This window comes from Schistocerca nitens, chromosome 7 (genome assembly GCF_023898315.1).
Source record: "Schistocerca nitens isolate TAMUIC-IGC-003100 chromosome 7, iqSchNite1.1, whole genome shotgun sequence".
NCBI lineage: Eukaryota > Metazoa > Arthropoda > Insecta > Orthoptera > Acrididae > Schistocerca > Schistocerca nitens.
In genome coordinates this window covers 29,109,194-29,253,372 of record NC_064620.1, presented here as the reverse complement: position 1 = coordinate 29,253,372, position 144,179 = coordinate 29,109,194, and the positions used below count along the sequence as shown (strand labels likewise).

Sequence of the window (144,179 nt, the reverse complement as noted above, 5' to 3'; positions counted from 1 at the left end):
ATCAAACGCCTTGTAGACCCACAAACTTCTAGTAAGTTTTACCTGTCAACATTTCCATATTCCTTTTTGACGGGAGCATGCAACAATCTCTGCTTCCTCAGCATTTTCCGAATTCCGATATCAAAGCGCGGTGCGTCTTTTCTGCTCTTAATCCACTTACTCGGCACGTAATTCTCTAGAGCACGAGTTTTGCTCAGTTTAAACTTTGCACATAATTCATCTACGTGCATTATATTGGAACTAAATGATGTCTATTCGTTTTCTAAGTAGGATACTAACAAATGCTTATCTACTCGTCCCAGCACTAATACTCTCGTAGCCTTCTTGCTGATTTATCACCTTTTGTAGCCATCTTCACTACGATGACATCACTAATCCATGACACTATCTATAATCAGGTATAATCGTAGTAACAGGGTCTAAAATATTACCACTGCATGGTGGTTATCGATATAGCAGTTTTCGGAAAACCTGTCCAGCACTACTTCACAAGACAGTCTGACCTTACCACCCGCAATGAATCCATGGACGTCCCAGTGTAAAATCGGTAGGTTAAAGCCGGCTCCAACCAATATTGAATGATTGATTTACTTCTACACTACTGTCGACTTTCTTTGGGTGGTTCTACAACTGTTACAGACGGACCTGGTGGTCGGTAAGAACGTCCGAGGATTATCTTGAGGTCACTTAGGTCCGTTACTCTGAAGAATTTCAGCCACATTTTTCGGTTACATTACATTATTGTTTTACTTCTGCTTGCTGTCAGTCAGACAAGAACATTCAGTAGCAGCCAAGGTAGGGAGAGAGTACCGTGTATTGAGTTCTGCAGCAAATGGTTTCAGAGCGTGGGTGCGCACTTGGCCGGGCGATGTGGCCGAGCGGTTCTAGGCACTTCAGTCTGGAACCACACGTCGCAGATTCTAATCCTGCCTCGGGTATGGATGTGTGTCATGTCCTTAGGTTGGTTAGGTTGAAGTAGTTCTAAGTTCTAGGGGACTGATGACCTCAGATGTTAAATCCCATAGTGCTCAGAGCCATTTGAACCATTTTGAACGCATCTGATAACGTGACTGTATCACGTGGGGCACCATACAGACAGCCGGGAATCACGTAGTGAGCGTGGGGCGAAGCATTACAATATTGGTAGTTAATATTTATTATTTGTACACTGCTCTACGCCTTCAGCCTTACCGTCATTAGTTTTACTCTCCTTGTTAGAATCATTTCAAATATCTGTGCGCGGTGTCGCCTAGCTGTTTTAGGCGCTTCAGTTCTAGGGGACTGATAACCTTAGATGTTAAGTCCCATAGTACTCAGAGCCATTTGAACCATTTGATAGCTGTGCATCGTTCCGTATGTGCATAACTATTCGCTTGTCAATATGCTCTGCATGGCTGCTTGAACATGGTTTGTAGAAATTAGCCATTAAATATATTTATTCAACTGATCTACTCTCTATTTACCTATGAAACTCTCTGAGACCGGAAGAAAGTTAGATAGCATTCTCATCACATTTGATTTTAATCAAATCTCTAAGAACTTTAGCTCAAAATTGAGCTTTATAACATATTTGTTTTGAAGTACAGCTGCTTATGTGAAACGTGATATTTGTCAGCTCTCATTTGGTTTTTTAAGTAACTGAACATCACCAACCTCTACTCAATTCACATTGCTAACTATGGTAACAGCCGCCTGAACTCATTTACTTCAATTATTTACTGAGTAGATACTGACATCTTATTTTCGAGACAAGGTTCCTAAGCGACTTTCATTCAATGATGACACCAAACTGAATTTTAGACAAGCCAGTATATGCTCACCTTCTTGAAATGATCTTTGCTCCTAATCACTTGTGCTGTTACAGTAGTCATTAATATATTTTTCCTTTCTTCAAGCCTCTTAAATACTGTTGAGTTTTCTGAGACAATGTCATGTTTAGTTTAGTCAGTTTTGACAGTAATTTAATTCCTTATTGATTTGCTTGTTTATCCTCTACAACAGAATATTTGATTGCTTTTGAAGTCACATGCCACTCTCTTAGACGCCTCAACAGCATACCATCCCCATATGTCTCATTCACTGCAGTACTGTCACTAGATGATACGTTACTACTTTCAATGGCTATAGTATCTGCCAGTTCAGCGCAGTGAGATGCATTTCGTTCCTCATGTCAGACCAATAGTCTGAAAAGCGAGCTTGAGCAATATGCCCATTATGAGTGGCTTGTGTTACCTCTGAACTATTTTGAACCTATAAAACATTTTGTATTCTTATACCATTGTCATGTAATTCCAAAACACTTGAGTTTGACACTTTCAAGACATGCTGGGTGAACGAACTATCATCATGTAACTGTGAGGTGTTTAATTCCGATATTTCTTCCTGTGGATTTGATGAAATGTCGTGGTCATCACAAACGCATTTACACGACCCACAGTATAGACTGGTCCGTGACTGTATAGTCCTAAACAATATTTTTAATGATAGTAGTCAACAATTGATGAAAGCCACTACCAATAAGAGTGCACACAATGGCTCCCACTCCCCCAGGCTCATTCTAAATGAAACTTTTAATGATATTTACCAAAACCTGACAAGAACCACTACTGATCGGGCCTTCTGCTGTGGCCCTCGCTCCCATGTTGCTTTTATAATGTAATAATTAACATAATTGGCAAGATCCTTCACCGATGCGATTGTACAAGCCCCCGCTTTCAGAGAGACGCCAGCAGCACAGATTTTCGAGTTCCTGCCGATACAAGGGAGATTCTGTTTCGCTCGTTCCACCAACTGCAGCTAAGGAAATTCTGTATTACTCTATAGACTGGAGCCTTGCTCAAACAATAACAAGCTTCTGACATGGTTGACAACATGACGCTAGGCACTTCACAAGGTACTACTATGTAACTTCCACATCATTTCGACGCCACATTGTACTTATATGTGAACCGTGAATTTACTTTCAAAACCTCTTCTTAAGAATATACATAAGAATTTACTTTATTTACTAGCGATTCATCAAGAACATTAAATTTTATCACACTATATGAGCGTGGAAGTAGTTGCCAGTGGGTAACTGATGAAAACAAATCAAATTTCTTTCAACAAATAGAAATTTTATTCCTAAAAGCCCCTATTTCCTTTTTATAAACAGATTTAAAATTATAATCAGATAGCACCCTCTAAATATCAAGTTACAATTTTTTCAGAGGCAGAAAGAACAATTTTTTTTGACTGTATGAGCTTTCGGGCTGAGAACCTTGCCGCTCGCTTTTGACATGGCCGTAGTCACGACCGCTCACAACAACCTCTGGAAGACTACACTGGTGCAAATCTGCAACACACCAGATCACTAAAAATTTTTACAACTCACACAAGCACATAACTATGTACCCCGTAGGAGGGATGGAAATGGTACAAAACATTAACATTAAAAGATTAACTTGCCACCGACGGTGCAACTTAATTTTTTTAAAAGAAAACCTTACGGTGGAAGGGTGGAAACTTTATATACTAAAATGACCATTCAAATAAAATCCATGAAATGCAGACTTACATAAAATATACAAGATTGGCCAGACTTGGTCTACATTACACGTATACCTCCTCTCAAGATGATAGGCAAGATAAAAACATATTTCAAGAATTCGGCCGTTACACTTCAAGCAATAAATTCGTTAAACGGAATCCGACTAACATGACAGAGGCAGCTATTAACGTACAGCAGACCAATAGACAGTCAGAGACTAACTGCCTAGCAAATGCGGACGGGAGACAGACGAGCAAGCTGGGGCGGAGAGACTGACCAAGAAAACAAGCAGAAATTAACAAATAAATGAAACAACATACCACAAATCACTTCAAATAAACTGCGATGTCTGGCGAAGACCTGGCGCAGCACCCTCAAAACGCTCTCCCGAACCGTCCGTTGCCAGCCGCTTCAACGGACGTAGGAAGGCGTCTTCAAAACAGCAGTTGTTGCCACGGCTCAATATGCATTACTAGGATTTCTGGAATATAGCACAATCTTATGAAGTCTTAAATACCTGTTATGTAACCTGCTATAAATTTCCGATATCACTGAAGGTCAATTGCCAGTATGATTCAGTCAAGCTGATTCGGAGACCCTCACAAATTGACGGTTCTGTACGCATGCAAATCATATTTATATAATATACTGGCTGAACGCTATTGACATGGGAATTGAGTTCTATAAACAAAACAAAACGAAAATCGCTAATAAATGATCAGAAGAATAAGTAAACAGGCAGAATGTGGCTGATGTACAGTATACATCAAAAGGTTAGAATTAAGCCATGTGTAACAAATCTGACCTCGGATTTCTCCAATGAAAATGAGTTCGTAAATTATCCCTTCTTATAGATCGATGTAAAATTAATTAACGTTAGTTAAAACATCGTAGTTTGGAGCAAACGGATTACCTGTGTCGAGGTATTCTTCAGTTGCTTCAGAATGCTTTTCAAAGGGAGAGTCGAAAAGCTAAATAGTGCTCGCATACCAGGATTCGCGCGATTAGGTCTGCCCACAAAACCTAATTTGTCACTGCGAATAAGAGATGACTCTGACTTTCAAGAAAACGTTAATAATGCTGGAGGTAATTTCTATGTTGTTGTTGTTATTGTTGTCTTCAGTTCTGAGACTGGTTTGATGCAGCTCTCCATGCTACTCTATCCTGTGCAAGCTTCTTCATCTCCCAGTACTTACTGCAACCTACATCCTTCTGAATCTACTTAGTGTATTTATCTCTTGGTCTCCTTCTACGATTTTTACCCTCCACGATGCCCTCCAATGCTAATTTTGTGATCCCTTGATGCCTCAGAACATGTCCTACCAACCGGTCCCTTCTTCTTGTCAAGTTGTGCCACAAACTCCTCTTCTCCCCAATTCTATTCAATACCTCCTTATTAGTTATGTGATCTACCCATCTAATCTTCAACATTCTTCTGTAGCACCACATTTCGAAAGCTTCTATTCTCTTTTCGTCCAAACTATTTATCGTCCATGTTTCACTTCCATACATGGCTACACTCCATACAAATACTTTCAGAAACGACTTCCTGACACTTAAATTTATACTCGATGTTAACAAACTTCTCTTCTTCAGAAACGCTTTCGTTGCCATTGGCAGTCTACATTTTATATCCTCTCTACTTCGACAATCATCAGTTATTTTGCTCCCCAAATAGCAAAACTCCTTTACTACTTTAAGTGTCTCATTTCCTAATCTAATTCCCTCAGCATCACCCGACTTAATTGCACTACATTCCTTATCCTCGTTTTGCTTTTGTTGATGTTCATCTTATATCCTCCTTTAAAGACACTGTCCATTCCGTTCAACTGCTCTTCCAAGTGCTATGCAGTCTCTGACAGAGTTACAATGTCATCGGCGAACCTCAACGTTTTTATTTCTTCTCCATGGACTTTAATACCTACTCCGAATTTTTCTTTTGTTTCCTTTACTGCTTGCTCAATATACAGATTGGACAACATCGGGGACAGGCTACAACCCTGTTTCACTCCCTTCCCAACCGCTGCTTCCCTGTCATGCCCCTCGACTCTTATAACTGCCATCTGCTTTCTGGACAAATTGTAAATAGCCTTTCGCTCCCTGTATTTTACCCCTGCCACCTTCAGAATTTGAAAGAGAGTATTCCAGTCAACATTGTCAAAATCTTTCTCTAAGTCTAGAAATGCAAGAAATGTAGGTTTGCCTTTCCTTAATCTATTTTCTAAGATAAGTCGTAGGGTCAGTATTGCCTCACGTGTTCCAACATATATGCGAAATCCAAACTGATCTTCGTCGAGGTCGGCTTCTACCAGTTTGTCCATTCGTCGTAAAGAATTCGCGTTAGTATTTTGCAGCTGTGAGTTATTAAACTGATAGTTCGGTAATTTTCACATCTGTCAACACCTGCTTTCTTTGGGATTGGAATTATTATATTCTTCTTGAAGTCTGAGGGTATTTCGCCTGTCTCATACATCTTGCTCACCAGATGGTAGAGTTTTGTCAGGACTGGCTCTCCCAAGGCCGGCAGTAGTTCCAATGGAATGTTGTCTACTCCCGGGGCCTTGTTTCGACACAGGTCTTTCAGTGCTCTGTCAAACTCTTCATGCAGTATCGTATCTCCCATTTCATCTTCATCTACATCCTCTTCCATTTCCATAGTATTGTCCTCAAGTACATCGCCCTTGTATAGAACCTCTATATACTCCTTCCACCTTTCTGCTTCCCCTTCTTTGCTTAGAACCGGATTTCCATCTGAACTCTTGATATTCATACAAGTCGCTCTCTTTTCTCCAAAGGTCTCTTTAATTTTCCTGTAGGCAGTATCTATCTTACCCCTAGTGAGATAAGCCTCTACATCCTTACATTTGTCCTCTAGCCACCCCTGCTTAGCCATCTCATTTTTGAGACGTTTGTATTCCTTTTTGCCTGCTTCATTTACGGCGTTTTTATATTTTCTCCTTTCAGCAATTAAATTCAATATTTCTTCTGTTACCCAAGGATTTCTACTAGCCCTCGTCTTTTTACCTACTTGATCCTCTGCTGCCTTCACTAGTTCATCCCTCAGAGCTACCCAGTCTTCTTCTACTGTATTTCTTTCCCCCATTCCTGTCAATTGTTCCCTTATGCTCTCCCTGAAACTCTGTACAACCTCTGGTTTTCTCAGTTTATCCAGGTCCCATCTCCTTAAATTCCCACCTTTGTGCAGTTTCTTCAGTTTTAATCTACAGTTCATAACTAATAGATTGTCGTCACAGTCCACATCTGCCCCTGGAAATGTCTTACAATTTAAAACCTGGTTCCTAAATCTCTGTCTTACCATTATATAATCTATCTGATACCTTCTAGTACCTCCAGGATTCTTCCATGTATACAACCTTCTATTATGATTCTTGAAGAACGTGTCAGCTATAATTAAGTTATGCTCTGTGCAAAATTCTACCAGACGGCTTCCTCTTTAATTTCTCTCCCCCAATCCATATTCACCCACTATGTTTCCTTCTCTCCCTATTCCTATTCTCGAATTCCAGTCACCCATGACTATTAAATTTTCGTCTCCCTTCACTACCTGAATAATTTCTTTTATCTCATCATACATTTCATCAATTTCTTCATCATCTGCAGAGCTAGTTGTCATATAAACTTGTACTACTGTAGTAGGCATGGGCTTCGTGTCTATCTTGGCCACAATAATGCTTTCACTATGCTGTTGGTAGCAGCTTACCCGCACTCCTATTTTTTTATTCATAATTAAACCTACTTCTGCATTACCCCTATTTCATTTTGTATTTATAACCCTGTATTCCCCTGACCAAAAGTCTTGTTCCTCCTGCCACCGAACTTCACTAATTCCCACTATATCTAACTTCAACCTATCCATTTCCCTTTTTAAATTTTCTAACCTACCTGCCCGATTAAGGGATCTGACATTCCTCGCTCCGATCCGTAGAACGCCAGTTTTCTTTCTCCTGATAACGACGTCCTCTTGAGTAGTCCCCGCCCGGAGAACCGAATGGGGGACTATTGTACCTCCGGAATATTTTGCCCAAGAGGACGCCATCATCATTTAACCATACAGTAAAGCTGCATGCCCTCGGGAAAAATTACGGCTGTAGTTTCCTCTTACTTTCAGCCGTTCGGAGTACCAGGACAGCAAGGCCGTTTTGGTTAGTGTTGCAAGGCCAGACCAGTCAATCATCCAGACTGTTGCCCCTGCAACTACCGAGAAGGCTGCTGTCCCTCTTCAGGAACCACACGTTTGTCTGACCTCTCAACAGATACCCCTCCGTTGTGGTTGCACCTACGGTACGGCCATCTGTATCGCTGAGGCACGCAAGCCTCCCCACCAACGGCAAGGTCCATGGTTCATGGGGGTAGGGTAATTTCTATAATGAAAACCAAATACGTAGTCTTGAACCAAGCGAAGAAAGCCGATAAAATAAACATAAGTAAAAAGGTTACATTGAAATAGACGAAACATTTCGTGCAATTTAATCTAGTAGCAAAAAGTGTCTTTCACGTTACGTCAGAAACAACTATTATTACGCGAAAACTCAGATTATTACGAACAAATGAGCGTAATTCTGAAGCAGTCGTTTCATCTTTCATTTACAAGAAAGAGATGGGAACTAAATTGAATTACATCACAGGCTAATGCTCCTAGTGTGCGTAGCTTTCAGGTGCAAGCTTCTCTTCATACCTTAATTCGAGTTTTAGACCCTAGTTTTCATGAAATGGAGGTTGATCAGCGCCACCAGGGTTTTGTAATAATAAACCATGGTCGTGCTTCATCAAACCCCGTTACAGGTGGTGAAGCTAGGGCAGGGATTTGCCTTCGGTCCATGACGAGGTCATTAGAGGACGAAGCACGTCTATCACCGAGCAAGGATGCATCGCGGTGAAAGACTGGACCCGCATAGAAATGGCGCAGTTACCAATGCTTCCCTACATTGCTTAAGACTAATGCTGCAATAGTTCCTTGGAGAGGGCATAACCAATTAACTCTGCCCACATTTCCCCCCCTTTTTCTTAGTTACGTGTTCCATTGATCAATAGCACGGAAAAACCGTTATGATGTGGAACGTGTCAAATGCAGAAGAAATACGCACAGGAAACACTTTTTTCACATTATAGTGCAATCTTTGAACCAAACCGTTAATAAGGGTTATTTCTCTAACAATTGTCAAACAACAGATGTATTTTGCTCGCTCGTATATGCAGTGCTCTTCTTGGCTCGGCAGGTATATACGCAGATGAGATGGAAATGACTTACAGATATTCACCACAGGGACTTGAGGACGAACTGGTTAAATATCTTCTCACTATGGAATCCAAATTTTACAGCCTTACCAGAAATGACGTCAGGCGCGTAGCCTACCAGTTTTGCACAAGAAATAAAATCCCTCATCCATTTGTAAAGGGCGAAGTTTCTGGTCGAACTTGGTTTGACCATTTTATGTCATGGCACAAAAATATTCCGTCTGTTTTGAAGCCATCCGCAACTTCGATTTCACGTGCTAATGAGTTTAATAAACAAGCTGTCGACAATTTCTTCAGTTTACTTGAAACTGCGTTCAGTAACTACAAATATCCTGCAGACAGAGTTTTTAATGTAGACGAATCAAAAAATGGCTCTGACCACTATGGGACTTAACTGCTGAGGTCATCAGTCCCCTAGAACTTAGAACTACTTAAACCTAACTAACCTAAGGACATCATACACATCCATGCCAGAGGCAGGATTCGAACCTGCGACCGTAGCGGTCGCGCGGCTCCAGGCTGTAGCGCCTAGAACCGCTCGACCACCCCAGCCGGCAGACGAGTCAGCTCTTATTGTCGTTCAAAGAAAAATTTCTCGTGTCATCGGCCTGAGGGGAAAAAGGCAAGTTGGTGTATTATCTGCAGCTGAAACAGGATCACTTGATGCTTATGTGTGTGACTTTTGTGAATAGACTAGGCGTAGGGTGTGAAAATCATCCCACCAGTAGACTAATTAACAATTTTCAGAGTGAATCTTTCTTTCATTATACACAAAAATTAAATAAAATTATTTTTTCAAATTTTTGTTTCTTTTTATTTCAAACTACCTCGGGGCCCATATTATCAGCACAAATTCTTGACGTAACAAAATGCAGACTATCAGGAAAAATAAAATTTTGTTTTAACTATTAAAAAGTTGAACCAAAACATGTCGTAACTATTTGCAGGACATACTAGAGAAATGCTTTATGTTAATTTCAGGTGATTATACTAAAATTAAAGGTGTTATATAAAAAAACAAAGTAGGGGCCCATTTATCCACCTTTACCTCTACCGTTTTGCAACAATTGCCCCCTCGTATCCATGTTTGCCGATTACAGAGCCATCTATCATGAAATGAAAGAAACGTTTCATACGAAAGGTGCATATTTTTTCACGGATAATCCAAATCTGCAATAAAAAGTAAGGGCTCCTATTTAAGATTTCCAGGTCACCCCCTTCTCGCCCCTGGGGTGGTGCAGGGGTGTTGAGCGTTATTTTGGCTCAAATGGCTCTGGGCACTATGGGACTTCTGAGGTCATCAGTCCCCTAGAACTTAGAACTACTTAAACGTAACTAACCTAAGGACATCACACATATCCATGTAGCGCCTAGAACCGCTCGGCCACACCGGCCGGCAGCGTTATGTTAATACATGTTCCTCTTCGAAGTGAACAACGTTATTGCCATATTTTATTAATCCGATGTGTATTTCGCCAAATATTTCGACAAACAGTTTTAAATGCCTCACCCTGTATATACTCAAGAAAGTGAAGCATAGTTATTTACCTTATAAGTCAAATCAGTGAATATGGAACGTAGGAAATCTATATGGAATATAACAGCTACTTTATTTAATGTATCTAATAAGCCACCACACCAGTAGCTTAAGAGAAAACCACACAGATGCGATGATAAATCGTCAAAGGTAATAAAAATGTTTCCCAACACAGAATAAACCATTTCCACAATTATTGCCAAATATGAACCACAAACGGCAAGAATCTTCAACAAATTCGCTTCTGGAACAAAAAGAATTACATTAACAAAAATATTCGTGTATTAGAAGTTGAATTAGTCAACGGCCCTGCCGCAGTGGTAACAGCGCTTCCCGTGAGATCACCGAAGTTAAGCGCTGTCGGACTGGGCTAGCACTTGGATGGGTGACCATCCGGTCTGCCGAGAGCTTTTGGCAAGCGGGGTGCACTCAGCCCTTGTGAGGCAAGCTGAGAAGCTACGGCTCCGGTCTCGTAAACTGACATACGACCGGGAGAGCGGTGTGCTTACCACATGCCCCTCCATATCTGCACCAAGTGACGCCTGTGGGCTGAGGAAGACACGTCGGCCGGTCGGTACCGTTAGGCCTTCCAAGGCCTGTTCGTACGGAGAAATTGAATTTATGTGTAAGAATGAGCGAATTATTAAGTGTCAAGGAAAATGCCTATGATATAACAACGAATAACAACAGAAATATATCCTCCTAATGCACGAAATATGTGTCTCTACCTTTTGCTTTCAGCTAAGTAATCTGCAAATACACACATTCGAAGGACATTCTTCATGAATAAATTGTAGTGTATGGCATTGAATTAGTGTCTTTCACGATACTTCATGTCTCTAGGTAATTTACTTACAAATGCAACACAAAATATAATAACTGTTTCGTTAATTAAGTAGAAAATATTTAAAAATTATTCTTATGACGCATGTGATTGTCTGCCTTCTAATCGTTTGGAGCGCTAGTGTCGCTCCAGCAGTCAAACGATGACAACTTTCCCACCAGAGAGTGTCGGGACTGCATCTCTTAGACTGTGGCCACATGCGTTCCTCCGTATGACGGCTGACCAAGGATTCTGGTTTTGGTGGATGATCGACTCTGAACAAGCTGCCACGATCCAACTACCGCGCTCGGAAAACGAAAAGGTATGCAGTAACTGGGTTCGAAGCCACAAAGCTTTGTAATGTCATTTACTTAAGGTCACTCCCCAATGCAGATATGTATTAGAAAACATACTACGACGTAACGCGCTTTTTCGCTCACCCTCGGCAGTTCTGCAATATAAATCGTCCACCTACCTCGATTCTGCTGCAGATCTGCACACGTAACTCCTGACTTCAGCTACTTAAGAGATCTCAGAAAACCAGTGTTGAAGAAACTGAGATTTCATAACTACACGTCGGAGGCCGCTATAAGTACAACAAGCATAAAATAGTCTTGTGAACTGTAAAGAATAAATCGTAAATGGGTTTCTGTTCACATTTCTAAGTTCAAAGGTCCTTTTAAACTTGAATTAGAATTTTTTTTATTGCTATTAAGCAAGATAATGAGCCCACGTGCGTTCGAATCATTAAAGTTCTTATTCACAGTCCTCGTCACACTTAAACAGCCAGAAATTTTCCTATCCAACTCCGAAATCATTTACGACAGTAACACAGTCAATAAATTGCTATTTACTTTAGCACTCGGCATTCAGTGGTTGTCTTTAAATAAAGTTTTTGCTCGACATAAATACTCAGTAAAAAAAATTTACTTAGTACTGCCACGCTTTTAGTTCAAAGTTTACACACGCGACTTTCTCCAGAACAAAATATCTCTCGACTTTTAAATTTTCACATATAGTTAATGGTAAACACCAGCTACCTTTATCACTGTACCGAAATGCGGAAGTCACAATATCGCTTCATTTTACACATAATGCGTTCGGACACTTTCAGCACGACCGGCTCCTTCGAAAACTAGTCCACCACCTCCTTATTCTCTCTTTGCCTCTAAAAGCACCTCTGTTTGATGAGCTAGGTTGTAAACCGTCTCACTTGTTATTGGCTGTACAGAATGACGGCGAATCAGAACTGACTTTCAGGGCGCGTCTCGCGCCAAAATCTAGCAAGAATAAACCACTGCTCTCAGCTCACTGACGTCATTAAAATAAACAACTCAAAACTCTCTTGTTAAACAAATAAAATGAAATAAACTTTAAGCTGTACTTTACATCTGGAATTTAACTATGTAGTCTCTTACATATTCAAACATGCTTGGACATCCGTCATCCACTAGTAGGTGAACCACATGTGGATTTGATCCCACGATACAAAGCTGGAACACTTGCAAGTTCCTTTAGAGATTTACAAACTGAAAATTTAATATTGGCCGATGTCCCACATAAACTCACACAAGTACTGTCTTTCACACTCACCCTAACACAAAACATAAATATCTACTTTAAATTCTTAATGTTATTACTACAGTGGGGAGGGAACGTACTGCATGGTTCAAGCTGGAAAATGGGCTGCGACAGGGAAGTGCACTTTCGCCTTTATTGTTTATTATTGTTATGGATGAAATCCTACAGCAAGTATCAGATGCAATTGGAGATCATAAAATGAAAGCAGTGCTTTTTGCCGATGACCTGATGTTATGGGAAAATTGCGAGAAGGAGGTGCAAGAGCAGTTAGATGTATGGGAGGTAACGGCAGCACAATATGGAATGCATTTCTCTGCAAAGAAAAGTGAAATAATTGTGACAACAAGGAAGAAGAATAGGCTAAATGTGGATATAACTTGTGGAGGGGAAAAACTACAAGTGGTAGAGAACTTCAAGTACCTGGGAAGCATGATTGAGAGTAAGGGGGGAAACGCAATGGAAATAAATGAAAGGTGCAGAAAAGCAGGGCAGTTCTACAAATGCATTAGGGGGCTTATTTGGAGCAAGGAGGTGCCACAGAAATCCAAGGGAATTATATACCGAACCTACTTTGTCCCCATATTGGCATACGGAAGTGAGGCATGGGTAATGCACAAAACCGACAAAAGTAGAATACAGGCTAGTGAAATGAAGTTCCAGAGGAGCAGGTTGAGTGTAACAAGACGAGACAGATTGCGAAATGTGTATGTGAGGGAAAGACTAAAGGAGGAACCAGTACAGGACAGGATAGAAAAATCAAGACTGCAGTGGTATGGACACATGAAGAGAATGGATGAGGGAATAATTCCAAAGAAGATGTTTGATCTGCAACTGGAGGGGAAGAGGCCCAGAGGAAGACCAAGAGATAGATGGGTGAAGGGAGTGAAGGAATGTGTGACGAGAAGAGGAGAGAACTGGACGAAGGTGGAAGAGGGGGAATGGTGGAAAGACAGAACACGATGGAGAAGCTTGTGTTCCCGACAGACCCAGCCAGTGGCTGGAAACTGTCCAAAATGATGATGATGATTACTACAGCAAAATTACAAAAGGTTTTCTAAAATGAAAACTTTCCAAATTTGAATCTAAACACTGAAGGTGTTATCATATCTTTTCAAATAGTCACAGTTGTTGAACTATTAACACGTATATACTGATTTAGTTTTTTAAGTGTCGGATAACTACGTTTTTTGCTGATTTTTTTGTAACTTCCAAGTTATGACAGTTATTGACATCAGATTTTGACAGATCGTTCGTTTAGGTTATGTACCTAATATGAAGTTCCACAGGCTATTTCTAGATCAGTTATTAATTTTTATATTTCCAGAGAATGTAACTACCCTGTAAGCGCCTCTCCGCTACTTTCACACACTGCAGTCACGCCATATGGTCATGACGCACGTCTGCAGCACATAGCTCTCCCGTAGAAGATAAGATTCTGACTGCTTACACTGGAGCCCACATACATTCATACAAGAAAACTTTAATACACAAACTGGCGATCACGCCCTAGCTGCGACGCCTCAATACAATAATAGAACATGGATACGACATCATTAACAATAAGGCGATTCAAAAACTGCTGCATCAAACAAGACGTTTACAATTATTACTTCTGTGCTACTACCTCTATTCACAATAAATTTCGCAGGTAGTATTAACAAAAGCCGCTAGACGCACCAACAAAATTATGTCATCGTAACACGTATGATTCAGGAGATATGACGTCATAAACATTGAGATACGAGAAAAGCTGCCGCATTGTGCAGGACGTTTAGTTACTTCTTTGCTACTAAATCTATTGCAACACATTTCGGAGACAGTATCCACGTATGCCACTTAATTTACCTACACAAACACATCATTGTACTGCACATAGTTCAAGAGAGATGGCGTAATAAATACGGAGATGCGTGAAAACATACCGTATTATAGATGAAGTTTTAATACATTTACTCTTTACTATTCAGACCCTGCTACAGTCGAGTCAGCTTTAGGAAAACTGTCAGCGGTTTTGACAACTTGCAACTGTCGGGAGCTGACGGTTCTAGGCGAAAACAACAGCCACATACAGAGGTATGAACAGGCGTTGCCCCAGAGACTTTACAAAATCGCGTTGTAGGCACGCGAAACTGTCGCGCCCAATGCACAGAAAATCACTACGAAACATCGATCCGTCAGAACGACGTAGTGCCACAAGGCTGTCTCTCGTACTTGAGGTTATCAACGTAAGAGGAAAGGGAGAGAATCAACTTGTGTACATCCCACGAATACGCACAATTCTGACAGTTCTCACTTTTTTACTTCAAGAGTCTAAAGTTTCCAGTGAGGCTTGTATTTGTCACTGTAGTTAACAAGTCAGAGGGGAACAATGCGGACTGAATTTGCTACCTCAAATATGTCGCATGGACAACTTTACGTCCGTTGCTCAACTGTGGGCTCACCCAAGAATTTATTCATCGTTGCTCCTGGGCAAGTAACTAGAAATAATGTTTGTAATCAAGTTATGAGTTAAATAAGCATTACAGAGAAATTGTATTTTGCATATTACGTTTTTTAGTACGGCTATTTTACTAATACATAATACATATTTCTTTGTGTGCCTGTTTCATAACTTAAACGGTGTTTTCATGAATACATGGCAAAGACATTTTTTCGGTATTACACTACAAACACAGTTAATTTTTTGCTTCTGCTTCTAATAGAAAACTGGCCAAATGAATACCAGGACGATGTCAGGATTGTCAGCTTGTTCATATATGAAAAAGGAGAAAAGACACATCTCTGACAGTGGGAAAACTAGGAAGCAGCTACTTTTAGATGGAGAGTTAGACGTATGAGTGCCAAGGGATCGCTTACTTGGCACAGAAAGGGGCAGCAGAAGAGACAAAATTTAGTGGCGTACAGATAAGTGAATATGAAAAATGGGTTGTCACGGACGCTGTGTGTACAACGGTACTCAAACTGGATTTTTGAAATGGCATTCTAGCCGTCTACTGTAACTGGTCAATGACACCAACTTCTCTGTCAAAATTTTTAATTTTCACATCAGTGTTCAGGGACGAAGGGAAACGAACACAACAATGAGGGTACCGAAATATGTGCCGTTCCAGCTGATCAGCAATTCACACAGACGTATACTCTGCATATGGCACCGGCTGATAAAAGTACAGCACGTAGGTATTGTTGTTGTCCGAATGTTGTCTCTGGTTGCGTGTAGTTGTTTTGTAGCCGTACAGCTGCACGAAGGGCACTCACAATATCCATGAAAACGTCATCAAGCGTTCTTTTAGGTAACGCTTGTGGATGGCATACTCTGAAGAGCTCAGCAATTTGTGGAGTGTGTTTTAACAGCTTATTATTTTGAGATACAGATCTGGCGTGGCTAAAACAAGGGCAAAGAGATTTCCGGAGTGCGGGCATAATAACTCTGTTGGGTGTAATTAGCAGTCCCAGTGCCGACAGCAAGTTGCAGTATAGGACATGTTTTAATCACTGTAAAGCAAGCTTCTAATCTCTTATTAAAGGCCACTTCCACGCTTGCGTGAACAATTCTGTGAAGCAAAGCGAGTGTCGCCGTAATACGCCTCTACGTTCAAGGGTTCTGTAGAACACTGGAAAAGCAGAAAATGGTTTTAATTTTGCAACAAAGACGTAAGCAAATATAGCATCTAGATTACCGTGAAACAGATCGTAACAACTAGCCGTATTAAAAAGGAGAAAGATGCTTCAATTTTTGGGATAATAAAAAAGAAACAAGATACGTAATTGCAGGTTTCATGACATCTCCGCATCTAATAAGCACTCAGAACTATGAGATATTCGTACTACATAATCCTCTTTACATTCCTTCTCACAAGTGATAAATTCTGTGTGAGCAAGGCACAACTGTTTTAGCCATTTGCTTTGTCACCATTTCCATTGTACATAGAGTTGACACGAGTTTCCCGCAGCTACGGAAGCACATGTTGTAAAGGGCTATTGTCAGACATAGGGTACACAGCTAGACTGGAATACGCACATGGTTTATATGACAGTACAGAAATTAAATACTTTTATCTTTCCCTTTCTCCTCACTTCCAGCAAGCCGACAAATTCTACAATGAAATTTTCACCCTACAGCGGAGTGTGCGCAGATATGAAACTTCCTGGCAAATTAAAACTGTGTGCCGGACCGAGACTCGAGCTCGGGACCTTTGCCTTTCGCGGGTAGAGCACTTGCCCGCGAAAGGCAAAGGTCCCGAGTACGAGTCTCGGTCCGGCACACAGTTTTAATATGCCAGGAAGTTTCAAGGAGACAAATGTTTGTGATCTACGAAAAGTAACGTAACATATTTTATAACCCTGAGAAAACTAATGGAGTGATACACGATTTTGCTTATGAGATAGTTCAGTGTTCTGCTGGGAGGTGACTTGGCGGGTTTGGTGGGAAGAAAACAATAAAGATAAGGGTTTAAAGATCCGCCGATGAAGATGAAATACAAGTTTGAGCACGGAAAGAAATCCACCCCTGTCTCTTGAAAGGGACCTTCCTGACACATTCCTCCATCGCTACAGGGCAACCATAGAACACATAAACATAGATTGCTGGAATATGAACTGTGTTATTGCCCAATACATGTCTTAGGTCTTACTACCGCACTTGTGGACTCGGTGGTGGAACTGACGGATGTTCTCCCAGGCTGTCCTTAGGACCAAGTATTACGTGCGACGGAACTTCAAAAAATGGATTACACATTATCAAGAGAGAGGCCAAGTAAGTTTTATTGAATGCTGCAATACATTTAAACATGACACAGGTACATAACACTATTTTACAGCATAGTAACATTGTCTCTGTAAACAATGGTCGGAACATTCTACGAACCGTACAGTTTCTCTAGGGCCGGCCGCGGTGGTCTAGCGGTTCTGGCGCTGCAGTCCGGAACCGCGGGACTGCTACGGTCGCAGGTTCGAATCCTGCCTCGGGCATGGGTGTGTGTGATGTCCTTAGGTTAGTTAGGTTTAAGTAGTTCTAAGTTCTAGGGGACTTATGACCTAAGATGTTGAGTCCCATAGTGCTCAGAGCCATTTGAACCATTAGTTTCTCTAGGATAGAAATCTTTCCGTTGCTCACGGAGCCATTAGAAAAGCGCAGTGTGAATATCCTAATAGTTAGAAAGTCTCTTTCCCACAGGGCTTTCCTTTAGATTGGCAAAAAAATGTAAATCACACAGTGCAAGATGTTTCTTCCTTCAGGATCAGCAGCACACTTAGCAGCCTCGGTCAAACCGTTCGCACCATTTCAGTATGGTTGAACGCGACATTGTATTTGGCCCAGATACAGGCAGAATTTCACGGCGAATCTGTCTGTAGTTTAAAAGTATTGTCCACAAGAATCTTACTGCCATTCGTAGTCTATTTCAGCTTTCGACTGCGTTTCCAGTTGTCACACCACTTCATACGCACAGTGTAATGTACCTGTTATTCGGACCGCAGCAGAATTATTTCTGCCAGGAAAACCGGAATTTGTACTCTCTTCTGACAATGAGTCACCTTGTTGGGCAAGTCTTTTAGCAGTGAGACAATACTTGTAATTTACATTCTGAAGCTCCTGAGTATGATAAAAGTTTTCGTTGAATTCCCATATGAACATGTCACAGACACGCATATACACACAAAATTTTAAATTTTGTCTGAGACAGTTTATAACATTGTTCAGAACTAAACTAAAATTTCTAAATCGCGATTTCGTCCAAGGTTTTTAGAAGGTCTTATATGGTTGTCAGGTTAATGCTAGAACTGTTTCAAGCGTTCCCAATGGAAATGCCGTTTGCTTCTCTAACACATCGCCAGTAATCGGCTGAAAAGAACCATGAGTCTATGGAGTATCGGATCCAAAAAAATTATAAGATATAATAAGAACTGCTGGTCATCTCCAGCAGGGATGTCCGTGTAGCAACATAGGGATACAACACAATCTGCGTTCACATAAAAACATGCACTTTAAAACACACATTAAGCTTTAAATTTTTCATCATATTCCCGGAATTAAACTGAAAAGAAAAGTTGCCATGTCTTACTTCTGACTGAGATTTTTGGGAGGTGTTCCTTGGTAGGAATTTAAATGCCTGATCTAGAAATCTCCTCTTGGGGACTGCATCTGCTCAACTGGCAACTAGTCTAATTTTTAGCTGATAAATCCCTGATTACTATGGGTCATTGCTGGAACAACCCGCTTTGCTTAGAGAATGAAAAATAACTCAAAAGTGAATCGGGTTTCATGATACAACTGTTGAGAGCACTTGTCATTGTTGCGTGGTTAACCAAGTTCGTTAATGTCGCAAACTCTACCGGATGATAGTGAAGTAGGTATATTGTGAGATTGTAGCAGTATGGGGAAATCCTGTTAAGCACACATGTGAATGATAAACTATAGGCTTTCTGTAAACTCATAGCTGATATTGAGGAATTTGGGCAGGTGATTTTGAAAACCAAATTATAGACCATCTTTGACCATATTGGCCGCGTTAGATGTCAGCACCAAAATATGCCACTGCCTCACCTTACACGTACCAGGTGGTTATGATTAAACTGACGGTGTTCTGTATGCTGTAGTGCAGGCTGTACAAATCGCAGAACGCTGAAAATTCTTAGGTATGTTCATTAATTGGTGCGCGTGTTGAGTACGCTAAAAAAATATAGTTACACTTTCTATCACCAGGTGAAAATACGGCGCTGTAAGTTAGAGTGGGAGATGTTTGAGGTTGGAACGTCAGTATGCTGTTTGTAACTTAGCGATGTGTGTTGACTTCTCTTGTGAAGTGAGCGTTGGTGTAAAGGGTTAAGAAGCTTCAAATTTTCTATGCTACACTACTGGCCATTAAAAGTGCTACACGAAGAACAAATGCAGATGATAAACGGGTATTCATTGGACAAATATATTATACTAGAACTGATATGTGGTTGCAATTTCACGCGATTTGGGTGTATAGGTCCTGAGAAATCCTTACCCAGAACAACAACCTCTGGCCGTAATAGCGGCCTTGATACGCCTGGGCAGAGTCAAACAGAGCTTGGATTGAGTGCACAGGTACAGCTGCCCATGCAGCTTCAACACGATACCACAGTTCATCAAGAGAAGTGACTGGCGTATTGTGACGAGCCAGTTGTTCGGCCACCATTGACCAGACGTTTTCAGATGGTGAGACATCTGGAGAACGTGCTGGCCTGGGCAGCAGTCGAACATTTTCCGTATCCAGAAAGGCCCGTACAGGACCTGCAACATGCGGCCGTGCATTATCCTGCTGAAATGTGGGGTTTTGCAGAGATAGAATGAAGGGTAGAGCCACGGGTCGTAACACATCTGAAATGTAACATCCACTGTTCAAAGTGCTGTCAATGCGAACAAGAGGTGACCGAGACATGTAACCAGTGGCACCCCATACCATCACGCCCAGTGATACGCCAATATGGCGATGACGAATATACGCTTCCAATGTGCGTTCACCGCGATGTCGCCAAACACGGATGCGACCATCATGATGTTGTAAACAGAACCTGGATTCATCCGGAAAAATGACATTTTTTCATTCGTGCACCCAGGTTCGTCGTTGAGTACACCATCGCTGGCGCTCCTGTCTGTGGCTCTGAGCACTATGCGACTTAACTTCTGAGGTCATCAGTCGCCTAGAACTGAGAACTAATTACACCTAACTAACCTAAGGACACCACAAACATCCATGCCCGAGGCAGGATTCGAACCTGCGACCGTAGCGGTCTTGCGGTTCCAGACTGCAGCGCCTTTAACCGCACGGCCACTTCGGCCGGCGCTCCTGTCTGTGATCCAGCGTCAAGGGTAACCGCAGCCATGGTCTCCGAGCTGACAGTCCATGCTGCTGCAAACTTCGTCGAACTGTTCGTGCAGATGGTTGTTGTCTTGCAAACGTCCCTATCTGTTGACTCATGGATCGAGGCGTGGCTGCACGATCCGTTACTGCCATGCGGATAAGATGCCTGTCATCTCGACTGCTAGTGATACGAGGCCGTTGGGATCCAGCACGGCGTTCCGTATTACCCTCCTGAACCCACCGATTCCATATTCTGCTAACAGTCATTGGATCTCGACCAACGCGAGCAGCAATGTCGCGGTACTATAAACCGCAGTCGCGATAAGTTACAATCCGACATTTATCAAAGTCGGAAACGTGATGGTACGCATTTCTCCTCCTTACACGAGGCATCACAACAACGTTTCACCAGGCAACGCCGGTCAACTGCTATTTGTGTATAAGAAATCGGTTGGAAACTTTCCTCATGTCATCACGTTGTAAGTGTCGCCACCGGCGCAGTCTTGTGGGAATGCTCTGAAAAGCTAATCATTTGCATATCACAACATCTTCTTCCTGTCGGTTAAATTTCGCATCTGTAGCACGTCATCTTCGTGGTGTAGCAATTTTAATGGCCAGTAATGTAAATTCGATGTATATCGAGGAAAAATACCGTGTATTACTGGTAGACTTGTTTTATCAGAACGGCAGTAATATCAGAGCTGCGCTGCGAGAATATCGTCGACAGAAACAGCTTCGAAGAAGCCGAATGTCAATAAACTACCTAAAAAATAAAATCTAAAATCTAAAGAAACAGGGAGAGAGAGGCGGCCCATTCTCATGGCAGTTGTTGATAAAGTTGCTATAACTATAGCCCACCGTATAGAACGTGCCCCAAAGTCTGCACCTAGTGATTGAGTTGTGTCACATGAATTTCGACTGCCCTGACCAACAGTTCGAAAAATATTGCAGCACATTTTTCACTGGTATCCTTGGGAAATTCAGAAAGTGCACCAATTCAAGATCAAACATAGAATACAGCGCCGTGACGTCGCCCTTCGTTTTTTTTTGGGAGAACGGAAATTTATTACATTTGGTTGGGAAAGATTCTTTGGACGGACGAAGCACAGTTAGCTCTTCACGATGCCGTGAATGCAGAAAACTGTACCAGATTGGTTTCTATTCTGCCAGATGTTGTGCTAGAACATCCACAGCACCTCAGCCTGCATGAGTGTGTTGTGTGGTGCGGAGCTCTTTCATTCTCGGTCGCATTTCCTTCAAGGAGATGACACCTATTGCGCCTGTTAGGCGCACAGTGACATCTACCTGTTGTAAGGATCTCCTCGTGCTGCCGGTGATTCCAGATATGGGGAGGCACCGCATGCTTCTTGGCAGTTGGAAGATTTGCTTCGAGAATCCTCTGGTAACGACCGCTCATCTCATGGTAAGTTCAAGATGCGTGGCCTTCCAGATCCCTTGGCCTGGCCTGACATCTGAAAGAGTGTGTCTATCAGGATGTATCCAGACTCTTCCTGATCTGAAGTACTGCATACGATGGCACTTCGCTCTGATCACACCGCATATGCTGTGAACAACTGTCGACCGTGTCGTGTTACGGATGCAGCATGCAACTGAATGGGGAGACCTTACTGAACACATGTTTTAACTTCTGACCATACGCTAACAAACTCGTCATAATTACGTTATCACTTGTCTGATCGTCCCTGCCATTTTCTTGCACCCACAGCACACTCTGACTTACAGCGCCATATTTTCACTTGGTGGCAGGAAATGGATGTGTTATTTTTTTCAGCGTGCTCCGCAAGCGCACCAGTTAATGTACATACCTATGATATTTCAGCGATCTGCGATATACAGGGTGAGTCACCTAACGTTACCGCTGGATATATTTCGTAAACCACATCAAATACTGACGAACCGATCCCACAGACCGAACGTGAGGAGAGGGGCTAGTGTAATTGTTTAATACAAACTATACAAAAATGCACGGAAGTATGTTTTTTAACACAAACCTACGTTTTTTTAAATGGAACCCCGTTAGTTTTGTTAGCACATCTGAACATATAAACAGATACGTAATCAGTGCCGTTTGTTGCATTGTAAAATGTTAATTACAGCCGGAGATATTGTAACCTAAAGTTGACGCTTGAGTACCACTCCTCCGCTGTTCGATCGTGTGTATCGGAGAGCACTGCAACATACATCGCGTTTCTACAGAATGATTTGCCAACTTTGCTCGAAAATGTCCCACTGGAAACGCGTCGACGTATGTGGTATCAGCATGATGGTGTACCTGCACATTCCGCAATTAACACTAGGCTGACCTTGATAGGATGTTCGACGGGCGTTTCATAGGACGTGGAGGACACACAAATTGGCCAGCCCGTTCTCCTGATCTTACACCTCTGGACTTCTTCCTGTGGGGTACGTTAAAGGAGAATGTGTACCGTGATGTGCCTACAACCCCAGAGGATATGAAACAACGTATTGTGGCAGCCTGCGGCGACATTACACCAGATGTACTGCGGCGTGTACGACATTCATTACGCCAGAGATTGCAATTGTGTGCAGCAAATGATGGCCACCACATTGAACATCTATTGACCTGAAATGTCCGGACACACTCTATTCCACTCCGCAATTGAAAACGGAAACCACGTGTGTACGTGTACCTCATCCCTCATGGTGCGTCAGTGAAAAAGACCAATAAAAAGGTGTTAGCATGTGGACGTAATGTGCTGTTCCAGTCTCTTCTGTACCTAAGGTCCATCACCGTTCCCTTTGGATCCCTCCGTAATTCGGAGGTCTCCGATACACACGGTCGAACAGCGGAGGAGTAGTACTCAAGCGTCAACTTTTGGTTACAATATCTCAGGATCTAATTAACATTTTACAATGCAACAAACGGCACTGATTACGTATTTGTTTATATGTTCAGATGTGCTAACAAAACTAACGGGGTTCTATTTAAAAAACGTAGGTTTGTGTTAAAAAACATACTTCCGTGCATTTTTTTATGGTTTGTATTAACCAATTGCCCTAGCCCCTCTCCTCCCGTTCGGTCTGTGGAATCGGTTCGTCAGTATTTGATGTGGTTTACGAAGTATATCCAGCGGTAACGTTAGGTGACTCACCCTGTATACTGCTCACAATGCAGCACTGGGAACGCTGTCAGTCTAGTAACAACCACCCGGTACCTTATTCCGCAACGTTGCACAAGGGTAACGGGTGATATTCCAGCTCCATGGTGAAATGAAATGTCGTGTGGTGAAGGCCTCCCGTAGGGTAGACCCGTCGCCTGGTGTTAAGTCTTCTCAGCTGACGCCACTTCGGCGACTGATGTGTTGATAGAATGAGATAATGATGATGAAGACAACAAAACACCCAATCCCTAAGTGGAGAAAATCTCAGACCCAGCCGGGAATCGAACCCGGTGCCCTTAGCATGGCATTCCTTCGCGCTGACGAGGAGGACAGCTCAGAGGTGATTCAATTCATACGCAATGCTTTTCAGACACAGTTTGAACTAATGGATAATATCTCATAGTGAAGTTTGTGGCAGCTCGTAACTACACATTGTCAGTTACCTTGCAAATGGCTCGCTGCCAAACCAATGCTTCTGCAATGTCTTACTTGAATTACCGCTTTCACTCCTGTTAGCTACAACTGAAGGAGAAAATACAAAAATTCAGTTAATGAAGGAGGCAAAAAGGAATACAAGCGTCTCAAAAATGAGATCGACAGGAAGTGAAAACTGGATAAGCAGGGATGGCTACAGGACACATGTAAGGATGTAGAGGCGTATATCACTAGGAGTAAGATAGATACTGCCTACAGGAAAATTAAAGAGACCTTTGGAGAGAAAGGGAACCACTTGTATGATTATCAAGAGCTCGGATGGAAACCCAGTTCCAAGCAAAGAAGGGAATGCAGAAAGGTGGAAGAAGTGTAATAGAGGGTCTATACAAGCGCGATGTTCTTGAGGACAATATTACGGAAACGGAAGAGGATGTAGATGAAGATGAAATGGGAGATATTATACTCAGTGAAGAGTTTGACAGAGCACTGAAGAACTAAGTCGAAACAAGGCCGCTGGAGTAGACAACATTTCATTAGAACTACTGACAGCCTTAGAAGAGCCAGCCCTGACAAAACTCTACCATCTGGTGAGCAAGATATATGAGACAGGCGAAATACTCTCAGACTTCAAGAAGAATATAATAATTCCAATCCCAAAGAAAGCAAGTGTTGACAGATGTGAAAATTACAAAACTAACTGTTTAACAAGTCACGAATTCCTTACAGACGAATGGAAAAACTGATAGAAGCTGACCTCGGGGAAGATCAGTTTGGATTCCGTAGAAATGTTGGAACACGTGAGGGAATACTGACCCCACGACTTACCTTAGAGAATAGATTAAGGAAAGGCAAACCAACGTGTCTAGCATTTGTAGACTTAGAAAGTTTTGACAGTGTTGACGGGAATACTCTCTTTCAAATTCTGAAGGTGGCAGTAGTAAAATGGTAAAATACAGGGGGCGAAACGCTATTTACAATTTGTACAGAAACCAGAGGCAGTTATAAGAGTTCAGGGGCATGACAGGGAAGCAGTGGTTGGGAAGGGGGTGAAACAATGCTGTAGCATATCCCCGATGCTATTCAATCTGTATATTGAGCAAGCAGTAAAGGAAAAAAAAATTCGGAGTAGGAATTGAAATCCATGGAGAAGAAGTAAATACTTTGAGGAACGCCGATGACATTGTAATTCTGTCAGAGACAGCAAAGGACGTGGAAGAGCAGCTGAACGGAATGGGCAGTGTCTTGAAAGGAGGATATAAGATGAACATCACCAATAGCAAAACGAGGATAGTGGAATATAGTCGAATTAAATAGGGTGATGCTGAGGGAATTAGATTAGGAAATGAGACGCTTAAACTAGTAGATTAGTTTTGCTATTTGTGGAGCAAAATAACTGATGATGATCGAAGTAGAGAGGACATAAAATGTGGAATGGCAATTTCAAGGAATGCGTTTCTGAAGAAGAGAAATTTGTTAACATCGAGTATAAATTTAAGTGTTAGGAAGTCGTTTCTGAAAGTATTTGTATTGAGTGAAGCCATGTATGGATGTGAAACGTGGACGATAAATAGTTTGGACAAGAAGACAATAGAAGCTTTCGAAATGTGGTTCTACAGAAGAATGCTGACGTATAGATGGGTAGATCACGTAACTAATGAGGAGTAATTGAATATAATTGGGGAGAATAGAAATTGTGGCACAACTTCACTAGAAGAACGGATCGGTTGGTAGGACATGTTCTGAGGCATCAAGGGATCACCAATTTAGTATTGGAGGTCAGCGTGGAAGGTAAAAATCGTAGAGGGAGACCTAGAGTTGAATACACTAAACAGATTCAGAAGGATGTAGGTTGCAGTAGGTCCTGGGAGATGAAGAAGCTTGCACAGGATATAGTAGCATGGAGAGCTGCATCAAACCAGTCTCAGGACTGAAGAGCACAACAAAAACAGTTAGAACTGTTAATTATTTGCCACTCCACCCTGCATGTATGAAGTTAAAACACACATGAACATCACTTGTGTATCAGGAGCTATTGTTCTTATCTACAAGATAAATAACATTGAATTAGCAATTAGACTGGCTGCAAGTATTAGTAACATATATAAGTGGTGTGCCACAAGATGTGATCGAGGAGTGGAACGCTAAGTTTGTTTTACAAGTGAGACTCGGTTAGGCTAAAATTTTATTATTATTTAAAACAATATTTACTTAAAAAGTAGGCAAATTATTTACGGTCTACGGGATCTGACGCAAATATGGAACAACCTACGTATTCTGATTTTGCCCATTAAAAATCGTATTATTTACATAGACTGAAGAGACGAGTGAGAATTTGTACGAAGGCCGGGAATCAAGCCCGGGTGTCCTGCTTTCTAGAGAGTTGTGTTTGCCAGTTTGACGCAGCGGCTCACTGAACTGTACGAATTATCCTGGCACGCCCCCCTCCAAATTATCACTGCCGCTCCAGTATACTTTAAATTACTCATTACACAGAAACAGAATGGCTGGGGCTCTCAACGTTCAGGAATAGGATCTCAACATCGAACGTAAATGGGCGATCCAGCCTGAAACCCAGGACAAGATATTTATAAACATGAAACGACACAATATCAGAGACTTCACAGGTCTTATACACAAAATCATATTGGATCAGGTGTTCGATAAATGTGTGACTGAACGGCGACAAGAGGCGTAGGAGCAAAAAATGTCGGACTTCTTACATCAAACACGGGAGCAATGGCCGTCTGTCAGAAATTTACGATAACAGCCGCTACCGAAACGAGCCGTTCAGGGCTCTCAAGGGCTGTTGTTGTGTGACGCCCGAGCGGCAGCAGAGCTTTACGCAGACACATATCACGACCAAATGAAGACATCCCCATTGCCACCGGTGAATAACGAAAGATACCCCGCTTTGAAGGATACGTCACTGGAGCCCTGGTAGCATGCCGAGCCGTTCCCACTCGTAAACAGCCGAAGTGAAGCAGATCTTTAGGAGGAGGATCAACGACTCCCCAGGAACGGATTATATCACCAGTGAGTATCTCAAACATGTTTCTGGAGAATCGATAGTCCTGATTACAATGATCATCAACTGCTGTCATCAGCAAGAATATTTGCCGGTAGCCTAAAAAGCGGCACGTAGGAGGTGCATTCAAGTTCTAAGGCCTCCGATTTTTTTTTCTCCGGACTGGAAAGAGATAGAAACATGCGCATTGTTTTAAAATGAGGTCGCGTTCATTGTCAATACGTCCCAGCGATGGCAGCACCGTACGGCAGATGAAATGGGAACTGTTTTACATTCTTAAAATGGCGACGTTTTCCTTACTTGAACAGCGTGCAATCATTCGTCTTCTGAATTTGCGTGGCGTGAAACCAATTGAAATTCATCGACAGTTGAAGGAGACATGTGGTGATGGAGTTATGGATGTGTCGAAAGTGCGTTCGTGGGTACGACGGTTTAATGAAGGCAAAACATCGTGTGACAACAAACCGAAACAACCTCGGGCTCGCACAAATCGATCTGACGACATGATCGAGAAAGTGGAGAGAATCGTTTTGGGTGATCGCCGAATGACTGTTGAACAGATCGCCTCCAGAGTTGGCATTTCTGTGGGTTCTGTGCACACAATCCTGCATGACGACCTGAAAATGCGAAAAGTGTCATCCAGGTGGGTGCCACAAATGCTGACGGACGACCACACGTCTGCCGTGTGGCATGTTGTCAAGCAATGTAGACGCGCAACGACAGCATGAATGGGACTTTCTTTTCGTCGGTTGTGACAATGGATGAGACGTGGATGCCATTTTTCAATCCAGAAACAAAGCGCCAGTCAGCTCAATGGATGCACACAGATTCACCGCCACCAAAAAAATTTCGGGTAACCGCCAGTGCTGAAAAAATGATGGTGTCCGTGTTCTGGGACAGCGAGGGCGAAATCCTTACCCATTGCGTTCCAAAGGGCACTACGGTAACAGGTGCATCCTACGAAAATGTTTTGAAGGACAAATTCCTTCCTGCACTGCAACAAAAATGTCCGGGAAGGGCTGCGCGTGTGCTGTTTCACCGAGATAACGCACCCGCACATCGAACTAACGTTACGCAACAGTTTATTCGTGATAACAACTTTGAAGTGATTCCTCATGCTCCCTACTCACCTGACCTGGCTCCTAGTGACTTTTTCCAACAGTGAAAGACAGTCTCCGTGGCCGCACATTCACCAGCCGTGCTGCTATTGCCTCAGCGATTTTCCAGTGGTCAAAACAGACTCCTAAAGAAGCCTTCGCCGCTGCCATGGAATCATGGCGTCAGCGTTGTGAAAAATGTGTACGTCTGCAGGGCGATTACGTCGAGAAGTAACGCCAGTTTCATCGATTTCGGGTGAGTAGTTAATTATAAAAAAAATCGGAGGCCTTAGAACTTGAATGCACCTCGTATTACATCGATTCCAAATCCGGGCAAAGACCTGTCGCACCTCTGTAATTATTAGTCTTCCATCGACTTTGACGGATAATATTTCGAAGAATTCTACTCAAGAGAATTAATGCCGACCTGACTCAACATGAGGTAATCCGCGCTGAACAGTTTCTTCCAGAACGCCTTATTAGCAGACCTCCCACTCCTATGCATTGCTGAGGCCATACAGGGCAATTCTAGTAAAGGCAAGACGACAATCGGGGCGTTTTTAGGCTTGGTAAGAGCGTACGATAGAGTATGTCGAGATCACCTCATCCTCAGACTTCACCAGGACACACCGATAGCAGATTTTTATGTCAAAACGATTGACAGTTATCTTCAAGAGTGGCAACTCTGCGTTCGAATTGCAGACAAAAACTGGGGGAAGAAACCCCAGGGTTCCGTCATCTCTCCCACACTGTTCAACATCTATGTAGATAAAATCCCAACTGTACCACATGTGTCAGCCTATACGCCGAAAACACAGCCTTGCTCACCACTGGAAGAAACTTGGACCACCTCATCACACGGATGCTGCGACAAATGAACCTGATAGAACAGTGGGCCCTGAATAAAATCACTATCAACTTGACGAAGACGGTGGCTATTCTTTTCACGAAACGAAAGTCAATCCTGAAAACGAGCCTTACAATCAACACTTATCCCGTGGTCCCCAGTAGCTAAATACTTGGGGGTCTACTTGGTTAAGAACTCCTCTGTCGATCAGGTGGCTGAGAAGAAAAAAGTTGGACTAAGCACAACTATTGGTACTGTTCTTCAACAGCACTCATCCGAAAATCGGCACGACGACACGGCTTCACAAAACAACGGTCTAACCCATGTTGCTCTTGGGTCGACATCTTGGCGGACGCTGTCTACAGGGAACGAAGTGACTTCAGGTGATATAAAACAGATGGCAATGGGAGTCCGCTGGCAATGGGAGTCCGCTGGTGTACACGCACAACGGAACTTCGCAACGCTGTACAGGAAAAGTAACTGCAGGAAAAGTCAGAGACCAAGCACGGAAAATATTCGACGCAATCGACAAGTTACGAATTACAGCGGTCCAACTGGAGAGATGGAACAAGTACCGGGTTTCGCGGTCTGTACTTCACATCTAAGGCAACTCTATGCAACTATATACCACCTTCAGTGAAGTACGCCCACCAACAAGGCAGGTGTAAGAACCCAAATACGAGCCCAAGACTTGTCCTAAATGATTAATGAATAAAGGAGCGTACACTCTTAACCTTCATTCCAGAGAGAGAGAGAGAGAGAGAGAGAGAGAGAGAGAGAGGGAGAGAGAATAATAAAAACTCCTATTATTTGGCACACCTATTGGAGAAATGAGCTTGGTGACTGGGTGTCAGGGATAAGTGGCTGCCTACGTATTTTAAAGTTGTACTCTGTATTAAACGTTTACCGTCACTGAGAGAAAAATTTAATAAATACTTCTTACATTATGGTTTTAAATAAGTTCTGTGATTTTTTGAGTATATGATAACAGTGTACTGTGTACAGTGTACTCTGTACTGTGTACAGTGTACTGAAAACCGGTACCCGACAGGAAAAATAAAAAATTCTAATTAGTTTCCGCATAGTACCTACGATGTAGTATTTTATATACATTCCACCTCTATCCAGTGAAACACAGAAGATATTCTGTAAGTTACGTTAATTTGAGAAGTAGAGATGTATTACCTTTTCAAACAGTATCCCTGGTATTTTTATGAAACGCGAGTCACGGTTCTGTGCCTTTTGATGAGTCTCTTCATAAATGCGCTGTTTAAGAAAGGTACTGTGAAAATAGATATGAAGTATTGTAACCTCCTAAGAGAAATTTTAAATAATTAAATGAAAATGCATAATGGAGCCAAACGTAACTTCCCCACAAAAATTAAGAAATGAAAATTGACCATAAACCCACACAACAATATTGATTAAATAATTAACCATGTAGGAAATGTAACCTCCTAACGGAAATAATAATGTCTGATAAATTTTATAAGGACAGCAGCGCTGACCTTCGGCCCTGTATTCTGAATAAAACAAGCAAAAATTCTTACCTCAATGAAACTGCAATTATATCTGCTCTTAGTTAAACACTCTTCGACACAATGATAATTAAATGAGCACCCTAGCTGCAAGCAGGCGTTGATACACTTCGTTGGGGACATGTTGAAAATGTGTGCCCCGACCGGGACTCGAACCCGGGATCTCCTGCTTACATGGCAGACGCTCTATCCATCTGAGCCACCGCGGGCACAGAGTATGATGGGCAAACATCTAATAGGCGCACTACGAATGTAGTGTTGTGGACATGTTGGGAATGTGGATCTCACGGGGAGCGTGCAAGGGATAAGTCCCTGCAGACGCACTATCCTCTGTGCCCGCGGTGGCTCAGATGGATAGAGCGTCTGCCATGTAAGCAGGAGATCCCGGGTTCGAGTCCCGGTCGGGGCACACATTTTCAACATGTCCCCAACGAAGTGTATCAACGCCTGCTTGCAGCTAGGGTGTTCATTTAATTATCATTTCAATTCTAGCAAAGCTGCATGGTCATATATAGTTAAAATAAATATGGGTTCCCGGCCTTTGACCTTCTTGTGTGCGAACGCACACGCTATGCCCGAACTCGTACGGGACTTGGTAGATTAATCTGCCACGAGTAATGAGTATGATGGGCAAACATCTAATAGGCGCACTACGAATGTAGTGTTGTGGACATGTTGGGAATGTGGATCTCACGGGGAGCGTGCAAGGGATAAGTCCCTGCAGACGCACTATCCTCTGTGCCCGCGGTGGCTCAGATGGATAGAGCGTCTGCCATGTAAGCAGGAGATCCCGGGTTCGAGTCCCGGTCGGGGCACACATTTTCAACATGTCCCCAACGAAGTGTATCAACGCCTGCTTGCAGCTAGGGTGTTCATTTAATTATCATTTCAATATATATATATATATATATATATATATATATATATATATATATTTAGATTATTGAAAGGAGTGATGATCCATTGGAAATGTTCTTTAAATTAAAATGAATGTTTTTCTTTAAAAGAGTTACTTGATAAAAAAATTATTATTGGGGCATTTTTTTTGAACAAATTAATTACAATTAACATACATTATTAGATATGCGCAATGCTGCTTCTTTACCTTCTACAACAATACTCACCGTCCAGAATCCTGACCAGAGTCGCGAGCAGAGCACACAGCCGACGCATACTGTCGACTAGCGCAGACACGCGACAAGCAACAACTAACGACAAACTACTCTCTGGTCAGAGATTCTGTCATGCTTCGCCCATCGCCGGCGAAGCATACGTCTTACAGTATAATATAAATTCTTCTACTACAGAGTAAATAACTATCTGAAGACTAGTACAGAAGGCTAAATTGCGTGTAATACATGTGCACCGGTCTGTGATCTATTGACTACTCCTGTTTCTATGTTCTGAATAACCTATAACTTGTATCTCACCCACGTTGTTGTTGTTGTTGTGGTGGTCTTCAGTCCTGAGACTGGTTTGATGCAGCTCTCCATGCTACTCTATCCTGTGCAAGCTTCTTCATCTCCCAGTACCTACTGCAACCTACATCCTCCTGAATCTGCTTAGTGTATTGATCTCTTGGTCTCCCTCTACGATTTCTACCCTCCACGCTGCCCTCCAATGCTAAATTTGTGATCCCTTGATGCCTCAAAACATGTCCTACCAACCGGTCCCTTCTTTTAGTCAAGTTGTGCCACAAACTTCTCTTCTCCCCAATCCTATTCAATACCTCCTCATTAGTTACGTGATCTACCCACCTTATCTTCAGCATTCTTCTGTAGCACCCACAGTCTAAGTAAAATCCACAGTAACCATACATTACGGGACGATAAAGGTGAAGGAATGATTTTTTGATGTGAAATGTACAACATCTGCGACATGACATATTCTATTGGTTCTAGAACATATGCCTCTTTCTACAAGATAGTAAGCAGTTCGGAAGGTGGGGGAAGTAACAATACGTGGAATCTGAAACGTTTCCCACCCGTGTCAGCTTGTGGCATGGTGCCTGATCTCTGACTGGGTAACGTATTGTAATGGCTGCTATTAGCGCCTTAGCGACTGACTGGCACAGACATTGGAACAAATCTTAGACCATGCAAATTCTGGTGCAAATGGTAGACGCTAATTGGCTTTCGTTAAACTCATAGCGATAACAGATCACGTATCAGAGAAACGGTGATGTCACATAATGTGTCTGACTGTGACGTTTCCTTACTTGACAGCGCTCTGATTGGCTGTTCCAATCGTCTTACACCTTTTACTTATGTAACGTCGTGTCTGATGCCCAAATGTTTGTCATTGAACACCCAGTAGTATGTTGTGATACAGTCCAGAGACTGACTGGATGCAGCTCTCCACGCTAGGCTATCGTGTGTATGGCTCTGAGCACTATGGAACTCAACTGCTGTGGTCATAAGTCCCCTAGAACTACTTAAACCTAACTAACCTAAGGACATCACAAACATCCATGCCCGAGGCAGGATTCGAACCTGCGACCGTAGCGGTCTTGCGGTTCCAGACTGCAGCGCCTTTAACCGCACGGCCACTTCGGCCGGCTATCGTGTGTATGTCTTCTCATTTCAGAGTATGCACTGCAATCTGTGTCCACTTGAACCAGCTAACTTTAGACAAGTTTTGGTCTCCTTGTACACGTTTTCTCCCCCAAAAGTACCCTCAATTAACAAACTTACTATTTATTGATGCCGCAGGACGTGTCATACTACCCTGTCCCTTATTTAATCACGTTGCAGCGTAAATATTTCTTCTTCCCGATTCTGTTCAGTGTTTCTTGATTACTAATCCATCTACCCTTCCAGTATTCAGCAATTATTTTTTGTATGGCGTGGTGTGCGTACTGTAAGACCTTCGGTACACACACCATCAGATTATTTGACTTGTCGCTCTAACGAAGTAGGCGAGTGTTAGCAATATGTCTCGTGGTCTTATCGTGGCGTGTTTATCTTCCGCCGTTAGGTCAGACGATAGAAATGCCACTTGCACGCTTAGAGTAGCAGATTGACAGTGACCAACTTTAAACAGAACTTGATTAATTTTCACACACATTTATTAAAATAATAAAAAGCCTAGAAATTACTTAACTTGATTCTGGATGCTGTTTACAATTGACAATCTGAAGTTCCTTTGGTCTTCGTACGTTAATCTTATTCTCACATATCTATGAAACTTGACATAGTGTCTATACATTTCTCTTCATGGCCATGTACAGGAATATGATAATCTTATTAGGAGCAGACTGAAACTTGACTATAGACTGGTACAGACAAATGCAGACTAATGTAGACTGGTGTAGATTGACTAATCGGAGGTCTGTACACTCGTTATAATACCTCGCACGTTCAAGTATCACTGCACGAGTGTGATCCGCGAGGAGAAAAGGTTCTACGTTAGCAGCAATCTCATTGGCTGCGTTACATATTAATACGCGGATCGGCGGAAGCAGAATCTAATCCGTCTCTAAGACAGCGCCATCTCGTAGTGCGGAGACGGACGAGCGCTGCGTCTGCGCTGTTGTGCTTAGCGGGGCGCGCTCTATTGGGGAAGTTGTGTACGCGCTGACTACGCGGAACTATGTACACAACATATGGCTACATTTCTAAAGCCTTTTTTTCTCTTCGCCTCTACAATTTTTATCATAAGCATTTTACTTCCGTGTAATGTTAATGTTCAGTCGCAGTCGAACACTTCCAAAAAACAGTTCCTAAATCTTAAGTTTGTATTAGCAGTTATTGCTTTCTTTAGGAAATCTGTCAACCTGGTGCGTCAAATGGATGATTGCCTCAATGCTGAGGACGGTTTTGCCTGATTGGCATACCGTTTCCGCACTATAAGATCTTCGAATGGAAACTTTTCGATCACTCCTTATATTGCCCTGCAACTATTAGCTGACGATCTTTGGCCGCATTTCCAGTTTCCTGTTTATGTTAGCAGTGCCCGTTTGTACGCAGTGGCTGTCGGCGCCCCCACTTCACCCTGTTCAGCAGCGATGTATTGCCATGATTTCCCCCCCCCCCCCCTCGTATTTACCTAGCTGTTCCGAGAATTTTGGAGAAATGGGCTTTGGTTCTAGGGCAAGGCAACAACACTGATTCATCAGTCAATTTAATATTAACACCTGTGAAAAGCCTGCATAAGCACCCATCGCAGCGGGGCCCGCTGCGTGATGTGTATCAAGAGGTGGCTCTAAGCACTATGGGACTTAACTAATGGTTCAAATGGCTCTGAGCACTATGGGACTTGACATCTGAGGTCATCAGTCGCCTAGAACCTAACTAACCTAAGGACATCACACAGCCGGCCGGGGTGGCCGAGCGGTTCTAGTCGCTACAGTGTGGAACCGCGCGTTCGCTACGGTGGCAGGTTCGAATCCTGCCTCGGGCATGGGTGTGTGTGATGTCCTTAGGTTAGTTAGGCTTAAGTGGTTCTAAGTTCTACGGGACTGATGACCTCAGAAGTTAAGTCCCATAGTGCTCAGAGCCATTTGAACCATTTGACATCACACACATCCAAGGCCGAGGCAGGATTCGAAACTGCGACCGTAACAGCAGCGCGGTTACGGACTGAAGTGCCACAGTGGCGGCTTCTATGAAGAGAGTGAATGCGGTTCTGAAAGGTTCCGGAAGGGATATGGAGTGGACAGATGCGCCAGGTTTCTTGGTTGAGGATCCACTGAGTGAACAGCCGGATCGAAGTGATCCCACGGACTCTCGATTGGGTCGATGCGGCGTTTGGTGACCAATTCATCCATGTGCTCTTCCAGCCACTCACGTCCCTTTCGAGCTGTGTAACATTTTACGCTGTCTTGCTGGTAGATGCCATCGTGCTGAGGAAACAGAAACAATATGTAGTGGTGGACATGGTCCCCACAGATACATGTGTTGGTCCACTGTGCGTTTCAGAATGACGAGGTCATCCAGGGAATGCCACGGTAACATTCTCCAAACTGTAAGGATCACTCATCTGCCCTGGACCCTCCAACCTTCATGGCAGATAAACAGCAGTCGGCATGGGAGAGTGAAACAGGCGCCTGCTACAGAGGCCTACAGGCAGTAACGTTAGCTGGGTCGCCGTTGAGGAGCCACTGTTGCTAGCCTCTTGGTTCGTGTGGGTGGTCTGTTGTTCGATAGTTACATGTCTATATGCCTATCACCGTCGTTTACCCCTGTCACGTGTGGCCCGTCGTGCACCACAGTTGCTTTGGTTTATGGATAGCGTCATTTTGTCATGCATGGGGCCACAGTGCCATCCGAACAGTTTACAGACTTAGCCGTTCGAAAATGCTTTCACCCTTGTTCTGAAAGCCAATGATGATGCTCTTTTGGACGTCAGACAGAACACTCTGTTTCCGCAATAGCACAACGACTGCACTGTTTTTGAGCGTCCACCCAGAAACGCTTTATATACACTCACATGCTAGTGCTGCCACGTGCCGTGTGTCATTATTGCAGGTTGACTTCGAACAAACGAGGGTGACTCCGAAAGAAATGCACACTATTGTTTTTTAAATCCATCTTTTATTCTACATGTTTGAAAGTTTTACAGTGTGTAGATACATCCTTTAGGAACAGTATTTTCATTTCCCCACATAATTTCCATCCCTCTCAACTGCCTTACCCCATCTTGGAACTAACGCCTGTATACCTGCACGGTAAAATTCTGGACCAACCTGTTGGAGCCACCGTTTGGCAGCGTGCACAAGGGAGTCATCTCTTCAAACCTTGTTCCGCGAAGACAGTATTTCAGTTTCCGAAAGAGATGATAGTCACATGGAGCCAGGTCAGGATTGTAAGGCGGGTCTTTCAGTGTTGTCCATACGAGTGTTGTGATCGCTTCTATCGATTGTTGACTAACATGTGGCCGTGCGTTGTCGTGCAACAGCAAAACATCCTGCTTTTGCCGATGTGGTCGAACATGACTCAGTCGAGCTTGAAGCTTCTTCAGTGTCGTCACATATGCATCAGAATTTATGGTGGTTCCACTTAGCAGGATGTCCACAAGCAAGACTCTTTCGGAATCGAAAAACATCGTAACCATAACTTTTCCAGCAGAAGGTGTGCTTATGAATTTTTTTTCTTGGGTGAATTTCCATGATGCTACTCCATTGACTGCCTCTTCGGCTCTGCTGAAAAATGATGGAGCCTTGTTTTATCACCTGTCACAAATCTTCCAAGAAATTCATCTCCACCATTCTCGTACTGTTCCAAAAGTTCGCTGCACACCGTTTTTCTTGTCTCTTTGTGAGCCACTGTCAACATCCTGGGAACCCACCTGGCACAAACCTTTTTTAACGCCAACACTTTCAGTATTCCGCAAAATCTCCATTCCCATATCCCAACGTAGTGTGCTAATTCGTTCACTGTGATGCGTCTGTCAGCAGTCACCAATTCGTTAACTCTCTACACATTGTCTGGGGTGTGTTCAATACGAGGCCTGCCGCTGCTCAATATTACCGTGCCCGCTTTCATCACGTAACCTGCTTGCCCACCGACTAACTGTACTGGGATCGGCGGCAACAGCATCTCCATACACGTTTTTCAACCTCTTGTGGATGTTTCCCACTGTCTCGTTTTCACAGCACAGGAATTCTATGACAGCACGTTGCTTCTGACGAACGTCAAGTGTAGCAGCCATCTTGACGACATGCTGTGACGGCGCCACTTACGGGAACAGGTTGAACTAAGTTTGAAAACAAGCGGGAAGGATGTATCTACACACTGTAAAACTTTCACACATGCAGAATGAAAACTGTGCATTTCTTGTGGTGTGACCTTCGTAGTTAGTGGTCACGTCGGTGTGACTGTACAGTGTACAACCGTCTCATGCTGTGAACGTCATCCTATTGAGGCAGTTTAATCCAGTCTTACGTTATCACTCCGGTAATCCTCTGTCTCTATTAGAGATAATACCACTCTGAATTCACTGTTATCTTTTTCGTTGGCAACTTGAATAGTAAGTCAATTGCATTTAAAATATCATGTTGCTATGGGACCTATCATTTGAAAATCAATTTTTATCTCTGTCACTGAAACATAGTAGACAGTGGGATATACTAGATTAATTACCACACATTCACAAAATAATAAAATTGTATGTGTTATGTCATGGAGGTGCGTAAAGGGGAAAGGCGAAAGGGCGGTGTAAAGTAAAAGACGTAAGGCAAGGATAAGCCAATGGTACCCTGCAAGTAAAGCGAAAAATTAAAATCGGGTAGGAGAGGGAAGGGAAGGGGAAATTATAAACAAGATCTGTACATTTTTTTCTTAAATGGCAATCCGATTTCTGAAGAAGTGAGTAAACTTCCGCTCCCTGTTATTAACCTCTGCTACCTTTAGAATATCAAATATTCTATTCCAGTGAAACTCGCCAAACGCCTTTTTCTAGCTATTACGAAATGTATTGACAACTATCTGACAGATTAAAATGGAGTAACAGTCTGTGTCGCGGAAACCGAAATATCTGCCTTCCACAGGCAATTGGTGTCTCCACATTGTGCGGCTGGCCCTGGTGAAGGTTCGAGTCCTCCCTCGGGCATGGCTGTGTGTGTTTGTCCTTAGGATAATTTAGGTTAAGTAGTGTGTAAATGGTTCAAATGGCTCTCAGCACTATGGGACTTAACTTCTAAGGTCATCAGTCCCCTATAACTTAGAACTAATTTAACCTAACTAACCTAAGGACATCGCACACATCCATGCCCGAGGCAGGAGTGGAACCTGCGACCTTAGCGGTCGCGCGGTTCCGGACTGTAGCGCCTGGAACCGCTCGGCCACTCTGGCCGGCTAAGTAGTGTGTAAGCTTAGGGACTGATGACCTTAGCAGTTAAGTCCCATAAGATTTCAGACACATTTGATTTGTCTCCACATTCCTGTCCAATCACGAATCACGACTTACACTGACAGATTCAATTTTAATATTGCCATTTTCGTACTTTCAAAACTTTGCAAAATTTATCTTGAACACCCTGCAGGACTAGCACTTCTTGAAGAAAGGGTATTGGCGGGAAACGCTTAAGCACATACTAGAACACTGGTCCCAGAATGAATTTTCAGTCAGCAGCATTCTGCATTCATTCTGATTTTGAAACTCAGCGCTGCAGAATGCGAAAACTCATTCTGGAGATAAACTGTATTACTGTCTGGCACGCACTTCACAGTGGTTTTCGGACTGTAAATGTAGATACGGGACCAGCAACAAGTCTCGACATCGACAGTGCAGGGAATGAAAGCTTTGCATACGGAAGCGAGTGCCACTGATGGAGTTCGTTACTCGCCCGGCGCCAGCCACCGCCGCATCGACTGGAGATATTCGGACAGGGCCGTCTGCTGCCCTGCCCCACGGCCCTCGGCAATACTAGTTCCAATTTCCGAGTCGCTGAGGTACGGCGCCTCCACGGTGGAACTTTTCAATAAATTCACACGCGCCGCCTGCCCCAGCAGCTACGGGCGCGGCGCAGAATTCGATTTGGGACGTCGAACATGAATTCGCGATGCTGCCAGTCGCAGATACATCGGCCGAAATTCCGCGGTACTTGGCGGCGGGGGAGTTTTATTTCGTCAGCTTCCTGTCGCACGCCGGAGACCCGCTGCGTCTGCGGTCAGCGCCGCCCCATCCGGTTAGACGTGGGCGGCGCCGTCGCCCCCCCCCCCTTCCCCGCCCTCCCGCTCGCTCAAGCCTGTCAGTTCTGAGGACCACTCAGCGAGCGCTGCGGAACAAATACGTAATCAGTGCCGTTTGTTGCATTGTAAAATGTTAATTACATCCGGAGATATTGTAACCTAAAGTTGACGCTTGAGTACCACTCCTCCGCTGTTTGATCGTGTGTATCGGAGAGCACTGCAACATACATCGCGTTTCTACAGAATGATTTGCCAACTTTGCTCGAAAATGTCCCACTGGAAACGCGTCGACGTATGTGGTATCAGCATGATGGTGCACCTGCACATTCCGCAATTAACACTAGGCTGACCCTTGACAGGATGTTCGACGGGCGTTTCATAGGACGTGGAGGACGCATAAATTGGCCAGCCCGTTCTCCTGATCTTACACCTCTGGAGTTCTTTCTGTGGGGTACGTTAATGGAGAATGTGTACCGTGATGTGCCTACAACCCCAGAGGATATGAAACAACGTATTGTGGCAGCCTGCGGCGACATTACACCAGATGTACTGCGGTGTGTACGACATTCATTACGCCAGACATTGCAATTGTGTGCAGCAAATGATGGCCACCACATTGAACATCTATTCGCCTGAAATGTCGGGACACACTCTATTCCACTCCGTAATTGAAAACGGAAACCACGTGTGTACGTGTACCTCACCCCTCATGGTAATGTAGATGTGCGTCAGTGAAAAAGGCCAATAAAAAGGTGTTAGCATGTGGACGTGATGTGCTGTTCCAGTCTCTTCTGTACCTAAGGTCCATCACCGTTCCCTTTGAATCCCTACGTAATTCGGTGCTCTCCGATACACACGATCGAACAGCGGAGGAGTGGTACTCAAGCGTCAACGTTAGGTTACAATATCTCCGGATGTATTTAACATTTTACAATGCAACAAACGGCACTGATTACGTATTTGTTTATATGTTCAGATGTGCTAACAAAACTAACGGGGTTCTATTTAAAAAAACGTAGTTTTGTTTTAAAAAACATACTTCCGTGCATTTTTGTATGGTTTGTATTAAACAATTACACTAGCCCCTCTCCTCACGTTCGGTCTGTGGAATCGGTTCGTCAGTATTTGATGTGGTTTACGAAATATATCCAGCGGTAACGTTAGGTGACTCACCCTGTATACTAAGATGGTATCTGTTCTTTCGGACATGTCCTCAGTTGACGAGGCCGATGACCTTGCTGTTTGCTCCCCATCCCCAAATCAACCATCTGACCATAATACAGGGTGTATCAGAAAGAATCATCCCACTCTAAAAAATCCTAGCCATTATGTTATTTGAGATATGTGCACGAGAAACGTATTGTTGGAAAGAGCAAACTCTCTAGTTTCAAATGGTTCTCGCTTGCTAGCAGCAGTGTACGCCCACTTCAGTTCTAGTAAATATGATGTAGGAACAACGGAAAGCGTTTTGGGTTCTACATCTTGCGCAGTGCGTGTCAGTAATGATTGTTCAGCTTGACATCCGTACCAGGAATGGCGTGGATCGTCCTACAGCACAGACGAATACACGATGGCATGAAAAATTCAGAGAAAAAAGTTAATTTTGCAAAGGGAAGTCGTCAGGCGATCTCTACATCTACACCTCCATCTACATGGATACTATGCAAATCACATTCAAGTGCCTGGCAGAGGGTTCATCGAACCACCTTCACAATTCTCTATTATTCCAATCTCGTATAGCGCGCGGAAAGAATGAACACCTATATCTATCCGTGAGGCAATACTAACCTTACGACTTATCTTAGAAGAAAGATTAAGAAAAGGCAAACCTACGTTTCTAGCATGTGTAGACTTAGAGAAAACTTTTGACAACGTTAACTGGAATACTCTCTTTCAAATTCTGAAGGTGGCAGGGGTAAAATACAGGGAGCGAAAGGCTATTTACAATTTGTACAGAAACTAGATGGCAGTTATAAGAGTCGAGGGGCATGAAATGGATGCAGTGGTTGGGAAAGGAGTGAGACAGGGTTGTAGCCTCTGCCCGATGTTATTCAATCTGTATATTGAGCAAGCAGTAAAGGAAACAGAAGAAAAATTCGGAGTAGGTATTAAAATCCATGGAGAAGAAGTAAAAACTTTGAGGTTCGCCGATGACATTGTAATTCTGTCAGAGACAGCAAAGGACTTGGAAGAGCAGTTGAACGGAATGGACAGTGTCTTGAAAGGAAGATATAAGATGAACATCAACAAAAGCAAAACGAGGATAACGGAACGTAGTCGAATTAAATCGGGTGGTGCTGGGGGAATTAGATTAGTAAATGAGACACTTAAAGTAGTAAAGGAGTTATGCTATTTAGGGAGTAAAATAACTGATGATGGTCGAAGTAGAGAGGATATAAAATGTAGACTGGCAATGGCAAGGAAATCGTTTCTGAATAAGAGAAATTTGTTAACATCGAGTATAGATTTAAGTGTCAGGAAGTCGTTTCTGAAATTATTTGTATGGAGTGTAGCCATGTATGGAAGTGAAACATGGACGATAACCATTTTGGACTAGAAGAGAATAGAAGCTTTCGAAATGTGGTGCTACAGAAGAATGCTGAAGATAAGGTGGGTAGATCACGTAACTAATGAGGAGGTATTGAATAGGATTGGGGAGAAGAGAAGTTTGTGGCACAACTTGACAAGAAGAAGGGATCGGTTGGTAGGACATGTTTTGAGGCATCAAGGGATCACAAACTTAGCATTGGAGGGCAGCGTGGAGGGTAAAAATCGTAGAGGGAGACCAAGAGATGAATACACTAAGCAGATTCAGAAGGATGTAGGTTGCAGTAGGTACTGGGAGATGAAGAAGCTTGCACAGGATAGAGTAGCATGGAGAGCTGCATCAAACCAGTCTCAGGACTTAAGACCACAACAACAACAACATCTTTCCGTACGAGCTCTAAATTCCCTTATTTTATCCTGCTGATCGTTCCGCCCTATGTAGGTCGGTGTCATCAAAATATTTTCGCATTCGGAGGAGAAAGCTGGTGATTGGAATTTCGTGAGAAGATTCCGTCGCAACGAAAAACGCCTTTCTTTTAGTGATTTCCAACCCAAATCCTGTATCATTTCTGTGACACTCTCTCCCATATTTCACGATAATAGAAAACGTGCTGCCTTTCTTTGTACTTTTTCGATGTACTCCGTCAGTCCTATGTAGTAAGGATCCCACACCGCGCAGCAATATTCTAAAAGAGGACGGACAAGCGTAGTGTAGGCAGTCTCCTTGCTAGGTCTGTTACATTTTCTAAGGGTCCTGCCAATAAAACGCAGCCTTTGGTTAGCCTCCCCCACAACATTTTCTATGTGTTCTTTCCAAATTAAGTTGTTCGTAACAAGTGTGTCTGAGTATCTGACACAGACGTCGAACGCATCCGCCATTGTTTCACAAGGAGTCGGCAGAAATGCGTTCCCCGTGCAGCTCAACGGTTCAATACGTCCCCGATGTCCGTCTGGCGTGTCTTGCGTCCACGTTTACATATGAAACCATACAAAATTCAGCTATTGCAAGCTCTTCGTGGAGGTGACAAACAGTAACGTGTGGAGTTCTGTAATTTAGTTCTTGAAAGGATGTAGGATGACAGTTTTTTCCACGTTCCCCACTGACTGTATGTGATTATTTCTTGTGGAGGTTTACAAACGACTCTGTTTATGTGCCTACGTTCCAACAACAATGAATTAACTGAGACATCGTATAACAGCAGCTGTGGAAGGTGTAGCTCAAGACATGCTCGCTGCAGTGGTGCAACAATCTGATTACCGCACTGACATATGTCGTGTATCTGAAGGTAGGCATAGTGAACATCTTTGAGAAGGCATGAAAAAGGCCTTTTTGAATTTCATGTTCATCAACAACCAAAATACAGTGCATATGTTTATTAGTTTCAGAAATATACACTCACCAAATCGTATGATTCTTTTTGATACACCCTATACTTCTCCCAGAACTTAACTAGTGGTGAAATTTAACAATAGCAAATAGAAGTAACGGAAAGAGCTATATAAGTAAATGCGATAAATTTTCATTTGAGGTTGGATTACGTACACTTGTGTAGAGCTTCTGCCTAACATAATTCCAAAGTAGTATAGTATGAATTCAGGCACTACTAGAATACACAGAATAGAACTAACAGTATTCCTAGAAACCGGACTGTTGGGAGTAGGACTCGCGCTCCGAGTGTTCCATAGAAACTAAATTATGTGTTTAAATAACACATCCATAGATTTTTATGACTGCGTTTATGAGTATGAAAATATATGGCGTAAATTGCAGTATTTATTTTTCTTTTTTCGCACCGCTAAGGGACCCTAGACTTAATTATTTGACATACATTTCGATTTCACACCTTTACTCATCCGTGACAAAAAAAGGTCTTAGTAGACGCATAGTCAGGCGGAGAGAGAAGTGATCCTACAACGATTCCTTTTTTACTGATTGAGGAGTAGAACCCTAAAAATACATCAAGCACCGCAAAACTTTTCAGTTAATACCTACAGCTACAGTAGATAAGATCAAACAGTGAACAGCTACAAAAGCAATTTAAAAGATAACCTTTAGATAAATCAGAGCAATATCATTTAAATTCGCCGGCCGGAGTGGCCGAGCGGTTCTAGGCGCTTCAGTCTGGACCCGCGCGACCGCTACGGTCGCAGTTTCGAATCGTGCCTCGGGTATGGATGTGTGTTATGTCCTTAGGTTAGTTAGGTTTAAGTAGATCTAAGTTCTTGGGGACTGATGACCTCGGATGTTAAGTCCCATAGTGCTCAGAGCCATCATTTAAATTCTTTAAGCAGAATGCAAACAATCTTGGATAGTATTATAAAAGAATCTATAAATAAAATTAGAACAACATATTGCTTCAACTAAAACAGCAGGTAGGAAAAGCGAACGTAGATTGACTCTCACTACAAAATAAGTACGTATATTCTGCATTGACTCTCACTACAAAATAAGTACGTATATTCTGCACAAACTGGACTGAAAAAATTATCAACAGCACCCAAACCAATAAACGATTTTAGAAATATCAGTTAACCGAATAGGAACCAGTAAAATCTTAAAATGCAACGAAGAGCCAAAGAAACTCGTACACCTGCCTAATATCGTGTAGGGCTCGCGAGCACGCGGAAGTGCCGCAACACGACGTGACATGGAGTCGACCAGTGTCTGAAGTAGTGATGGAGGGAAGCGACACCATGAGTCCATAAATCCGTATGAGTACGAGGAGGTGGAGATCTCTTCTGAACAGCATGTTGCAAGGCATCCCAGTATGCTCAATAATGTTCATGTTTGGGGAGTTTGGTCGACAGCGGAAGTTTTTAATCTTACAAGAGTGTTCCCTGAGCCACTCTGTAGCATTTCTGGACCAGTGGGATATCGTATTATCCTGCTGGAATTGTCCAAATCCGTCGGAATGCACCATGGACATGGATGGATGCAAGTAACCAGATAGGATGCTTACGTACGTGTCACCTGTCAGAGTCGTATCTAGACGTATCAGGAGTCCCATATCGCTCCGACTGCACAGGCCCTACACTATTACAGAGCCTCCACCAGCTGAACAATCCTCTGCTGACATGCAGGCTCCATGGATTAATTTGGCTGTCTCCATACCTCTACACGTCATTCCACTCGATACAATTTGGAAGGAGACGCGTCCGACCAGGCAACATAGTCATCAACAGTCCAATGTCAGTATTGATGGGTCCAGGCGAGGCGTAAAGCTTTTATGTCGTGCAGTCATCAAGGGTTCACGAGTGGCCGTAGGCTCCCAAAGCCCGTATCGACGATGTTTAGTTGAACGAATCGCACGCTTACACTTGTTGATGGCCCAGCATTGAAATCTGCAGGTTTTTTTTTTTTCCGGCCGCAGCAATATCGGAGATTTGATGTTTCACCGGTTTTCTGACATCCCTGAAATTATTATACAGGAAAATCTCCATTTCAATGCTACGTCCGAAATGCTGTGTCCCATCGACGTGCGCCAACTACAACACCACGTTCAAACTCACTTAAATCTTGATAACCTGCCACTGTTGCAGCAGTACCCGATCTAACTACTGCGCCAAACACTTGTTGTGTTACATAGGCGCTGCCGACCGCAGCGCCGTATTCTGCCCGTTTGCATATCTCTGTACTTCAGGGCTTCATAACATACGTGCTCGCGGAGCAAGTTGTGAGCAGCAAGGCGCGAGCACGGAGCAGCGCGAGCACGCTACCCCCACTACCAGACCAGAGCGGAGAGTGGGGAGAGTAACGTGGGGCACACAACAGCTGCCGCCAGCCAATGTAAATCCGCGGCCACCTGCAGGGATATCACTCACGAATTATTACTGCGACAAATGAAACCAATAAAGGAGAATGTACACGTGCCACATAATTTTATTAGCTTAGTGTATGCCTCTACATTCGCATTAATTTGTGAACTGTTACACAATAAAAGGTGTCACTGAAGTGTGGGATTCTCGGTTATCTTGTACTTTTTGCCCTTTAAAATTGCGTCTATGTTCGGAGTAATTGTTCTTGTGCATTTTAGGCGCAGCGTGCAGTTTAAATTTCGATCAGACAACGCGTTTCTCAGGCGCGTCTTGTTACATTTCATTGCAGAGAACAGTTGTTCACAAACATACGTGGAACCGAACATTGATATTATTGTAGCCGCCAGTTTGTGCAAACGAGGAAATCTATCCTGAGGGAAGTGTCTGTAGAATTCCAAAATGTCTTTTTCTGAAAATTGCCTCTGTAATCTCTGTCACACTGCAGGTCAATAATTTCTTGCTGCAGGTCAGGACGAATCTCTTAAATATTCGCTGAATATGGAGAGAACAGATAAAAATCACTGTCTAGTGCTGTCAGATCTTGAAAGCGCTGATCAACTAAACTATGTGAATAACGTTCACAGTCTTTGTGAACATCTTGCATGGATGATATTTTGGAAAATGAGCTAGGTTTCCTGTTTCCAGCTGACTCACCCAAAGTGTCAATTTCATTTTAAAATCGCGTATTCGATCTATGAAATGAGTAATTAGTAGATCTTTACCTTGTAGTAAAATGTTCAAAGCATTCAGATGGCTAGTTAAATCTGCTAAGAACGCGAGAACACATTCAAACGTGCGCGCGCATTTCCCCTCCCTCCCCACCCTCCATACTCGGCGACCTTGCTCCTGCTCGCGAGCACGTGCGTGAGCAGACGCGAGTACTCGCGCTCAAAAGTGGCCAGTTGTTAAGCCCTGCTGTACTTGAATACGCATGCCTACATGAGTTTCTTGGCGATTCGGTGTAAAATTGGTATTAGGGGGGCGGTGATTTGGTTCAAATGGTTCAAATGGCTCTGAGCACTATGCGACTTAACATCTGAGGCAATCAGTCCCCTAGAACTACTTAAATCTTACCAATTTAAGGACATCTCACAGATCCATGCAAGAGGCAGGATTCGAAACTGCGACCGTAGCGGTCTCGCGGCTCCAAACTGAAGCGCCTAGAACCGCTTGGCCACACCGGTCTGCGGCGATTTTGTAAATTCAAACTTACACACATTGTATAAATAACCCCAGAACACCGTGGATAGCTGCAAATAACTGTTCGTACAGTTCTTGGCTAGAAATGAAAGAGACAGAAGTGGTAGCTCTAGATGGACAAACTCTTACAGAGAAATAGCGAATGTGTCTTCGGTCGGGCGACGCATCTGCCATTTATACAGGGTGTTACAAAAAGGTACGGCCAAACTTTCAGGAAACATTCCTCACACACAAGTAAAGAAAATATGTTATGTGGACATGTGTCCGGAAACGCTTAATTTCCATGTTAGAGCTCATTTTAGTTTCTTCCACCTACGCTCAATGCAGTACGTTATCATGATTTCATACGGGATACTCTACCTGTGCTGCTAGAACATGTGCCTATACAAGTACGACACAACATGTGGTTCATGCACGATGGAGCTCCTGCACATTTCAGTCGAAGTGTTCGTACGCAGATTCGGTGACCGATGGATTGGTAGAGGCGGACCAATTCCATGGCCTCCACGCTCTCCTGACCTGAACCCTCTTGACTTTCATTTACGGGGGCATTTGAAAGCTCTTGTCGACGCAACCCCGGTGCCAAATGTAAAGACTCTTCGTGCTCGTATTGCGGACGGCTGTGATACAATACGCCATTCTCCAGGGTTGCATCAGCGCATCAGGAATTCCATGCGACGAAGGGTGGATGCATATATCCTCGCTAACGGAGTACATTTTGAACATTTCCTGTACCAAAGTGTTTGAAGTCACGCTGGTACATTCTGTTGCTGTGTGTTTCCATGCCATGAATAATGTGATTTGAAGAGAAGTAATAAAATGAGCTCTAACATTGAAAGTAAGCGTTTCCGGACACATGTCTACGTAACATATTTTCTTTCTTTGTGTGTGAGGAATGTTTCCTGAAAGTTTGGCCGTACCTTTTTGTAACACCCTGTATTAGCGTGGCGGTCAGCCAGCGGCTGGCGCAGCGGAAGGAGTATAGAACTGTAATCTCAAGATTATGGGGTCGAGACTCTATGCGAAAAATATTTTTATTTTCAGCTTTTGTGCTATTCAAACAGTAAAAAACAAAACAAAAACAGAAATAACGCTCGTTGTTTTGTGTTTATTAATATATTCATCTACATCATGAAAAGGACAGGCGAAGCGAAATTTGCGATTGTGAATAAGGTTTCAAGACAGGGTAGTACTTAGAGTGACCACGTGGAGGGTCGAAGTAGTTTGCCGAGAAGGGATTGTAATTAAAGTGCGCAGGAGGCTGTGTTACGTTAGTTTCATTACGATTTCCGTGGCTAATGCAACTCTGCGATGCCTACTCTTGTCGACAGGCAAGGAATCTGATCAAAAGAGATTCAGATTTCATACGGAGACAAAAAGAACTAATGTCGATAGTAGACGGCATAAAAATACATTCCACTGTCCATTACATGTAATCCCTGCCAACATTTGGCGTGATGATACACTACGTGGGTTTGCTGCCAAACTGTGCAATGTGCGAGAACCTTTCATGAATGTAAACCACGTTATCTTTTCTATACAAACTTTAAATCAACCACGAAATTATGAAAATGCGTAGTTTATAACGTATGCCAGATGCTGAGAAAACCACAGGTCCCACTGGCTTTGCGATGAGTATCACTGAAGTTCGTGTAAATCAGCTACTGTAAAATAATGAAAGTATCTCACGTACGAAGTTCTCGGGTTCCCCTTGAAGTCTCTTCTTGGAAACAATTACTTGGAATCCCAGATTTCATTCTCATGATTTTCATGAAAATATTAATAAATACAATATAGTGAGAATTATTTTGGTTTATTTGTATGGTAAGTAAGGCAAAAACTGAAAATAAAAGTGTTCCACGAAAGATCCGACCCCAAGACCCTCGGATTAGTTTTCTACACTCTTTCCTTTGTGCCAATCGCCACCCGAAAACTACTCGAACGCCAGTGGCTCATGCCTTCCAAGACCCGCACCAAAAATTCTGTTTGTTTGGAAACGCTTGGCCACCTAGAGCTCCCACGTCTGTCTCTTTCATTTCTGCACAAGCCCTGAATAAAACATGTAGTGACGAGTAGGCGCGGTCCGTTGTGAGTAATCCACTTTGCCCCTGAATTCTGTAGACACTAAATAGCAAACCACATTCTCACACCGTCTTGCAACAAGCCCCAGCAACATAAATTGGAAGCATCTAGAATCACACGCACCTGCTCATTGTAATATTCAACTGAGAGTGTCTATGTCCCATACCACTAATAGCAGCTGTCCTCGGACAAAGATCTTGCAGTTACTGCTGGTAAACAACAGAGAAAGAGCTCACATGCACCGTTATTACATCTACATGGATACCCTGCAAATCACATTGAAGTGCCTGGCAGAGGGTTCATCGAACTACCTTCACAATTCTCTATTATACCAAGTGCGCGGAAAGAATGAACACCTATATCTTTCCGTACAAGCTCTGATTTCCCTTATTTTATCGTGGTGATCGTTCCTCCCTATCTAGGTCGGTGTCAGCAAAAAATTATTTCGCATTCGGATGATAAAGTTGGTGATTGGAGTTTCGTGAGAAGATTCTGTCGCAAGGAAAAACGCCTCTTTTTAAATGGTGTCGAGCCCAAATACTGTATCATTTCTGTGACACTCCCATATTTCGCGATAATACAAAACGTGCTGACTTGCTTTGAACTTTTTCGATGTACTCCGTCAGTCCTATCTGGTAAGGACCCCACACCGCGCAGCAGTATTCTAAAGGAGGACGGACAAGCGTAGTGTAGGCAGTTTCCATAGTAGGTCTGTTACATTTTCTAAGTGTCCTGCCAATAAAACGCAGCCTTTGGTTAGCCTTTCCCACAACATTTCCTATGTGTTGCTTTCAATTTAAGTTGTTCGTAATTATAGTACCTAGGTATTTAGTTGACTTTACAGCTTTTAGATTAGACTGCTGTATCGTGTAACCGAAGTTTGAGTTCCTTTTAGCACTCATGTGGATGACCTCACATTTTTCGTTATTTACTGTCAACTGTCACTTTTCGGACAATTGAGATATCTTTTCTAAACCGTTTAGCAGTTTGTTTTGATCTTCTGATGACTTTATTAGTCAATAAACGACAGCGTCATCTGCAAACAACCGAAGACGGCTGCTGAGATTGTCTCCCAAGTTGTTTATACAGATTGTTGTTGTGGTCTTCAGTCCTGAGACTGGTATGATGCAGCTCTCCATGCTACTCTATCCTGTGCAAGCTTCTTCATCTCCCAGTACCTACTGCAACCTAAATCCTTCTGAATCTGTTTAGTGTACTCATCTCTTATCTCCCTCTACGATTTTTACCCTCCAGGCTGCACTCCAATACTAAATTGGTGATCCCTTGATGCCTCAGAACATGTCCTACCAACCGATCCCTTCTTCTAGTCAAGTTGTTCTACAAACTCCTCCCCAATCCTACCCAATACCTCCTCATTAGTTATATGATCTACCCACCCGAAAGCTTCTATTCTCTTCTTGTCCAAACTATTTATCGTCCATGTTTCACTTCCATACATGGCTACGCTCATTACAAATACTTTCAGAAACGACTTCCTGACACTTAAATCTATACTCGATGTTAATAAATTTCTCTTTTTCAGAAACGTTTTCCTTGCCATTGCCAGTCTACATTTGATATCCTCTCTACTTCGACCATCATCAGTTATTTTGCTCCCCAAATAGCAAAACTCCTTTACTACTTTAAGTGTCTCATTTCCTAATCTAATTCCCTCGTCATCACCCGACTTAATTCGACTACATTCCTTTATCCTCGTTTTGCTTTCGTTGATGTTCATCTTATACCCTCCTTTCATGACCCTGTCCATTCCATTCATCTGCTCTTCCAAGTCCTTTGCTGTCTCTGACATAATTACAATGTCATCGGCGAACCTCAAAGTTTTTATTTCTTCTCCATGCATTTTAATACCTACTCCGAATTTTGCTTCCTTCACTGCTTGCTCAATATACAGATTGAATAACATCGGGGAGAGGCTACAACTGTGTCTCACTTCCTTCCCAACCACTGCTTCTCTTTCATGCCCCTCGACTCTTATAACTGCCACCTGGTTCATGTACAAATTGTAAATAGCCTTTCGGCTCCCTGTATTTTACCCCTGGCACCTTCAGAATTTGAAAGAGAGTATTCCAGTCAACTATGTCAAAAGCTTTTTCTAAGTCTACAAACGTAGTCTAGAAACGTAGGCAAGGCCGTTTTGGTTAGTGTTACAAGGCCAGATCTGTCAATCATCCAGACTGCTGCCCCTGCAACTACTGAAAAGGCTGCTGCCCCTCTTCAGGAACCACAGTTTGTCTGGCCTCTCAACAAATACCCCTCCGTTGTGGTTGCACCTGCGGTACGGCTATCTGTATCGCTGAGGCACGCAAGCCTTCCCACCAACGGCAAGGTCCATGGTTCTTGGGTGGTTTATACAGATAAGGATCAGCAAAGGGCCTATAACACTACATTGGGGAACGTGAGAAATCACTTCTGTTTTACTCTAGGACTTTCCGTCAATTACTACGAACTGTGACCTTTCTGGCAGGAAATCGCAAATCCAATCACATAAGCACTCGATTTCACTACGAGCCTCTTGCGTGGTACAGAGTCAAAAGCCTCCCGGAAGTCGTCGCCGTAAATAGCACGCATGCCCCCTGACGGGACGGCAAGGAAGCTGTTGCTTAGCTCCGCAGACAAAGGGATTAGATACAATGATCAGCCGGGACATTATACGCACATACCTAATAGCCGGTATGTCCACATTTGGCACCACGAGAACGCGTCATGGGAGGCAAGCAGTGAGGCTTTTGTAGATCGCTGAAAGGAGTTGGCACCAAGTCTGTACACACAAGTCACCTAATTACCGTAAACTCTGGAGAGAGAGGTGTGAAGAGCTCTGACGTAAAGTACAATCCATCCCAGATGTGTTCGGTTGAGTTCAGATTTCAGATCTGATGAACTGGGTGGGAGGGGGGGGAGGCAGAACATCGAATGAAACTCGCTCCCTTGTGTTCCCCGAACCACTCCATCACTTTCCTAGCTTGTGAGATGGCACACTATCATGTTGAAAAATGCCACTGCCGACGGTAAACATGATCGACATGAAGGAGTGAACTTCGCCTGTAACCAGTGTACGATACTCCTTGGACGTCATTGTACCTTGCACGAGCTCCACTAGACCATGGATGCCCACACGTACGTTCCCCAGAGCGTAACAGAGCCGCCACCATCTCGTCTCCGTCCCGCTGGACAGGTGTGAAGGAGCTGTTCCCCTAGAAGACTACGGATTCGAATGCTCCCATTGGCTTGACGAAGAAGGTATCGGTTTTCATCAGACAATCCAACGCTCAGCCACTGCGCCAACGTCCAGTGCCGTTGGTCACGTGCCCATTTCAGTCGTAGCTGCATATGTCGCGGGGTTAGCAATGGTACATGCATCGGTTGTCGGCTGCGGAGGCCCATCGTTACGAGTGTTCGGTGCACTGTGTGTACATACACACTTGTGCTCCGCCCAGCATTAAAGTCTGATGTTAGTTTCGCCGCAGTTCGCCGTCCTTCGTGTTTTACCAGTGACTCGAGCCTACGACACCTGTTATGAGGGGCGGCCGACCAACACCACGTCCTCTGGATGTGGTTTCACTTTGATTGCGACATGTGCTGAATACACTCACCACAGACTCCTCGAACACCCGGCAAATCGTGCAGTTTCCGAGATGTTCGCGGAGAGCGTGCGGGCCATCACGATCTAAAAAATGGCTCTGAGCACTATGGGACTTAACTTCTGAGGTCATCAGTCCCCTAGAACTTAGAACTAGTTAAACCTAACTAACCTAAGGACATCACAAACATCCATGCCCGAGGCAGGATTCGAACCTGCGACCGTAGCGGTCTTGCGGTTCCAGACTGCAGCGCCTTTAACCGCACGGCCACTTCGGCCGGCCCATCACGATCTGCCCTCAGTCAGATACACTCCTGGAAATGGAAAAAAGAACACATTGACACCGGTGTGTCAGACCCACCATACTTGCTCCGGACACTGCGAGAGGGCTGTACAAGCAATGATCACACGTACGGCACAGCGGACACACCAGGAACCGCGGTGTTGGCCGTCGAATGGCGCTAGCTGCGCAGCATTTGTGCACCGCCGCCGTCAGTGTCAGCCAGTTTGCCGTGGCATACGGAGCTCCATCGCAGTCTTTAACACTGGTAGCATGCCGCGACAGCGTGGACGTGAACCGTATGTGCAGTTGACGGACTTTGAGCGAGGGCGTATAGTGGGCATGCGGGAGGCCGGGTGGACATACCGCCGAATTGCTCAACACGTGGGGCGTGAGGTCTCCACAGTATATCGATGTTGTCGCCAATGGTCGGCGGAAGGTGCACGTGCCCGTCGACCTGGGACCGGACCGCAGCGACGCACGGATGCACGCCAAGACCGTAGGATCCTACGCAGTGCCGTAGGGGACCGCACCGCCACTTCCCAGCAAATTAGGGACACTGTTGCTCCTGGGGTATCGGCGAGGACCATTCGCAACCGTCTCCATGAAGCTGGGCTACGGTCCCGCACACCGTTAGGCCGTCTTCCGCTCACGCCCCAACATCGTGCAGCCCGCCTCCAGTGGTGTCGCGACAGGCGTGAATGGAGGGACGAATGGAGACGTGTCGTCTTCAGCGATGAGAGTCGCTTCTGCCTTGGTGCCAATGATGGTCGTATGCGTGTTTGGCGCCGTGCAGGTGAGCGCCACAATCAGGACTGCATACGACCGAGGCACACAGGGCCAACACCCGGCATCATGGTGTGGGGAGCGATCTCCTACACTGGCCGTACAACACTGGTGATCGTCGAGGGGATACTGAATAGTGCACGGTACATCCAAACCGTCATCGAACCCATCGTTCTACCATTCCTAGACCGGCAAGGGAACTTGCTGTTCCAACAGGACAATGCACGTCCGCATGTATCCCGTGCCACCCAACGTGCTCTAGAAGGTGTAAGTCAACTACCCTGGCCAGCAAGATCTCCGGATCTGTCCCCCATTGAGCATGTTTGGGACTGGATGAAGCGTCGTCTCACGCGGTCTGCACGTCCAGCACGAACGCTGGTCCAACTGAGGCGCCAGGTGGAAATGGCATGGCAAGCCGTTCCACAGGACTACATCCAGCATCTCTACGATCGTCTCCATGGGAGAATAGCAGCCTGCATTGCTGCGAAAGGTGGATATACACTGTACTAGTGCCGACATTGTGCATGCTCTGTTGCCTGTGTCTATGTGCCTGTGGTTCTGTCAGTGTGATCATGTGATGTATCTGACCCCAGGAATGTGTCAATAAAGTTTCCCCTTCCTGGGACAATGAATTCACGGTGTTCTTATTTCAATTTCCAGGAGTGTAGATTGCGCGCTTTCCCCGTTCTACCCACCGACAGGACGCTCATGATACTACACGCACCTTGTGTGTGTCTGACTAGCAGTCATTCCTTGGCAGGTGACGCTGCTATCGTCTGGACGAGTTTATATAGACATGAGGTCGGTGGTCATAATTTTCTGTATTATGATGTCTAGTCTCATGGTTGTGCAGTACATGCTGCCTAACTTCGGCATGTGGAGAAACGGGAAAACGCTACGCCTGGCCAGAGCATCCATGCTTGCATTAAAATTCGATAAACAGGCTGCAGATAATGAAGTAGGCTTGTAGTGGTAAACACAGCTAATGATCAAGTGGTACATACCGGTATATTGCTTTAGAAAATATACCAGTTCTTACTCGAATCAACCAATCATAAAAATGTATATCAAAATCCTAACACTTTATCAGTAGCAGAACAAAAAAGAGTAAAATAACAACGGTCACAAATGTCCACAATGTGTTACTAATGCCACGCGGTTTTTCTAGCGCTTCAGGGAACGCAATGAAAACGTGCAATGTGTAGCCTGAATTCTCATTGACATTAAATCCCAACTCGATATTGCTATTCAAAATCAAAGCTCAGCAAACACATGGAAATTAAAATTTGCCGGCGTAGTACGCCCACAGAATTACTCTGAGTCTGTATTCAATGAAAGTCTCCAGAAAAAATGGTTCAAATTGCTCTGAGCACTATGGGACTTAACTTCTGAGGTCATCAGTCCCCTAGAACTTAGAACTCTTTAAATCTAACTAACCTAAGGACATCACACACATCCTTGGCCGAGGCAGGATTCGAACCTGCGAACGTAGCGGCCGCGTGGTTCCAGACTGTAGCGCTTAGAACCGCTCGGCCACTCTGGCCGCCAAAGTCTCCAGAAACTGAATCCAAATGTACACGTAAAATTTTCAAAGTATTTTCACAACACGTTGCTGCTTGGCCAAGAACACTGTTAAGTCGATATATTTGAAACATCCAGCAGATCAGAGAATCTAGTGAAGTGTTTTCGACGCAGTATCACTGACGACCAACTTCCGGGCTCACCGATGACGGAATCAGAACGCATGCTGATTTTACGTTTGTACAGATCTCGTGATGGTGAAGCATTGGCCAGATGAGTTATTCAGTCGCCTCGCGCCAGCCAACTCGGGCATGTAACAACCCCTGGTAATTTTTCTTTATAAGAATCTCACTTCTCCCCAGTGTGGAGACATGGTAGGGAGGAACTAAGCCGGTTCCACGAACATCTGAACAGTATAAACTCAAGAATTCAGTTTACTATGTAGGAGGAGGTAGACGGCAAACTACATTTCCTCGATGTGGTTGTGTTTAGAAACGAAAATGGTAGTTTGGGCCACTCAGTGTACCGCAAACCCACGCACACGGACCGTTATTTGCACCGGGATTCGAACCACCACCCACAACAGAAGCGGGATGTTATCAAGACGTTAGCGGACAGAGCTAGAAATATTTGTGAACCTGAGTTGCTCGACGCTGAGATGGAACATCTGCACAATGCACTAACGAAGAACGGATATTCGTCCGCCGAAATAAAACGTGCGTTAAGGCAGCCACGCAGAAATCATACTGACGTACAGGCTACTGCAAAATCTAAGGTTTTCCTGCCGTTTGTTAAAAATGTAACGGAAAGAATAGGGAGGATCTTGACGAAGCGGAATATTACCGTAATTTACAAGCCCACCAGGAAGATACAGGAATACCTTAGGCCTGCCAAGGACGCTCGCAAACCATTGGAAAAATCTGGAGTGTATAGGATCCCATGCAGCTGTGGTGATGTTTATGTGGGTACCGCCAAAAGAACTGTTTCTAAACGTTTGGAAGAGCACAAGGGAAATTGTAGAAGAGGAGAAACGGAACGATCAGCTGTTGCGGAGCATGCTTTCCAGCCAGGGAACCACAATATTCGTTTCGAGGAGACGCAAGTACTAGCGGCCACGAGCGGATAGTACGAAAGGTTCTACAGGGAGGCAATCGAAATTGCTAAACACCCAAATAATTTCAACCGAAAGGAGGAGGGCGTCAAATTGAACGGTATATGGATGCCGGTGTTAAGGAAGATGTGTACGACTCGTCCACTACTGGGTGATGGCAACGGCGATCGACGGCGACGGACAGCGGCCAATTGCACTGACGTTTTCAAAACACGTGACGTCACGCCGCGGCGTGGGGGTGCGCGGACACGGAATTTAGCGGCAGTCAGTAGCGAGCCAGTGTGTGTGTTGGACCTTTCATCAAGCCACGGACCCCCTTGAAGATGTCTCCCGCAGTCGGAGACGAAACGTTGGGAATCACCTCAGAATTCATCAACCGACCACGGCATAACAGACCGGATAATTATAATGGACATAAAAGCATCTTTCTTTCTATAAAACTGTGCCCACAGAATTTTTCAGACAAAATGTAGTTTCAAGAGTCACACGACATCGTTCAAAACTTCTTACGCCCGACGTAATCGTTCTGGAGGACGTAGTACTTGGCGCAGCTTCCTCATCAGGACTGTCTCACACAACTATGGCCACAACACGACGCTAACACTGTGTATTCTTTCATGCCACATTTAGTGTTCGTACCTTTAATCCAGAGGCGACCGTAATTTAGATAAAATACTAATAAATGCCGAAAGATTGCTCAGAAATGCATGGAACTCAGACTGTTTGGATGTTCGAACACACACTCTCATAATGGAAAAGACTGGATGCCCGAGAACGCTATTTCAGTAATCGGAAAATACCAGTATACTTTATATTTCCTATCCTGTATCAATCTTTTCATCTTACAGCAGCATTTACTGCCTACGTCCTCAATTATTTGCTAGATGTATTCCAATTTCTGTCTTCCTCTAAAGTTTTCACCCTCTGTAAATCCCTCTAGTACCACGGAAGTTACCCTCAGATGTCCTATCTCCCTGTCCCGTCTTCTTGCCAGTATTTTGAATGATTCCTTTCCTCGTCGATTCTGTGCAGTGCCTCCCCATTCCTTCCGCTATCAGTCCCCCTAATTTTCAGCGTTCTTCTGTAGCGTGATTTCTCAAATGGTTCGCTTCTCTTCCGTGACGGTGTTTCCGCAGTCCACGTTTCACTACCATACAATGCTATGCTCCAAACGTACATTCTCAGATTGAGGCCTGTGTTTGATACAGTAGACTTTCCTTGGTCAGGAATGCCCTTTTTGCCTATGCTAGTCTACTTTTTATATCCTCCGTCCATCATGGGTTATTTTGGTGCCTAGGTAGCAGAATTCCTTAATTTCATCTACTTCGTTGTCACTAATTCTGATGTTAAGTTTCTCGCTGCTCTCATTTCTTCTACGTCTCATTACTTTCGTCTTTCTTCGATGTACTCTCAGTCTGTGTCATGTACTCATTAGACTGTTCATTCTGTTCAACACATCTTGTAGTTCTTCTTGAGTTTCCCTCAGGAGAGCAGTGTGTGGCGAAAACAAGCGCTGTATCATTTGAGGGTTACAGAGGCAAGCAAGTGTGCCGGGACTTACCCCAGTTCACTGTTACTTGCGCCACTTCACCATAACGCGCCTGTGTGTAGCATACAAGTTTTTCGCCGTAATTCAGGAATGAAATTAAAAATTAAAGAAGCTTTTCCCAACTCTGTTAACATATGCTTCGGTATATTAATCTTTAAATTGTCAAATGCCAGAGTATCAGATGAATTTGTTTCCCTATATATATGGTTTTAAATAAAAAATAAATGGCGCTAAATAATAAAGCAAGAAAGTAAAAAATTGGTCGGAATGTGCAAATGTGTGTAAAAATCAGCTGTTACAAGTTTCAACTTGATTAGAACAATTTTTTGATGAAAATTGGAAATTTCACGAAAAATCGAAAGCGCTAAATATCAGACTTAGAAAGATGAAAATTCGTATGAAGCGTCAGTTTCACATAAAAACTTTAACTATGTAACCCCACTGAGCTACCTCTAATAGTTTTCCAGTAATTTACTGCAAACTAGATTTGGAACAAAAACGTCCTTATTTGTAATAGACTAAGGATACATTAACGATAGAAATTTTTGATGGCGGAACTCGATGAAACCCATTAAATAATAGAGCTTTAACAAGTCTGAAGACTTTGATGTAAATAACAATCAATACAAGGTCTCTTAAAGATGTAGTTCAGAGGTCATGTTCTACTGTCCGTTCCATTCTAAAAATTCTATATTGCGAAATTTATAAGTAGGCAAGCTAAAACTTTTTCTGAGATTAAAGCCTACTTAACTCCATTCATACAAAAATTACGTGAAACGCTCGCTAAACCCGGTGGGCAGAACAGGTGATTAGGATTGTGGAAAGGGTCAAATAAGGTGTCGGTCAGTTTTACTCAAAATTGAAATTTATTGGAATTTAATAACGCATTTACAACCAAAGCGGCACATAGCCGAACTTTTACAACTGCGAGTTTTTAAACTCCAATTCTTTTATGGCCGAAGGCCTCCAAAGAAGAAATCTTATAAATCAACAAGATAAATTTCAAGTGACTGAAGACACGCAGTTAAAATTACAAATAAAATAATTATTATCACAGGCAGACTGAAAACCTCGAGGCAAAAGTGGATATCGAACAAACATAAACAAGATGCAATACAAACGACTAAAGGCCCACAACAAAATTTTCAATATTTTAAAATAAATTACCATAACCTTTCAAAGGCAGAAGGCCGCAATGTTTTTGATTAAATGGTAATTTTAAGATTAAGGTTTTAAGCGGCTGAAGGCCCACAATTGATTATCCAAAATTCAAAAATACCATAAGCCTCTAAGGGCACAAGGCTTGAAAGTTAATTTTAAGAATAAGGTTCCAAGCGGCTGAAGGCACACAATTAAATTTTCAAAATTTTAAGAAACTAAAACCATAAGCCATATGTTTTAAGTGGCTGAAACCGAACTAAAAGAATAGACAACACAACGACAATAACCTTTCAGAAAATATCCACTTGCCGGAATTAAAACTTAATTTGATTTACATAAAACACAGTAAAACCAAGAACTTCTTAAATAATTGGCTATGATAGATTATAAACAGACAATTAAACACCGGTGAGAAAGACAGTGAAGACAACGGCACTCAGAAGCCACCAGGGGGTCGATCTGCTCTCGTTCACTTTGGTGAGACAGATAGTGAGCCCAACTACACTTAATCCGTCGGTAACCCAACCAAGGGACAGCTACGGACCGACCGACAGAATGACTTGCTTGCCGTGAGAACTCAAACACAAAATATTACGGACGTAATCATCCACAATCAAATATGTATATGTGTTAAGCTGCCAAAACTACACACCGTGTTGGACAGCAACAACAGGTGAGGAAAGGACACTACCTGAAACTACGTTAGTGGCCAGGGCAGGTAATAACAGGAACACTAACGGCCACAAGGCAGAAAATTCCGCTGGTGCACTTGAATTGTAGTCAACCAATATAGTTAATCCCACCGTATGGCGGTTAAATTTCAGCAGTACAAACACTCGGTGTTGCTCACAGGAAAACCTCCCCAACAGCGAACCACCGAAACGAACAACACAATATGAACGGACGTGGCTTGGGTACTTAAGACACCTCTCAACTTTGACGTCTTGGGTCGGTGAGCCACGAAGCTCGTAGCGAATGGACAGCTCCACCACACACGCTCCAACACTGCGCAGGGACCGGCGGCGAACCCAGCCGACTGCGCCGCATGGAGATAACTTCCCTGGTCCGCACCAACCGGCCGACTACCTTCAGAATGCCGACATCATCTAAAATAGTCGCCAGTGGAAATAACGCCAACTACACACACAACCTGTCAAACACTTGCACGAAGACCTGAACGATACCCAACAGTAACGAAGCACGCACGAAGACAAATCGGGAGTCGATGCACACACACACACACACACACACACAGCCGACTCCTGAACAATGGGAGAGCCAAAATGTGTAGTCCGGTAGGACGACCGACCGACGATCCACCAAGACCGTGGCCCGGCTCAAGTGATGCGTGGCGGCAATGGTCGGGTGAGCCATGTCGACGCAGACCTCACTGCTGCTCCAACCCGACTGCACAGTGCCGCACTGCAACTCCCGTACTGGCAGGTCCGGTCTGCCAGATGCGTTCCAACTGAATGGCAGCCCGAACTTGCGCCCCAAACTGGCTTACGACAGACAACGACCAGGAAGTAATAGCAGTCGAGAAAAGATACTACAAGAGGGATTGGCACTGGGAGATAGTGATGGAAATGTTACCGATTATAGTGCCACTAAAGCGGAGTTACTAAACACAGTTTTCCGTAATTCCTTCACGAAAGAAGATGAAGTAAATATTCCAGCTGTCAGGATGAGTGACATAAAAGTAGATATCTTAGGTGTTGTTTAACAACTCAAATCACTTAAGAAAGGCAAGTGTTCTGGTACAGATGGCATACCAGTCAGGTTCCTTTCAGAGTGTGCAGAGCCAATAGCGCCTCTCTTAGCAATAGTATACAACCGCTCACTTGACGAAAGGTCAGTTCTTAAAAACTGGAAAGTAGCACAGCTCACACCAATATTCAAGAAATGAAATAGGAGTAACCCACTGAATTACAGACCCATATCACTGACCTCAATTTGCAGTAGGGTTTTTGAGCATATGCTGTACTCAAACATTATGAATCATCTTGAAGAAAGTGACTTATTGATACATAACCAACACGAATTCAGAAAATATCGTTCTTGTGCAACACAGCTAGCTCTTTATTCCCATGAAGTAATGAGGGCTGGCGACAAGGGATCTCAGATCGATTCCATATTCTTAGATTTCCAGAAGGCTTTTAATACCGTTCCTCACAAGCGACTGTTAATCAAATTGCGTGCATTTGGAGTATCGTCTCAGTTGTGTGACTGGATTCGTGATTTCCTCTCAGAGAGGTCACAGTTCATTGTGATAGATGGTAAATCATCTAGTAAAACAAAAGAGATATCTGGCATTCCGCAAGGAAGTGTCATAGGCCCTCTGCTGTTCCTGATTTACATAAATGATCTAGGTGATAATCTGAGCAGCCCCCTTAAACTGTTGCAGATGATGCTGTAATTTACCGTCTAGTAAAATCACCAGACGATCAATTCCAATTACAAAATGATCTAGAGAGAATTTGTGTTTGGTGCGAAAAGTGGCAGTTGGGACTAAACAAAGAAACGTGCGAGCTCATGGGTACCATAAGAAATCGGATAAATTTTGGGTATACGATAAATCGCACAAATCTAAGGGCTGTCAATTCGAATAAATACCTAGGAATTACAGTTGCGAGGAACTTAAATTGGAAAGACCACATAGATAATATTGTGGGGAAGGCGAAACAAAGACTGCGCTTTGTTGGCAGAACACTTAGAAGATGCGACAAACCCACTAAAGAGACAGCCTAAATTACACTTGTCCGTCCTCTGTTGGGATATTGCTACACGGTGTGGGATCCTTACCAGGTAGGATTGACGGAGAACATCGGAAAAGTGGAAAGAAGGGCAGCCCGTTACGTGTTTACGCACTATAGGGGTGAGAGTGTCACTGATATGATACGCGAGTTGGGGTGGCAATCATGAAACAAAGGCGGTTTTCTTCGCGGCGAGATGTATTTACCAAATTTCAATCACCAACTTTCTCTTCCGAATGCGAAAATATTTTGTTGACACCCACCTACGTAGGGAGAAATGATCATCATAATAAAATAAGAGAAATCAGAGCTCGAACGGAGAGATTTAGGTGTTCCTTTTTCCCACGCGTCATTCGAGAGTGGAATGTTAGAGAATTAGTATGAAAATGGTTCGATGAACACTACCAGGAACTTAAGTATGAAATGCAAAGTAACCATGTACATGTATGTAAAGAACCAAGAGGAAGCTCACGACAAGCGGGAAATTCGCATTCGAGTCCCTGTCCGGAACACACTTTCATTGCTCATTTCATTCTACAGCTGATGGTTGTCCATATTCGCAATTGCGAATACATTATATGTATTTCGTAACGGGTGCAGTCACCGCAGTGCCCGTTTCTTTGGAGATCGAGGTGCTGCGGAAGGACCTTGGCGTGCACCCCGGCTTCGGCTTTCGTGATGGGGCTGTGGCTGAGTGGGCAGACCGCAGGAGTGCGACTGCGGAAGTATGCTGCACGACCTAGATGTCATGCTGCATGGGCTGCCTCAGGAAAGATGGCGTTGGGATAACTGAGGACAGTCAGGTGGGAGGATGGCAACTGGCCGAAAACAGCACAATAGTTAGGCAACCCTGAGAACCATAGCCTGCGCCATGGAGTAAACAACCGATAGTCATAGTCGTCACTTTTATGCCTCTAGGTTGGACTATATGCTGTACGCAGATGATTAATGTTTCCAAAATTAGTTGGATGATGTTTACTGCAACCTCAGAACAGAAATGTAAGTTCCACATAAAACTATAGTAACAGGAATGATCTTCCTTGATCTGGCACGAATGTGTCAAGACCAAGAGTCTGCCGTCACCTGGGTCGTGACTATGTCGTGACGTAGGTCGTGACGTACTCACTGCTGCCCAACCGCACAGTAGTACGGGGTACCAGGGACAGTGCTGCTGGCTGTTGGGGAAGCGGAGTGGAGTGATGCCGCCCGGAAAGATGAAGAGACGGCTGGAGTCCCAACAGATGGGACGCTATAGGCGACCTACGCGGAGCTAGAGCGGAGCTGCGACCGCACCTGGCTGCTGGAGGTCGCGCCGCTGCTTGAGTATACTACGGCGGAAGGATATCTGCAGGCCCTTGATAATCACGTGACTCTGAGACGCAAGATAGTCCCTGATAGCAGCGCCGCCTTTGTTCTGCGCTTGATGGCTATGCGTGATGGGAGCGGTTCCTGCTAGCGTTGAGCCTTTAACAGAATGTTGACTATCGGCACCGAAACCAAACACTGCATATACACTCCTGGAAATTGAAATAAGAACACCGTGAATTCATTGTCCCAGGAAGGGGAAACTTTATTGACACATTCCTGGGGTCAGATACGTCACATGATCACACTGACAGAACCACAGGCACATAGACACAGGCAACAGAGCATGCACAATGTCGGCACTAGTACAGTGTATATCCACCTTTCGCAGCAATGCAGGCTGCTATTCTCCCATGGAGACGATCGTAGAGGTGCTGGATGTAGTCCTGTGGAACGGCTTGCCATGCCATTTCCACCTGGCGCCTCAGTTGGACCAGCGTTCGTGCTGGACGTGCAGACCGCGTGAGACGACGCTTCATCCAGTCCCAAACATGCTCAATGGGGGACATATCCGGAGATCTTGCTGGCCAGGGTAGTTGACTTACACCTTCTAGAGCACGTTGGGTGGCACGGGATACATGCGGACGTGCATTGTCCTGTTGGAACAGCAAGTTCCCTTGCCGGTCTAGGAATGGTAGAACGATGGGTTCGATGACGGTTTGGATGTACTGTGCACTATTCAGTGTCCCCTCGACGATCACCAGTGGTGTACGGCCAGTGTAGGAGATCGCTCCCCACACCATGATGCCGGGTGTTGGCCCTGTGTGCCTCGGTCGTATGCAGTCCTGATTGTGGCGCTCACCTGCACGGCGCCAAACACGCATACGACCATCATTGGCACCAAGGCAGAAGCGACTCTCATCGCTGAAGACGACACGTCTCCATTCGTCCCTCCATTCACGCCTGTCGCGACACCACTGGAGGCGGGCTGCACGATGTTGGGGCGTGAGCGGAAGACGGCCTAACGGTGTGCGGGACCGTAGCCCAGCTTCATGGAGACGGTTGCGAATGGTCCTCGCCGATACCCCAGGAGCAACAGTGTCCCTAATTTGCTGGGAAGTGGCGGTGCGGTCCCCTACGGCACTGCGTAGGATCCTACGGTCTTGGCGTGCATCCGTGCGTCGCTGCGGTCCGGTCCCAGGTCGACGGGCACGTGCACCTTCCGCCGACCACTGGCGACAACATCGATGTACTGTGGAGACCTCACGCCCCACGTGTTGAGCAATTCGGCGGTACGTCCACCCGGCCTCCCGCATGCCCACTATACGCCCTCGCTCAAAGTCCGTCAACTGCACATACGGTTCACGTCCACGCTGTCGCGGCATGCTACCAGTGTTAAAGACTGCGATGGAGCTCCGTATGCCACGGCAAACTGGCTGACACTGACGGCGGCGGTGCACAAATGCTGCGCAGCTAGCGCCATTCGACGGCCAACACCGCGGTTCCTGGTGTGACCGCTGTGCCGTGCGTGTGATCATTGCTTGTACAGCCCTCTCGCAGTGTCCGGAGCAAGTATGGTGGGTCTGACACACCGGTGTCAATGTGTTCTTTTTTCCATTTCCAGGAGTGTACTAGTGAGGTCTGTCTCCGCAGGCCGAGCGCCTGCGGGACGATCAACGGCAACCCGCTGAGTGCAAACGTCGTGGCATAAGCAGGAGTTGCAGGGGCAACGCCCTGCATGTACTTCACTAGTAATTCCGCTTTTTCTTCCACTCCCAAACAGAACAGGAGAAGACTATACGCCGACGTAGGAATCTCTATTGTTCTTATGTTCATGATCATTACGCGAATTGTATGGTTGTAACAGCAGGATCACTGTACAGTCAGCTTCAAACGACGGAGCTACATCTTTCCAATACCGATTCTCGAAGATAACGTCGCCTTCCCTCCTTAGATTCCCATTTGAGTTCCCGGAACATGCCGTTGTATCTTCGTGCTGATGGAACATACCGATAACAAATGTAGCCTCGATGTCTTCCTTTAATATGAACTGCTGGTGTTTCCTACCACTCGAATGGGTCGCAATGGACTTCTATATGTGGTCTGCTTTACAGATGAATCACAAATTCCTAAAACTCTCCCAATAAACCGAAGTCGCCCAATGGCCTTAACCAATACAGTCCTTACACGCTCGTTCAATTTAATATCACTTTGCAATGCTACGTCTAGTATAATCGATCTCACTGCTTCAAGTAACACACTGCTAAAGCTACACTATGTGATCAAAAGTATCAGAACACCTGGCTGAAAGTGACTTATAAGTTCGTGGCGTCCTCCATCGATAATGCTGGAATTCAATATGGTGTTGGGCCACTCTTAGCCCTGATGACAGCTTCCACTTTTGCAGGCATACGTTCAATCAGATGTTGGAAGGTTTCTTGGAGAATGGCAGACCATTCTTCGCGGAGTGCTGCAGTGAGGAGAGGTATCGATGTCGGCTGGTGAGACCTGGCACGAAGTCGGCGTTCCAAAACATCCCGAAGGTGTTGTATAGGATTCAGGTCAGAGCTCTCTATAGGCCTGTCCATTACAGGATGTTATTGTCGTGTAACCACTCCGCCACAGGCGTGCATTATGGACAGGTGTTCGGTTGTGTTGAAAGAAGCAATCGCCATTCCCGAATTGTTCTTCAACAGGGGGAAGCAAGAAGGTGCTTAAAACATCAATGTAAGCCTGTGCCGTGATAGTGCAAAACAACAAGGGGTGCAGGCCAACTCCGTGAAAACACGACCACACGTTAACATCACTGCCTCGAATTCTACTGTTGGCACTACACACGCTGGCAGATGACGTTCTCCCTGCCATCGGATCACCACGTTGTGTACCGTGATTCCTCGCTCCACACTACGTTTTTCTACTGTTCAGTCGTTAAGTGTTTAAGCTCCTTACACCAAGCGAGCCATTGTTTGGACTTTAACGGCGTGACGTGTGGCTCGACCATGAAATCCAAGTTTCCTCACCTCCCGCCTAACTGTCATAGTATTTGCAGTGGATCCTGATGCATTTTGCAATTCCTGTGTCATGGTCTAAATATCTGCCTATTACATATTACGACCCTCGTCAACTGTTGGCAGTCTCAGACAGCAGACGAGGTCGGCCTGTAGGCTTTTGTGATGAACGTGTCCGCCAGCCGGAGTGGCCGAGCGGTTCTAGGCGCTACAGTTGTGAGCGTGGGGGGCTGCTAATCAGTCTATCTGGTTGATTGTCCCCCATCTTGTCTACTTGCTGTCTCTGACGTAAGCTTTTGGCTCGTGCTCTCGTTAACATGGAAATTCTATCAACACACAAAAACTGTACGACCACTTACCAGTTGGTTGAACCAACAACAACAACGTCGTGACTTCTCGGCTAATGTTCTGTCTGCTCTACTACAGTCTCCAACCTGTGCGCTTGCAAAGCGAGAAAAATGTTATTTCTTAATTCTAACTTATATGATGCTGCGTCACACTGCCTCTCTGCGTCACTCTGCGTCTGTGCCTCTCACCTGAAAATCCTATGCCCTAAGAGTAACAGAAAAATCGTAAAAAAATGCAAAATTTTCCAACACAATAACACACGCCCTTTTCCCTACAAGTCTGCTTTCTTCACTACCTGTATCTACTATGATCCCAATCGTTGCAAATAGCTATTTAATACAAGAAGAAAGTTCTTCAAAGTGCTACTGCTGCAACCTGCCGTACCTAACTATGCTGACGCTTTCCTACCCTGGTAGCTTACCTATTTTACCTATCCTGGCAAGGTCGCCATTTTCTGTGAGCGTGGGGGGTTGCTATTCTGTCATTCTGCGCAACGGATTAATCTGAGATGTACCCTTTACCCTGTGGCTCCTGCAAGATGCAATTTCCACCCTCACACTACTACAGAAGTCAGACAGACGTTCCTAACATTCTAAAGAGAAATGCCTGAGAAACTTTCAGCAATAAATATATTCTGGAGTCATCCGCTGTAAGGAAATGACACAAAAATTAGCAAAATTTCTTACGTAACTAGTGGGATACTTCAGTACTGGAGTAGTGCTAGTTAGTGTAAGAAAAACATTAACGATAATTATTATTTATTTTGCTAAAATTCTGAGAAATCACAATGGCACCTTTAGTTATGAACTGAAGTTATTTACGGGTTCTTTTTGGAATGTGAAGTTACCTCTCATAGGATTCGCTAATGAAATTTCTATACAAAGTTTAAGATTGTTATTGACTTGGCAGAATGGCTGAGAGCCACACCTATTCAACTTGAATAAATATCCGTTAGAATATTGCTAGGTACGGTCGAGGCTGTCGTGTGTGAAATGCAGTGAAGGGTACTGTGGTGGAGGAAACATGGGGCTCGCAAGAGCTGTAGCACTCAATACCGTAAGCTGCGATGACTGCTGTCTGCGCCGCTCGCTGCTGACAAAAAAGATAACTCTCGTTCTATCTAGATTGACCCTCGCCAATCAAACTCTCCCTATGCCTTGATGAAGTCAAGGACTCCTATTTGCCCCTAGACTAACTATTGGAGTGGTACACTGGTCAGGAACCAGTCCACCACGATGCCACTCAAAAATTTGCTTGCAGGCGTTTAACTATAACTCTGTCTGTTCACACCGCACAATAAGTGTGGCAGCCAACACAGTGAACAACGCTTAATCGCAAGGACTCAGTATAGAGTTGCACTCCGATTCGCTCTCGACAGAGGTGCTCTCCCAGTGAAGTACTGAGGAGAGACTTGTTCCTCGCTCTTTGAGTACACGTACAAACGCACACACTCTCGTTACGTGTTCTCGCTCCAAGAGCGACAACGGAAAGGCCACTCTCCACGCCAGACATGAAGGTATATCTTTCGGTCTCTTCCATTACTCCTTCAGGTCAAAGCGTCAGAAATATCACCTGCCAATCAGCATTGCTCTTCTAAAATGGGAGAATGACGTTTCGTTTAAGGCGACCAATCTGGAAATCTGTAGCATCAGCGTTTGGCGTTTGCTGTCTCCCTGTGAAAATCTCTGAAACTGCGTGCTATATTTGTAAAGAATGCGTAGGCTGGGCGCTCCTACACAAAGTAGCGGAATTTGCTTTTAAGCCGAACACGGGGTCATCCTTTCACTCGGGCAAATGCTGTCTGCTCTACGGGCGGTCACCGACCGACGTACATAGGTTGGGACCGGCCTCCCGGAGTGCGGTTGCTCTCCCGAACTAAAAGCCCCTGCGACCGTCGTGTCTTGAATGTGTGTGTGTTTACGCCAGCCTCGAGTATTTCAATCTCGGTTCGCATTTGCGATTTATTAGTTATTTGCATATCGTTTACATGAATTCATACAACATTGACTTTATCTTATCGAGTTTGGGTTCGAATGAAGCGTCTTGATGTGCGCAATATGGTTGTGAGGGCGGAATATGTAAGCAATGAAGGTCAGGAGACCACGACGTCTTACACAGTCTAGAGCCGCGCGACCGCTACGGTCGCAGGTTCGAATCCTGCCTCGGGTATAGATGTGTGTGATGTCCTTAGGTTAGTTAGGTTTAAGTAGTCCTAAGTTCTAGGGGACTGATGACCTCAGAAGTTAAGTCCCATAGCGCTCAGAGCCATTTGAACCATTTGTACGTGCCCTTTCACGTTTCCACTTCACTATAACATCGGAAACAGTGGACCTAGGGATGTTTAGTACTGTGGAAATCTCGCGTACAGACGTATGTCACAAGTGATACCCAATCACCTGACCACGTTCGAAGTCAGTGAGTTCTGCTCTCTCACAATGTCTAATGACTACTGACGTCGCTGAAATGGAGTACCTGGCAGCAGGTGGCAGCACCATGCACACAATATGAAAAACGCATATTTTTGGGGGTGTCCGGATACTTTTGATCACATATGTTCGAACCTTAATGGATTGCTCTTCCCACTCATCTCCATTAACAAGCAATTTTATTAGTTTAGGGACAGCTGCCATTCATCACACCAATTAAAAATCTTGCCTAAGTCATCTTGCATCCTATTACAGTCATCAGGAAACATGTGCTCACCCTGTCTGTCGGAACATTTATATACACAGAGAACAACAGCAGTCATATCACACTTCCATGGGGCACTCCTGACGATACTCTTGTCCCTGATGAACATTCGTTGTCGAGGATAAAGTGATCGTTTCTTTTACTGAAGAAGTTTTTGAGCCACTCACATATAAGGGAAAAATATTCCGTATGCTCGTACCTGCGTCAACAGTCTGCAGTTGGGAACCGTCTCAAACATTTTCGGAAATGTATGAATATCAGAATTGACTGTTCTCCTTTATCCAAGTTGCGTTTGACAGGATCGTTGCTTTCTAAAACCGTGCTGATTTGCGGAGAGGAGCTTCTTCTTAATGAAATTTATGATATTAGAACTACGAATATGTTCAAGAATTCTGCAGCAAACCAATTTTTAGGACACAGGACTGTAATTTTACGGTTCCGATCTTTTACTCTTCTTATATACAACATACACCTGAGATTTTATCCAGTCGCTCGGAACTTTGCGCTGGGCGAGAGATTTGCGATAAATTCTAAGAAAGGGGCCAGTACGTTAGAGAACTCTTTGTAAAAACCAAAGTGGCTTCCCATCCACACATGGGGACTTATTACTTTTCAAATATTTCAGTTGGAACTATGGAACAATTTTCTGTAGAGAAAAATATGTATTTCGCCATCAACAAACCATATCAATACAACTGTAACAATGACTGAGAAGTATTTACAAAGAAAAAATAACACAAAAACATGCATTCGGAGTAGTCTTGTTATGTTTTATTCATCTATTTCTTTCCATATACATGTGAATATGTCACGTTAGTATTAAACATTTAAATGTAGAGATAATGTATCAGTGTTTTGCTACCACTAAGCAAAACGCAATGAAGAATATATGTGTAAAATGTTATGTATATGAGTCTGTGACATAATTTTTGTAGAAGTTGGCGCCGATAATTCAATTTGCGTAAAACCGTTAATATTAAGTTTGTCATTTCACACAAAGAAGTAATATAATGTGTCAAATCTTACACAAAAATAGTACATTAGCACACATGTATATTAAATTGAACTGTTGGTGCGAGAATTGCTGATTTTAAGTAGATTATATTGACTGGCACCCTTAACGACTGATTGCCCAGGAGATTAGCATGAGAAGTTGCTACAAATGGGAGGCGAACACTCTGAGACGTTATGGGTCAGCATAGCATAGGCGACCGTGAAAAAAAGTTTGAAGAAGCAACGAAAGGATGACGTTCTACGAATCGTGGAATATCTGACGTTTCAACGTGATAGGGAAGCTAGGATATCTGAAAAGGGAAATGTTAACGCTGGTGAAGTGAAAGAGAAGACAAGGATTGCTACTGAGACGAGTGTACAATAATAAAGACAGCAGGGGAATAGGATTCCTTATGAACAGGAAGGTAAAACAGAGAGTGAATTAGTGTGAACAGTTCATTCACAGGGTTGCTCTCAGTAGGATGGACAACAAACGATAACCGATAATAATAGTTCAGGTATATATATTGACGTCTGAAGCAGAAGATGGACTGAGAAAGCATATGAGGATACTGAACACGTAATTCAGTACGCAAAGGGAGATGAAACTTAAAAATTATGGGGATTGGAGGGTAGGGTAAGGAGTGGAAGGAAGGGTTGCCGTAGAATATGGTATAGGTAATAGTCATATACTTTCTCTATCTCCTCATCTCAACCTTGCGAAGTCGGCATGTGTACCTGAACTATTGTTGTCGGTGTCGGTTTGCTGTCAGTTCTGATAAGAACAACCCTATCACTGAACTGTTCACACTAACACGAATACTAACCCCATTATACCATTTTCTGCTCTTGTTAATATTCCCCTAAACTCATCTGTCCAGAAATCCTTGTCTTATTTCCTTTTCACTTCACTGACCTCCCCTACATTTAGACTGATTCTTTGCGTTTCCTTCTTCAGCTTCTCTATTCTTATCTGACCAAAGACTTCTAGTCAAATGGGTATAGTGTAATATCAACAGCAGTACAAAATGATATAATGGTAGGGCAGTCAGTGTGTTACTGAAAATTTTTGTAATTCGTTCTTTCGTCGATCAACTGAAGTATTTCTCTGTTGCCCGTGGTTTCTTCGCAGTTGCCTCCTTTGTACCTATGGTTTTCTGTCCAGCTTCTGTGATTGCCGTTTTTAGAGATGTCCATTCCTCTTCAACTATACTGCCTACTGCACTATTCCTTATTCCAGTACCTATAGCCTTAGAGTACTTCAAGCGTATCTCGTCATCCCTTAGCTCTTCTGTGCCCCACTTCTTTGTGTACGGAATTTTCGTTGGTAATCTCTTACACTTCAGCCTACTCTTTATCACTACCTTTGACTATTCTCATATACTTTCTCTATTTCTTCATCTTCAGCTTGCGACGTCGGCATGTGTACTTCAAACACGGTTGTCGATATTGGTTTGCTGTGGATTCTTATCAGAACAACCCTATCAATGAACTGTTTGCAGTAACACAATCTCTGCTCTGCCTTCCTGTTCATAACGAATCCTACTCCCGTTATACCGTTTTCTGCTGTTGTCTATATTATCCTATACCCATCTAATCAGAAATCCTAGTCTCCTTTCCATTTCACTTCACTGAACCCTACTATATCTAGATTGAGCCTTTGCATTTCCCTTCTCAGATATTCTAATACTCGTACCAAGTTCAAGCTTCTGACATTCAATGCCCCGACTCGTAGAACGTTATTCTTTCGTTGATTATTCAGTCTTGTTCTCATGGTCACCTACCCCTTGGCAGTCCCGTCCCGGAGATCCGAATGGGGGACTATTCCGGAATCTTTTGTCAATGGGGAGATCAACATGACACTTTTTCAATTAAAGGCCACTTGTCCTGTGGAAACACATTACGTGTCTTTAATGGAGGGTCAATCTTCTGACTAGTGTAATGAGGACCGTCACGCTCTCCTGCGCCAACCTCTTCATCTCAAAGAAGCACTTTCAACCTATGTTCTCAATTTATAGCTGAACATATACCAATAGCTGTCTGCCGCTATACTTTTTACACTTTACATCTCCACCTAGTACCCTGGAGGTTATTCCCTGATGTCTTAACAAATGTCCTATGATACTGTCCCTTCTTCTTGTGAGTGTCTTCCACATATTCCTTTTCTTTCCGATTCTGCGGGGAAATTTCTTATATTATCGGACCACAAACTTTTCAATATTCATCTGTAGAACCATATCCAAATGCTTCGATTCTCTTCTGTTCTGATTTTCGTATGCTCCATGTTTCACTACCATACAATGCTGTGTCCCTGACGTGCATTTTCAGAAATTCTTCCTCAAATTAATGCCTATGTTTGATACTAGTAGACTTATCTTGGCCAGAAATGCCCTCTTTCCAGTGCTAGTCTGCTTTTGATGTTCTCCTTTCTCCGTCCAACAAGTGTTATTTTGCGACCTAGGTAGTAGAACTCCTTAACTTCATCTACTTCGTGCCCATCAACCCTGATGATAAGTTTCTTGCTGTTCTCATTTCTGCCACTACTCATTACTTTCGTCTTTATACGATTTATTCTCACTCGAAATTCTGTATTCATTAAACTGTTTATTCCATTCAACAGAACATGTAATTACTCTTCACTTTCACTGAGGACAACAATGCCATTAATGAATCTTATCGTTGCTATGCTTTCACCTTGAATTTTTATTGAACTACTCAAACTTTCTTTTATTTCCAACATTGCTTCTTCGATGTATAGACTCAGCAGTAGGGGCGAAAGACTACATTCCTGTCTTCATCTTTTCCCTCTTGGCTCTTGTACATGTTGTATATTACTCATCTCTCCCCGTAGCTTACTCATATTTCCCTCAGAATTTCGAGCATCTTGCACCATTTTACATTGTCGAGAGCTTCTTTCAGGTCAACAGATCCTATGAGCGTGTCTTGCTCTATCTTCAGTCTCGCTTCCGCTATTTACCACAACGTTATAACTACCTGTCTGGTGCATTTACCTTTCCTAAAGCCAAGCTGATCGTCATCTAACAAATCCCTAATTTTCTTCTCCATTCTTCTGTATATTATTCTTGACAGTAACATGGATGCATCAGGTGCTGAGCTGGCTGTGCAATAATTCTCTCTTTTGTCAACTCCTGCAGTCTTCGAAAATGTGTAAATGATATTTTTCTGAAAGTAAAATGGTATGCCGCCAATTCATACATTCTACACACCCACGTGAGTAGTCGTTTTGTTGCCACTTCCCCCCAATGATTTTAGTAATTGTAATGGAATGTTCTCTTTCCCTTCTGCCTTATTTAAGCTTAAGTCCTCCAAATCTATTTTAAATTCTGATTCTAATATTAGATCTCTTGGATCTTCTAAATCGGCTCCTATTACTTCTTCTATCACAACAGACAAATCTTCAACGTCATAGAGGCTTTCAAACGTACTCTCTCAACCTATCCACTCTCTCGTCAACACTTAACAGAAACATTGCCATTGCACTCTTAACGTTACAAACCTTGCTTTTAATTTCCCCGAAGGTTGTTTTGTCTTCCCTATATGTTAAGTCACTCCTTCCAACAACCGCATCTTTGCAGATTTCTTCCTGTCTTTTATGCAGCCATTTCGCCTTAGCTTCCCTGCACTTACTTTTTATTTAATTCCTCAGTGACATGTATTTCTGTATTCCTGAATTGCCCTGAACATTTCTGTAGTTCCTTCTTTGATCGGTCTACTGTATTGTTTCTTCTGTTACTCATCGTTTCTTCGCAGCTACTTTCTTTGTACCTTTGTTTTTCTTCCTACATTCGGTTATTGACTTTTCCTTGAAATCCCATTCCTCTTCAACTGTACTGCCTGTTGACCTATACCTTATTTCATTATTTATAGCGTTAGAGAACGTCAAACGTATCTCTCCATTCCTTAGCACTTCTGTATCCCATTTCGTTACGCATTGATTCTTCCTGATAATTCTTTTAAACTTCAGCCTTCTCTCCACCACATTGTGACATTAATTTATATCTGCTCCTCTATATGTCTTACCATCCAGTATCTGATTTCTAAATCTGTGTCTAACCATGGTGTAATCTAACTGGAATCTTCTAGTATCTACCGGCATTCTGCTCTTGTGACTCTTCAACAGAGCTTGAATTTATTACAGAACTCAATTATCGTTCTCCCAATTGACTCCCAGTACCATGCCGATACTCTCACGCCACTCTTTGTTCACCTTCTGTCCCTGCAACCGGATTCCAGTCCCCTATGATTCAGATTTTCATATACCTCATGTAATGCATAACTCATTCAATAATCCCATATATTTTCTCTGTACCTTCATCTCCAGCTTTCACCATCGGCATGTACACCGAATTATCGTTGTCGGTGTAGGTTTTCTGTCAATTATGGTTGATTGTGGTGAGAACAACCCTATCACTGCACTGTTCGCAGTAACACACGCTCTGTCCTACCTTCCTATTCATAAGGAATCCTACTCCCACTACACTATTTTCTGCTGCTGTTGATATTCCCCTATACTCATCTGGCCAAAAATCCTTGTTTTCTTTCCATTTTACTTCAGTAACCCTCCACTATATTTAGACTGAGCCTTTGCATTTCCCTTTTCAGCTTCCCCACCACTCGCAAGGTTCTCACATTCCACGCGCCGCCTCGTAGAATGTTATTCTTTCGGTGCTTTTTCAGTCCTTTTCTCGTGGTCACATCTTCCTTGGCAGTCCCTGGTGGAGATTCCAGGCCAGCTGTTCCTGTGGATAGACATTACACGTTTTTAATGCAGTGGTTTCAATTGCCTTCGGCATCCTCATGCCATTTATCATTGCTGATTCTTTGACTATAGTGGCAGTTTATCCCTCACCACCCCTCCAAGATCGAGATAGTGCCCTACGCCTCCGTCCGCTATTCCGCCTTCTTTGACAAGGCCGTTGGCAGAAGGATGGTTACTTCTTATGCCGGATGTCTTAGGTCGCCAATTATTATTTAAAATTGAATCGGTTGTGAGTTTCGAACCGGTGACCAATAACGTTTTGATTACTAACCAAAGACGCTACAGCTAGACCAAGGGGGTTAGTGCGAAATATCTACTTGAAAAACGTGAATACCTCGGAAAAGAAATGATTGCCTGTAGGACTGACTCAGCATATAGAAAAGTCAAAGACACCTTCGGAGAAATTAAAAACAGGCGCGGTAACATTAACAGTGCACTGGGAATTGGACGGCTAAATGCAGAGGAGATAGCAGGTAGGTGGAAAGAATACATTGAGAGCTTATATGAGGGAGAAGACTTATCTCATGACGTTAGAGAAGAAGCAACAGAAACCGACTGGGAAGAGCTAGGTGATCCAGTATTAGAATCAAAATTTAGAAGGGTTTTCCGAGATTTCGATCGAATAAGACTGGAGGGACAGATAGCATTCCATCGAAATTTCTGAAATCGTTGGGCGAAGTGACCACAAAACTATTATTCACGTTGGTGTGTAGAATGTACGAGAGTGACGATAAACGATCAGAGTTTCGTGAAAGCAATATCCACACAATTTCTAAGATAGCAAAGGTCGACAAGGGGGAGCGTTATCACACAGTCAGCTGAGCTACTCATGTATCCAAGTTGCTCACAAGAATAAAATACCGAAGAATGGAGGAGAAAATTGAGGATCTGTTACATGACGATCAGTTTGGTGTTGTGTAAGGTAAAGGCGGGAGCGAGGCAATTATGACGTTGCGATAGATAATGGGTTCAAAACTGAAGAAAAAGCAAGTGACATTTATAGGATTTATCAGTCTGGTAAAAGCGAATGATAACGTAAAATAGTGCAAGATATTTGAAATCCCGAGAAAAATAGCTACAGGAAAAGGCAGGTAATGTACAATATGTACAACTACAAAGGGGAAAAATAAGAGTGGAAGATGTAGTGTCTCGCGCCTGCTGTTAAATCTGTACGTTGAGAAGCAATGATGGAAACAAAAGAAAGATTCAAGAGAGGGATTAAAATTCAAGGTGAAAGGATATCAATGTTAATATTCGGTGATGACATTCCTATGCTTAGCGAAATTGAAGAAGAATTACAGGATCTTCTGAATGGAATGAACAGTCTAACGGCTAATGACTATAGACTGCCAGTAAACTGAAGAAATACGAAATTAATGAAAAGTAGTAGAAATGAGAACAGCCAGAAAACATCAGAATTGTTGATCACGAAGTAAATAAATTCGAGAATTCTGCTATCTATGAAGCAAAATATCCTATGTCGGACTGTGCAGGGAAGACATATAAAGCAGACTAGAACAAGAAAAAATGGCATTCCTGGCCAAAAGAAGTTTACTATTAACAAACACGTATCTTAGTATGAGGAAGAAATTTCTAGCATAGAACTGAATAGCAGTGAGACGTGGACAGTGGGAAAACCGGAAAATTATGTTGCCTGATAAGATTAGGAATCTGATGGTTCTCATTTAGCTCTTCAAAAAACTTTCAGATAGTGTACAGACGCAATTAATGTTGCTATGTGAAAGTTTTTATGTTATTCCATTAATTGTTTCAAATTAAGAAGTGCATATGTCCACGATACTCCAAATTTCTATCGCATGCTATTGTTTAAAATTGCATCGTAGAATTTATAGTAAGCGTCTAGAAGTCTCACGCTTCTATAGTTGTTATGAGTCGTTATTACTTCTTTCTATTTTAAACTACGAGTAACGTCGTTCACAATGAAAACGGAATCATCCTTGACGTATGGAAATCAGTGAATAAGGTGTAGTATATGTACGGCAGAATTTTCTCGGTGGCCTACTGGTAACTTACTGCACGACGGAACGCAATACGTTTCTTGCGGGCGTCCTGCTATATCCCCGATAACTTTCACTATTGTCACAACTGAAGGCTGTTGTCGGCCATAGCGTGTTATTAGTGACTTTACAAAACGACTGTTACTGTAATGATTTGTTCAAATCTGATTCGCGGCGTTTGATTGGCCTCGTAGATCGTGGGCCTTCTCGATTAGCGCCATCAATTAAATTATATAATTAACGTGGCATTTCCATTCGTCAGGGGAAAAAATTCACTTGCAGTGCCTGACATATCACTTTGTAATTACCTCCTAAGTCCTGCAGAGTTGTGTTCCTCGGTTCATTAGGAGTAATCGCTGCTGCTATAACAGATTCATCTGTCTGTTGTATGATGACTCCGTAACATATGGCTTTCTCTTCTCCACAGTTAGTAGTGGCCTAAGCAGGGAGGTGACCTTTCGTCCGCTGCGTATCTAAATAAGGAAATTCAGTTTAAAGCTTTGCGTCTATGATTATTTCACGTATTTTTCTCTGTGTTATAGCGAGCTTAGGAAATATTTCCAACTATTTTCATCCCCGTCTCGATCAAACTATCCACTTTTTGTATTTAAAAGATACAAATTACCATTATGAAGTAGTGCTGTATGTTTGAAATTTGTTAAATCGATTTCTTTCGTGTTCGTAACGTACTGTTCACCATGTCTTATACCGTAGAAAGTTAAGCATTAAATAACGTGGAGGGGCTTAAGTTTGCTGAAAATACGCATTGATGAAAACATAGTTGAAAATCATTTGTATATGAAATAAGGCAATTAAGTGTTCACATTTTTAGTAGATTTCAGACACATCAATTGATAAGTAAGTGTAATGCACAGTGTGTGTTCACTTGTACTCCAGGGAATGAGACAGTCACCGGACAATGTAAGTAATTAAACTGAATGCCAGGATGTTACGGGATGGGTAGTTCACTTGAAAACATTCCGTTTATACGCCCGAATGTAGTGACATATGGTATAAGTATAAACAGAATATCTGTGCAACCTGTTTCAGACAGGTGTGTAGTTAATCAACCGTCAACTTGGGATGATAATCGTCTTCAAAATGTATGAGTCTTATGTTTTCGGGTTATGAAACTTTGGATGCACATGTGCAACAATGAATATGTTGTTTAGACGTAAGACAAAAAAATAACGAAATTGAAGTGTAATAACTTAAATTTCCATACCCACATTACTCTGAGGTAGTGAGTTGTGAGTTATTCTCAAGCGAAAACTGCAAAACTAGGTATCAGTTAAGGATGTGTAATACAAGAAACTAAGCTTAGGTGAACGGAAGCAGATGGAGTGAATATCTCGACAGAATGAGCAGTGGCACACAGCCTCACAAACTCATAAATTAACTGTGCACCTAACAGCAGAGACATGGTACTTCACGTACAGAAGTAGTAGTAGAAGAAGAAGAAGAATGTCCGCATCTCGTGGTCGTGCGGTAGCGTTCTCGCTTCCCACGCCCGGGTTCCCGGGTTCGATTCCCGGCGGGGTCAGGGATTTTCTCTGCCTCGTGGTGACTGGGTGTTGTGTGCTGTCCTTAGGTTAGTTAGATTTAAGTAGTTCTAAGTTCTAGGGGACTGATGACCATAGATGTTAAGTCCCATAGTGCTCAGAGCCATTTGAACCATTTGAAGAAGAATGGCTCAATAGCATCTAGGACGGATGTTCAGTAGCGCCCGAAATTGTTTACATAAGCGTAACACGGCGCCCAGGATTAACTTGCCAAATACATTTGGAGCACAGCACTGTATTAAAGTGAAACATGGACTGTGGGAAAACCGAAACGGAAGAGAATCGAAGCATTTGAGATGTGGTGCTACACATGAAAGTTGAAAATTAGGTGAGGAATGAAGAGCTTCTGCGAAGAATAGGAGAGCAAAAGGAGTGTGTGTAAAACACTGTAAACGAGAAAGGACAGGATGATAGGACATCTGTTAAGACATCATGGAATGACTTCCATGATTCTAGAGGGAGCTGTACAGTGCAAAAACTGTAGAAGGAGACAGAGATTGGAATATGTTCAGCTAATAACTGAGGACGTAGCTTGCAAGTGCTAGTCTGAGATGAAGAGGTTGCCACAGGAGCTGTGACTTAGCGGATGATGTCTTTCCGCTTTTCTGGCACGCAGTATCAATTGCTGATACGGCACTTCCAGAAACACAAGACATTTCGGCTTCCGTGGTTACACAAGCACCTACCGTACGAGCACCAACAATTTGTCCGCCTTCTAATTCACGGAGCTCCGACATAATGCACTCAAAACTGTTCAGAACTTTGTACTGACTGCGACCAACACTACCAGTGTATTGAGGAGACAGAACAGGTCAAATTCAAGAGTGAACCTGGAGTCTCGGCTAGCATTTGCGTTTATGTTCAAACAGGAATTTCTCCCTGTGTTGCTATTTTTCTGTCCAGCACCTGTAGATCGCCAGGAGCCCACTTCTACCAGTAGTATAAGGAGACAAAGTACCGCACAGGCTTCAGCAGCCGACGAACGACTCGTGTGTTTTTTATTTCACGTCACATTTGACCATTCGGTGTTTTATTTTTTGTTGTAACTATAAGAAGTATTTGGCCAACAGAGTATATATTTATTCTTTTTTCAGATCTGTCTGCAAGTTGATTGATACGTTCGTCCTTCTTTTATTATGTTTATCACCTAAACATAATGCAACGAAGCTCTTCAGTATTTTATCTACATCCGAATCTATGCTGTCTGACGGTGGATAGTTTGCGTACCGCGGAAACCTCCTTCTTACCCGTTACATTCACGAATAGTGCACGGAAAACAGGATTGTTGGTATGCCCTTATGGGAGCCTGAATCACTCTGATCTAGCCGTCATGGTCTTCTCTCGAAAAATATCTAGGAACGCATGCTCACGGGCTTCGTAACTATGCACCACATCGTCGTGGGTAGCTTCATAGTCGTAACGTCTGCTTGTGGAGATAGCTGTGCAGCTAACAGGTGTAGAAGTATGAAATCGGAATTTGGTTGCAATAATGACACGTCTGTTGTATGAAATTGATAAGCAATATTTTATTCAAAATAATCTCCATTGCTATTTATACATTTCTGCGACCTCTTCGTCAGGCTACGTACACCACATCAGAAAGACAGTTTGTAACCCCCCAAAAGGTTATTTCCGTAACCTCGGAATAAAAATGGTGACTATCCTCTCACTAAAATTGTGACTCTTAAATGACCTTTCAATAATTAACTGACTGTGAATCTAAACTGGTAAATTTTGGACGTCAGCAGTGCTGCGTCACGGCCCTGAAAAGTCATGCTGAATAAATTGAAAATTCTTACCTCAATGAAGTCGCCGGATGACGCGTATATATCTGCTCCTATAAAAAACTGTTTTTCTTTACGATAATTGGCATGACTATGGATAGGAGAAATTAGTAAAAACTTTAAATTCAGATGAATGACTGTCAAAAGTTATCTTTATAAGAAAGATTATTATTGAAAAATTATTGAAAATTATTTACGTGTGACATTGATATAACAATAGTACAGAATGAGTTGTTGCAAATTACTTATGCGGGCGGCAATAAATAATAATAATTTTTGCTTTTACCTTATACTACATTGCCCTGTCACCGCCATCGTTCTCCACGACCGGCCTTGGTAATTCCATACAGGACACAAGTGCCCTCTGTGAGCTACACAACTTGACAACTGCTCTCTAAGAGCGACCTGACCCAACCGCCCGACTGCGAGCTACTACTACTACTACTACTGCCGGCACTGCTCTCTGGTCTGCGATTCTATTGTAGCTTACATATCGCAGGCAGCGCGTGAGCAATCCATAGAAGTTACATCTGCTCGAGAGCGCTATCAATAAATTCCTTAGTTATGGACCTCTTACAAGTTCTTCTTTCGAAGCGTACCTGTCAGCGAGCCATTTTCGTACATTTCCATACGAAATGTTGTTCAGCGAGAGCGTGTCTCACTGATAAGAATAGATGACAATCGAACGGAGCCAGGTCTGGAGAATAAGCCGCGAGCCCTAGTATTTCCCAACTGAAAGCCTCGATCGTTTCCCTGGCCCGTTTTGCTGTGTGTGATGGGGCGTTATCATGGAGCAATAGGACTTTGTGTTGCCTTTTTCCATATTCCGGTCTTTTTTCACGTTGTGCTCGATTTAAATCGATCGATTGCTGTTGGTAGCGATCAGTGTTAACGGTTACACCAGCTTTTAGCAGCTCATAATAAATGACACCCTTCTGATTCCACCAAACACAGAGCATTGTCTTCTTTCCAAAGTGATTTGGTCTAGCAGTGGATATCGATGGTTTACCTGGATTCATCCATGATTTACGACACTAAGGATTCTCAAAATATATACATTTTTCAGTATCGGTTCTTTTGTATCTGGCGAGCAGAATTTCACAAGTGGTCTGCTGATTTGCTTGCTGTCTTTCACTCAGTTCATGCAGAACCCATTTTCACACTTTCCGCTCCTTTCCCATAGCTTCCATCGTCACATTGAATTGTTCCGCGAGTTTCTGTTGAGTGTCAGTTTCATCTTTATCGAATAAAGCCTGCTATTATTTGTTTTCGAACTTTTTCGGTGGTTTCCCGCGCTCGTCGTTTCTCACTTCAAAAACACCAAATTTGAATTTTTTCATTCAGTAGAAACACCTTGTTTTTCCTGCATGTTCGCCGAAATCTTCGACAAGCATTCGATGCGATTCTGCAGCACTTTTCCTCAAATAACAGAAAACCAATGCTGTCCACAAATTATAGTTCGCAGACACGAAACTCGACACGTTTACGGGTTTGAAACAGATACCGATGTATAGAACTTGGGTTACTGTGTGTTGACATTTGTCTTCAGTTGTTAGAGGAAGCAGATGATATTTCAGACGCGGTCTCCGGGACCTACACTGATGGATAGCTCCATCTGTATGGAAATTCCGGTTTGATTCTCCCACACTTGGTATGTGACAGCTTTCTCATAAGTCGTAACGAAACGCCTGTTCTTCTTCGGATGGTACGAATAGTCTGCACCATTGTTTTCCTAAGGATGACCTGGGAACCTTCAGACCTGTTAATAGCAGATTTTGATGTGCCTCAGTACTGTTGTAGAAGGACTTGCCCTGAGTATTTGGTTAGCGTTTTTTCACAGACGGCAGCTAGCTTCTGAGAAAATATATGTTGAAATTTTACGTGTACCTCCTGTAACTGTAATGTTAATTGTGTTCCAACCAAGCGAAAGTAGCGCAGCGGCTCAGGTTCTCCTTACAGGGGAACCTCCCCATCGCACCCCCCTCAGATTTAGTTATAAGTTGGCACAGTGGATAGGCCTTGAGAAACTGAACACAGATCTATCGAGAAAACAGGAAGAAGTTGTGTGGAACTATGAAAAAAAATAAGCAAAATATACAAACTGAGTAGTCCAAGCGCAAGATAGGTAACATCAAGGATATTCTGGGCTCAGTGGCGCCGTGGTCCTGTGGTAAGCGTGAGCAGCTGTCGAACGAAAGGTCCTTGGTTCAAGCCTTCCCTCGAGTGAAGATTTTTACTTCCTTTATTTTCGCAAAGTTATGATCTGTCCGTTCGTTCATTGACGTTTCTGTTCACTGTAGTAAGTTTAAAGTCCGTGTTTTGCGACCGCACCGCAAATGTGTGCGATTAGTAGACGAAAGGACGTGCCTCTCGAATGGGAACCGAAAACATTTGATCGCAAGGTCGTAGGTCAACCGATTCCTCCACAGGAAAACACCTCTGGCATATTCTATACGACACTGGTGACGGCATGTGCGTCACATGATAGGAATATGTTGTGGACCCACTTAACTTGTACACTTGGCGAATGGGTGAAAAGATTCTTCTACCTTGCCCGATTTAGGTTTTCTTGTGGATGTGATAATCACTCCCAAAAAAGTGATGAAAACATAAGAGTTTGTCACATAAACTGCAACAAATAAATGCAACAGTCTCACAGTCACACAGTTCCCTGTGCTCTGTCAAAACATATGTTTTTAACGTTTTCAAATTTTTCCGTGTGTAGACTGTCTAATCTTGCATATGTCCAAGCAAATCTGAACATGTCCTGGAATTTTGGAGAGCGAAGTTGATTATGTGTGAGTACCTGAACTTTGATAATTGTCTCAAAATAAAAAATTAAACTTTTCACTCGAGGGAAGACTTGAACCAAGGACCTTACACTCCGCAGCTGCTCACGCTAACCACGGGAACACGGCGCTACTGAGCCGATAGTATCCTTGATGTTGCCTATCTTGCGCATGGACTACTCAGTTTGTATATTTTGCTTATTTTTTTCATAGTTCCACACAACTTCTTCCTGTTTTCTTAGTTCATCTGTGTTCAGTTTTTCAAGGCCTATCCACTGTGCCAACTTATAACTAAATCTGAGGGGGCTGCGATGGGGAGGTTCCCCTGTTAGCAGTCAATTGGAACGGACATGCTGTGAGCTTCCGCCTGCACCGTGAGCACGCCCGCACTGCTTACTTCCTTCGACTGACGCTAACGTGACGCCGTAGCTAGGAAAGATTATGGCGGATCAAGACCGAAACTCAAAGCGAAAATTCAATTTGAGAAAAGAGTTTGCCATACCAAACACATTCGATGTCGAGCGCTTTCTGAAGGAAGAGACCAAGATCCCGGCTGTCGGAACGTAAGTAACACGGTCTGTGTCAAACTGCTAATGATGTACACGCGATAGGATTCGCCGAGAGATGAAGCTGGGACTCCACTCCTGAAACGCGTAGGGAAATGCTGGCAACGTCAAGACTGACCACGCCGGACTGGGGCCGCGAAATACGCGCATAATCGAGCTACCTGTTCGAGCTCGCAGCGTCAGACGTCGTGGGGGCGCTCCGCCTCTACGGAGCAGTACAAGAATAAGTGGCAAAAAAGTGAACCAAATTTATGACATATACAGGCCTCAACGGAGTATGCTAGGTGCTGGTGGATCGTATCTCCTTGCGAGGATTTTTGGGAATAATTAGGGGTAACGCCTGTATGGGACTTAACATCTGAGGTCATCAGTCCCCTAGAACTTAGAACTACTTAAACCTAACGAACCTAAGGACACCGCACACATCCATTCCCGAGGCAGGATTCGAACCTGCGCGGTTCCAGACTGAAGCGCCTAGAACCGAACGCCTGACGAGAGACAGTTAATTTTTTATGGTAATATAAAACCGGCGGTGCTAAGTGCGGGTAGACTGATCGGTGTTTTAGTTTTGTTCACTTTTTCTTTGAGGTTAAACTTAGGTAAGAAGATAGGCGGTAAAAAAAGAAGAAAGTAAAAATAACATTTAGATGAACTTAAATTTCAAGTATTATTAAGTTCTTTGCTAATTTTAACTATCACAAAAGAGGATCGTGACTATCAGACTGACCCTATTTGTGTACTTTTTATTTTAATTGCATCGTTCAGAATATCACTAAATAGTATTTATGTCATGCAAAACTCTTCAAACATAATTATTGTCGCTGTACTAATTTAATTAATATTTCAATCACTGCATCATTCTTCAGATGTGTATTTAGTTTGTGATCCGTAGTCAAAATGTCAAATCTTGGAATAACGTTACGTTGAATCGAGGTGAGAGCAGACAGATTAGCCGCTGCACTATTTTTGCATGGTGCGTAACATGGGAAACGTCATAAGCGAAATATAGGGGTACGCACAAAACAGATTTTCTAGGATACTAGGAGGCGTCACATGAAAGCCGATAGGCAAGTACTCAGGAGAGGTTCCTCTACAAGACATCCAAGACTCACAAACGTCCATCCCTTGTGAGAGAGAATGGACGTTGCCTTTTTGAGTAGTTTTATTGCGATGTAAATCAAGTGACCGACTTTTCTACTCTGTACACCACAAGCTGTCGTTTACGGACCTGTATCTTAGCGTCTATTGCTTTATGCGCCAGCCCAGGACTGTGGGTTCTGATGAGAAACGCATGAATTCCTAGTTTAGTCCTTTTAGACAGAGCGGACGTCTTAAAAAAGACAATAAATCAGCTCACTAAAGAAACGAGAACAGTGTTTTTAACCATCGCAGGGAGATGTGCTTGCAGCTATCGGTTTTTACTGCTGCACGGTATGTAGTAGGACAAGGTCACGATACCTCAGCTTGCTTGGTCAGAGGGCTCGCTGCCCTCTGTAATAATAATAATTATAATAAAACCGAGCGACAAACTCAAAGATCAACTTGAAAGGGTGTCCTGTGACGTCCGCCTAGACGAAATGACGAGAACAGTAACGAACAAAACAAAAAAAAAAGTCGGTAGACCACTTGCCCATAAAAGGCAGATGCCCCGAGTTTGAGTTTCTGTCGAGCACTCAGTTTTAATCTGCCAGGGAGATTGAACAACCACCTTGTCCCATGCATTGATGTTCCAGAATTATGCTTTGCAAAGACCGTCGAGGATGTACTACAACAACAAGAACAACAAGGGCAGCGGCTATTCCATTTGAGGTTTATTCAAGCAAATGCTCAATGGTTATATTCTATACGGGAACAAATCGAATAGTTTAGATTTCACCTGTATCAGTGACGCTACACGGAGCCCTCTGTCAGCAAATGGAGGCTGCGTGACTAACCCACTACGTATATCAGCCAGATATTTCGTCTGAGTACCCCAGAGGTCAAGGGGTCTATGTGACAAAATCATAGTACGAGAAAACGCAAGTCAAAGTAACGGTTTTCGTCGGAGGGGACATGAGATTTACACCATTTACAACATTTCAAACGAATGATAAATAAGTAGAACATCCTGTTTATAGTTGATAGGTTCAAAGAATGGACAAGGTGCATTAGACTCCTTTACCTCTCACTTACGATAGTATAAAATTATAATACTCAGAGTGCATACTCAACATAACAGACATTTACTATTATAACAGGATACTGTATTGCATCAATAGTGTACTGACTGATTTACAAAATACAAATATTCGGGTTTAACACTGATCATCATGTATCACAATCATCATTTGTGTCATAGATGTTGCTACTCAAGTCCGTAGCGACAACATCATCACCATCCACATGAGTACTAGGTGCAAATGGTTCAACAGTCTTTGTTTCATGGGACAAACGCTTATAAAATTGGTGGTGTATCGGTGGAACAAATTGCAGCAGTTCCATCAGGTCCTCATATTTTCTTTATTTTAGCTTTGGCTTCATAGGAATGGATTGAAGACTGCGAAGTTGTTTAGGCATTTTTCCTGTTCGTTGTTTTTTCTTTGGCAGTTTTCTGGTAAGGCGAATTCCTTCAGCTGATGTTGTCTTATAAAAAAGGGTATTTGGGTTTGCCTTTTCAAAATGAACTGCATTCCTCGTATCTCTGGCACAGTGTTCCTGAAGTTCCGGTTTAGAGGCAGAAGATCAATGCATTCGTCCGTCGTTTTAGTAACAACAAATTTTCGACTTCCTGTCGCGGGCCGGATTCATCCAATCTTCCGGTATATAAATATCACGCTGGTTCCTCTTTCTTTTAAGTTCAATGATACCGAAGTCCTTATCACATTCATTGAGTAAATGTCCAGAAACGAGGATATAGTGAACAACAATTTGAATTTGGGTGTTCGTAACAATATAACACCAAAATTCTGGCCTCCACAGTTGTCACTGAAGACTGAGGTGTGCTTCAGCAGGCAAGATGCTATCTCTTGCCGTCCCTACCTGCCTGTCCTTCATGCCACACAAATATATGGGCAGTACTACTGGTTAAGTTGTGTATATTGAGGTTGTGTGTCCACAACTCTCGCATGTAGTAGGCTTTCGAATTCGTCACATGTGGCGTCGGCAACATATTTTGAAGATCAAAGCATATTGCAAAATTGTTGTCGTCCGTTAATTCCTTGCATTTCCTTTTGGTTTCTTTTCCTGCTTCTGCCTTCCTGAGATGAAATTCTTTTTCTCGAGTTCAGCTGCCTTTTTTCTTTTTCATCAGGCGTACCATGCACAATTTTCATTTACAACCTGTCGCAAGTTACACAGGTTTCGGTATTAGGCCTGTGAAAGCTTAGGTTAAATTCTGTCCTGAAAATATGTCTCTACTAACTTTCACTTTTAGGTTTCACTTTTTTGTCTTCGTGGCAAAATGTTTCTTAAATTTTATATATCACTGCCACACTAAGTTTGAATGTAAGTACTTACTGTTTGGAGCATTTGCTCTACTATAATGGCTTGAGTACATCGGGAATCTTCTTATATGCTCCTTGATTATTGCAATTCTGATTGCTGGAATTTTATTTGGGGGTTCCTTCCTTCTCTGTTTGTCACATGGCAAAATGCCATATAGGTTTGATTTTTTGTTGATGATAACGTTTCTTATCCTTTTGTTAGATATGTTAAGTGTTTTTACAAAAGAGATTTTGCACACTCTAAAACCGTCAGTTATAAATACATGATACGTCTGTGTGCGTAACAGCTGTGTTCTTCCTCAACACAGGCTTTACGTCTGGGGTACCGTTGAAGAGCGATGTCTGAAGCTCCCAGCTACCTAATGTCCAATAATCTCTAAATATTACTTCCCTCTGCCCATGAGGAATATTTTAATTACATTTGTACCTACACAGGTGAATGTATTCTCGTAACTTTTTAGTCCCATGCAGCGTCATATTACGATCAATATAAGCCTGTCTTGTGTTCCTCAATGTCTCCCTCTTCTGAGATTTCCAGGTGTGCTCCTTTCTTACCTTTTTTCCCAGGCTGAGATTCAGGGGGGAATAGCATTGCCCGGCAAGTTCTCAATTTGACCAGGTATTCGATCTGCCTTTTCCTCTGCGTCATCTAAAAATAATGTATACAAAATCAGGGTTTTTGTAGTTTTGGCGTTGTGGTATCTTGATTAGTATTAAAATGTAAACACAAAAATAAACACGTTAAATATCTAACTACAGACGTATACAACTTACAAATGTAACGTACCTGAAGAAGCCCCACCGGTTTCATCACAATCATCACGAGGATTCCAAGCACTGTCTTTATCAGAATCATGACCATCTCTAAACAGTCGCGCATCACCGCTACTACTAATATAACTGTCATTGTCATTATTGGTATCGCCATGACTGTTTCTATTATCAGCCGTAGGCACAGGACCTGGAAACAACTAAGTTAAAAAAAATTCATATACAGTTTCGTTGTTTGTTGCTACACTGATAAGAGGCCTAAAGTTTCCGTACTTTTACTACTAAATAAAGAAATTGTTATCCAGATATAAATACGTAAGCAAATAGAAAAAAATAGTATTGTAACAAAATGTACCAAACATTTGCAGCTTAGGTTATACGTCTTTCTCATTCCCATTCACTGTATACAAACGATGTAATTACAGTTACTTCCTATGAAACACCCAAATGTGACTACACACTGCACCAAATGGTCGCTTGTCTGCTAGGCTTGTACGAAAGATAATGTGGTGACACTCTTTGTCACTAGCACTGATGACTGCTTTCAAGAACGGAATCTATTGCTCTGTTTGGTGGTAAAAGGGTCTCGGTGATATTGGACCTTAAGTGCGCCACTGTTTAACCACAACCCACCAAGTAGTCAAGGGGCTTCACGATAGATGGCAGGTGCTGTCGATAAAATCACTAGGATCCCTTTACCACCGAACAGATTACTATTATCAAGTACCATTCCTGTACTTAACCCATTTTGGTCAAAAATGTCTCTTAGACCCCTCGACAACGACAACGAGAGTGTCAGTTTAAATCTGACGCCGCAAAAAACTCATAAAAGCATCCAGTCATGTTGCTGTCATACTTCCTTCATCAATATGACTGTGAACACACACACACACACACACACACACACACAAACAAACAACAACAACATCAGCAACTATTTCCTCGAATGTATTCACAAAGAACTGGCCGTACTGTACCATAGTAATGACAACTTTGCAGCGTGTACAGTCAGACTGCTCTCCTCAAAGTGTGTACACACAAAATGCTTCGAATAATGTGGTTTTCTCTCTTTTTTAAAAATATTTAGAAGTGTACATAAACTGTTGAGGTCTCAGAACAACATATACAGTAGTGAAATATTGCTTTATAGGTAGGTTTTTCTTTAGGTCACTGAAAACCCTATTGAGCACGCCTATCAACGCAGGAAAAATGTTGAAGTACTTGACTTCTAATCTGGAGGAATCGGATTAAAGTTTGCACTGGAATATCGTAATATAGGTTCCCTACAATTTTTCTAAATCACTCTAGTTGCCGTAGTCTATGTTTCACACATGAGTTTGTACGGCGTGTGTATTAATCTCGATGCTAACAGGAAATAAAAGAGTCTCCGTAGTTTTTTTTTAATTGTAACTGGAATTTGAAAAGATGCAACTATTGTAAAAGTGAGATGTCCTTGAAAAGCTTGAATTCCAGCCACGGCTTGAGCAGAAGTTAGCAACATAAATTTACAATCACGGAAATAAGGAAATAAAAGCCGCGAAACACTTGAAATGGTTTACAGTAACAGACAAAGTAGTACAACGTTAATATGCACATCATCCTCCGGGTTTATGAAAATAACAGTATCAATTCCAGAAATAAAAGAAAGGAATGAAGCAGAGACAATGGCGTGTACAAAGTTTCATTTCGCGGAGAGCCGTAAGCGCTGCTCTCTCAGGGCATATTTTGGACGCTGTAGCTTTCTGCCGTCGTTACTACAACCTCGCACAACAAATTTGCTTAGCTCTCGTGTCAGCGGAAGGCACAACAGCAGCACCTGCAGAATCCCCAGGGGCTGCGTTTGAGTGGAACTTATGTACCTGGTAGAGAACAGCGCGCTATGCAGTTGCATCGTTCTCGATCTGGGTTCTCACACATTCAATGAAACACAGCTGTCTACGATTTTTGTTTGTTTGCTACGGAGTTTTGTCTGACAGAAGTTGCTGCAGTGTTAAGGGAAAAGTGTAGAAGCAGTGATATTTATGTAACAATACACGTTAATTCTTACTGTAAATAAACAAAACTACCTAAGAATTGGGAAAGAATTTCTAACGTCAGGATGACAATATTTTTTTACTTACAAACAACCGGTTTAAGAAGACTTTGCTGTTATCTTCAGGTGCATAGGATAGTGCATATACACTGAAAAGTCGAAGAAACTCGTACACTTGCCTAATATAGTGTAGGGCCCCGTGAACACGCAGAAGTGCCGCAGCAAGAAGCGGAATGGACTCGGCTAATGTAAGTAGTGCTGGAGGGAATTGACACCATAAACCCTGCAGGGTTGTCCATAAATCCGTAAAGGTACAAGGGTTGGAGGCCTCTTCTGAACGGCACGCTGCAAGGCATCCCAGACACGCTCAATAATGTTCATGTCTGGGGAGTTTGGTGGCCAGCAGAAGCGTTTCAACTGAGAACAGTGTTCCTGGAGCCACTCGGTAGCTATTCTGGACGTATGGGGGTGTCACATTGTCCTACTGGAATTGCCCTAGTGCGTCGGAATGCACAATGTACATGAATAGCTGCTTTGTGATCAGACATTATGCTTACGTAAGTGTCACTTGTCAGACCGGAATCTAGACGTATCATTTCACCTGCACACGCCTCACATCATTACAAAGCTTACACCAGCTGCACAAGCAGGGTCCGTGGATTAATGAAGCTGTCTCCATGCCCGTACACGTCCATCCACTCGATACAATTTGAAATGAGACTCGTCCTACCAAGCAACATGTTTACAGTCTGAAACACGTATGTTGTGCGGCAGCGATGCTGAGACATTGTAGAATCTCTGACCAGAGCAGTTGCGCTCGACTCGCAGTAGCGAGCAGTCAGTCAGTCTGCAGTAGTCAGTCTGCAGTAGTCAGTCTGCAGTAGTCAGTCCTCAGTAGTGCTTGGAGTCGGTTGCTAGCAGTAGCGGAGAGCAGTCGGCGGGCGTCGGCATCGCAATGGTCGAGATTCAGGACGAGGTATAATTTATTTAAAATAAATAATCATGCAGCTTTGCGCTCATCAGATAATGTAACGAACACTCATTGTAATTTAACTTTCAAAAATCGCCCCCAATAATAATTTTGATTTAAAAGCAATTTTAGAGACAATCATTCAAATTTCCTTCCATTTCCTTTTAACAAAGATTTTTAAAAGGTACTTCCAATGCTTTTCATGCAAGCGCCAGAGAACAATAAGAGCAGAATTTTGACATGCAGTTTCACTAAGGTAAGAAATTTATTCTCGTTTCGCACAGGGCAAACACCGACTTTTCGGTTGAATTGAGTTTAGGTTATCATTACAGTTTCATTATCATGGGATCAGCGTTCATTATTTAATGGGAACTTGTACTTGAGTCAGATAGCGAGCTTTCATTTAATTGTCTTTGCCATTAATATTCTTGTGGGGAGTTTATGCTTAGCTGTGGCACCATTTCTAATAAATATAGTTATATATTATTAGAATTTGTTGTGGGGAGGTTACACTTGGCGACACCCGGTCCAGGATCGTATTTCGTAGAGAATCTTTTGAAAAACAGTCAGATATCTGCTCTTATTTCTTAGATATAATTAGGATTTGGCGCAACGCTTTTACTAATCTTGTGACTTTCTTTCTACAGGTCAACGGCAATTCGTTGCTCTGTTGTATTTGTGTGTTGATTTTGCATTGTGCTTATTTGTTTTGTGATTAATTGTGACTATTGTGAAAATGCCGCGAAAGACTGTAAATAGTGTATCGCGAGGTATTGTGAACGAAATTACCGACTTAAACAATTTTACCGATAGGATTAGTGACACGCAGTGTAATGATGACAATGCTGTGTTCACTAACAGTCAGTGCGTTCCAATCGCGAATGACGACTTTTACCTTAATGATGAACAAACGAACTCGGTTATGTCTTCTGTTGATTTGACGACAATCAATGACGCGGGACGCTCTATTGTAATGAGCGCTGCCCAGCCTAACACAACCGGTTTACTAAATTCACGTGACGAACAGACAAATTTGTCTAATGAAAATGATCAGTGTACGGAAAGTACGCCAGACTTATTTAATTCCGAAATAATGTCTAACAGTGTACATCTGACTGACAAACCTTCTTGTAAATCGCAAAATAACCAAATGGTTACAGAAAGCGAAACGATTCCAGATCCACCATTAATCAGCACAGAGAATAGAAATGTTAATTTTGGCTCAGATCAAATTATGGCACTATTGCTGCAACGAATTAACCAAATTATTGAAAAACAAGACAACAATGAGGTAAATCTCAAACAACTTAGTGAACAGGCTAAACAACAGAATGAAAAACAAGACAGTCTTAAAGAAGATCTCAAACAACAACTTAGTGAACAGGTCAGACAACAGAGCGAAGATAATAAACAGTTTAATGAAAAATTGGATAACAATTGCAGACAGTTAAGTGAACAAATTAGGGCCGTTGCCGCACAATGCCATGACACTAAGGAACAGTTACGCGAGGAAATCGAGGCTTGTTCACGAAAAAGTAGCGAAGAAATTAAGTCTGTTGCTCAGGAATTAAGGGAATTGCAAACAGCTGCAACAGAAACACTTAGAGCGGAAATCAGTACAGTCGCTAAACAATGCTCTGAAAAAGCTACACAATTACGCGACGAGTTTAAAGCAATGACGGTAGAACTTTCGCGCACAATGGATGAAAAGATTGACGCAAAATTCGAACAACAGAACACACAAATTAACGAACGTCTTAGTCTTCACATAGAAAACAGTAATACGCGTTTTCGTAAATTTATTGATGATCAAAATAAAGTAAAACGCCAGGTAATGGAAACAATCACTGCACAGAGACAAGAAGACAAACGTAAAATGTTTGCGAAGGCAAAAACGTATGTAGACAATAATATTGCCACAGTTTCGGACAAAATTAATACCATCGAACAGTCAAACACAGAATTACGTGACGAAATTTCTGATCTGAAATCGAAAACAGACACATACATAACAGATTTTCAAACAGTGACCGATAGACTCGAACAATTAGAACTAACACAGGATTCCGATGTCGTGAAAGCTGATGTTAAAAAACTGAACGAAACTACACGTAAATTGCAAAACCAGATTAATGCCAATGACACTAAAACCGATGATCAGGTAAAAATACTGACTGAAAAATGTGATGAATTGGCCAGTCGTATTGACGTCATCGAAACTACTAATGACAATAAATCAGACGATACTTCACCGGTTGCATTTAATCAAACACCGGAATTTCAAAATTTACAGCAGACAATTAATGAGATTGATTCGTCTAATAACACATTGCGTCGAAAACTGTCAAGTTTACAGCAAGAAGTAACAGAGATGAAAAACACTTCAGTTAATAACACAGCACAGCAGACACCACTTTTCGAACATTTGTCAGAGTCACGCAGCGCGTATAATGTGAGCAATTTACAGAGATTACGCGACTTAAAATCCGAAAAGCTACGCGACTTAAAAGCTGAAAGGATACGCAATTTGAAATCCGAAATGACACAGACAAACAGATTCTCGCACAAACCTGAACGTTTTCTTAAATTCAGTGACGAGAACGTACATTACGAGCAATTTGCATTTGTAAAAAAATCTAAGGAACATAATAATGACAGAGTACAGATACACGATTTGAACTGGTTACGTCGATTTATTTTCGTACTTTCACCACTATTACCTGTAATGCAGAAACTAACTTTGAACCTGATACGACAATTTGCCATTGTATTTTCATCAGCATTGAGTGTAATACAGAAACGACAATTAGCATGGATACAGCAATTTATTTCTGAATTTTTACCGACATTGCCTGTAACACAAAAGCTAAAATTTATTTGCAGCGCGTAATAGACCTCAGGGGATTCATTACGCTTTAATGAATATGTGCCGTAGCGAACATAGGGCCCCGAGCTGTAGTAGTGCTGTTTCATCTTTAGTTTTCTGCACTGCTGCCTTCTCTTCTACTATCCTTTATATCTATCAAAACAGCTCTTTAACTATTGCTCTATCTAGTATTAAGAAATAGGTAAAGAAAACCCGATAAGACAAAATTTTACCGAATGTGACAATTTTCAGTAGGCACTCCCGTAATGACAACTAACAACGTAATTTTAATAACAGATAAAATAGTAATCATCAGAATGTGTAAAATTAGCAGTAACAGCAACCACATTTTTGGTAACAATAGACGTTTTTCACCGTAACAGCATGAAAGTCAGTCGCTTAGCATACGTAACCAACAATGTAGTCTACAAGGTCAACCAAGCTCTGATGTTTCGCCGCGTGCACGTATAGTCCCAGCTACAACAAATGGTAGCGTACAGCAGCAAGGAAATAACTACGTACAGAAAACACAGTATTTCAATTCCTATCGCAATGCACCGTATAGGAATGACTATCACGACAGACGTAAAAATGACGAGCACAATTATCAACGTACATATAGTAACAGTCGGTCATACCAACAGCAAAATTATCCACAAGAACCTATTCTCATGAATGAACCCGACAGTAGGTATCATCCAGAGCGTAATACGTCTGGAAGAAGTAATAGAACTGTTCAAATTGTAGAAATGCCACAACATCCTCGTGATGATAATAGTAACACGTCAGATAGAATTTGACTAGATACTGTAAAAATCGCATCTTCCAATAATACAGGCACTACTTTTGACACGCAGAATGTTGTTCATGAGAATGTAATTACGTTTGACGACATCAGAGACACTCTTTTGCAGGAAAAACCAGTTGTTCAGAAAACTATTTCACATCCTGTCATCGAAATTAAAATTGGTTCATCGAAATTTTCAGCGGTAATAGATTCCGGATCACCTATGTCAGTCATTAATGAAGAAACTTTTAACGAGTGTAACAAAGAGAACACCTATCCTACATTACCTTTAGGCAAAACGAAAGTGAAAGGAGCAGTATCGAGTAAAGGAGTAGACGTTAAATTACAGACGCATTTATCATTTTGTATTGCAGGTCATACTTTTCACTCAAATTTTTGGATTGTTCCCTTATTGACAACAGACGTTATTTTAGGCATGAACTTTCTGGTACAACACGACGCAGTGGTTGATTTTCAAAATTCCTATTTAATGTTGAAGGACGAAAATGTGCAATTGGCTTTAGAATTTCAGCATTCCTTATCTGCAGAAGAACAAACAATTAACCGCACAGAGGTCATTTCCGCAACACGTAACATAAACTGTAATTCCGCATTGTTCACGGATACGTACGTACACAACTATAATACTCCAGACGAAACTGACTACGACGTAATGCAGATGATTTCAGATAAAGTTAAACAAAGCAGTGCAAATACAGACGACGAACGAACGCAATTACATAAAATTCTTTTACAACAAGCTTCAGTTTTCGACAACATTCCTGGTACTATGTCCGGTTTTATGTATGAATTTCAAGTCAAACAGCACGACATATTTAAAGCTAAGCATTATCCTATTCCATATATCCACAGAGAACAAGTTAAAAAAGAATTGCAGGATATGCTCGATCAAGGAATTATTGAACCAGCAGTTAGCCCGTACATAAACCCGCTGCATATTGTTAAGAAAAAAGATGGCTCACTTCGCCTCGTACTTGATTCACGTCACATTAATGACATTATTATTAATGAAACAGATCGACCACAGACATTAGAAGAACTACTACAGAAATTTCACGGTACAGCTATTTATTCCACATTAGATTTGAAATCGGGATTTTGGCAAATACAACTTCATCCGAATTGCAGAAAGTATACAGCTTTTCTCTGTTTTGGTGACTGTTATCAATTTTGTAAATTACCGTTCGGCTTAACTATTTCTTCTGCTGCTTTTATTCGCGGTTTGAACACAATACTTCCGACAGAACTTAAAGACAGAATTACGACGTACGTAGACGACATTCTTATTGCAGAAGCTAACTGGTCTGAACATAATCTGATTTTAGAACGACTATTGCAAACTTTCCATGCACAAGGACTTACAGTTAACCTCAGTAAATCGCATTTTGGTAAAACTTCTATAAAATTTCTTGGACACGTAATTTCAGCAGAAGGCATTGCGCCTGATCCAGAAAAACTCCAAGCTCTACGTGACATTACTGTTCCTACGACGAAGAAGCAATTACGCAGTTTTTTGGGCTTAATTAACTTTTTTCGTAAATTTATTCATCACTCTGCTTTAGACACGCCTAGATTATGCCAATTAACAGGTAAAAACACTATTTGGTCATGGGATAAGCAAGCACACTCTGAATTCGTGAACCTGAAACATGCTTTGTTGAATGCTCCACTTTTATCGCACCCAGATCTTACTCGAAATTTTTCTATTGCCACCGACAGTTCTAACACAGCTTTAGGCGTACACATTTTTCAGGAAATTGAAGAAGATGGCTCAACAGTAATTAAAAACATCGCATTTGCAAGCCGCATTTTGTCACCTGCTGAACGAAATTATTCCGTTACTGAACTAGAAACATTATGTGTTGTATGGGCTTTTACGAGATTTCGGCACTTTCTTTATGGCAGACATACCACCGTTTACACAGATCACAGAGCTATACAATTTTTACTTTCAGCTAAATTTACTCACGACAGATTAAGCAGATGGAAACTGTATTTACAGGAATTTAATTTTACGATTGTTCACATTCCCGGCACACAAAATGTTATAGCAGACGCACTTTCTCGTTCTCTCAGCAACAATCAGCAAGACGTAGCAACCAACTTCTGCAAAGCAAATTTCAGCGTCATGTACATTCAACAAGTTGCATTTGAAAATTTTATTTCATCGTCATTACAGGACATAGCACGAGAGCAAAGCAAAGACAATGTGTGGAAAGAAATTAAACACCTTTGGCAAGATAAGAATAATGTTACGATTAGAAACCACTACACTGTACGCAATGACATTCTGTTTCACCGCTCTCATCCAGACAGTAACAATTGGTTATTATGCATTCCTGACGAACTGGTTAACAAATTAATCTGGTACACTCATTTAAGCTACGCACATTATGGAGCAAGAAAATGTTTTCTGATACTGAGACAGAACTGTTATTTTGCCAACATGGAAAAACGTATACGACGAGTTTTAGCGTCATGTAAAATTTGCCAGAAAGCTAAGTCTGACACCACTTCATACATTCCTCCATTATATCCCATTGTACCTGTTAAATTAAGACATATGGCCGCAGTAGACATTTTTGGTCCAATTCCGAGAACTAATAGAGGTTTTTGCTACATCTTTGTCGCTGTTGAACTCACTTCAAAATTTGTTACCTTCACTCCGTTACGCAAAGCTACTGCTAAAACTGTTTCGAAAGCATTTGTAAAGCATTTCTTATTTCATGTAGGGCATGTGATGAAAGTAATTTCTGACAATGGATCACAATTTCGTTCTGTCATATGGACACGCATGTTACGAGCTAGAAACATTTCTCCGATTTATATATCCAAGTACCACGCCTCTTCGAACCCTTGTGAACGACTAATGAAAGAAATTGGTAAACTGTGTAGAATATACTGCCACAAAAGACATGTTAATTGGGACACACACGTACACTCATTCCAAGATGTAATTAATTCCATTCCAAATGAATCCACTATGCTACCTCCGTCTGTTATACTGAAAAACGTTGAACCACCAAACAAAATCAAAAAATTAGTAACATTTCCTACATCTCGTCGATTACGACACCACGAAATAATTGACATTGCGCTGAACAACATCAAACGTGCCGCAGAGCGCCGGAGAAGACAGCAAAAACAGGTTTGTAGACACCGAGATTTTCACGTTGGACAGAAGATATTAGTACGTACACACTATTTATCCAGCAAATTAAAAGGTAAGTGCAGTAAATTTGAACTTCTATACGCAGGTCCATATCGGATTCGCAGCATTCCTCACCCCAATGTTGTACACGTCGAAACTCTGAGAACCAGAAAATCGAAAGGCAACCATCATGTGTCAAACATTAAACCCTTTATCGAATGAAACCACTTTACGATGTAACATGCTATGAGGCCGTTTACACATTTTATGACCACTTATGCAATTATATTCACATGACTAATTACTGATGATTATCGTATTTTTTGTTGGCAAGTGCCCGGCAAGGTAAGGTTAGCAGGTCGCTTTTCTTGTCGTTACACATCAGACCGTGCACATTTTTTCAGATGAACTTACACATGTTATGACCACTTATGCAATTATATTGACATTACTAATTACTGATGATTATCGTATTTTTTCTTGGCATGTGCCCGGCAAGGTAAGGTTAGCAGGTCGCTTTTCTTGTCGTTACACATCAGACCGTGCATATTTTCCAGATGAACTTACACATTTTGTGACCACTTATGCAATTACATTTATGTGACTACCTATTGATGATTATCGTATTTTTTCTTGGCAAGTGCCCGGCAAGGTAAGGTTAGCAGGTCGCTCTTCTTGTCGTTACACACTAGACCGTGCATTTTTTCAGATGAACTTACGCATTTTATGAATAATTATGCAATTCTCTATAGTGACGCATTAATTTTATCAAATTCTCTCTCCATTGAAGTCTTTAATTATCGCATCTATTAACTACACTACATATAAGCTGAACACAACGAATGTCACATTTTGTCTTTCTTATGTATGTACGATTGTTTTCATGTTTTGTTTGTATGCACTGTGAACTAGTTAAGGTATAACACACACCATTTGACTTTGACATTTTGCCTTGTGATATCTCAACATCATGACTGTTTTACATTTTCCTTTTTTGCTGCTGCATTACGATATTCTCTGTACACTTTTTGCCTTTAAACACTGTCTGTGCTTTGAGATATTACGTTTTCTGTCATGTTATGTTGTATGCTTAATTGAGTCACCATTAACCAGTCACTATTTAATGGGTATATGATTTAAATGCAAGACATTAATCTTTGTTCATCAATTTCAGAAATAAATGATGCGTACAGGAAATGAATTAAACAGAAGTGGGAATTTCACCTATGGAATAAACGAAAGACGATGCAATAAGCTAATGAGGACGAGTAAATGGATCAGAATTAACAAGCATTAACCAGAATATATTATACACATCGCAGAATAGCAGTCTTAACTAATTTTTTCTTTCAGAATACAAAGCGATTGATGCAAGCTGTCAGACAGAACTACACATTTTAGTTTTAAGTGATGAAATATGCTAGGGATTAGGAATAGTTGTGTGATGAATAATGAAATGATTTTTGCAGATGATAATGAATGCTGATAATGAACAATGATGAAGAATATGGTACTATGAATAATGAAGTTTTTGTTTACAGGTGATGATAATGATGGAGTTATGATGATATGAATAATGAAGTTTTTCTTTACAGATGAGGATAATGTTGAAGTTATGTATTTATGCTATGTAGTTATTTAAGTATTTGTTGCAGTTTACTTTGACAGCAGGTGTTATATTGCGTAGTAGGATGACTGAAGGTTTTGGAAAGGACAGCTATGGAACACATTTTTTATACACATTTCACTACCTGTTAATTCGAAGTTCACTACTTTTCAGCATAGTCTGCGTTTCTTCTTTCAGCTCAATAATCCATTTTGTATTTTTCTTTCAGGAGAAGCTTTTTATGATACTTACTAAACTTGTTACCTATTATACCTGTTCTAGTACTTGCATTTTTTTTTACCCACTTGTGTCTATCATTTATAAATGTGATAACCTTGCTACAGCTGACTCATGACGAATGACGTTACACAATCTTTTCATTTATAGGAACAACCTAGAAGCAATTTTTTCTCTTATTTCTTCTTGCTTTCCCTTATAATTACCCAAAGCAATGCATTGCTAGCAGAAAAAACAAAATGTATTAACAGTCCCAGATAATGTCACTAGTTTATGATAATTCTGAATAACACTGATCAGCTCTGAATAGTATGTCACTTGAATAATGACTTCTTAATGATACCTAAACATAATTGCCACTATCTATTGTAATGAGAGTACTTATTATGCCCATGCTTATTAATGCTACTAATGTTTTGTACTATTCAATACTTGCTGGCCACTGAGTGCCCATAATTAATGTAACTTATAATGCCCATGCTTATTAATGCTATGACTGTAATTAACTGATTTTTCTAATAATGATTTCTTAATGATATGAATAATACTGAATGATGAATAATGTTTTATACTATTCAATACTTGCTGGCCACTGAGTGCCCATAATTAATGTAACTTATAATGCCCATGATTATTAAGGCTATGACTGTAATTAACTGATTTTTAATAATGATTTCTTAATGATATGAAGAATACTGAATGATGAATAATGTTTTATACTATTCAATACTTGCTGGCCACTGAGTGCCAATAATTAATGTAACTTAACGTTTTGTTAGTGTTTTCAATGATGACTTCCCATATTAATACTGAATGATGATAAATATTTTGTACTAATTGAAAGTTGCTAGGCCACTGAGTGTTAATAGTTACTTGTAAATATGTTATTTGAATGAGGAAAAATGTTTTGTAATACTCAATACTTGATGGCGATTGATTACCACTCTTGTCTTTAAATTAATTAATGAACATTTTTCTGTAATACTACATTCATGGTACAGAAATGTTCAATGACTAGAGTATGGATACCGCAAACTACTTATGTAATCACTAATCAAGACTTGTGTGTTAGTTAATGTCCTTCACCTTCTGACCTAACTACCTGAAATTATTGTAACATCCATTTGTCTTGTCCATCCTCATTATCATGGAGCACTATATTTGGTTTTTGCACTAATTCTACGTTGGTGTGCCGCCTCTTAAAAGCGTGGTGTTGACACGACATGCTGTCCACCACTGTAGGCGAAGAAACTACTTATGTAATCACTAATCAAGACTTTGTTATGGAGCACTGTGTGCCGCCTCTTAAGAGCGTGGTGTTGACACGACATGCTGTCCACCACCGTAAGCGATGAAGACGTTATTCTGGTCCCACTGTTTGGTGTACCTGGTATACTGCCAAATGATAGTATGGAATACTACTACGACGTTTCACTGTCTTGATAAGCTGATAAATACTTCTGGGAACGGAACTGCAGATTGTATCACTTAGTTGTGATTCTGTGGAAAGATATGGACTTTCAGTGCAGCTATGTGCAAACTAAAGTGCTACAACCATGATGCAATCCTTCCTTTCCTATCCTAATAGTGAAAATCATTTTTTTACTAACACCATTTATGTTCATGGCATATACATTTTTTCTCGATTTGTTGAACTCTAGTGCGAGTACACTTGTGTCACTTGTCGACATGATTTTTGCCATTTGTTGTCAAAATACTAAAGACATTTCCGATTTGTTTTGAAGTGCAGTATGTGTGCACTCTTGTCATCTATATTGTATATACTTTTTGTGATTTGATGATTTTTTCTACTCTTGCGTTTATTTGTTATAAAAATGTTCAAAAGTTTTCAGTGCATGTGCACTTATGTGAATATGTTTTCAACTGAACTACAGTGCCTGTGCACTCTTCTCAATTTTCGATATGATTTGTGTTCATTCTGTATACCTTTTATGATTTATGTCATTTGTTACTCTTGTATATACATTTCGTCTTTTACTGATATGTTCTCCACTGCAGTGCATGTGCACTCATGACACTTGTCAACATGATTTTTTTTTTTGCCTGTTATGAAACTGCTAAAGAATTTTTTAGTGTGTGTACACTTTGTTATCTGTCAAATAATTTGTATATACATCTTTCCTGATTTGTTTTGTACTTATATTTTGTCTTGTCTGTAATGTTTTGTAATCGGTGCATGCGCACAACATTTAATTCATGTGATACATCTAAATATTTTGTTAATTAAAGGAAAAATTTGTTACGATGGCAAGTCCAAATGACTCACCATCGCTGCCAAATTTTTGCCCCCCCAGTGGAGGGTTATGAAACACGTATGTTGTGCGGCAGCGATGCTGAGACATTGTAGAATCTCTGACCAGAGCAGTTGCGCTCGACTCGCAGTAGCGAGCAGTCAGTCAGTCTGCAGTAGTCAGTCTGCAGTAGTCAGTCTGCAGTAGTCAGTCTGCAGTAGTCAGTCCTCAGTAGTGCTTGGAGTCGGTTGCTAGCAGTAGCGGAGAGCAGTCGGCGGGCGTCGGCATCGCAATGGTCGAGATTCAGGACGAGGTATAATTTATTTAAAATAAATAATCATGCAGCTTTGCGCTCATCAGATAATGTAACGAACACTCATTGTAATTTAACTTTCAAAAATCGCCCCCAATAATAATTTTGATTTAAAAGCAATTTTAGAGACAATCATTCAAATTTCCTTCCATTTCCTTTTAACAAAGATTTTTAAAAGGTACTTCCAATGCTTTTCATGCAAGCGCCAGAGAACAATAAGAGCAGAATTTTGACATGCAGTTTCACTAAGGTAAGAAATTTATTCTCGTTTCGCACAGGGCAAACACCGACTTTTCGGTTGAATTGAGTTTAGGTTATCATTACAGTTTCATTATCATGGGATCAGCGTTCATTATTTAATGGGAACTTGTACTTGAGTCAGATAGCGAGCTTTCATTTAATTGTCTTTGCCATTAATATTCTTGTGGGGAGTTTATGCTTAGCTGTGGCACCATTTCTAATAAATATAGTTATATATTATTAGAATTTGTTGTGGGGAGGTTACAAGTCATCAGCAGTCCATTGTCGGTGTTGACGGGCCCTGACGAGGCGTAAAGCGTTGTATCGTGCAGTTATAAAGGGTACACGAGTCGCCCTTTGGCTCCGAAAGTCCATATCGATGATGTTTCGTTGAGCGGTTGTTAACGGCCCAGCATTGAAATCTGCAGCAATTTACGGAAGGGTTGCACTTCCGTCACGTGAACGGCTCACTTTAGTCGTCGTTGATGCCGCTCTTACAGGATTTCTTTCCGGTCGCAGCGATGTCGGAGATTTGATATTTTACCAGATTCCTGATGATCACGGTGCACTCGTGAATAGGCCGTTCAGGAAATAGCAACCTCGGAGACGCTGTGTCCCATCACTCGTGCGCCGACTATAGCACCAAGTTGCAACTAATTTAAATCTTGATAACCTGCCATTGTAGCAGCAGTTAGCGATCTAACAAAAGCGCCAGACACTTGTTGTCTTATATAGGCGTTGCCGAGCGCATTGCCGTATTCTGCCTGTTTACGTACCTGTGTATTTGAATAAGCATTCCTATACCAGTGTCCTTTGTGCTGCAGTGTAATGCATCCCACATCATGTGTTACGACGTCATATTTGAAATAGAAGTTTTAGTTAGGAATTACAAAAACGGAAATGGAACTGTATGTTAGTACACATTCAACATTTTATGTTATGTATGTGTTCATTTCCAGTTACATCTCACTCCAAATTGTCATGTAAATAACATGTATCTCGTAATAGAAAGGTTTTTCATAAATAAAACAAGACGCATCTTGGGCACGTGGACATGTCTACCTACGTAGCTCTCACAGGTGGCTTTTTACGTCGTAAAACCAACAATGTGTACATAAAATACACAGTAGCACATATGTTAACGTTAGTTGCATATGTTCTAACATTGAAAAATCTACCTTAGACAGCGTATGAAGTACAACTAAAGTGAATTTTAAGTGATTCTTTCATACTTTCCGAGTCTCTTCACAGTTATTTAGAATAGTGTTTTAGAATAACGACTATTTGAAAAACATCTGAGAAAAATTTAAAAATTCCGAAAACATTTAACTGTAAGAATCTTTTAACTTCGGTAGTGGCTCAAATGGCTCTGAGCACTATGGGACTCAACTACAATGGTCATCAGTCCCCTAGAACTTAGAACTACTTAAACCTAACTAACCTAAGGACATCACACACATCCATGCCCGAGGCAGGATTCGAACCTGCGACCGTAGCGGTCGTACGGTTCCAGACTGTAGTGCCCAGAACCGCTCGGCCATTCCGGCCGGCCTAACTTCGGTAGTCATTTAGGACATGAATGTTTAAAGCAGTAACTCACAAAAGAGTTGGGAACAGATCAATAGTTTTCAAATACGATTACAAGCAACAGAACATGAATACATTCGCCAACTTCGGCTCATTCCACCAATCACACAATTGCTGGATTCACCTGAGACACTGAAACCTGTACAGAATACGAATTACACATTGATAACAAGAATAAATTAGGCGTGCCATAATAAATTTCAAGCATGATAACCTATGCCCGTTTAACCCACAAGTGCTTTAGAGGACAAACGAAATTGAAAATAAAAATTCATGGAGATCTGTCTTTGCAACTTGTTTTTTGTCATACATATTTAGCTTCTTTTATTTGTGAAGTAGAGGCCAGTAGTGCATGTTTTTTCTGTATATACCAGTCTATAATAAATTTATTATGTCGTAGTTACAAATATGTCACTATGTTACGTTTTCTTATGTTATTCTCTTGTTTTTCAGGTTAAAAACAACTTATACAACGCAATTTTCGTGAGGTTGAATTATGGTTTGGTGTCAGTTACAATTTCCATTGTTGCTAGTCCATGTGTGTGGTCCTGGATGCGTGTTTATTCGGTTCCCATACTCCAGACGGCCGATTTTCGGCGTTTTTCTTTTTTACGCGCATATATTACAAAAATTCATTGGACTTTTCACAGAGTTTATACAGCGTAGTGTTGCCAACTATCGCTCTGCGTTTGTATTTCACCTTTGTTTGTGTGTGTGTGTGTGTGTGTGTGTGTCTGTGTGTGTGTGTGTGTGTCTGTGTGTGTGTGTGTCTGTGTGTGTGTGTGTGTGTCTGTGTGTGTCTGTGTGTGTGTGTGCCCGCATCTCGTGGTCGTGCGGTAGCATTCTCGCTTCCCACGCCCGGGTTCCCGGGTTCGATTCCCGGAGGGGTCAGGGATTTTCTCTGCCTCGTGATGGCTGGGTGTCGTGTGCTGTCCTTAGGTTAGTTAGGTTTAAGTAGTTCTAAGTTCTAGGGGACTGATGACCATAGCTGTTAAGTCCCATAGTGCTCAGAGCCATTTGAACCATTTTTTTTTCTGTGTCTGTGTGTGTGTGTGTGTGTGTGTGTGTGTGTGTGTGTGTCTGTGTATGTGTGTCTGTGTGTGTGTGTGTGTGTGTGTGTGTACGGTTAGATATTTCTCCTTCCGTTTCTGTGTGTGCGGGCGCACGGTGTGTGTATATGTGTGTGTGTGTGAGAGAGAGAGAGAAAGAGAGAGAGAGAGAGCGAGAGAGAGAGAGAGTTATTGTTTTAATGGCTAACATGATCAACGAGTTATTTCTAATTTTGATTTGGTCGTTAATTACTTTCTTTTTAACTGCAGGGGTTATTTGTACATGAGAGATGATGAAATAAAGAGTGGTGGCGAGACCGCATCCTCCAAACAAGGAAGCAGGTATGGAATTGTGCCGACTCAGAGGGCACACAAGCCGAGATCTCTAAGGTAGAGGGAAACAATCAATCGTCAAATGACGCTCGCACGTTGTTCACAGTAAACGATCGCCCACCCCAACACAGCGACCCAGATACATCCTTGACGAGCGATCCCTGTTAGAATCCGAAACATCCAGCGAGGTAAGACCCAACAGAGAGGCGACCGTGTGAGTAAATGTCTTCAAAGAGCCACAAAGATGCCCCCACGCGAGGCGCTAGGAAACCCGTCGCTATGAAACAAGAACCAGCCAAGTTCAGCGAGTGGTCACGATGGATGTGAGCGTATCTATGCCTCAGATTTTTCGAAAAAAGATAGAATCATGCAGTTGGATGTTAATGCACAGATCGTTTACAGTCATAACCTGTCTGTAAAATGTATTCCTCCTTGTACGAAACGTGATCCTGTACTATTCATGCGTGTCTGTCTAAAATCCAGCCCAAGAATCGCCAGAGAAGGCCTGACCAACTCAGACGCTAATACAAATGTTTTCATTTAATGAACATTACGTGAAGTAGGGAGAGATGGTTACTCTTTGAAGTAGCGGTGAATACTCTTTACATGATTATTAGTCTGGAGCGGTGGAAGTAGGACAGAATACGCAGTGAAATCGTGAATTTAGTACCCCAGTAGGACTTTATGTACTGCAGTCAAGGCTATAATGGAAGATTTTTGTCAGACCCGGTTAAGGACTATTCACACGTGCTACATTAGCAGAAATGATAAGGCTCGGGAACTGGACATTGGAATTCAGCCAGGTAAGATCCATCTTCCAGTCCGAAATAAGCAGAATCGCCATCCACTAAATCTAACATAGCAGTAAATTACCATTCAGTCGGATTGGCACATGAAATTTAACTTTAAAAAATTGTTTATAATGAGATACATTACTTGAAGTTTTTGTCTCGGCTGTCTGCATCTACACATTGCAAAACCGATAATGCAATTTTGTGTCGACACACCAGGAAAATGAACTTTCTGACTTTAAGGAAGAGACACATTTTCTTAGTTCCTTAGTATGTGGGGTCAGTGGTTTCCCGTAGTTCGTTACAAAGTGAGATTAAAATTGCGATTTAATAAGCCAAAATATCTTTCCTTCTTCGGAAGTATTGTGCAGTAACTACCCGCTAGTAGCGAATATGGACGAAATATTGAAAAAAAAATTTTCCTGCATAGGTTTCAGTAGGAGTGTAGGAAAAGGGAGAGAAGGAAACGTAGTAGGAGAATATAGATTGGGGCTAAGAAATGAAAGAGGAAGCCGCCTGGTAGAATTTTGCACAGAGCACAACTTAATCATAGCTAACACTTGGTTTAAGAATCATGATAGAAGGTTGTATACATGGAAGAACCCTGGAGATACTAAAAGGTATCAGATAGATTATATAAGAGATTTAGGAACCAGGTTTTAAATTGTAAGACGTTTCCAGGGGCAGATGTGGACTCTGACCACAATCTATTGGTTATGACCTGTAGATTAAAACTGAAGAAACTGCAAAAAGGTGGGAATTTAATGAGATGGGACCTGGATAAACTGAAAGAACCAAAGGTTGTACAGAGTTTCAGGGAGAGCATAAGGGAACAATTGACAGGAATGGGGGAAAAAAATACAGTAGAAGAAGAATGGGTAGCTTTGAGGGATGAAGTAGTGAAGGTAGCAGAGGATCAAGTAGGTAAAAAGACGAGGACTAGTAGAAATCCTTGGGTAACAGAAGAAATATTGAATGTAATTGATGAAAGGAGAAAATATAAAAATGCAGTAAATGAAGCAGGCAAAAAGGAATACAAACGTCTCAAAAATGAGATCGTCAGGAAGTGCAAAATGGCTAAGCAGGGATGGCTAGAGAACAAATGTAAGGATGTAGAGGCTTGTCTCACTAGGGGTAAGATAGATACTGCCTACAGGAAAATTAAAGAGACCTTTGGAGAGAAGAAAACCACTTGTATGAATATCAAGAGCTCAGATGGCAACCCAGTTCTAAGCAAAGATGGGAAGGGAGAAAGGTGGAAGGAGTATATAGAGGGTCTATACAAGGGCGATGTACTTGAGGACAATATTATGGAAATGGAAGAGGATGTAGATGAAGACGAAATGGGAGATACGATACTGCGTGAAGGGTTTGACAGAGCACTGAAAGACCTGAGTCGAAACAAGGCCCCCGGAGTAGACAACTTTCCACTAGAACTACTGATGGCCCTGGGAGAGCCAGTCATGACAAAACTGTACCATCTGGTGAGCAAGATGTATGAGACAGGCGAAATACCCACAGACTTCAAGAAGAATATAATAATTCCAATCCCAAAGAAAGCAGGAGTTGACAGATGTGAGAATTACCGAACAATCAGTTTAATAAGCCACAGCTGCAAAATACTAACACGAATTCTTTACAGGCGAATGGAAAAACTAGTAGAAGCCGACCTCGGGGAAGATCAGTTTGGATTCCGTAGAAATATTGGAACACGTTAGGCAATACTGACCTTACGACTTATCTTAGAAGAAAGATTAAGGAAAGGCAAACCTACGATTCTAGCTTTTGTAGACTTAGAGAAAGCTTTTGACAATGTTGACTGGAATACTCTCTTTCAAATTCTAAAGGTGGCAGGGGTAAAATACAGGGAGCGAAAGGCTATTTACAATTTTTACAGAAACCAGATGGCAGTTATAAGAGTCGAGGGACATGAAAGGGAAGTAGTGGTTGGGAAGGGAGTAAGACAGGGTTGTAGCCTCTCCCCGATGTTATTCCATCTGTATATTGAGCAAGCAGTACAGGAAACAAAAGAAAAATTCGGAGTAGGTATTAAAATCCATGGAGAAGAAATAAAAGCTTTGAGGTTCGCCGATGACATTGTAATTCTGTCAGAGACAGCAAAGGACTTGGAAGAGCAGTTGAACGGAATGGATGGTGTCTTGAAGGGAGGATATAAGATGAACACCAACAAAAGCAAAACGAGGATAATCGAATGTAGTCGAATTAAGTCGGGTGATGCTGAGGGTATTAGATTAGGAAATGAGACACTTAAAGTAGTAAAGGAGTTTTGCTATTTGGGGAGCAAAATAACTGATGATGGTCGAAGTAGAGAGGATATAAAATGTAGACTGGCAATGGCAAGGAAAGCGTTTCTGAAGAAGAGAAATTTTTTAACATCGAGTATAGATTTAAGTGTCAGGAAGTCATTTCTGAAAGTATTTGTATGGAGTGTAGCCATGTACGGAAGTGAAACATGGACGGTAAATGGTTTGGACAAGAAGAGAATAGAAGCTTTCGAAATGTGGTGCTACAGAAGAATGCTGAAGATTAGATGGGTACATCACATAACTAATGAGGAGGTACTGAATATGATTGGGGAGAAGAGGAGTTTGTGGCACAATTTGACCAGAAGAAGGGTTCGGTTGGTAGGACATGTTCTGAGGCATCAAGGGATCACCAATTTAGTATTGGAGGGCAGCGTGGAGGGTAAAAATCGTAGGGTGAGACCAAGAGATGAATACACTAAGCAGATTCAGAAGGATGTAGGTTGCAGTAGGTACTGGGAGATGAAGAAGCTTGCACAGGATAGAGTAGCATGGAGAGCTGCATCAGTCTCAGGACTGAAGAGCACAACAACAACAGGTTTCAGTAATTAAGTTCGCAGCTGTCGAAAAGACGCTCACAGTTTGTTCGCCGTTCCAGCTCGTGAGGTTGGGCTCAGCTGGGTCAGCACTGAGCCGGATCCCCACTGTTAATGGATGGACGCCTTGGAAAAGCCTTGGTAGCAGTCCTTGACCAATAAGAGAATAGGAAAGGATCACTTGGGACCACGGACGTGGGCAGCCGAGGGCGGGGGCAAAGACGCTTCGCTTTCTTGACTTTCGATCCGTTAACACGTACCTATGCTGCTCTGCTAGGTTCCACCGGAACTTTGACCATAACGGCCGCTTGCAAACATAAGGTGGCTTCCCTACGGGAGTGATAAATATCTCTTCTAACGCAAGGAAAACCGTTGGATTTTTCCCAGATTAATTTTGGTTTTGATTTACTCAGCTACGAAGTTATCTTGGATCGCATCTGTCAACTATTCTCGCCTCATTCTGCACGGTAGCCTCAGAACACTAACAACAGATTTTAATTTACGAGGCTGTGCTGAAAAGTAATGACCTCAAATTTTCTGTGTGGAAAATATAAAAGCTTTTAAAATGAAACAAACTTTATTAACATTCTACATCTCTATTCTTCATGTCTACATTTTTTCAGTCCTCTGCCCGTAGGGGGCTCCGAACTGTAACGTGTAACATGGTAATGTGTAGCGTAACAGTACCGGTGCGTGAGAAATTCTGTGCTGTAACCGAGTTTCTAATTTGGAGAGTTCGTCCACACATGGAGCACCATAGCGTTCAGCATCACAATGCCAGACCACATACGGTGGCTGCATTTTCTCCAACAATGCGACTCCCTGAATTCATTGTTATCGATCATCCCCCTGACAGCCCCGACGTTGCCCCATCCGATTTTCGTCTGTTTCCAGAATTCAGAGAACACTTTGCCGGACTTCACTTACACACTGACCAAGTGGTGCAAGAAGAGGTGAGGTTCCAGAAGAATAAAGACGTGGAATATTAATAGGTTTTCGAAAACATGTTTCCGCCATTCGACCATATAATTTATTAACAAAAGGAGGGTCGCCATTGGTCGCTGAAGTAGAAGTCTTCCGTTACAAATCGATTTTAATCACTGCATGACTATCATCAGTGCTGGTATTGAAGCCCGTGGACTTTGAGATACAAGCAGTAAAATTGCAACATCTGAACGTATCAATGAACATACCAGTTGAGTGTTTACCTTCAGCCTGCTAACAGCCAAGATAGAACTGAATAGCACGGAATGGAAGCTTAGGGAGGTGAAAACAGAGGATATTATTGTTGACAACGCAACATCTGTGACTAAAGGGAACTAATTTATTTAAGAACTAGCCACAAGACACATAACGTCGATATTTGCACTGATCTATAGATTTTTCAGAGGAATACAGATTTTTTTTTTAAAGTCATCATTGTTGTGATTGGTTTGATGTGGTTCATCGAGAATTTCTTTCCTATGCCAACGCCTTAGAGTAGCACTTGCAACCTACGTCCTCGGTGATCTGCTGCATGTAATCCATTTTCTGTCTTCCTCTATCCGATTATCTTCTGTTCCGGTTTTCACACAGTCCATGTTTCACAGCCATACAATGTTGTGCTCCAAACGTAAATTCTCAGAAACTTCTTTCTCAAATTGAGGCCTACACTTGATACTAGTAGACTTCTCTTGGCCGGGAATGGCCTCTTTGCCAGGGCTAATCTGCTTTTGATGTTCTCCTTACTCTGTCCGTCATGGGTTATTTGGTGCCTACTTCGTGACCATCAATTCTGATGTTAAGTTTCTTGCTGCTCTCATTTCTGTTACTTCTCATTACATTCGTCTTTCTCCAATTTACTATCACTCGAAATTCTGTATTTATTAGATCATATAATTCTTCTTGACTTTCACTCAGGATAGCAATGCTATAAGCGAATTGTATCATTGATGCGCTTTCACCTTGAATTTTAATTTCACTCCTGAACCATTCTTTCTTCTGTCTTGCTTCCATTATCAACCGCAACGTCAGAATTGCCTCTCTGGTGCCTTTACCTTTCCTAAAGCCAAAGTGATTGTCATGTAGCGCATCCTCAATTTTCTTATACATTCTTCTGTATATTATTCTTGTCAGCAACTTGGGTGTGTAAGCTGGTAACCTGACTGGATGATAAGCATAAGCTGTGAAGCTGATTGTACGATAACTCCCGCACTTGTCGGCTCCTGCATTGACCGGAATTGTGTGGATCATATTTTTCCGAAATTCAGATGGTGTGTCACCAGACTCATACGTTTGTTGCCACTTCCCCCAATGATTTGAGTAATTCTGATGCAATGTTACATATCCCTTCTCCAGTATTTGATCTTAAGTCCTCCAAAGCTCTTTTCAATTCTAGTTCCCATACTGGATTCTTTACCTCTTCTATCTTACAATCAAATCTTTTCCCTCATAGAGGCTCTCAGTGCACTCTTTCCACCTACCCGGTCTCTCCTCTGCATTTAACAATGGAATACCGGTTGCACTCTTAATGACACAACCCTTGATTTTAATTTCACCGAAGGTTGTTTTGACTTTCCTATATACTGAGTCAGTCCTCCCGACTATCATTTCTTCTTCTCTCTTTCGATTTCTTCACATTTTTCATGCGACCATTTCGTCTTAGCGTCCCTGCACTTCGTGTTTATGTCATTTTTCAGCGACTTGTATTTCTTTATTCCTGATTTTCCCTGAACATTCTTGTACCTCCTTCTTTCATCGATGAGCTGAAGTATTTCTTCTGTTACCCAAGGTTTCTTCAGTTACCTTCTTTCTATCTACGTCCTTCTTTCCACTTTCTACATTATCTCTGCCTCTTGATGACTGGATGTTGTGTGATGTCCTGAAGTTAGTTAGGTTTAAGTAGTTCTAAGTTCTAGGGGACTGATGACCATAGATATTAAGTCCCATAGTGCTCAGAGCCATTAGAACCATTTTTTTCCACTTTCCACAATTGCCCTTTTTTAGAGAAGTCCATACGTCTTCAACTGTACTGCCTTCTGGACTACTCTTCATTTTGTATCTACAGCCTTAGAGAACTGCATCTCGTCAATCCTCTTAAACTTCAGCCTCCTTTTCATCACTACTGCATTGTGATCTGACACTGTATCTGCTCCTGGGTACGCCTTGCAATCCAGAATCTGATTTCGGAATCTCTGTCTGACCATGAAGTAATCTAATTGCTCAAGCGGTCTATGTCTTTACCATACGGCATTATTATTGGCTAACAGTGTCCATCAGCAAATAATTATACACGTATGCTGCTGATTGTACCTCCGAAGAGTAACCAGGCTCAGTGTCTCTGGTGTTTCTGCAGACATTTGCTGTTTTGTTTTCACTGTGTACGGGAGGGGACAGTCAGTTGAAATACTGCTCATCACATCTTTCATGCGACACCCAGTGTCCACGGAAGGCATCGGTTTTCTTTCCCGTTTCAAAAGAAAATCAGTTTTAAAGCTGAATTTTGCGTGTTCATCCGATAGAACGGCTCGAAATTAGTCTAGTGCGATATCTATTTTATCGATATTTACTATCATGCATAGTATAGCACGAAGGATAAACAATATTTTAACGGGGTCAGCACCGATAATACCCACACTGACTGATACCGCCGTGCAGCGGCGCTTTTCAGTCGCTGCTGGAATACTGGTTATTCACTGTGTTTTCTTTTCCCCCGTATGATGTCACTGTAATGATCACCTTCTGGCTTCTTTTTACTTTAAATATACGTCCTGGTACTGTTGACAATATACGAATACACTGCCACCAATACGGCATGCTGTGCCTCTCTGCTTCAGTCTTGCTTGGGGCATATCGATAATCACACGCCATCCTCATAGCAAAATGGTTCAAATGGCTCTGAGCACTATGGGACTTAACATCTGTGGTCATCAGTCCCCTAGAACTTAGAACTACTTAAACCTAACTAACCTAAGGACATTACACAACACCCAGTCATCACGAGGCAGAGAAAATCCCTGACCCCGCCGGGAATCGAACCCGGGAACCCGGGCGTGGGAAGCGAGAACGCTACCGTACGACCACGAGCTGCGGACCATCCTCATAGCAAAATCTTCCTGGTATATCTCCGGCTATTAGCAACCATCTTGATGGCAACGTTACCATAGAAAAAGGATCGCTGAAAGTACCGATCACTGCCACCATGCGGCACTCGGTTGCCACACAGACTGTCACGTTGACTCTTTAATTTGAAACGTTTTCAGCTTACGCGATTATTACCAACCAAGTGACACGTCATTTGTGAGCTACTTTTCGTATAATGTTATAAAAACACTATTATATTTCCTTTTATAATTTTATTCGATCATTGGAACGCGTCTCATGTAAGTAATTTCCCACTGGCTGACGCCGTGCGGAATAATGGCTCGTTTCCACTCTCATCTACCCAGGGCAGATTATTCAACAGCAGCAGTAATGGTAGGTGATTTCAAGCGACTGATCCGTGCACTGCCGGCTGCAGCCATACGGCTACTTTAATTTAACTCTATTTGATCTTTCATTTAACGCAGGCTACGTCATTTTCTGATTTCCCTAAGAAATGTAAACACGAGGGTTATTCGGATGATAAGGAACGATCGGTCGCGGAATGGAAACCACAGTGAAAATACGATTGGCCTGGTGAGAAATTTCGCCTGAAGCTATGCAGCCAACATTACACAACTGTCGAGCGTTTTCTTCTTCGAGGCAATTCTCTGCCGCATTCTGCAGGGGCAATAAAGATGCCCCTGCATCGTTTTCAATTGGAAATGTTTGATCACCCACAATACAGCCCGTAATGGTCTCCCTCTGAGTTTCATCTCTGCTTACGTGAACCGTTCGCTATGAAGACAACATTTCGGCACAGACGACGAGCTGTAGGCCAGCGTAGAGAATTGGCGGAAAGCACTTTCGTCTTCCATCTATAGCGAGGGTATTGGAAAGTTGGTACAACGCTACGACACATGTCTAAGATCAGCGAATATGAAGACAAGTAGCTGGAAGTTGTAGCTAACTGTTGCAAATAAAGCAGATTTGATTTTCAACGTGGTTTCCATTTCGCGACCTATCATTTCTTACTTTCCGAATAGCCCTCGTATTTACAGTGCTTTGGATCAAGAGCGAGAATTATCGCACACTCACCTTAACAGGTCGTACATCTAAGCTATTGACAAGAATGATATGCAGGAGAATGGAAAAGAAAACTGAGGGGGGTTAGATGATGATCAGTTCGACTTAGCAAAGGGAAAGGCACCGGAGACGTTGCGGATGCTAATGGAAGCATGACTAAAGAAAAATCAAGACTCGTTGATAAGATTTGTCGACCTGGAAAAATGTGCAAGATGTTCGAAATTCTGAGATCAACGGTTGTAAGCTACGGACAGAGACGGCTTATCCAAAATATGAACAAGAGCCAAGAGGGAACATTAAGAGTGGAACGAATTGTTCGGATTAAAAAGGCTGTAAGAGAGAAAAGTAGTATTTTGCCCTTAGTGCTCAACCTACGAGTTGAAGAATCAATGACGGAAATACATAAAAGAATGGTTCGAGAGTGGAACTAAAATTCAAAGTGAAAGGGTATCAACGATAAAATTTACTGATTGCACTACTATCCTCAGTGAAAATGAACAGCCTTGTATGGTAGTGAAAAGTGGACAGTGGCAAAAGCGGAAGAGAATCGAATTCTTTGAGATGCGTGCTACAGAAAAATGTTGCAAATTACGTGGGCTGGTAAGTTGAGGAATGAGAAGATTCCCCATACTATCGGCGAGGAAAGGACTGTATGGAAACCACTGACAAAAAGAAGGGTCAGGATGATAGGACATTTGTTAACGTATCACGGAATAACGTCTACGCTACTAAAGGGAGTTATAGAGGGCCAGAACTGTAAAGGAGGACAGAGACTGGAATGTTGTTGTTGTTATTGTTGTTATGGTCTTCAATCCAAAAGACTGGTTGGATGCAGCTCTCTACGTTACTCTATGCTGCGCAAGCCTCTTCATCTCCAAGTAACTACTGCAAACTACATCCTTCTAAATGTGCTTACTATGTTTATCTCTTGGTCTCATTCGGCGATTTTTACCCACCACGCTTCCCTCCAGTTCAAAATTGGTGATCCCTTGATACCTCAGAATTTGTCCTACTGACCGATCCCTTCTTCTAGTAACATTGTACCACAAATTTCTCTTCTCCCCATTTCTATCATCTCCTCATTAGGTACGTGATCTACACCTAATCTTCAACATTCTTCTGTAGCACCACTTTTCAAATCCATCTATTCTCTTCTTGTTTAAACTGTTTATAGTCCATGCTTCACTTCCATACATGCCTACACGCCATTCAAATACTTCCAGAAAGGACTTCCTAACATATCTATATTCGATGATAACAAATTTCTCTTCATCAGAAACGCGTCCCTTGCCGGTGCCAGTCTGCATTTTTTATCCTCCCCACTTTGACCATCATCAGTTATTTTGTGTTTCCAAATAGCGAAACTCATCTACGACAATGTATCATTTCCTAATCTTATCTCCTTACAATCACCTGATTTAATGAGCTACACTCCATTATCCTCCTTTTACTTTCGATGATATTCATCTTATATCCTCCTTTCAGGACATTGTCCATTCCATTCAACTGCTCTTCCAAGTCCTTTTCTGTCTCTGACGGAATTACAATGTCATCGGGAAACCTCAAAACTTTTATCTCTTCTCCCTGAAATTAAATGTTTACTCAAAATATTTTGTGTTTCCTTTACTGCTTGCTCGATATACTGAGTGAATAACATCGGGGATACGCTACAAGCCTGTCTCACTCGCTTCTCAACCACTGCTTCTCTTTCTTCCCCTTGACTCTAGTAACTGCCATCCGGTTTCTGTACAATTTATAGTAAATAGCCTTTCGCTTCCTGCATTTTACCCCTGCCACCTTTAGAATTTGAAAGCGAGTTATGCATTCAGCATTGTAAAAAGCTTTCTGGAAGTGTACAAATGCTATAAACGTAGGTTTACCTTTCTTCAGTCTATCTTCTATGACAACTCGTAGGGCCAGTATTGCGTCGCGTTTTCCTACGTTTCTCCAGAATCCGAACTGATTTTCACGAGGTCGGCTTCTTCCAGTTTTTCCATTTCTTTTTTTTTTTTTTTTTGTCAAAGATGCGTGTAAGTGACGAAATAAATCTCGGGTGAACAGCCTGGTGTGAGTGTGCATAGGACACAATACTTCGGCAATCGACCACGTTGCCATCATCAGGAGCGCTGATGTAATGACCGGCGGTGGGCCGGCGCCAGGTATGTATAGGACAATCCCCCTCGCTCCTCCCTCAGGCGCTTCCTATGAGTCGTTGCGGTCCGCGCCCCGCACGCGGTCCAGGTGCAGCATACGTTCTCCCGCCGTCTGGGCGCTGCGTCCTAGGTCTTCTCGTTCAGGAGGGTCTGCCGGCAGCGCTCTCGTTATTCTTCCCCCCTGCCCCGAAGTCGGTACACTCTGGAAAATATCATTTTTCTTCTTAATCCGGGTGATCACGGGTTCCCACACCTTGCTAAGGATGTAACCGCTGTCACTATTTAGTTATGGCTCCCTTACTGTGATCTCTATAGCTTCTCTGATGACACAATCCCAGTATTTGGAAGTCTGTGCCAGGACTTTGGTTTCGTCATAATCCATGCTGTGGAGTACCGACAGGCAATGTTCAACGATTGCCGACCTACTGGGCTGTTGCTGTCTAGTGTGCCATTGATGTTCTCGGCATCGGTCCTCAGTGGTACGAATGGTCTGCCCTATGTATACACTACCGCATTGGCAAGGTATCTGATAAACCGCTGATTTACGTAGACCAAGGTTGACCTTGAAACTACCAAGAAGGCTCTTGGTTTTGCTTGGAGGACAGAAGATGGTTTTGACTCGGTGTTTACGTAAAATGCGTCCAATTTTTCCGGATAAGGCCCCACAGAACGGAATAATAGCCAAGGGCGCCCCCTCCTGAGGTTCATCCTCAGTTTCCGCCAGTGCTGCAGGTGTGGGATGTGGAGCATTCCGAATTTGCCCTTCCTTGTAACCTTTCCTCCGAAACACGGTCTTCTGATGGTCCAATTCTTATTGGAGACTTTCCCTGTCGTAGATGGTGTGAGCTCTGTGGACAAGAGGTTTGAGCACGCCATTCTTTGGTGCCTGGTGGTGGCAGCTGTTCACATGTAGGTACAAATCGGTGTGCGACTTCTCCCTATACACGCTGTTGCCCAAAGTGCCGTCAGCTCGTCTTCTAATCAAAACATCTAGGAAAGGGAGCATCCCATCCGTTTCGGTCTCCATGGTGAACTTAATATTCTCGTGTCTGGAGTTGAGATGTGTGAGGAAGTCTGCCAGTTTATCTCTTCCATGTGACCAGATAACGAAGGTATCATCCACGTATCTAAAGAAACAGGTGGGTTTTAGATGTGCTCATTCAAGAGCTTCCTCTTCGAAATGTTCCATGTACATATTTGCGACAACGGGTGAGAGTGGACTCCCCATGACTACTCCTTCTGTCTACTCGTAGTATTCACCGTCAAATAAGAAGTAAGTTGATGTCCGAACATGTCTGAAAACGTTGGTTGTCTCTTCGTCAAATTTCTGGCTGATGAGTTCCAAGGATTCTTGTAACGGAACTTTTGTGAATAGAGATACCACGTCGAAGCTCACCATTAAGTCAGATTTCTTAAGCACAAGGTGGTTGATGCGTCCCAGGAAATCCACGGATTCACGGATATGATGTGTACATCTCCCAACGTAAGTGCTAAGCAGTTGTTTGAGGTGCTTGGCGAGAAGGTACGTTGGGGCACCAACAGTGCTGACAACGGGACGTAACGGAATCGATTCCTTGCGCACCTTCGGCAGTCCGTAAAGTCTAGGAGGAACAGCAGCCCTCGGGCGTAGCTTCTAGGTAATCTCGTAAGGGAAGCCGGAATCCTTGAGAAGCGCCTGAGTCTTCCTCTCGACCCTCTTGGTAGGATCGGTGTCAGTCTTGCGGTACGCGCTGTCACCAAGTAGGGCCCGCATCTTCTCAGCATAATCCTGTCGGGATAGGATCACTGTTGCGTTGCCCTTGTCTGCAGGTAATATTACTATGTCTGGATCTTCTCTTAGCTCCTGTATGGCGGTCCTCTCCCTGTAGGAGATGTTCGGTTTCATCAGCTTTGTTTTGGTTAGAGCTTTGCAGGTTTCGCGACGAACGTCTTCAGCAGCTTCAGGTGGAAGTCGAGCAGCTGTTTGTTCCACTGTGCTAATGATGTCAGCAATGGGTATATCTTTAGGAGTCGGAGCGAAATTCAATCCTTTCTTAAGAACTGAAATAGCGTCATCATCCAGTTCCTTGTTAGTGAGATTGGTGATGATCTTTCCGCTGCCATCAGAAGGTTGTTTCTCCGATATAAGTTCAAACTGGGCGCCCGTCGTTAGGCTGACTTCCTCTGGGTTGAATCCGCTATGGCCCATGTCACACCATCAACCCAATCCCACGTCCAGGGCTTGAACCGGTTGGCCAGTTGTTGACGTAACTGTAGGAGTTCTTTGATGGTAGTGTACAAGCGCCACCGCGTGAAGCGAACTCTCTCTCGTACCAAGGCTAGGCCGGCACGTTACTTGATTCTTCTGGCCGCCGCTTAGTCGATGTAATGCTTAACCATAGCAAAATTCGGTTGCACACGTTCTTATCGGCACTTCATTAGAAAAACAAAAGAACTCCACGACTTCTCCGATGTCGCAGCTTGTCGATCCTTTTCATGCTGCGATACATCTTCTCCCCGTAGAGGTATGTGATGTGATTCTTGAATTTCTCCAGAAGTATTTTATGACGAAACAAATCTCGGGTGAACAGCCTGGTGTGAATGTTCATAGGATACAATATTTCGGCAATCGACTACGTTGCCATCATCAGGTGCACCTGGACCGCGCGTGGGGCGCGGACCGCACCGACTCATAGAAGCGCCTGAGGGAGGAGCGGGAGGGGAATTGTCCTATATATACATGGCGCCGGCCCACCGTCGGTCAGTACATCAGGGGACCAAAAATGGCACTCTTCTGATTCACTTCCTGTAGCGCGAGACAACAGCGTTACTCGCAAACCTTGGCCACCATTTGGCAAGCGATCACATCAAAACACCCAGGCAATCTCACCCGTGGGGTCCTTCTGCTCCACGACAATGCAAAGCCTCATACGGCCAGCGCAGTTGCGGCACTCATACAGAAATTGAAAAGGACTGTTTATGGACGACGTGACCCACCAACCACTCTGAGGGATCTAAGCCGAATCACCGTTGAGGAGTGGGACAATCTGGATCAACACTGCCTTGATGAACTTGTAGATATTATGCCATGGCGAATACAGGCATGCATCAATGCAAGAGGACGTGATACTGAGTAGTATTAGGGGTACCGGTGTGAACAGCAATCTGGATCACCACCTCTGAAGGTCTCGCTGTATGGTGGTACGACATGCACTGTGTGGTTTTCATGAGCAATAAAAAGAGCAGATATGATGTTTATGTTGATGTCTATTCCAATTTGTTGTACAGGTTCCGGAACTCTCGGAACCGGGGTGATGCCGAACGTTTTTTGATGTGTGTATTATTATTTGTCTGTTGTCTGATATTCTCAAACCAGGCCGGAAATGTCGATAAAAATTAAACCTCTCAACAGATACACCTACAGTGTGGTTGCACCTACGGTATGGCTATCTATATCGTTGAGGCACGCAAGCCTCCCCACCAGCGGCAAGGTCTATGCAAGGGGGCGGAGGGGTGGGGGAGATGGAATACATCCAGCAAATAATTGAGGACTAAGGTTGCAAGTGCTACTCCGAGATGAAGAGGTTGGCCAGCATAAAGACCTAAGCCGGTCATCTCGCTGTCATACATCCGAACTACGTTACGTAAAATGGTGTTTCACTGTACCTCTACCGAGCGAGGTGGCGCAGTGGTAAGACACTGGACTCGCATTCGGGAGGACGACGGTTCAATTCCGCATCCGGCCATCCTGATTTAGGTTTTCCGTGATTTCCCTAAATCACTCCAGGCAAATGCCGGGATGGTTCCTCTGAAAGGGCACGGCCGACTTCCTTCCCCATCCTTCCCTAATCCGATGAGACCGATGACCACGCTGTCTGGTCTCCTTCCCCAAAACCAACCAACCAACCAACTGTACCTCTAAGCACATAACGCTGAAACGAATATCACATTAGCCTAATTTCGGACCACTTTCATTTCATTAGTGAAGGAAGACAAACCGACGCTTTGCATCAACGCTGGGAGTGCGTAGAAGACGTGATGGGCTGTATTTCTATGGGCTGACTCCAGCTACACAAGGCGGAAACGAAACTGCAAATATTTATCGTGATACCAGAGGAAAAGCGTATGCCGACTCAGAAGGGATGCCGTAATTATACATATCAGTTTTACCATAGTTAGTGCATTCTGTTCTTGGTACGAACAATGTTTGTGTGAACTGGAAAATTAAAAAGGATTGTTGCTACCTGTGGCCACGCAGCAGATATTTGTGAGGTAGTTGAAAAGCGGTGCTAGAATTTACGTGAGTGACAACGAGGTGAGCAGCGGACAGATTGCCCCGAAACGCAGCGAAAGCGACAACACCGTGCCCTGGCGCAGATAGCGGCCAGTATTGATTAGCGAAATTAGTCGCACAAGATAAATTTCGAATGCTGTTTCTGATTGCGGATAACTGAAACCGATGCGCTGCAGAGCCGCCAATACGATTTAAATGGAAATTTAAGCCGTAAAACAGCGATGTGATCAGGAACGTTGAGCCTGTAACTTTCTGGCCGATTCTGCCAATCAGACTGCCAGCAGAGATCTGGTGTCAGGACAGATGGCTGGCTCCCTCTGACTGAAAGTGTGTTCTGCAAGCTCCAAACTGCACCTGTAATTATCTTTGCGTAAGAGAAATTCGGCTAGCAGGTTTCGTTTCAGTTGTTAAAGTACAATCATTGGCAGGTAATTTTTGAGTCATTCTGAAACTTCTATCGAAGGTTGTTAAATTATAAATGCGAAAATGTATACCATTCATTATTTTGCAATTTCACATTGTTGTTCGAGGAGACGCTCCTGGATAGGCATGCGTGTTAAGTTGCCTTTCCCGCGAGGGGGAGGTGCGTCCACCACGGATCGGATCCTCCCGGCGGATTAACGAAGGGGATCGGTGTGCCAGCTACCAGCGGTTTTCACCGCTTCACGAGGTGAATACTGGGCTGGTAACCAAGAGCTCCAGTAAAGCTGTGAGAACCGGGCGTGAGTCGTGCTTCGGTAGCTCAGATGGTAGAGCACTTGCCCGCGAAAAGCAAAGGTCCCGAGTTCAAGTCTCGGTCGTGCACACAGTTTTAATCTGCCAGGAAGTTTCATATCAGCGCACACTCCGCTGCAGAGTGAAAATCTCATTCAAGAGCCCCCTTAGTTACGCGATTCGCAAACATTTAGGAAACTTTCGCTCACTTTCATATGAGTAAAACTACACGCTGAAGGCTGGGGCAGACTATTCCGTTAGGAGAGTAACAGTATAGCGACAGGAAGCGCATCAGGCCCCCTTTTATATTAACCATGCCAAATCCGTTAATAACCATGTCCAACCTGCACTAATGTGGGACAAAGAGACAGGAAAAAGAAGACGAAGAAGAATTTACTTTCAGATCAATATGGTAACCATCCCAACCTCATGAATACTCGAACAGTGATAATAGTAATAATAATAATATGTACTATATCAACGATCACAATACCATTATAATTAAAATGGCAACTGCATTAAGATTAACGCAAAATACACTCCTGGAAATGGAAAAAAGAACACATTGACACCGGTGTGTCAGACCCACCATACTTGCTCCGGACACTGCGAGAGGGCTGTACAAGCAATGATCACACGCACGGCACAGCGGACACACCAGTAACCGCGGTGTTGGCCGTCGAATGGCGCTAGCTGCGCAGCATTTGTGCACCGCCGCCGTCAGTGTCAGCCAGTTTGCCGTGGCATACGGAGCTCCATCGCAGTCTTTAACACTGGTAGCATGCCGCGACAGCGTGGACGTGAACCGTATGTGCAGTTGACGGACTTTGAGCGAGGGCGTATAGTGGGCATGCGGGAGGCCGGGTGGACGTACCGCCGAATTGCTCAACACGTGGGGCGTGAGGTCTCCACAGTACATCGATGTTGTCGCCAGTGGTCGGCGGAAGGTGCACGTGCCCGTCCACCTGGGACCGGACCGCAGTGACGCACGGATGCAAGCCAAGACCGTAGGATCCTACGCAGTGCCGTAGGGGACCGCACCGCCACTTCCCAGCAAATTAGGGACACTGTTGCTCCTGGGGTATCGGCGAGGACCATTCGCAACCGTCTCCATGAAGCTGGGCTACGGTCCCGCACACCGTTAGGCCGTCTTCCGCTCACGCCCCAACATCGTGCAGCCCGCCTCCAGTGGTGTCGCGACAGGCGTGAATGGAGGGACGAATGGAGACGTGTCGTCTTCAGCGATGTGAGTCGCTTCTGCCTTGGTGCCAATGATGGTCGTATGCGTGTTTGGCGCCGTGCAGGTGAGCGCCACAATCAGGACTGCATACGACCGAGGCACACAGGGCCAACACCCGGCATCATTGTGTGGGGAGCGATCTCCTACACTGGCCGTACACCACTAGTGATCGTCGAGGGGACACTGAATAGTGCACGGTACATCCAAACCGTCATCGAACCCATCGTTCTACCATTCCTAGACCGGCAAGGGAACTTGCTGTTCCAACAGGACAATGCACGTCCGCATGTATTCCGTGCCACCCAACGTGCTCTAGAAGGTGTAAGTCAACTACCCTGGCCAGCAAGATCTCCGGATCTGTCCCCCATTGAGCATGTTTTGGACTGGATGAAGCGTCGTCTCACGCGGTCTGCACGTCCAGCACGAACGCTGGTCCAACTGAGGCGCCAGGTGGAAATGGCATGGCTAGCCGTTCCACAGGACTACATCCAGCATCTCTACGATCGTCTCCATGGGAGAATAGCAGCCTGCATTGCTGCGAGAGGTGGATATACACTGTACTAGTGCCGACATTGTGCATGCTCTGTTGCCTGTGTCTATGTGCCTGTGGTTCTGTCAGTGTGATCATGTGATGTATCTGACCCCAGGAATGTGTCAATAAAGTTTCCCCTTCCTGGGACAATGAATTCACGGTGTTCTTATTTCAATTTCCAGGAGTGTATTCATAGTGAAAAAATCACTTTATAAATTGAGTAAACTTAGGCATTACAGCATTAAGACGTGAATGTCTCTGTGGAGCAGAATATTTTTAAATAGGAAGAGGGATACTGAAAAAATTGAAAAGAGAGAAAGTAATATTGTTATCAAAATATTAGGTCCCAAAATAACAGATGGAGAAATAGGTTGAGAAGCAATAAAAAAAATACAGAAGGATACACTGACGTAGCCGAGCGGGATTAGCCGAACGGTCTCAGGCGCTGCAGCCATGGGCTGTGCTGCTGATCCCGGCGGAGGTTCGAGTCCTACCTGGGGCATCGGTGTGTGTGTTTGTCCTTAGGATGATTTATGTTAACTAGTGTGTAAGCTTAGGGAGTGATAACCTTAGCAGTTAAGTCCAATAAGATTTCACACACATTTTTTACACAGACATACATGGTGACATGAGAAAACGGAGACCTAAATTTTTTGGGCACATTAAAAGAATGGTGCCCACTGTGTTGACAGAACAAGTAGTAGTATTCAATGAAAACGGAAGTAACGCAAAAACTGAGCCAATTAAACAGATCACAGCGATTAAGAAGGATCTTAAGGTAGCCGGTATAACTCAGGCATACGTTACTGATAGAAAAAAGTTGAGACAAAAGAGATTTGATTGGAAATTTGGCAAGAGGAAATTAAGAAAACTGACTGGAACACCATGGTCTGATGAAAGAAAGAGACTTCATTCTTGGAGGATGAAACAAATTTGGACACAAAGGACGGCCAACCACCAAAAGCGACGTCCTGATGGGTCCATACGTGACTAATAATTATAATTAATATTATTGCATTAAAACATTTTTCCTTTTACTCGAATTCATTTAACTGACTTGGGTGCACCTAATTCCCATAGGAAAGAGAAAGAGTGCACCTCCATGGCCAACCTTATGAGATGGCTGGAAAAATTCTCTATGCAAGTAGACACGTGAAAAGATCGCCAAAACAAAATATAGACAATTTAGGTTACACTGGCACAGTAAAATAAACATAAAATGGCTTCTTAGAACCAAGGAGAGTGTGTAACAAAACTATTATTTCTAAATAGACAGTGATCGCACATATATGACACAAATAATAGTAGTTTAGCTTAATCTAAAATCTGTCCTCATTATCGATTCACCTTACCTTTTTCAAGTAGAGTGGAAATGCTAAAATAAAGGAAGCTACCTTATTCGGTTCTTATTAATCATAACGTTAGAAACGGGAATAATTCACAAAATATTACGGGGCATTAACTTACGCTGTAACGGCCCTGAAGGAAAACGTATAAAGATTCGTTTAGAAAATATTCTGTAAACTTGTAGGCTTGTCGTAAATTTGTGATGTCGCAGCAACATAATCTACGTAATAAATACAGTCCCTGCTTAAAGTGTGTTTAAGAATACGTACATTCAATAATTTCATCTTCAGCTTCATCTACATCCATTCTCTGTGACTCACTGCTTGGAAAAGAACGTTGGAATGTAAGAAGTATAGCTGTTCGTACGCCTCTGCGCGAACTGCTGTTTACTTAATCGTATCTTGGCAGTATCTGCGGCATATACTCGTATACATAGGGAAATAAAAAATTAATCGTTGTTTCGCCCTGAAAGAGAATTCTAAGCCGCTTTTGTCGATATATCCTGCATATTTCGTACGTACTTGCCAAATACGACTTTTTAATATTCCTGTTACACGCTTTTATCATTCACAAAGTAGCTACAGATGTCTTTAGTAATGGTTTCATAGGTAGTGTCATAAAGGCTTCTTTTAACATGATTTGGATGATTTAACTCCGTTCGCCCGGTATCTCAGTTCCTCATGATCTCGGAATCAGGGCTGAAGTTTTCCTTTAGCGTCATTGAGGTGGAAGTTCATACATCGTTTCTGGAAGTAGCTAGTACCTTCACATAATGTTCTCTCTATACATTTATTAAAGATATTGACAAATTTAGCAAATCGTTTCGTTTGCCTATATAAATGCAAAATTTTCTACAGTTGGCTTGTTGACGGAATTCTGAACAGAAGTACTTGAGTAACTAAAAGTTTTGTTATGCCATAAAAGTGAAGTTACTGATGTCAGAGAATGTGAAGGTTGTTGTTTAACGCTCTCAGAATCCAATGTATACGAACACTTTTACGAGTTCTGTAGTTAATAACGTGCAATCAGTCAAAGAACATGCAGTGTTCACTCGATATATACTAAATAGAAAAACAGGGAGTGCTCGGATAACTTCCTTTAACCACTCTACATAGAGGCCTAATCCTGCAGGTTGTATTTTCTAAGCTGGTGAAAGACCAGCTTCTGGGAAAGACGTTGGCGGCTTCTGTCGACGCACACGACCTTGCGGCTTCCCTTGGTCTGGTATTGACAGCTCAATATCGAATGTGTCTCGCCAACTGTTCTGCTCGTGGGTACGGGTCGCAAGACGAAATCCTACAGACAGTTTCCCTACCGTAAAGTAATTTTTCCGCAACCACAATTGTCTAGTCAAGAGTGTCGCTTATATCTATGATTGTGAACAATGGTACCGTCGTTAAGCGCGAGAGAAACGAAGTGAGCCCTCAATAGTATCAATAGGTTCAGTCTTGAAGAACAAGTACTAATTTTGATGGACTTGGAAGTTCCTGTTGCTACTTTGCAACGTTATTCCTTAAAACGCCGCTTTCTCTAGGATAACAAGTATTTTCTCCTGTTTTATCTTCTTCTTCCTTTGCCCAACATACATGTACAGTGTATCTCGTAACTCTGTGAAAGTCTATAAACCAACAACCTCAAGAACAACCGTAACGACCAGCCCAATCAGCAAGTGACATACAAGGATTGAAGGTTTGTACTAAATTGGAACGATCACATACATAATATTGTGAGTAGAGCAAACAAAAGACGGCGATTCATTGGCAGAACACTTAGAAGATGCAACAGGTCTACTAAAGAGACTGCTTACACCATCCTTGTCCGCCCTATTCTGGAGTATTTCTGTGCAGTGTGGAATCCGCATGAGGTGGGACTGACGGATGACGTCGTAAAAGTTCATAAAAGGGCGGCTCGTTTTGTACTATCGCGAAATAGGGGAGATGCTGCCACAGACAAGTACGTGAATTGGAGTGGCAATCATTAAAACAAAGACGTTTTTCGTTGCGGCGGGATCTTCTCATGAAATTTCAACCAACAGTTTCTCGTGCGATTGCAAAAACATTCTGTTGACACTCTACTACATTGCAAGAAATGATCATCACGATAAGTTAAGAGAAAACAGGGCTCGCACAGAAAAATTTAAGTGCTCGTTTTTCCAGCGCGCAGTTTAAGAGTGCGACGGTAGCGAGGCAGCTTGAAGGTGGGTCACTGAACCATCGGCCAGGCACTTTATTGTGAATAGCGGAGTAATCACGTAGATGTGGATGTAGATGTAGATAGATGTAGATGAAAAAAGCCGTGGGATAGCGATATGCACCTATACAGATGGCAGTAGTATCACGCACACGAGGTATAAAAAGACAGTGCATTGGTGGATCTGTCATTTGTACTCAGGTGATTGATACGAAAAGGTTTCCGATATGATTATAGCCATACGGCGAGAATTGACACGCTTTGGACGCGAAATGGTACACTACTGGCCATTAAAATTGCTACACCACGAAGATGACGCGCTACAAACGCGAAATTTAACCGACAGGATGAAGATGCTGTGACATGCAAATGATTAGCTTTTCAGACCATTCACACAAGACTGGCGCCTGTGGCAACACATACAACGTGCTGACATGAGGAACGTTTTCAACCGATTTCTCATACACAAAGAGCAGTTGACCGGCGTTGCCTGGAGAAACGTTGTTGTGATGCCTCGTGTAAGGACGAGAAATGCGTACCATCACGTTTCCGACTTTGATAAAGGTCGGATTGTAGCCTACCGCGATTTCGGTTTATCGTATCGCGCCATTGCTGCTCGCGTTGGTCGAGATCCAATGACTGTTTGCAGAATATGGAATCAGTGGTTTCACGAGGGTAATGTGGAACGCCGTGCTGGATACCAACGGCCTCGTATAACTAGCAGTCGAGATGACAGGCATCGTATCCGCATGGCTGTGACGGATCGTGCAGCCACGTCTCGATCCCTGAGTGAACAGATGGGGACATTTGCAAGAGAACAACCATCTGCACAAACAATTCGACGACGGATGCAGCAGCATGGAATTTCAGCTCGGCGACCATGGCTGCGATTACCTAGACGCTGCATCACAGACAGGAGCGCCTGCGATGGTGTACTCGACGACGAACCTGGGTGCACGAATGGCACAACGTAATTTTTTCGGATGAATCCAGGTTCTTTGTACAGCATCATGATGGTCGCATCCGTGTTTGGCGACATCGCGGTGAACGCACGTTGGAAGCGTGTATTCGTCATCGCCATACTGGCGTGATGGTATGGGGTGCCATTGGTTACACGTCTCGGTCACCTCTTGCTCGCATTGACGGCACTCTGAAGACTGGACGTTATATTTCAGATGTGTTAGGACCTGTGGCTCTACCCTTCATTCGATCCCTGCGAAACCGTACATTTCAGCAGGATAATGCACGACCGCATGTTGCAGGTCCTGTACGGGCCTTTCTGGATACAGAAAATGTTCGACTGCTGCCCTAACCAGCACATTCTCCATATCTCTTACCAACCGAAAACGTGTGGTCAATGGTGGCCGAGCAACTGGCTCGTCACAATACTCCAGTCACTACTCTCGATGATCTGTGGTATAGTGTTGAAGCTGCATGGGCAGCTGTACGTGTACACGCCACCCAAGCTCTGTTTGACTCAATGCCCAGGCATATCAAGGCCGTTATTATGGCCAGAGGTGGTTGTTCTGGGTACTGATTTCTCAGGATCTATGCACCCAAACTGCGTGAAAATGTCTGTTCTAGTATGATATATTTGCCCAATGAATATCCGTTTATCATCTGCATTTTTCTTGGTGTAGCAGTTTTAATGGCCAGTAGTGCGCTTGGAGCTAGACGCATGGGACATTCCATTTTGGAAATCAGAAGAGCGTTCGACATTAAGAGACCTTCTGTGTCAAGAATGTACCGAGAATACCAAATTTCAGACACTATCTCTCACCACAGACAGCCCAACGGCCATTGGCCTTCACTTGACGAGCGAGAGCAGCGACGTTTGTCAGTGATGTTAGCCAAGCAACTCATTGTGAAACAAGCGCAGTAGTGTATGTGGGACATACGAGAAACGTATCCATTAGGACAGTGCCGTGAAATCTGGCATTAATGACCTGTGGCGCCAGACGATCGACACGAGGGCCTATGCTAGCAGCACGACATCGCCTGCAGCACCTCTCCTCCTGAACATGTCGGGTGGCAGGAAAACGTGTACCCTGATCAGGTGAATCCAGATTTTAGTTGCTAAGAGCCAATGGGTAGGGTTCGTGTGTGGCGCAGACCCCACGAAACCAGGAACCAAATTATCAACAAGGCACTGTGTAAGCTGGTGGTGGCTCCATAAAGCTGTGGATCGTGTTAACATTGAATGGTCTGGATCCTTTGGTCCAACTGAACCGATCACTGACTGGAAATGGTTATTTTCTGCTTCTTGAAGGTCTTGAAATTTTTATGGATGACAATGCTCCTTGTTATCGAGCCCTGTCGTCCGCGATTGGTTTGGAGAACATCCTGGACAATTCGAGAGAATGATTTGGCCACCCAGATCATCCGACATGAATACCATTGCGTTTTATGGCACATAATGGAGAGGTCAGTTGGTGCACAAAATCCTGCACCGGCAACACTCCCGCGATTCTGGACGGCTATAGACGCAGCATGGCTCAATAATTCTGTAGAGCACTTCCAATGACTTGTTGAACCCATGCCACGTCGGACTGCTGCATTCCGCCGGTGTAAAGGAGGTCCGACACAATATTAGGAGGTATCGCATGAGTTTTGTCATTTCAGTGTATACAGGGTGTTACAAAAAGGAACGGCCAAAGTTTCAGGAAACATTCCTCACATACAAAGAAAGAAAATATGTTATGTGGACATGTGTCCGGAAACGCTTACTTTCCATGTTAGAGCTCATTTTATTACTTCTCTTCAAATCACATTAATCATGGAATGGAAACACACAGCAACAGAACGTACCAGCGTGACTTCAAACACTTTGTTACAGGAAATGTTCAAAATGTCCTCCGTTAGCGAGGATACATGCATCCACCCTCCGTCGCATGGAATCCCTGATGCGCTGATGCAGCCCTGGAGAATGGAGTATTGTATCACAGCCGTACACAATACGAGCACGAGTCTTTACATTTGGTATCGGGGTTGCGTAGACAAGAGCTTTCAAATGCCCCCATAAATGAAAGTCAGAAGGGTTGAGGTCAGTAGAGCGTGGACGCCATGGAATTGGTCCTCTACCATTCCATCGGTCACCGAATCTGTTGTTGAGAAGCGTACGAACACTTCGACTGAAACGTGCAGGAGCTCCATCGTGTATGAACCACATGTTGTGTCGTACTTGAAAACGCACATGTTCTAGCAGCACAGGTAGAGTATCCCGTATGAAATCATGATAACGTGCTCCATTGAGCGTAGGTGGAAGAACATGGGGCCCAATCGAGACATCACCAACAATGCCTGCCCAAACGTTCACAGAAAATCTGTGTTGATGACGTGATTGCACAATTGCGTGCGGACTCTCGTCAGCCCACACGTGTTGATTGTGAAAATTTACGCTTTGATCACGTTGGAAGGAAGCCTCATCCGTAAAGAGAACATTTGCACTGAAATGAGGATTCACACATTCTTGGATGAACCATTCGCAGAAGTGTACCCGTGGAGGCCAGTCAGCTGCTGATAGTGCCTGCACACGCTGTACATGGTACGGAAACAACTGGTTCTCCCGTAGCACTCTCCGTACAGTGACGTGGCCAACGTTACCTTGTACAGCAGCAACTTCTCTGACGCTGACATTAGGGTTATCGTCAACTGCACGAAGAATTGCCTCGTCCATTGCAGGTGTCCTCGTCGTTCTAGGTCTTCCCCAGTCGCGAGTCATAGGCTGGAATGTTCCGTGCTCCCTAAGACGCCGATCAATTGCTTCGAACGTCTTCCTGCAGGACACCTTCGTTCTGGAAATCTGTCTCGATACAAACGTACCGCGCTACGGCTATTTCCCCGTGCTAATCCATACATCAAATGGGCATCTGCCAATTCCGCATTTGTAAACATTGCACTGACTGCAAAACCACGTTCGTGATGAACACTAACCTGTTGATGCTACGTACTGATGTGCTTGATGCTAGTACTGTAGAGGAATGAGTCGCATGTCAACACAAGTACCGAAGTCAACATTACCTTCCTTCAATTGGGCCAACTGGCGGTGAATCGAGGAAGTACAGTACATAGTGACGAAACTAAAATGAGCTCTAACATGGAAATTAAGCTTTTCCGGACACATGCCCACATAACATCTTTTCTTTATATGTGTGTGAGGAATGTTTCCTGAAAGTTTGGCCGTGCCTTTTTGTAACACCCTGTATAGAAGCTGGACAGACTTGACGGAACCCACATACCTATACTCACCTAACGCAGATACAACTTGTAACGTCCCACCGGTTAATGAGTGGTTAAGAAATGGTTTAAGTACCTGTGAACATCTTGCCTTCGGTGTCCCTCGACGACTGCATACATGAGCTAAAATATGCTTGTGCAATAAATACAGGATAACATAATGGATTTCACTACCATGATGTGGGCCACAACTGAAGTCACTTCAAAACCTGTGTCTTATGAGCTCATGATCAATCTTCTGTGTAATAAGCCTTGTTTTTACTACTACATCTAACCGACGGTAGCACATACTACACTGTTGATATTAAACAGTCCAGATGCAGTAATCAGGTAGAAACGAGTGTGTGAGGTCCATTGCATTGTTGAACACTAGTACTCAACGAAGTACGAATATAAAGTCAGATATTCTGCTTCTTGCGATATTAATTCAAACTGTTTAATATTCAGAAATAATCCGTCACAGCACTTTTCTAATATGCCGTTTTAGACAATGTTCAACACACGAGTTGCTCTATCGTAAATCCAAACCTGAATCATGCACCAAGAACTTATCTCAACTGTACGCACAGATCTATCGTGTAGTGAGCCACACACTCATCTTTCCCAACAATACTCGAGGCCGAGTGTTTATACTGTTCCTACAATGTACTACTGGTTATAATAATGCAATACATAATTTATAATATGAAATAGTTAAACAACATTATCAATCACACTATAATATTCCCTACGTTGCTAGAACAAGTTTAAGACATTTTATGAACACACAAAAATCACATTAATATTGAAATTGCAGAAATAAGAATTCTAACAATGCTAAACGATCAATTATCTATATTTTGTTAATTATGCTTAAGATTTAATTCCCACCATTTAAAGATGATGAGAACGAAATACTTTATTCTTTTAACTAAACTTTTCCCATATATTAATTTCCTGAATCTGATTTTCATTGTTTATGGTACGATGGGTATTGTAACCACTATTGTTTGGAATTGCTGTTATTCTTCTAAAACCCTTTTTCGTATTATCGAAAAGTAATTGAATTTAATTACAGCTGGAGATATAAGAGTATTGTTCTAGTTAAACATAATGCACGGGTGGTAACCATAAGCCTGGAATGTTACAGACTCAGCAGGTACCCAGACAAATTGGTGTAACACACACACACACACACAAAAAACAAAGAAAAGACGAAAGAATGAAAAAGAAAATACGGAAAGATGGGGCCAAGTACACTCTAAGAAAACAACGACGCACCAAGAAAGAGTTAAGCAAATTATTCACAAATTGATATTCAAACAGGTATCGACAGAAAATGCAACGTTGTAAACTTTGGCTGCCGATGGATGAATATGTGACGCTGCAGCGCAATTGGACGGCACAGTAGGCAAGTATAGTAATCAGGGGACATGTCGATACAACAGCATCAAGTCTGTGTGACTTTCACTCCGTGATCTCACTTGGGCAATAGCTTTTGCGACTTTCATTCCGTGCTCTCAGTTAGACAACAGCTATGCCTCGCAAACAGGTATGTGAACAATATAGGCAGACGAAAGCATTTAGGAGAGGAGCTGTAGTTGGACTCAAAGAAAGCAGAGGGCATAATCGGCGAATCGCTGGACATTTGAATATGAGATTGCCACTATTCGGCAATGTTGGCAGGAATGAGTGAATCATCGCTGAACACCGCGCCAAAAAGGAAGTGGTCGACCCAGAGGGGCGACTGAACGACAACACCGAGTAATCGTCAGAGAGGTACTCGGATTCCCGGATTCATCATTGTTATCGATTAGACGTTCCACAGGTACTGTACTTCAGTGACCACAAGGACCATTAATAGGCTGCTGACAGAAAGGAGGCTGAGTTCACGAAGTCCCTTGTGTAGACTACCATTGACCTCTGTACACCAACAAGTTGGCAGTGATGTCGGGAACCTCACTGACTGGAGTACAGTTGTCTTGAGCGATGAGTCTGCCATCGAACAGATCCAGATGACCAGCGACGGCCTGTCTAGAGACGCCCCAGACAGGGGTGAGATACCAACCCGAATGTCACCCGCCTTACGGCCGACAAGCAAGAGTGATGGTGTGGTGCGCCATTTCATTTCATAACAGCAGTCCTACGGTAGTAATCCGCGGAGCACTAACAACACAGCTGCACTCCCACGGTTGTCACCCGACGGCACCTTTACCGCCGCTAAGTCCCGTTCAAGGTCACACAGCTACTAGCGAAAAAGTGGATATGAGAATGAGGCTTTTTGTTTAATTTAAAAAATGGCAGAGATAAGGAATATTTATCGTCTATAATAGAACATAAAGTCACCAGTAATCTTTATTTTACAATTGTTGTTCCCTGCTTTGGCCCATATAAACAATTACTCGTCTGCATTGAGCTTCTTCCTTCTTCTTGTAGACAAAGTAAATGGCTTGTCTGGCACCAGAGTACCATAAGGAACTTTAGCCAGTAGACCTGTACTTCAACTATACTCCACGTTATTACAATGAAATGAATACGCTTAGCTGCTAACAGGCGTTGACATACGTCAACGGGGACAGATGAAAATGTGAGGCGCGACCGGGACTCGAACCCGGGATCTCCTGCTTACATGGCAGACGCTCTGACCATCTGAGCCACCGAGAACACAAAGCATAGCGCGACTGCAGGGATTTATCTTTGGCACGCCTGCCGCGAAACCCACATTCTCAACGTATTTCCCTCACTACATACGAAGTAACCTCGCCATTATACTCATTACTCGCGGCGCGTTGCCCATTCCCGTAAGAATTCGGGCACTGTTTGTCCATTCGCACAGAAGAAGAAGATGGTCAAGTGGCCGGTGAGCCTTAACTATATATATATACTAAGATGGTATCTGTTCTTTCGGACATGTCCGAAAGAACAGATACCATCTTAGTATATACAAGGGCAGTTCAATAAGTAATGCAACACATTTTTTTTTCTCGGCCAATTTTGGTTGAAAAAACCGGAAATTTCTTGTGGAATATTTTCAAACATTCCCGCTTCGTCTCGTATAGTTTCATTGACTTCCGACAGGTGGCAGCGCTGTACGGAGCTGTTAAAATGGCGTCTGTAACGGATGTGTGTTGCAACACAACGGGCAGTGATCGAGTTTCTTTTGGCGGAAAACCAGGGCATCTCAGATATTCATAGGCGCTTGCAGAAAGTCTACGGTGATCTGGCAGTGGACAAAAGCACGGTGAGTCGTTGGGCAAAGCGTGTGTCATCATCGCCGCAAGGTGAAGCAAGACTGTCTGATCTCCCGCGTGCGGGCCGGCCGTGCACAGCTGTGACTCCTGCAATGGCGGAGCGTGCGAACACACTCGTTCGAGATGATCGACGAATCACCATCAAACAACTCAGTGCTCAACTTGACATCTCTGTTGGTAGTGCTGTCACAATTGTTCACCAGTTGGGATATTCAAAGGTTTGTTCCCGCTGGGTCCCTCGTTGTCTAACCGAACACCATAAAGAGCAAAGGAGAACCATCTGTGCGGAATTGCTTGCTCGTCATGTGGCTGAGGGTGACAATTTCTTGTCAAAGATTGTTACAGGCGATGAAACATGGGTTCATCACTTCGCACCTGAAACAAAACGGCAATCAATGGAGTGGCGCCACACCCACTCCCCTAACAAGAAAAAGTTTAAAGCCATACCCTCAGCCGGTAAAGTCATGGTTACAGTCTTCTGGGACGCTGAAGGGGTTATTCTGTTCGATGTCCTTCCCCATGGTCAAACGATCAACTCTGAAGTGTATTGTGCTACTCTTCAGAAATTGAAGAAACGACTTCAGCGTGTTCGTAGGCACAAAAATCTGAACGAACTTCTCCTTCTTCATGACAACGCAAGACCTCACACAAGTCTTCGCACCCGAGAGGAGCTCACAAAACTTCAGTGGACTGTTCTTCCTCATGCACCCTACAGCCCCGATCTCGCACCGTCGGATTTCCATATGTTTGGCCCAATGAAGGACGCAATCCGTGGGAGGCACTACGCGGATGATGAAGAAGTTATTGATGCAGTACGACGTTGGCTCTGACATCGACCAGTGGAATGGTACCGTGCAGGCATACAGGCCCTCATTTCAAGGTGGCGTAAGGCCGTAGCATTGAATGGAGATTACGTTGAAAAATAGTGTTGTGTAGCTAAAAGATTGGGGAATAACCTGGTGTATTTCAATGCTGAATAAATCAACCCCTGTTTCAGAAAAAAAATGTGTTGCATTACTTATTGACCTGCCCTCGTATATACTCCGTGTCTTCCAAGGCAAGAAGTTTGCATCAGGGAATGCTTGTATGTCCAGTTTTGTTGCCCTTCATGGCAAGCAAACCTGTTCATATATTTCAGCAATATAATGCCCAACCGCTCACGGATAGAATTTCTGCTGCTTGGCTTCGCACTTGTTAAACTCTGCCTTGGTCACAGCATCCCTCCCAAACTGAAAATGTTTGGAACATTATTGGCAGGCCTTTCCAATTTTCTCGTGGTTTTGACGGTGTAACGTACCAGATGGACAGAATTTGGCACGATATACCTCCGTAGGACATCCAACAACTGAAATGAAATGTCCTGTGGCTAGGGCCTCCCGTTCGGTAGAGTGGTTGCCTGGTCCAAGTCTCCTTAGGTGATGCCAATTCGGCGGCTTCCGTGTCGATGTTGATGGGATGATGATGGTGAAGAAAACATAACACCAGTCCCTAAGCGGAGAAAATCACCGACCCAGCCAAGAATCGAACACGGGCCACATTTCATGGCATTCCGTTGCGCTGACCACTAACCTATCGAGGCGTACATCCAACAACACAATCAATGCGAAGCCGAACAGGTGTTTGCATAAGGGCCAGAGGTGGATAAACGCGTTGTCGCCTTACATTACGAATTGCAAACATTCGTGCGTGTTGTAAATTTCATTTATTTTACCTGTATACGCATTTCTGCTTGCTTTCGTAATGTCAGCGACTGTAAGGTTTTTGTTAAAACACGTGTGGCCATTACTTCATGGAATTTTGTTTTTGTTACGTTAAGCGCTTTTTTCAAAAATGTTCTGTGCAATTTGTCACTCATTACTTATTTAATTTATTATACGTTTCAGTTTCAGGCTGGTAGCTAATGAAAAATTTAAAATGACAAACTTGTTCAGAAACAATACTATGTTGCACTCTTACGGAACGTAGAAGCTCTTTTCTTCTAAAGTCCACAATCTTTTACTGTGTAGTCTTTATACACTCCTGGAAATGGAAAAAAGAACACATTGACACCGGTGTGTCAGACCCACCATACTTGCTCCGGACACTGCGAGAGGGCTGTACAAGCAATGATCACACGCACGGCACAGCGGACACACCAGGAACCGCGGTGTTGGCCGTCGAATGGCGCTAGCTGCGCAGCATTTGTGCACCGCCGCCGTCAGTGTCAGCCAGTTTGCCGTGGCATACGGAGCTCCATCGCAGTTTTTAACACTGGTAGCATGCCGCAACAGCGTGGACGTGAACCGTATGCGCAGTTGACGGACTTTGAGCGAGGGCGTATAGTGGGCATGTGGGAGGCCGGGTGGACGTACCGCCGAATTGCTCAACACGTGGGGCGTGAGGTCTCCACAGTACATAGATGTTGTCGCCAGTGGTCGGCGGAAGGTGCACGTGCCCGTCGACCTGGGACCGGACCGCAGCGACGCACGGATGCACACCAAGACCGTAGGATCCTACGCAGTGCCGTAGGGGACCGCACCGCCACTTCCCAGCAAATTAGGGACACTGTTGCTTCTGGGGTATCGGCGAGGACCATTCGCAACCGTCTCCATGAAGCTGGGCTACGGTTCCGCACACCGTTAGGCCGTCTTCCGCTCACGCCCAAACAACGTGCAGCCCGCCTCCAGTGGTGTGGCGACAGGCGTGAATGGAGGGACGAATGGAGACGTGTCGTCTTCTGCGATGAGAGTCGCTTCTGCCTTGGTGCCAATGATGGTCGTACGCGTGTTTGGCGCCGTGCCGGTGAGCGCCACAATCAGGACTGCATACGACCGAGGCACACAGGGCCAACACCCGGCATCATGGTGTGGGGAGCGATCTCCTACACTGGCCGTACACCACTGGTGATCGTCGAGGGGACACTGAATAGTGCACGGTACATCCAAACCGTCATCGACCCCATCGTTCTACCATTCCTAGACCGGCAAGGGAACTTGCTGTTCCAACAGGACAATGCACGTCCGCATGTATCCCGTGCCACCCAACGTGCTCTAGAAGGTGTAAGTCAACTACCCTGGCCAGCAAGATCTCCGGATCTGTCCCCCATTGAGCATGTTTGGGACTGGATGAAGCGTCGTCTCACGCGGTCTGCACGTCCAGCACGAACGCTGGTCCAACTGAGGCGCCAGGTGGAAATGGCATGGCAAGCCGTTCCACAGGACTACATCCAGCATCTCTACGATCGTCTCCATGGGAGAATAGCAGCCTGCATTGCTGCGAAAGGTGGATATACACTGTACTAGTGCCGACATTGTGCATGCTCTGTTGCCTGTGTCTATGTGCCTGTGGTTCTGTCAGTGTGATCATGTGATGTATCTGACCCCAGGAATGTGTCAATAAAGTTTCCCCTACCTGGGACAATGAATTCACGGTGTTCTTATTTCAATTTCCAGGAGTGTATATCTGAGATATCCAGTGTACTGTCCAATGGAGATTCTCTTCACTATCTTACAAAAGTATTTCAAAGTAAGCGAACGCCACGGTGTTTATCCAGTTATCTAGTAGTATTACAACACTTCGGTTCACCTTATTTCTCCATTGCCTAGCAATGTCGTGAACATAATTATAAAAAGTGTGTGAGCGAGAAGCTACACCATTGTCACGCACTTGCATTACTTGTTGTGGCGCCAATCACTCGTCTATATATGATTGTCAATATTAGACTGGTGCACACGCTAGGATCGTTTTTCCTTGAAGGTTATTAGCTAGAGAACGGAAAAGGTGAAAATCTGACAGTACCAGATCAGGTGAATAGGAAGGGTGGTGAACGATCTCCAAACCCAACTTCTGCACAGCGATTTTTTGTCAATATAGCAGAATGCGGGCGTGCGTTTTCGGGGATTGGTATCGCTTCACGCTGTTATTGGACTGCGTCTGCAAGACGTCTCTGTTGTTGACAATAAATGTCAGTAGTGGTGGCTACCCCACGGTTAAGAAATTCTTAGTGCACCACACCGTTATTGTTCCATCAGATGCATAACATTATCTTTTGTGCATGCGCGGTTCTTATACAGTTAGTTTCTACTTTGTTTGGGATCAGCTATTCCTGTATTTTTCTTATGTTGTTATAAAGACGTCATTTCTCGACACGAGTAACTACGTATATAGGATAGAAATGGCCCGTGTTTTTCACGAGCCAATTGATGACGAGCAAGCAGACATGCACGTATGGCGACCCGCTGATATTTGTCGTTTTTGCTTAGAGCGTGTGGTACACATACGAGGGCGAGTCAAATGAGAACCTTAAATTTGTAATAACAAATCGAAATTTCGCCCCGTTATCCTGTAACTTGGTAAGCGCGCTACAAACTGCGTACAGAATGGTCTGTAGGTGGCAGCATTGTGCAGATGCACACATACTGTCGCACTATCAGTATAAAGATAGCCGCCCCACTTGAGACTTGCACCAGGGAAGAACAGCGTTCTGTTACTCGGTTTTTGAGTAGAGAAGGTGTGAAACCTATTGAAATTCACCGACGAATGAGGGTTCAGTACGGTGATGCATGTTTGTCACACCAGCATGTCTATGAATGGAGTAGGAATTTCTAAAATGGGCGTGACTTCAGTGGAAGATGCTCCTCGTCCAGATCAGGCACAACGAGTTGTGACTCCACAGAACATTGTAGCGGTTGAAGCCATAGTGAAGGAAAACCGCCGAGTGACACTGAATGACATTGCAGCATGTTTACATATTAGTCATGGGTCAGCACACTACAATGTGCATGATGTGCTCCAGTTTCACAAGGTGTCTGCAAGATGGGTGCCACGGCAGCTGACTCCTGAAATGCGAGAACACCGTGTTGATGCTTGTGAAGAACGTCTTCGGCGCTTTGAACGAGAAGGTGATGGCTTCCTTGCAAGAATCGTTACTGGTGACGAAACCTGGGTTCCCTTCCACCAAACGGAAACGAAGAGAGCGAGGAATCGCGCCATTCCTCATCACCAAAACCAAAGAAGTTTCGAACAGAACCATCAGCAGGGAAGGTTATGCTGACCTTCTTTTGGGACGAAAAAGGCGTCATTTTGGAGCATTACATGCCTAGTGGGACCACTGTCACCAGTGCATCATACACAGATCGCCTAAAAAATGATCTGCGTTCTGCAATCAAATCAAAGCGACGTGGATTGCCGTCAGCAGGTGTCCTTTTGCAACATGAGAATGCAAGGCCCCACACTGCCCGTAAAACAGTTGCAACAATCACAGACCTGCATATTGAGTGTCTTCCTCATCCAGCATACTCACCAGACCTTGCCCAAAGTGATTTCCATATGTTTGGACCACTCAGAGATGCAATGGGAGGAAAGAAGTTCCGTTCTGATGAAGAGGTATGCCACGCGGTACATGAGTGGTTCCTTGGACTACCAAAATAATTTTTTTCCTAAAGGAATTTATGCACTTTGTAAGCGCTGGAGGACTTGCATTGAGCGTGGGGGAGATTATGTTGAAAAGTGACACAGCTTTGTACCACTTCTGCACAATAAATTATACTTTAAATTGATATTTGTTTTCATTTGACTCACCCTCGTACATCCGAATTTTGAACTTTCCACATTGCAGGAAGTGTCGCATAACTGTGAAATGATCACAGTTTCATTTGCCGTTTATAGAGTACACGGACGTGTATCATTGTGATTTAATGTGTTGAATCGATCTTCATCAAATCTCGAAGGTCTTCTTGAACGGCGAGAGTAACAGTGCCAATACGATCCTCCTTAATAAGAGAAAGCCATTTTATGGCCATGCTCTGTCCAGTGTCTCATTCCCTTCATAGACGTCGCAACTGTTTAGAGCTGCCTCCGCTGCTGTCAACTCTCTGCTGAACCCAAACAGAAGAATACGTCGAAAATAATCCGACTTCTTCTCTTGGCATTCCATTTTCTAGCGTCCAAAGCTCCACTCACTACTGCCAAAATAATAGTATGTAAATTCAAACAGCAACAGTCAACTACAAATAAAAAATAACACTCGATAAATAAACAAATACCAACCGGAATACTAACATGCAAAACAAAAATGCTACAAACTTATGGTCCAACGTAATACTTGGGTTTCGCGGTACGGGTTTTTAAAAAAATGGCTCTGAGCCACTTCTGAGGTCATCAGTGCCCTAGAACTTAGAACTACTTAAACCTAAGGACATCACACACATCCATGCCCGAGTCAGGATTCGAACCTGCGACCGTAGCGGTCGCGCGGTTCCTGACTGAAGCGTCTAGAACGGCTCGGCCACTCCGGCCGGCACAGGTTTTTAGTAATTAGTATTGAGTCCATGTCCATGTCCGTGTGGTACGCATTCAGGAGGACGAGGGTTCAAACCCACGGCCGGCCACCCGTATTTAGGTTTCCCATGATTTTCCTAAGTCGCTGGAGGCAAATGCCGGGATGGTTTCTTTGAAAGGGCACGGCCGATTTCATTCTCCATCCTTGAATAAATTTCAGTTTGTGTTCCATCTCTAATTTCCTCGATGTCGACGGGATGTTAAATCCTAATTTTCATTCCTTTCTTCTTGCTATTGGTCCTCTCGTCCTTCCCAAATATTCCATAAAATACGCAGATTGACCCGGCTGATACCTTTGTCATAGACTGCAAAAACAATAAGTCTTTCGATATTATGCTTCTTTCTCCTATGATTTATTTTACTACAGTAATATTGTAACTACAAGTCTTTCCCTTCTTAAACATATTATGCTTTTCTAACAACAGCGAGTCGGATAAAGTTTTTAAGGCAAGTGTTGATTATTCTTGCACATAGCCTGTAAAAACGATTAATAAGACTTATTTTACGGTAGTTCTCAAACTTTTCACGAACTCCTTTGTTGTAAGGTGTTCTTACTTTAGCAGTTGAACGAAAGCTGTAGTTGGGATCTGTAGATGAAAGCGGCCGAAGCCCTCTAAATAATCACTATTCTCAACAAATATACGGTCTTGGCGTGTACCGCCGGCCGCGGTGGTCTCGTGGTTCTAGGTGCGCAGTCCGGAACCGTGGGACTGCTACGGTCGCAGGTTCGAATCCTGCCTCGGGCATGGATGTGTGTGATGTCCTTCGGTTAGTTAGGTTTAAGTAGTTCTAAGTTCTAGGGGACTGATAACCACAGCAGTTGAGTCCCATAGTGCTCAGAGCCATTTGAACCACCTTTCGTTGCAAATGTAAACAGTCACTTTTTTTTTACTTTTTCAGGTAAATACCAGTGCACTGGGAACGAATGACAGAGGCTTTGCGCTTCCAGCATTTATCTTACAGAGAAGGGAAACCTCTCGAAAACCTTGGACAGTATCTAGAAGTAATGTTTAATTTAATACTAGGATCATGGTACCTAGAGAAATGATATGAAACGCTGCTGTACTCTTAGCTGTATGATTTCCATGTTCACAAAGTCGGTGACTTTCTTGACACACATACTCTACCTACGCTGAGTCTACTTTAACTGGGCCGGCCAGGGTGGCCGAGCGGTTCTAGGCGCTACAGTCTGGAACCGCGCGACCGCTACGGTCACAGGTTCGAATCCTGCCTCAGGCATGGCTGTGTGTGATGTCCTTAGGTTAGTTAGGTTTAAGTAGTTCTAAGTTCTAGGGGACTGATGACCTCAGCAGTTAGGTCCCATAGTGCTCAGAGGCATTTGAACCACTTTTTACTTTAAATGGATATATGTCTAACCAGCAATGGTACCTTGAAACCCTCTCTCGCGTCTGTCGGCCGTCGCAATTTATTATATTTTTATTGTTATTATTATACTTTGATTGTTGCCGACTTACGTGGTTGACCTTAATTAAAAATATTTCATTTAATTTTGATTTACGTTTAAATGCTTTCCTGAAGTTCTCCTTTTCAACAATATTAATCTCAAATTATTTGTTACGTTAATGAATGTTAGACTCGCTGAATCTTAAAACATGAGCATATAAGTTGAACAATGTAATAAACTTTTCATATTAATTTCCTCGGCTAGTCATTTCACTTTAAAGCAAGAAATCTTTAGTTATTAATTACAATTGCGGCCCACACACGCGCGAGAGTATTTTTCTTACCTCTGTTAATCATTGCCACGTAGTCGGAGTCCTGGCTCTGGCTGTCGGCTACGGTACTGAAAATAAGAATCTTAATGCTACGTATTTTCTGCAACGTCAGGCGGCTGTGGAGAAAAATTAATATTATGTTAATAGCGGGCGAGTTTTCCGCTTCCGCTAATTTTTCATAAGTTAATATCGCCACGTAATGGCGTCGTTGGCTGCATCGGCCGCTGCGATTGTTGAACTGTAAATTACTTGAATGCAGGTTAATTCAAGGAAGGCGGTCATGAAATCGGGATCACCTCTTACAAATTAAACGTGCACAATAATATTAAATGAATATATTATATGCTTAACTCATACAAATATGCTTACATTTGCCAGCACTCGCAAGATGTCCGTCTATACACAATCAAGACAAGAGAAGAAGTGAAGTCGACTAAAAAATTAACAAAAGAGCGTATCTTGTCGTCTCTTTAGATCATTTTGTCATAAATTATTTCTTTGCAATCGAAACTTACATAGAGAAATTATTATTTTACGGCTACATGATAAAAATATATTATTCAATTTTTTAATGTCTCTTCTTTATAAATACTGTTTTTTAAGTCTTTTCGTAATATAGCATTGGGGACGCTATACCTCATATGCAAAATTGTAAACATTCAAAAGGCACAGCAAGTGATGTAAAACTATAACCACAACTTAAAATCTCTGTTAGTATGTCATATATGATAACGGCACTCAAGGTGAAGGTACAGACACTGGAGGATCCGGTGAATTTCTCACCTAGCATAATACAGTTAACTAACGCGGTACAGCCTTTGTGACTAAAGATTTCCAACTGTTCCGTCCTTCAAAGCGTGTACGGCAACGGCTATTCAAATAGCGTCGTTTGCTTCATCGCGCGTACAGTGTATTTAATTAAAAAGGTATATGGACGCTAAAATTGCTGTGTATTGTTCTTCTTAATGGAATTCACGCCCACTGCAGACGCTTTTGTAACCTTTTCTATTGGAAACGGTTTTCTTTCATGTGAACACACTCCCTGCGTTCGACAATATTAGATTATAAGCACTGCTTCCTGGCCACAGTTCACAATAAATGTAAAACTCATTCGGCATTACGACGCAATTGCTTGTACAATACATTTTGTATCGTACAATAGCCGCTCGAGCCATATTGTCTACTAAGAACAATGACGGGATTGTAAATGTATTTTCGTAACATTAATATAAGTTTTATAATTAATCATTAGGAAAACCTTTTAAGGGGCTCCGGAAAGGCTCAAAATCATGAAAAGTTCAATTTTTACTTTTCTGCGTTTTCAGAATCTGCAGACTATTACCTTTTAATAGATATATAATTTATTCAATTCCGAAGATTACAACTATTCTTAAATTTTTTTTGAAATGTGTTCTACATTGGCGTGACCCACTGTGGCGCTGTTAAACTGCTGTCAAATGGTGTTATTATTAACGTCCATGTTCATCAGGTACATTTTAGTGATGTGAGATAAAGTATGTGTTGTGGCTAACCTGTGATGGTTCAATATATATCGCTGGTGTGATTGTCGATTGTTTCATGTTTATTTACTCTGTCGTTATCTCGAAAATATTCGTAATTAATTCTGTTTCTTGAGTCTCTGTTTTGTTGAAGTATAATAATGAGTTAAAGTAAAGTTATTAGAAATCCTCTGAAGGCTTTTAAAAAAAGGAGAAATGTTGGAAAGCCAAAGGTATTTAGAAATATGGGAATGAAGATAGGTTCTAACATGGTACGAGCGATGCTTGCTTTAGACAAGAAACGCCTTCGGGCTGCAGACAGGGCTGTAAAGAGTCTAGAAATACAAGCAAGAGTAAACAGGAGGAGGAACAAGAGGAAGCTGGAGGAGGAGTTTGCAGAGGATGAAGATAATCCATCCTATGGACCTGGAATGCACTAAAAAGTTAATCCAATCTTTGTCGCTCGATTCCCAAAACTTTTATTTTCTCATACTAATTACATGTTTTCTAAGGATCTTCCAAACATATTTGTTTCAAACTTTCAGTAAATGTTACACAGTACCTTCTGCATAATTTAACACAGCCTTTTTCCAAAAAAACTGTATATTTTTGAATATATAAATAAAAAATTGCAAAACAATGTTGTGAATTTTCATTACAATTGAAAAAAATCATCTTTAATAACTGAACTAAAATTTTG

At 43.0% G+C, this 144,179-nt stretch overlaps 3 non-coding genes across 3 annotated transcripts; 2 read left to right on the top strand and 1 right to left on the bottom strand.

Annotated features, from left to right (window-relative positions):
* Positions 1–30,772: 30,772 nt before the first annotated feature.
* Trnat-ugu (transfer RNA threonine (anticodon UGU)) lies at positions 30,773–30,847 on the bottom strand. Its single transcript has one exon. It is a non-coding gene; the product is annotated as a tRNA-Thr (tRNA).
* Positions 30,848–30,971: 124 nt separating this feature from the next.
* Trnat-ugu (transfer RNA threonine (anticodon UGU)) lies at positions 30,972–31,046 on the top strand. Its single transcript has one exon. It is a non-coding gene; the product is annotated as a tRNA-Thr (tRNA).
* Positions 31,047–31,377: 331 nt separating this feature from the next.
* Trnat-ugu (transfer RNA threonine (anticodon UGU)) lies at positions 31,378–31,452 on the top strand. The gene has a single exon. It is a non-coding gene; the product is annotated as a tRNA-Thr (tRNA).
* Positions 31,453–144,179: the final 112,727 nt, after the last annotated feature.